The sequence below is a fragment of the Urocitellus parryii genome, chromosome 12 (genome assembly GCF_045843805.1).
Source record: "Urocitellus parryii isolate mUroPar1 chromosome 12, mUroPar1.hap1, whole genome shotgun sequence".
NCBI classification, from domain to species: Eukaryota; Metazoa; Chordata; class Mammalia; order Rodentia; family Sciuridae; genus Urocitellus; species Urocitellus parryii.
The window spans coordinates 74,721,922-74,866,100 of record NC_135542.1 but is presented as its reverse complement, the minus strand read 5'-3'; the positions used below and the strand labels follow the sequence as shown (position 1 = coordinate 74,866,100).

Below are 144,179 nucleotides of genomic sequence, written 5' to 3'. Positions count from 1 at the left end.
TTTAATTTGTTATCAAAGTTTTCCTTATAAATCCTTCTGCCATTATTAATAATTTACACCAGTATTTTTTTAAATATTTATTTTTTTAGTTGTAGTTGGACACAATACCTTTATTCCATTCATTTATTTTTATGTGGTGCTGAGGATCGAACCCAGGGCCCTACGCATGCTAGGTGAGTGCTCTACCGCTGAGCCCCAATCCCAGCCCCTTTGCACCAGTATTAGAAGAACATTTGTGTCTTCTATGGCTCTATCTCCATTGATTTGGTGTCCTTGCAAATTTTGGAAATATCTCAATTTTTAATTTTTACTTGCAAATCAGAAAACTAATTCACCTGTGGTATCAAAGTGAGAAGTCCACGATAGTTTTATCAGTTTCTGTTTTACCTTATTCCCTGTTATAGCATACAGTAATATAAAAATTTAGAATCTGTATGTAGATACAGATAAATACAATGCCTAGCCTAGGTATAGACATGTAGTAGAATATAAATATACATTTGCCAATTTAAAAAATTGTGGTCTGATTGGTCATTACCTCAGGATGGTGAGGCAGGGCCTTGTTGGGCATAAAAAACTGGTTCCTGCCTGGGGGGTAATTTCTACTCTTGTCTCAAAATGTTTATCCATCAGACCTGAAGTTCCTAAAACCCAAAGTGACTACCAGAGAGAATGACTCAGTGAAATGACAAGTTAGAAAGGCAAGATAACATTAATTCCTTCAAGTTTGGGGTGCTACACCAGTGGGCTGAACTGGGATGTTGTAAAAACTAGCAGTTGCCGATCTCTTGATTTGGTGTCCTTGCAAATTTCTTAATTAGGCTTATCATGGTGTCTCAGCCTTGAAGTTATCCCCACATCTTAAGATAGTAAGGAAGAGAGATGCATAAAGAATGCAGAAGGCTGGGCGAGGTAACTATGCCTATAATCCAGGCTACTCAGGAGGCTGAGGCAGAAGGATCACAAATTTGAAGTCAGCCTCAGCAACTTAGCAAGACCCTGTCTCAAAATAAAAATAAAAAGGAATGGGGATGTACTCAGAGGTAAAGTGCCCCTAGTTTCAACCCCCATTACCAAATAAACACAGTAACCTGAGGTTAACCAATCATTTTTCTACTTTTCTTTTTATTCTCATTTTACAAGGAAAGTAACTTTGAAATGTCCACACTGCTTTATTGTTCTTTGTTTCTGCTTTCTTCAGCTTTTCTCTGCTTATAAAACCAACTGCCTTTGCTTGGCTCCTTAGAACACCCCTTCTTTTTTTTTTTTTTTTGGAGTGATGCGTTGCCAGATTCTAGAATCAAAACTACAAAAAAAATTTTGTCCTTTGATACTTGTTAGTTTTGTTGTTATTGTTGTTGTTGTCATTGTTATTGGATTTGATTTTTTTTTTTCAGTACTACGCATTGATCCCAGGGGAGTTCTACCATTGAGCTCATCTCTAGCTCTTCTTCATTTTATCTTACCTTATTTTATTTTTTATGGTACTCGAGGTTGAACTCAGGTCTACTTTACCACTGAGCTACACCCACAGCCCTTTTTATGTTTTTTCATAGAAAGGGTCTCTCTACATTGCTTAGGGCCTTGCTAAGTTGTTGAAGTAGTCTGGAACTTGTAATAGTCCTGCTTCAGACTCTTGAATCACTGTAATTACAGGTGTGTGCCACTGCACCTAGTTTGTGATTTGTTAGTTTTTCAACGTCTGTGTTTTTCTCAAAATGAAACTGTGTTTCATTTGGGATTTAGGACCCAAAAGAAAGCTCTCTAGAAGCTCCAATGGAGTAGCCCTTTAGAAAAAGGATTTATGAATCTAGAAAGAATAAAAGCACAAGAGAAAAAGAGAAGACAAATTTTTCCACTTCTCTAAAAGCCACACAAGATTTCCTGTCAAAAATTTGGGGCAGGCTGGAAAATGGAGGAGTCAGCTGAATAGTATTAAGTACTTTGAGGTCATCAGAAAAAAAAAATGTGACTTCAGCTGACTCAATTTAGCTTAGCTTAAGAAGGGAAGATAACCATGATCCCGCCTCTACCCTCATCTTCACCATAGAGGTGAAGAGAGAGGACGACCACAAAACCCAAAGGTCTGCCCTCCCCAGCCTGCCCTTGCCTGCCCAGCTTCCTCTGAGCTTCTAAAAGACTCCTTTGTAACCACAGATTCTTATCCCGTTGTTCCCAGCGTGTTACTTTCCATTTATCATGCTAGCTGTGAAGTTAGTTCACTCAAAACTTTTTTTTCTTCTCCCTGTAGTCTTCTCTGTGTCTGCACTGTGCAGTATAATCCTTATGGAACTGATACTCAAGTGTTTCTGTGGCAGTGTGGGGCAGTAAGTAATAAAAACTATTAAAATTCTTAGAGCCAGGCACAGTGGAGCACACCTGTAATCCCAGTGACACGAGAGGTTGGGTCAGGAGGATCACAAGTTGGAGGCCAGCCTCAGTAATTTAGCAGGACCCTCAGCAACTTAGTGAGACCCTGTCTCAAAATAAAAAAATAAAAGCGCTAGGGATGTGGCTCAGTGTTTAAGTGTGCCCCTGGGGTCAATCCCTGGTATTACTCTACTACTACTACTACTAATAATAATAATAAATAAAATGTATTATGTGGTAATAAATGTTATATTAACAAAAGAATGGCAGGAGAAAAGAATTGAGACATGGGAGGGGCAGTGTTGTTAAAACAGGAGACCTCTTTGAGAGGGTGACATTTTGCACCAAGACTTGAAAGAGGTGAATAATTATGTCATGCAGATATACCTATGGAAAGCACTTCAGACAAAAACAGCACAGTCTTGATAAGGAGCATCCTGGCATACTCAAGAAATGGCAAGGAGTTGGAATAGCAGTGAAGCCAGATTTAAAGTTAGGTAGTCAGTGTAGTTAGGTAAATCGGGTCTAATATCGAGTGAAATCTAAAATGGAGGCCATGCTGGGAATGACTCAGGGAAAACAGGACAACTCATGGAGTGTTAATAAAGTTCCGAAAAGGCCCTAGGCCAAAGTCCACCTGGAAGAAATGTTAATGAACATCCCCCAACAGATTTGAAGACAGCCCATCCCAAAGAAGTGTTAATGAAGCCCAGGATACAGCCCCCAACAGATTTGGAGATAGTTCATCCCAAAGAAGTGCTAATGAACAGCAAACTTGACTCGGAAATGACCAGATTACTCCTTTGTCCCAAACCCTTCCCACCTACATTCCATCACCAAACCTATAAAAAGGGGAACACATTGCCCGCTAACTGTATTCCACCTCTTGGGTCCCCTTCTTCCTCCGGGAGAAGTCTTTTCTTCTGTCCTTTAATAAATTTCTAATTTCTACTCTGACCTTGCCTCGGCGTGCTTCTTTGGTGTTATTCTTCAACATCGGGGAGCAAGAACTCGTCACCGGTCAACAGCGGTAACAGCAGAAGCACAGGGAGAGGGAGAGTGGGAGGTGAGGTGGGAAGGAGAAGATGGGCCAAATCACTGAGGGCCTTCTAGACTACAGTGAGCACTTTGACTTTTACTCTGAATTAGGTGGAAACCCATCCAGAGGTCAAGAGTGACATGAGTGACATGACCTGACTTATGTTTTAACAGGAAAACTCTGGCTTCTGATTAAGATGATGGGAAGCCAGGCAGAGAGGCCATGCCTGTAATACTAGCTACTGGGGAGGTTAAGGCAGGAGGATTGCAAGTTTGAGGTCAGCCTGGGCAATTTAGTGAGAGACTGTCTTAAAATAAAAAAATGAATAGGTCTGGGGAAGTAGTTCAGTGGTAAAATCAATGGGTTTTACCTGGATTCAATCCCCAGCATTGGAAAAAAAAAAAAAAAAAGGAAAAGAAAAGAAAAAGAAAAATGCTAAGGGACAAAATGCAATACTAGCTGAGAGGTTCTAGAAATAACCTGGGTCACAGATGATGAAGGCAGGCAGATGAGGATGGGTGACATAAACAGATTCTAATAAATAACAACCTCCGTGCCATAATAAGAGACACAGCACTATGCCTTTAGTTGGTAGTGGGGAAAACAGAAAGAAAAATGAAACATGCATTTGAATATAAATTCAACAAGCCTATCATGGGAACTTCGCCTTTTTTTTTCCTTTTTTCTTTTCTTTTTTGGTACTGGGAATTGAGTCCAAGAATGTTCCATTACTGATTACTGAGCTACATTTCCAGACCATTTTTGGTTTTTATTTTGAGACAGTGTCTTGTCAATAAGTTGCTGAGGACCTTACTAAATTGCTAAGGCTGGTCTAGAACTTGTGATCCTTCTGCCTCAGCCTCATAAGTTGCTGAATTTGACTATTATTCCATAAATATTTTAAGTTAGATAAATTTATAAGCTTTTGAATTTCAGAAACCTTCCAGTATAGACATTCTGTAAATTAGAAGAGCTTTGAAACTCAGATATATGAATTTTGCTGAGCTACTCAAGGAAAAAAAATGCCCTAGAATAGAAAAACAGGGATTAGATTTCTTTTTTCAAAAAAAGAGCACACCAAAGATACTAAATGAAAAGAGCTGAAAATATACTGAGATGTCATGTTTGTCAGAGTATCATTTGATAGTTCCAGTAAAGATCGTGTAGCAAAACTCATTGCTAAATGACACAGACCATTCTCCAATGAGGAAAGGACAATCAGTAGAAATTATCAGGTTTCTTTTTAAAATATTTTTTAGTTATAGACGGATGCAATATCTTTATTTTGTTTATTCATTTTTATGTGGTGCTGAGGTTTGAACCCAGTGCCTCACATGTGTGAGGCAAGCGCTCTGCCACTGAGTCACAACCCCAGCCCTTATCAGGGTTTTTAAAAAGCAAAATATAGGGGGTGGGGTTGTGGTCCAGTGGTAGAGCCTAGCATGTGTGAGGCACTGGGTTCGATTCTCAGCATCACATATAAGTAAATAAATAAAATAAAGGTCCAACAACAACTAAAAAAATTTTTTTAAAAAAGCAAAATACAATGTCTGTAACTTTAAAAGAAGTTAAGAACAGCATATCAGAATGATCTTTCCCTTTTATTATAAAAGAAAGAGAAAAAGTTAAAGAGAGAAAGGAGGACTATAAAAAGATGCTATATATTCATGAAGGAAAATATAATACAAATCTAAGAATAGAGGAAGTAGCAGACACTTTTGAAATGTCATCAAACAGTGCCAATGAATATTTCTGCCAGAGAACAGCATGAGAGAAAATGTTTTATTCAACAATATCCAAGGAAATAAAATTACATTTAAATGGCAGCACCAAAAAAAAAAATTAATGAAAAACAGAAAGGCAGCTTCTGGGAATAGAAGTGTTATAGTATGTATGTTCTCATAAGTGATTACTAAGATTTTTTTTTTTTTTGGTTTTATTTTCAAAGTTATTTTTATTGAGGTGTAACTTATATCATTCAGTTCACCCCTTTTAGTGTGTAGTTCTATGAATTTTAAGATGTCATAGTTTTATTACAGCACCATAATCAAGATAACAGAGCAGCTATCACCCATAAGCCCCCTGACCCTGGCCTATTCCTTGTCAGTTTCTCTTGCCCCTCCAACTATAATGGCCCATCTGTTTTCTGTGCTTTGCAGTTTTTCCTTTTACAGAAAATGATACAAATGGAATTATACAGTAGGAACCTTTCCTTCACTTAGTATGTATGTTCAAAGTTCATCCATGTTGCTGTATCAGTTGCTCATTTTTTTTAATATATATATATATATATATATATATATATATATATATATAGTCAAAGGACTTTTATTTTATTTATTTATATGTGGTGCTGAGAATCAAACCCAGTGCCTCATACAAGCCAGGCAAGCGCTCTACCACTGAGCCACAACCCCAGCCCTGATCACTCTTTTTTTATTGCTGGATGGTAGTCTGTTGTATGGATCACCTTTTCTTTAAATGAAAAAACAAGTAACTTCAATATAACATTTTATTAAAATTAAATTGAAATGTTTTCCCAACATTTTGAGATACATATAATGAAAGCGGGATATGCACTGAGTTTTGAATTCCTGTATTCCTCTTCTTAACACCAATGTTCCATAGAGTTTCTTTTTTTGTCTTGTTTTGTTATTTTACTTTCTTAGTCTTTCTTCCTCCCTACTGAAACGAAAGCAGGGAACCAGGTGAGAGATGAAAGACAGAGACCAGGCAGAGATACACAGGAGAGTTTATTTGTCAGAGCTGACACATAAAGGCCATCTCTCCATAGACAGAGAGAGGCAAAACAGGCTTGGGGTTTGGGACTTTTATGGGGCAGGTTCAGGGATTGGAGCCAGTCCGGTCCTAACATGGGCAGTTAGGGGTGGGGTTGGTTATGAGGGAGTGGTGAGCCTTTCTCAGAAACGCCCTTGGGTGGGAAAGTGAAATTTTTCTTAAAATGGCAGCTATCACTTAAGATGGCCATCCAGATGCTAAGCAAGGACCTTATAACTACAAACTGAAATTTAGAAGGCCAATGGCAGTCAGGGAAGTCTTCAGGTGATTACTTAGATATTTAAGAGCTTCATTTTCTCTCTCTCTTTAATGGTAGTAGGGTTTTAAATCAGGGCCTAGTGCTGGGGCAGGTGGTGCATGCCTGTAATCCAGCAAATGGGAAGTCTGAGGCAGGAGAACCACCAAGTTCAAAGCCAGCCTCAGCAATTTAGGGAGACAATAAGCAATTTAGTGAGACCCTGTCTCAAAATAAAAAAGACTAGAGAAATAGCTCAGTGGTATAGTATCCATGGGTTTAATACCCAGTACCACAAAACCCAAAATAAAAATAGGACCTAGTACTTGCTGAGCAAGCACTTCTCTATTCAGCTACATCTCCAACACTGTTTATTTTCTATTTGAGACAGAGTCTTACTTAGTTGCCCAGGCTGGCCTCAATTTTGCCATCTTTCTGCCTCAGCCTCCCAAACAGCTGGGATTACAGGCATGTGCCCCTTCTCCCTGCTAGAGATTGATTCTCAATGGTAAAATGACACAATACAAGCTACAAAGACTTAACAATGAGGTTTTTTTATTTGGCTTTGTCGCCAACAAACTATGATGATTAGCAATGCTATATGTCTTTTAGTCTTTCTTTTTTTCCTCTTTTTTTCTCCTAATATTAGAGGAAGGCTGTGTACTCCAGAGAGAGAGAGAAAGAGATTTTGATAGATTACATACTTTTCTTTGAAAGTTAGGCCAAATACTGCCACCACCCTCTTTTCTTCCCTATCAGGTTTGTCTCCCAGCCTTGGGCATATCTGTTGTACATGTGCAGGAGCAGGGGATATTAGGAACTTTCTGTACTTTCCACTCAGTTTTGCTATGAACCTAACATGGATCTGAAAAGTAAAGTTTATTAAAAACAACAGCTGAGCATGTTGGCACACATCTGTAGTCCCAGTGGCTCTGGAGGCTGAGACAAAAGGATAAAAAGTTCAAGACCAGCCTCAGCAACTTAGCGAGGCCTCTAAGCAACTTCGTGAGACCCTGTCTCAAAATAAAAAATAAAAAGAGCTGGGGAGGTAACTCAGTGGCAAATTGCTCCTGGTGATGGTGCATAGCTATAATCCCAGCTACTCCATGTGAGCAAAAATAACCATAACAGGAGCAGACTTCAATGATCAGCATTTGTCTTTATTAAGCAGTAGCAGAATGGCACATTTCCAGGGGAGAAAATGGCAACTGGTTACAAGAGGAGTCTGTTTTTTATAGGTCTTAATGAGAGTTAATCGCAGTAGACTGTTTACTGTGACTTAATCATTAGAGACTGAGGACGTGCTGGTGGGCAGTCAGGAAACTAGTTGTGCAGGTTAAAAATCTAACTCAGGCCTGTCACATGCCTGTATCCCAGCAGCTGGGGAGGCTGAGACAGAAGAATAGTGAGTTCAAAGCCAGCCTCAGCAATGGAGAAGAGCTAAGCAACTCATTAAGACCCTGTCTCTAAATAAAATACAAAGTAGGGCTGGGGATGTGGCTCAGTGGCTGAGCGCCCCTGAGTTCAATTCCTGGTTACCCCCCCCCCAAAAAAAAAAAAAATCTAACGCAGGGAAACAGTTGTAAAAGCTTGAAACTCATTGTTATTGGGATGAAAGTCCCAAGCCCAGAGCCTGTTGTTTGTCTTTTCCACCCAGGAAACATTGTCACTAGGAAAGGATGAAAGCCCAGAGCCTAGGACCCATTGTTTGCCTTCCCCTCCTCCCCTCCCAGATCACATTGTCCTCCTTTTCTCCCTGGGCTGTCTTTCTCCTTTTCTTGGGGGATGTTATTTTGCATATCCTTCACTACAGAGGCTGAGTCCAAAGGATCATGAATTCAAAGCCAGCCTGAGCAGGTTAGCCAAATACTGACTCAAAAAATAAGTAAATAAAATAAAATAAGAAGAGCTGGGAATGTAGCTCAGTAGCAGAACTCCCCTGAGTTTGATCCCCACAAAAACAAATAAAACTATGCTTACAGGGAGGTTTCCCTGGCCTAACAAAAAGTTATTTTTCAAAATATATATTCTTGGACCTTCCCCAAAAACTATGGAATTATTTCTGCAGAAATAGGACCTAGGAATCAGTATATCTAATAAGCATCAAGGGAGTTTTTTAAATCTGACCAATTTGACAGTCATGGCAGCTTGTGGTCAAGGACTCAAACTGTCAGCTCACAGAATATTTTACTAGCAGCATTCCTAGAGAGAACTTATTCTAAATGTAGCACCGAAGGGGCAAGAACTTGGAATTCAAAAATTTTCACATCCCCTTTCACATTGGAAGTCCACATACCATGCTTCCATCAAAGAAATGTGAATGGAAGGGGTGCACGAGAAGAGATCCATCTTACTTCTGGGAAAAAATTTTAAGAGCCAAGATATAACTTGTCACATTCCCTGTCCCTGCTATGGTGATCATGGAAAAACCCACTGAGATTCCATCAGTCTAGCTCCTTAAGGGACTGTGTGATGAGAACCCCCTGCCCATCTTCAGTGGATGTGTAGGATGAGTGAAAAATCAACTCTTAGTTGTTTCAAGCCACTAATATTTTGATTTTGAGGTTCTCTGTTATTACAGCATAATCCAGCCTACCCTGACTGATACAGTCTTCAAATTCTACACATTTCTAGGCTTCACCAAAAGACAACAGTATCTCAATTGCCACTCTCAGGAGTTAATATGCATAGGTAAATCTTCCCCTTAGAAAAAGAAAGTTCAAGTTGCCAAATTTAACATCTCCCAATTAAGTATATGCTGACAGATTCTAGACCTTATGCCAGAGCAACCATTTCTTCCTCCCACTCCACAGAGTCTGTGATCTGGAACTTGACAGCACCAATTAGTAGTGGGCTCTGGGAACATAATTTTTCCTGAAATAACTACATGAGAGGATGGGGAATGGCTTTCTCTAAATTTGATGGGTGTGGAACTAGTGCTGTAGTAATTTTGTGTGTTATACTTACTGTGTGTGTGTGTGTGTGTGTGTGTGTGTGTGTGTGTGTGTGTGGTGCTGAGTGTTGAACCCAGGGCCTTACATATGATAGGCAAGTACTCTATGTTAGGTCCCTAGCCATTAGTAACTTCCAAGAAAAAGAAACTTAAGATACCTTGTTCCTATAACCCCTCCTTCAAGGCCCCTAAATACAAAACTCTGTTGTGGCTCAACCACCTGCACCCAAGGTCATTTCCAGCTTGCTCTTGTTTCTTGTTAAAAAAGATATAAAAACCTCTATTCAAATGACTTTGGCTGCTCTGCCTTGCAGAAGAGCAGCCTGGCAATAAACCTTTGCTTGAACTCAGAGATGTGTCTCTCTTGGATATTTGTGCCAACTACTCTAACACTCTACTGCTGAGTTGTGTCCCCAAGCCCCAACCCACACCTTTTTTTTTTTTTTTTTTGGTATCAGGGATCTAACCCAGGAGTGTGCTACCATTGAGCTACATCCCCAGATCTTTTTTTATTTTATTTTATTTTTTTTTTTAGTTGTAGTTAGACACAATATCTTTGTTTTACTTATTTATATGTGGTGCTGAGGATTGAACCCAGGGCCTCACATGTGCTAGGCGAGTGCTCTACTGCTGAGCCACAACCCTAGGCCCCCCCCCTTTTTTTAAAGACAGAGTAAATTGCTGAGGTTGGCTTCAAACTTGGGATCCTTCTGCCTCAGTTTCCCAAGTTGCTGAGATCTACAGGTATGCGCCACTGTGCCTGGTGTCATATTTACTCTTTGGACTCTCAAAAAACTCAAAGAGAGAACTGGCATTAAACGACTAAATTTCTGTCCAAGCTGCAGCTGCTAAAACAAATTCCAACCCTATTTAACCCTTAAGAACCCTTCTAACTGCCTGGCATGGTGGCACCCTCCTGTGATCCCAGTGACTCAGGAGGCTGAGGCAGGAGGATTGCAAGTTTGAGGCCAGCTTCAGCAATTTAGTGAGATCCTCCACCATTTAGCAAGACCCTGTCTCAAAATAAAAAAAGACTGGGAATGTAGCTAAGTGGTAAAGCCCCCCTGGTACCAACCCCTCACAAAACAAACAAACAAAAACCCTCTTAAGTTTGAGTGAAATATAGAGATGATGTACTCTGAATATTAATTTCTGAAAAGTTTAAATCTCAAGGGCAAGTGAATTTGACTTCAGACATGACCTTAATTTGTATGAGGTTTTAATCTGTAGACTTTAAATTTTCCTGGAAGTTTGATCACAAAAGAGATAATCTTCATGTTGACTGCATTTTATTGTTGAAGTATCATAATGGTGCTGGGTAGTCTCATTGCAAGCCTATAATACGTGAAATTGGACAATGCTACTGAATACAATTGTTATAGAAAATAAACTAGGGGATGAATTTTTGGTTTTGGAATTTAATTAATTAACTATTTGTGGCAGTTATATAATAAGACCTATTTTATGTCTTCTCCTAGCAGCTTCTCTTCCACGCAGAGTTTGATCCTGGAAAGGAGTTTGATTTGGTTTTAAGATTGCATAGTGCCTTAACCATGGTATCATCCAAAGGGTTAGAACAATCTAGTACCATCCAATCTTCCCATAGTTCCCTTGTGTCCACCTAAAAAATAGAATCCACAAAGCTTTATCCCAACTTTCTACCAATTTTGAACTGCTGTTCCCAGACAAGCCCTCTAAGATTTCTCATCCACCAGGTGAGACTCTTTTCTTTGGAAGCACGTTTTAGAGAGGGGGTGGGGGCCAGCTCTGAACAGGAGCTGAGCACACACCCTTAGCCTTGAATAATAGGGATGTGTGGAACTGGTGTGCAGAGCAAGTGGTCCTTATCTTTTCTGGGCAAGGAAGTGCCGCTCTGGGATTGGGCGTCACCTAATGGGACTGGGCTGCACCCCGCTGTTGGTTGTAACGCAATCCCTTGCCTTATTTGGGTGGAATAGTCTATGGAATGTCTTCCCTAAATAAATACCGGGGTTCAGGGTGCGCTCTCTGGCCTCCTGCCTCCCTTGCTCCTCTTCTCCTCCAGCTTGGGAACTGAACCCTGAGGTCCCAGAGCCATCCCTTATGCAGAAAAAGGTAGCTTGTGTTTGTATGGTCTTTTCGTTGTCAGCCCAGTTCACTCCGAGTGACTCTGCCACGTGGGATGTGGGCGACATTTTAGTAATTTTTTTTTTCTCCAGTGGTTTTGGTTTGTTTGGTGCTGGGTATTGAACCCAGGGCCTAGGTGCTTGTAAGCATGCCTTCTATCATGGACTGACACTCCCAGCCCTGTTTTGTTTTGGCTTCCTCTCCTCCTTCTACAAGTCAATCTTTCATCTTGTGTTCTAGGATAGGTCTTTTTGAGGCTCATGCCTTGCTATCTAAACTTGTGACGTTGCATGGGGATTTTACGTTTTGCCACCCAGTTGCTCTATTTTTCTGGGAAAATCTGGGGATATTCAAAAACTATGGCACTCTAACTTCCTAGAATTCTTCCCCCCCCCCCCTTTCTTTCTTTATGGGTGCTGGGGGTTGAACCCGGGGCCTGGGGTATGCTGTACCACTGAGCTATAACTTTAGCGCTAATTTTGCTTTTTTAAAAGTTAATCCACTTGCTGGGGATGTGGCTCAAGCGGTAGCGCGCTCGCCTGGCATGCCTGCGGCCGGGGTTGGATCCTCAGCACCACATACCAACAAAGATGTTGAGTCCCCCGAGAACTAAAAAATAAATATTAAAAATTCTCTCTCTCTCTCTCTCTCTCTCTCTCTCTCTCTCTCTCTCTCTCTCTCCTCTCTCACTCTCTCTTTAAAAAAAAATTAATCCACTTATGTAGCAGAGATGATTATGTGCTCACCAAATCCCTTTTCATATTTCTTCTACACTTGCTTGCCGCTCCCCCAATCAAGCTTGTCTGCAAGGCCAGTTCTCCCGAGCGAAACATGAGTGGAAGTGACATGTCACTTGGGAGCCGTGGTAGTAAGATTTGTATTTCTCTAGTCTCTTCCCCTTCAGTGATGAACAGAGAATCCAGAGATAGAAGAAGCCTTGATCAAGGAGCCCAGCATGGAGGACAGCAGTCTACAATAGTGTTTACATTAACAGGAAATAAAACTTTTACATGTTAAGTCACTTATACTTTGGGATTGCTGCCTCAGCATAAACCTAAATTACCCAAACATCTCCCCACCTACTTCCTCTATTAATTATGATCTTTTCATCTCTTTTTCTATAAAAATGTTCAAGTATCTCCTATTCAAAGGGGGGGGAGTCATCTTCTGATTCTACTGTTACTCAAATTATCATATCTCTTTTCCTCATTTGCTGATACATTTCTGGAAGGAAAAGTCTGTTTGTGGTACCTCCACTTCCATACAATCCAGGCACTCCTTAATTTCTGGAGATCTAGTTACTGATTTTTTTTTTTTCATTCTTCAGAAACTTTCTTTGTTAGATGCAGTGGTGGCACATGACTGTAATCACAGCTACTTAGGAGGCTGAGGCAGGAGGATCACAAATTTGAAGCCAGCCTGGGCAACTTAGGGACACCTTGTCTCAAAATAAAAAAAGGACTGGGATGTAGCTCAATGGTAGAGAGTTTGTCAAGCATGGGTGAGATCCCAGGTTTAATTCCCAATACTGAAAATAAACAACAACACAACAACAACAACAAAAAAACACTTTATTTCCTTTCTCTTTTCTTTTCTTTTTCTTTTTTCTTTTTTCTTTTTTTGTACTTAGGGCTCCTTAACCACTGAGCTACATCCCCAACCCTTTTTAAAAACTTTTAATTTTCAGACAGGTTTTGCTAAGTTTCTTAGGGCCTTGCTAAGTTGCTGAGGCTGGTCTCCAACTTGAAATCTTCCTGACTCAACCTTCTAAGTCACTGAAATTACAGGTGTGCACCACCAAATCCAGCAACCCTATTTTCTTTAAGGAAAGAATCTTTTCTTTAAAAATACCAATGACCTACTACTTGCCAAATCACATCAATTATGTGCAATCTCTCTTCTACCAAGGCTCTAAACTCTGATCAAGTAGTTTGACTTGTTTTTATGAACATAGACTCCTTTGAAAATCAGTGAAAACTATTGATCATACTCCCAGAAAAGTATGTATACATATTTTAAATAAATTTCATAGAGTTTTTTTTTTTTTTTAATCATCAAGCTCCACCAAAGTCCATCCAAATTTTTCTTGAAAATGTCTCTTTCTTTTTTCTTTTTATTGGGTGGGGGTGGGGGTGGGGGTGGGGTGGGAATACCAGGGATTGAATTCAGGGGCACTCGACCACTGAGCCATATCCCCAGCTCTATTTTGTATTTTATTAAAAGACAGGGTCTCAATGAGTTGCTTAGCACCTTGCTAAATTGCTGAGGCTGGCTTTGAATTTGTGAAACTCCTACCTCAGCCTCCCCACTGGGATTATAGGCGTGTGCCTCTACATATCTGTTTGTTGAATAAAGAATTCTGACTGGTCTGAACCTAAGACAGAAACAGAAGGTAAAGAGGGTCATTTATTCCTATAAAGTAATTGAGTATTCTTTCAGCTCTCAGTGTGTTTTCCTAAACTGCCCTGAGGTTTTATCTGACCTTTTTTTTTTTTTTTTTTTCTAATTTCTGTAATGGTTTCTTCCCATCTATTTCCCAATCACCTCTCTCCTCATTTAGTCTTGGAGCAGTTGCTGAGTAATAAACAGCCTTGTATTCCTCTTAGCCTAAACAAAATTATAGCATAACTGAGAAAGGGATATACTCATATTAAAACCTGAGTAATAAAAGAAAAAAGAATATGAACAAGTAGAAAAACAGTGAACTTTATGTGGTGGGGGTGGGAGGTACTGGGAAGTGGGTGCTTTACCACTGAACTACAATCCCCAGCCCTTCTTATTTTTAATTTTGAGACAAGGTATCACTAAATCACTCAGGCTGGCCTTGAACTTGTGATCCTTCTGCCTTAGCCTCCCGAGTAGCTGGGATTACAGCATTCAAGACCACACCTGTTAAAATGACCTCTTACAGAGATTAATCTGATAACAATATTTAATAGAGGAGGGACTGGTCAAAAGGAGAAGAGTCAAGAGGCTATGTAACAATCCATGCTCTGAATTTGTGAACTACAGAACCAAACTGTTGGAGGAGAACAATAACAAAGGGGTGCAGTGGATGTAAGACATTACATCAGATGCATTGTTTGGATCTCCCTTCCACTGAAAGAAAGCACTTAGCTAATGCCTTTCTGCTGCAACACCTTTGGGATTCACCACAGCAACATTCAAACTTAGTTCATGATCTTCCTAGGCAGTCCCCACCAATAACTGAGCGTGGCAGTATTACCAAGACCATTCTCCCAGTGTAGGACTTCTGTAAGAGGCAATTTGTGTTCCTGAGTCCCTCATTGGGTTGGCTGAAAACTCTGCTAGATCTATATCCGAGTCTGAGGCTCCTCCTGCACAATCCTGTTTTTTCCCTTTTCTTTTTCGGGTATCAGATCAGCGTCCAGGTCTGAAGGCTTTCCTCCCCCTCTTTCCTCCCCTTTCATCCCTCATAGGTGGTATATTCCCACCACACCGCATCCCCACATTTCTTATACTTCCAAGTGTGTCTGAGTGTCTGCTTCCTGAAGGGTCTAAATCTATACACTATATATAGAAAAGTCAGATGCATCAGTGGGTCTTGTTTTCCTAGAATCAGTGGTCCTTAGAATAGCCCTTTGCACACTGTGAGACTATAATAAATATTAAGAGACTAATATAAAACATTTGGGAAATATATACAAAATTTTATATTATAAAATTATACAAGTAAAAATTAAACTATGGGCTTGAATTAATTGTGTTGAGAAAGGGCATATTTTAAGTTAAATTATTTCATTCATTAGAATTTTTTTTTTTAAAAAGAGAGAGAGAGAGAGAATTTTTCAATATTTATTTTTTAGTTTTCGGCAGACATAACATCTTTGTTTGTATGTGGTGCTGAGGATCGAACCTGGGCCACACACATGCCAGGCGAGCGTGCTACCCTTGAGCCACATCCCCAGCCCCACATTAGAAAATTTTAAAATGTGGGCTGGGATTGTAGTTCAGTGGAAGAGCTCTTGCCTAGCATGTGTGAAGCACTGGGTTCATTTCTCAGCACCACATACAAGTAAATAAAATAAAGGTCCACCAACAACTTAAAAAAAAATGCACCAGATGCAGTAGCACGTGTGCGCTTGTAAATCCCAGCAACTCCCAAGGCTGAGACAGGAGGGCTACACATTCAAGGCTAGACTCTGTAGTTATTTGGCCATTTCTTTATTTAGAGAGTCCAATTATGTGTATATATGTGTGTGTGTGCACTGAGGATTTAACCAGGAACACTTTACTACTGGGCTACATCCCTGGTCCTTTTTATTTTTTTATTATGAGACAGAGTCTCACTAAATTATTAATTACTGAGGATCTTACTGAGGCTGCCCTTGAATTTCAGATTCTTTTGCCTCAGCCTCTTGAGTTGCTGGGATTACAGGAGTGTCCCACCACAATGGCAGAAACACACACACACACACACACACACACACATTAGCTGTCAATGGACCTTTATTTAATTGTTTTATTTATATGTGGTACTGAGAATCAAACCCAGTGCCTCACACATGCTAGGCAAGTGCTTGGCCATTGAGCCCCAACCCCAGCCCCATTTTTTTTTTTTTTTTTTTTTAAGGAGAACATTTTGATTTCACAACAGAAAGTTGTAATGGGATCACTGGGAGAGACACAGCAGCTTTCAGAGATAAGTGCTGCAAATGGGAGTTGGAATATAAATAAAAATATGTCCTTCAGACAGCAAAAATTCTTGAAACCTCTTTTAAATAGATATTATGCCTTGTTTTCATGAGACACTTCTGAGAAATTGGATAGACATTCCTTTCATGGCAGTGTTGAAAACATGCACGAAGAACTGTCATATAATACACCAAGGTGATATTCAGAGTATAACGGAAACACTACATGACAGACCATCTAACACTATCAGCTGAACATAACCATTCTTCCTGTTTTGTTTAATAGGGGAAGTTATTGTATAATGTTAGACATATATTCTGTATGCTTGTCAGGCTGGGGAGATTTGTTGATTGGGTTTTGGTCTCAGTTTCAGTTTTCAGTGCTAGAGTAATTTGGGAATGAAATTTTTGTGCTAAAGTTATACTGAACTAATAAAGAACTATTCGGTTGAAGTCCTGATCATTTTATTTCCACTTTTAACTGTTACTGAATGAATTTTTCTTTTAAGTAAATCTTGGTAGAAATCTGGGTTGAAACATTTCAATGATCTAAATTCAATGTATTGTCTTTCATTAATAAAACGTTTACAAACTAATTTCATAGCCTTCCCCTAGCGTGGCTTCTTTTCTGCCAGTTTCTCATCCTGATTGGTTGGTTGATTGATTGCATGTTGATTGCAGTGCTGAGGATCAAATCCAGGGCCTCACACATGCTAGATAAACATTGTACCACTGAGCTATATCCCCACCCCTGTTTCTCATTGTATAAGCCTTTCCCAGGAGATTTACTCTTTGTTCTACAAATTCTCAACTTTCTACTTTTTTTTTCATATCTTCCACATCTGTTCCACAACTCTCAACTCTCAACCAAAGATGCTGCCTTCTATTTTGTTAAAAAAAAGAAGACATCAGAAGATGAACATCTTTTGATTGCAAAATCTATGATTCTCCTTGCACCTGGACATTTCTCTTTCTTCCCCCCAGTTTCAATGGCAGGAGTGTCCTTCTTCCTATCATTTTACTCATACTCAAAATCCAGTCCCCCTCTCTCCACATCATCTTTTCCTTTCTAATGACTTATTCTGGTCCAAAACAAACAAGTGCTAGCATGTCTTATCTGTAAAATGTCCTTTTATTTATGTATATTCTTACTTTGCCCTATATTGTATAGTATCTAAGAAATATTATATCCTGTATTTACTTGCATCTCCTTCTTTTGCTTTTCCATACAGAAAAAGTTCTTAAAATATCCTGTCTCTATAAGCCTTTCTAACCAAAAGACTCTAGATTTATTTTATTTTATTTTATTTTTTGGTTCTGGGGATTGAACCCAGGGGCACTCTACCACTGGGCAACATCCTTAGCTCTTTTTATTTTTATTTTGAGTCAGGGTCTCACTAAGTTGCTGATGCTGGCCCATGAGCTTGCAGTCCTCCTGCCTCAGCCTCCTGAGTCTCTGGGATTACAGATATGTGCCACCATGACTTGCAACAAACAAGTCACTCTTGAATCCTCTTCAATACAACTTCCTTGACCCACCATGCCTCTGAAAATGTGCCTGTCTAGGTCACCAATGACCTTTATATTGCTAAATCCATTGGACAGTTTCGATTCTTATATTATTGATTTACCAGCAGTGCCTCTCTCCTCTGAAACATTATTTTCACTTAGCTTTTACAATGCCATTCTGTGCAGAAAAGAGTTAAGATAGCAGACCTGAGATTTCTATGTTTAGAAGAAACTTGATGTTTGGTCCCTGGAAGGAATCTTGGAACTTTGGATTTCAGAAGTGTTACCATTTTTCCGTAACTGATAACATAGTTTACTGAAAAAAACAGCCTCTATCTCAGAGCAAAGCCTGTCCAAGGAAGGCTCATCACCTTTGTCCTTGGAAAGACCCACAGAGCACTCCTAGGCACATTCCCACCCTGCTAAGTTGTTTATCTACAAATAACTGGAGAGATCTGCTGTGCCAGGTGTCCCTGACTCAGTCAGGCTAGGTAAGGACCCATAGCATCCCCCCTAGCAACCTCTAATCAGCATGAGACAGGAAAAATACCTGGAATGCCAGATGACCCCCAAGTAGTTTATGGTGGTTGATAACATGTTGGGAAACCATGTAGTTCAGCACAAACACCCCTTTTGGCTTAAACCAATCAGTTCAAACGAATCCCCCTCTTGTACTAACCAATCACCCCTACCCAACTTGTTCCTGCCAGTGAATGTGCTAATCATGTTTTAGAGTTATTTGATTTTCCTGAGGTGTGTGATGATTTTATAAGAGATGCTGTGATGTATGTAGGGGTCCCTGCCTTCTCCAGAGAATGTATAAAACTGCTGCAAACCCTGGGCTCGGGGCCTCTCAGCGTCACCAGTTGCTGTGTGTGCGCATGGAGGACCGAGCTAGCTTGCAATAAACACCTCTTTGCTGTTTAATCAATCTTGGTCTCTGGTGGTCTTTTGGGGGTCCCCAATTCGAGCATAATATTACTATACCTAGACTATTTGTACAAATGAAGGGTTGGGGATGTGAGGCCCCTGAGTTCAATTCCTGGTACCCCCCCATCCCCCCAAAAAATACAAAAAGGGCTGGGGATGCAGCTCAGTGGTTAAGTGACCCTCGGTTCAATCCTTCATACCAAAAAAACAAAACAACAACAACAAAAAGAACCTTCAAACTTGTAATCCCAGTGACTTGGGAAGCTGAGGCAGTAGAATCACATGTTTGAGGCTAGAAACTTAATGAGACCTGTCTTCAGAAACTTAGTGAGACCAGTCTCAAAATAAAAAATAAAAAGACACTAGGGATATAGTTCTGTGGTAAAGTACACCTGAGTTCAATCTCTAGTACCAAAAAATTAATGAATTAATTAATTATATATTTTTAATGGACATTTAAACAATAAAGATATATAGATGCTAAATAAGCATTCAAAAATGATTTTCATGCCAGGTGTGGTGGTGCATGCCTATAATCCCAGCGACTCAGAAGGCTGAGGCAGTAAGATTGAAAGTTCAAAGACAGACTCAGCAATTTAGTGAAGCCTTCAGCAACTTAGTGGGACCCTGTGAGAAACTAATGTGACTCCATTTAAAAAAAAAAAATAACAGCAGCTTCTACCGCAAAGCCTGTCCTAAGGAAGGGGGCGTGACCCTTGTCCTTGGAAAAACCCACAGAGCAATCCTAAGCACATACCCAACCTGCAGAGTTGTTTGTCTGTAAATAATAGGAGAGATCTGCTGCACCAGGTGTCCCTGACTCAGTCAGGATAGGTGAGCACCCATAGCAACCCCCCTAGGAACCTCCAATCAGCATGAGACAGGGAAATACCTGGAATGCCAGATGACCCCCCACTAGTTTATGGTGGTTGATAACATGTTGGGAAACCATGTAGTTTAGCACGTACACCCCTCATGGCCTAATCCAATCAGTTCAAACAAATCCCCCTTTTTTTACTAACCAATCACCCCTACCCAACTTGTTCCTGCCAATGAATGTGCTAATCAATGTTAAGAGTTGTTGTTTGATTTTCCCGAGGTATGGAATGATTTGCTGTGTGATGTTGTGATGCATAGAGTATCCCCCCCAAAACCTATAAAATCTCACTGATCAAAGGACCAGGACTCACTCCCTGGAACCGCTGTGTCAGGAATGGTTGTGAGTCCAGGCTCGATCTTGCAATAAAGACTCTTGTGTGATTGCATCAGATTCGGCTCCTGGAGGTCTACTGGGGTCCCACGAATCTGGCATAACACCTGTCCCAAATTAAAAAATAAAAAGGGCTGGGGATGTGACCAGAGAACCCTGGGTTCAATCCCCTATACAAAAAAAAAACAAAAAAAAAAAAAAAAAAAAAATATATATATATATATATATATATATATATATATTTATCATTATTAGTCATTGGGAAAATGTAAATTAAAATCTCAGTGAGATATGAGATACTATTATACTCCCACTAGAATGGCTAAAGTTTAAAGACTGATGAGGCCAAATATGGACAAGTGTGTGAAGCAACAAAAATTCTCAGACGATATTGGCAAAAATGTAAAATAACTACTTTGGAAAACAGTTTATAGTTTCTTAAAGTTGCAGATACACATACTGTATGATTCAGCCATTCTACTCCCAGGATTTTTTTTTTTTTTTATGAACCAAGATGTTTATTGTAATAATATTTTCTTCAAACAAAAACAACATTTAAACAAAAAAGTTGAAACACCTTTATTTACTTCCTTTAGGAAGGGACTGGATAAATAACTGATTTATTCAAAGAATGGAATACTACTATATAGGTGTTAAAAATTAATGAACTAGGACTGCAATTGTGGCTTGGTGTTAGAGCACTTGCTTAGTACATGTGAGGCACTGGGCTTGGTTCTCAGCAGTACATATAAAATGAAATAAAATAAAGATACTGTGTCTATCTACAACTAATTTTTTAAAAAAAATAATGAATTACATTAGCTTCTTTTTATATTTTTAATGTGTTTATTTTAATTAGTTATTCATGACAGTATAATGCATTTATGCACTTTGATATAATTTCTCATTTTTCTGAATGTACATGTTGTCTACTCCCAGGATTTTTACCCAATAGAAAAATAAATATGTATCAGCTGGGCATGGCAGCATATGCCTGTAATTCCCTCAGCACAGGCACAGGAGGCTGGGATGGCAGGATTGCAGGTTCAAAGCCAGTCTCAGCCTCAATGAGGCACTAAGCAACTCAGTGAGAGCCTGTCTCTAAATAAAAATACAAAATAGGGTAGGGGATGTGGATCAGTGTTTGAGTGCCCCTGAGTTCAAACCCTGGTATCCCCCACACACAAAAAAAAAGAAAGAAAAATAAACACGTATCTATAAAAAGACTTGTGTATGAATATTCATATCAGCTTTATTTGTGATAGCCAGAAACTGGAAATAACCAACATATGCCACCTCTACTATTTGATATAGTGTCCCCTTTAGTAGCCACTGCTCATGAAAAATGCAGCCATGATGCCAGACTGCTGATACTGTCACTACCACAGATCCAATATCATTCATCACCCCTTCATCTTGGCACCACTTGCTCAGGACTCAAAGTACATGGTGGCCTAATCTGGGTCACAAGGCTGTCAGGGGAGTGGGAAGAAGATGAATCACACCCCTTAGGCTTCTGAAGTTAAAGGTAGGAGTCGTTCTACTTTACCAAGACCTAGATAATGGGAGATTTTCGAAATCTGTCAAGTGGGTTCAGAGGCTGGGCAGCCAAAAATAATTACAGAGGACTGGAGATATAGCTCAGTAGTAGTGTTTACCTAGCATGATCAAGGATTGATCACCAGTACCACAAAAATAAATAAATAAAGCTGTAGAGGTGGTGCACACCTGTAATCTTAGTAGTTTGGGAGGCTGAGGCAGAAGGATTTCGAGTTCAAAGTCAGCCTAAGCAACTTAGTGAGTCCCTAATGAATTTAGCAAGACCTTGTTTCTAAATAAAGTGTTTTCTAAAAGGGCTGGGGATGTGGTTAAGTGGTTAAGCACCCCTTGGTTCAATACCTGGTACCTTCCCCAATTCCGGGGGGTGGGGCAGAACCCAACTATATGTCCACTATTCTAAGTATTTTGAATAGACCAAGGCACATATATTCTTTGTATAACTAGTTATTGACATAAGAACTGACTGCAGGGCTCGGGGTATAGCTCAGTGGTATAGCACTTTCCTAATATATGAGGCCCTGAATTCAGTCCTTGGCACTGGAAAAGCAAAACAAAACTGAGTTACTGGGCAGGCATGGTGAGTGTGCCTATAGTCCCAGCACTCAGGCGGCTGAGGTGGGCAGATCACTTGCGCCCAGTAGTTTCATACCAGTCTGGGAAACAAGCCAGACCCTGTCTCAGAATAAATAAATACATACATAAATAAATCTGACTGACTTGGACATTCAAAGGCAAAACAATAAATCTTCATCTAGATGTCATATTTCACATAAAATTAACTCAAAATGGATTACAAAGGTAAATATAAAACATAAAACTATAAAATTTTTAGAAAAAAAAATTTTGGAATCTCGGACTAGGCAAAGAGCCCTAGAGGACAACAATTTTTTCCCCCCTGTGGCACCAAAGATGGAACCCAAGGCCTACTATATGCTAAGCAAAAAGCATTCTCTCACTGACCTAAACCCCAATATTTGACCCCAGATTTTGATACATAAAAGGAAAAATTGATAACTTTGAGCTCATCAAAATTCAAAACTTTTGGGGCTATTGTTGTGGCTCAGTGGTAGAATGCTTGCCTAGCTTGTGTGAGGCGATGGGTTTGATTCTCAGCACTGCTTATAAATAAATGAATAAAATAAAGGTCCAACGACGTCTAAAAAAATATTTTAAAAAATTCAAAACTTTTATTCTGCAAAAGAATCTATTAAGAAGATGAAAAGACAAGCTATAGCCATGGTGGCTCATGACTTAAATCACAGCTACTCAGAAAGCTGAGGCAGGAGGCTTGCAAATTCTAGGCCAGCCTGGGCAACTTGGTGGGACCTAGTCTCAAAAAAAAAAAAAAAAAAAAAAAAAAAGAAAGAAAAGAAATAAAGAAAGAAAAATGAAAAGATATAAACAGGGAGAAAATATTTGCAAACCACATATTTCACAAAAGAATATTATCTGGATCACATAAAGAACTCTCAAAACTCAATAGTTGTGGTGTGATGGCACTTGGCTATTATCTCAATAACTTGAGAAGCTGAGTCAGGAGGATTATAGATTTGAGGCCAGCCTCAGCAATTTAGTGGGGCCCTAAGCAACCTGTCCCAAAATGAAAAATATAAAGGGCTGAGGATATGGCTCAGTGGTTAAGCACCTGTGGGTTCTATCTTTGGTACCCTGGCACACACACACACACACACACACACACACACACAAAATCTCTTCTGATCAGTGTGTTTTAATGCCTTGCACTGAGGCACTAAGAAAGGCAGTTAGGAAAAAAAAGTTAATAGTAAACTACCTCCTCATCTCTTTTTGAGACAGGGTCTTGCTAAATTATTTAGTTTGGCCTCAAACTTACAATTCTCCCTCAACCTTCTTTTTTTTTTTTTTTTTTTTTTTTAAAGAGAGAGTGAGAGAGGAGAGAGAGAGAGAGAATTTTTTAATATTTACTTTTTAGTTCTCGGCGGACACAACATCCTTGTTGGTATGTGGTGCTGAGGATCCAACCCGGGCCGCACGCATGCAAGGCGAGCGCGCTACCGCTTGAGCCACATCCCCAGCCCTCCCTCAACCTTCTGAGTCACTGAGATTACAGGTCTGTGTCACTGCCCCTGTCTTTATGCAAAATTTTAAATTGTTTGTATTACTAGCATATAAATCCCTATCTCCCTGAACTTATTTACATTTATTCTCTGTCTTCCCACCCCCACTCCTCTCCTTCCTCCCTCTCTCCTCTCTCTCTCTTTCTCTCTCTCTCTCTCTTTCACACACACACACACACACACACACACACACACACACACACACTTGTGTGAATAGGTTGTTGTGTGGAAATTAGGGAAAACAGCCAGGTTCCATGTTAGTGTTGAAATGATGCAGGAACAAGGACAATACACACTTTATGGTAAGATTATTACTACAGAAATAGCAGAAGCTAGAGTATAAACCTGGGAATGACCATAAAAATGTAAGCCCCCATTCTCCAAAACTGTCTATGAGATGAAACATCGACTTTTTTCTATAGCCTGTAAAAGGGAGTTAACATTAGTTTTATCTGGAGATTTTAGGAAGATCCCAGCTGACATTTAGTTACAATTTAAAAGTTTCTGTTTATGTGTCTGTTAATCTCCTAGACAGTAAACTCCTTGAGGACAAGACTTCTGTCATTCATTTTATGATCTCAAACTTGGCAGTCATACAGTATTTAATAAATGTTTGTTGAATTACTGAATATATAATTCATTTTGGAGAATAAGGAATTTGATATATTGCTTTCTGCAAATTTCAAAAGAGATTCTGCTTTATACAAAGAAACAGATTGTAAATGGTAGCATTTCAAGCATCAGATGTTGTTGAATGTGACTGTCTTTCTGGCTATTGAAATTATTCATGGAGCCAATCCCATTCTCTGTGTATGAGCAAGGCCAGTTCTATTTATATATATAAAACCAGGGGGTAGGTGGAAAAAGTCTACCTCCTCTTTGTACATTAGTTATTATCTCTCCACTGATTCTATTGTTAATAGAACTTCAACTACCATTAAAAAATACAATACATCTCTTTACTATATTTGATTAGGAGAGAAGCTGTCACCTCCTACATTATTCACACCAGCTTGTCAAAAAGAAAAAAAACAAAGAGCTTCAGTGGGGCTAAAAGGCTTTTTTGCATTTAAGTATCAAATAGGTATTTTTTAAAAAAATTAATCACTAAATAAATATAGACTGGTGGTTAGGCATCACTAATCACCTATGTACTTTTGACTTTTTGTTTGTTTTTGTGATGCTGGGGATTGAATCCAAGGTTTTATACACCCTAGGCATAGTGTTTTTCTACTGAGCTAAATCCCCATTCCCACCTATCAGTGTTTTTTTTTTTTTTTTTTTAGTTCTGGGGAATGAACCCAAGGGCACTTTACCACAGAGCTATATCCTCAGCCTTTTTATTTTTTATTTTGAGACAGGGTCTCAAATTGGCCAGGCTGGCATCAAAACTATGATCCTTCTGCCTCAGCCTCCTGTGTTGCTGGGATTGCAGTATGTTATATATCATGCCTGGCTTATGCCACATGATTCCTAATATTTCATTTTATTTTATTTTTTTTATTTTCTTATTTTTTTTTTTAAAGAGTGAGAGAGAGGGAGAGAGAGAATTTTAATATTTATTTTTTAGTATTTGGCGGACACAACATCTTCACTTGTATGTGGTGCTGAGGATCGAACCCAGGCCGCACGCATGCCAGGCGAGCGCGCTTCCGCTTGAGCCACATCCCCAGCCTGATTTCTAATATTTTAAAGATAGACATTCTTTCCTTAAGGGTCTTTCAGTTCCATCCATGGCAGCTGGAGCTAATGCAAAACCCTATTCTGTTGGAATGTCTGGTTAAACATAAAAACAACAAATGAGCCTGGCATGGTGGCACACACCTATAATCCCAGCGGGTCAGGAGGCTGAAGCAGAAAGATGACAAGTTTAATGCCAGCCTCAGCAACATAGAAAGGCCCTGTCTCAAAAAATAAAAGGGCTGGGGGTGTAAGTCAATGGTTAAGCTCCTGTGGGTTCAATTCCTGATACCAAAATAAATAAATTAATTAAAATAAAATGTGAAAAGTTCAATGGTCAAGTTAAACAGAAGATCAGAAATGGATGAAGAAAGAATTCAAGAATGAGCTCTGCTTCCTGATTGCCAAGTTCTGACCTGCTTTCCTCTACCATTCCCTTCTGTCATGATGTTCTGCTTCATCTCAGTCCCCAAGCAACAAAGTCAGCCATCTATGGACTGAGACCTCTGAAATCATGAGCCCCAAATAAACTTTTCCTCTTCTTAAAAGAAAGAAAGAAAGAAAGAATTCAAGAATGAAAAATAGATATGATATATAATAAAATTATCCAGAATGAGATTGGAAAATGTAACATAGAGATTAGAATCAGAAGGTACAACATACGCCTAATAAGATCTACAAGGAAAGAATGAGTATAAGAAATATGAAAAGATAGCTAAAAATTTTGCACAACTGAAATGAAATTTGTGGGTGTCTCTGTGTGTATGTGGTACTGGAGTCTAAACCCAGGCCCTTGTACATGTTAGATAAGCACTGTACCAACAAACCCATACGGAACTCCCACTCCCCACATCTGCCTTTTTAAATTTTTGAGACAGCTTCTTGCTAAACTGACTTAAACCTGGAGTCCTCCTGACTCAGCCTCCTGAGTAGCTGGAATGTGCCATTGCAATCAGCTGAATCTTTAGGTTAAAACACCACAAAACCCTTGCAAAATTAAAAAAATCCTATATCTAGCTACAATTTAGTGAAATATCAAAACGTTTAACAAAGCTAGACGTGGTGAAGCATGCCTGTAATCAAAGTGACTCAGAAAACTGGGGCAGGAGGATCATAAATGGAGGTCAGCCCGGGCAACTTAGCAAGACCTTCTCAAAATAAAAAATAAAAATAGCTGGGGATGTGGATCAGTGATAGAGCATCCCTGGGTTCAATCCCCAGTACCAGGGGAAAAAAAAAAAAAAACCAAACACACACCACTGTAACTCAGCAGAAGTCTGGATAGTTGATTACAATAGAATGACTCATTAATATTTCTAAAGATTATGCTTCGGGCAACAGAGATTCATCCATCTGCCATTATAGCCTCAGTTCAGGTATATCATATATAGAGAAAACTAAGGCAGGAAAAGACAAGACACTAACAGGCTCTCATCTTTGTTCATTGCTAATAAGTGGACCAGTAAGTACATCAAAGGCATACATGTCCAATTGATTATTATTCCTACTAATTCCTTCAGCTTGAGGAGGAGTCTCTCTCTTCAGGATATTTTCTTTGAAGGACCTCTGCATTTTTCTGGTCTTCCAAGAAGGGCATTTTTAGTCTGCTGCCTCTAGTGGTGAGATAAGAAGTCAATGTCTACTCCAGAGTCTGGCTGAAAAGATAATGGGCTGTTTTCCTCTGGCAGAGTATCCTGACCCCCAAGAGATTAAAAATGCTTGGAGCTGGACTGAGAGGTGAAAACCCATACTGGGTTAATCTCCAGTGATAAGCAGACCAAGTCATAAAAAACCCTTACTGGGTTAGTCTCCAGTGATAAGCAGATCAAGTCATAAAAAGAAACCTATGACCTCCCAACTTTCTCACCTGAAAACATTTCTTCTTCTTCTAAAATTATTATTATTTTGAGTACTGGTGGTTGAACTCAGGGGCATTCAACCACTGTGCCACATCCCCAGACCTATTTTGTATTATATTTGTATTATATTTAGAGACAGGGTCTCACTGAGCAAAAGCACCTTGCTTTTGCTGAGGCTGGCTTTGAACACACAATCCTCCTGCCTCAGCCTCCAGAGCTGCTGGGATTACAGGCATGCAACACCGTGCCTGGCTAAAACTATTTTATTTATTTGTTTATATGTGTTGCTAAGGATCGAATCCAGTGCTTCACACATGCTAGGGACACTCTGCCACTGAGCTACAGCCCCAGCCTACCTGGGGGCATTTCAGTAGTGTTTTATCAGATATATGTATTACAATAATGCTTTCTTTAATGTACACTTTAAATATTTTTTTTATTTTTTTATTATTTTTATTGGTTACACATGACAGTAAAATGATCTTGACATTTCATATACTTTATATATTTTTTAAAATATATTTTTTAGTTGGGCTGGGGATGTGGCTCAAGCGGTAGCGCGCTCGCCTGGCATGTGTGTGGCCTGGGTTTGATCCTCAGCACCACATACAAACAAAGGTGTTGTGTCTGCCGAAGACTAAAAAAAATAAATGTTAAAAATTCCCTCTCTCTCTCTCTCTCTCTTAAAAAATACATATTTTTTAGTTGTCAATGGACCATTAGTTTATTTATTCATTTATACATGGTGCTGAGAATCAAACCCAGTGCCTCACATGTGCTAGGCAAGTACTCTAGCACTGAACCACAACCCCAGCCCATATATGTTTAAATTTTTAATTGTTTTTAACCTTTCCAGTTCAGATGTTTGCTTTAGGGAGCTTGACATCACCTGGAATTCCTTTGAAATCTTAATCCAAACATTCCTGTTCTTTTTGATCCCTTGCTCAAATGACTTCTCTTACTGTCCTTGTACCTTCTCAGGACCTAAACCCTTCATTTCTTAGCTTTCTTTTTTTCAGCCTTCTGCTCTCTTTACTTAGACTTCAACCAACTTACACTTTAATCACTCCCTTCCAAATAACTTATCTTTATTTAGAGAACTCAATGAGATAATATAGCTAAAGCACTGGCCTAGAAAAGTGTTCATTAAATGGTAGCTAATATAAACATAGATAAAATTCTCTTCCTCCTTTGTCACTCTAGTATACCAGCCATATATGTCTATTATACCAGACATTTATGTCATACAATTCTGGGCAGTTGAATATTATTGGAGAATATCACTAAATTGTGCAAACAGATGAAAGTAAACTCATGCTTCTCTCCTTAACGGCCAAGTAATCTTTATCTTTCTCTAATCAGTATTTTGAATTTTGAGAGCACTCTAAGCTTTCTCCAATCTTTTTAAATCTTCCCATCTCTTCCTAATTCTTATTCTCTTTTCATAGGGGGAAAAATGAAGAAAGAAAGAAAGAAACCATCAGGGAACTTCTTCAACTTCAGCACCAAATCTGCAAAAGTTTCATGCGTATGCACCTATCCTTCCCTGTTTTCCTCCTGTGACAATGAAAGCACAGTCTAGTTTACTGCTAAAAGCCAATGACTCCTATTTTTTCCCACTCTGTCATCCTCATCCACATACCTTCAACAGCTCTCCCCTTTGGCTTCTTCTTACTTATATTTTAAAATATCTAAATAGACTGCATCTTAGAAAATCCTTCTTTTTATTCCAGTACTTTGTTAACTCTCCCTTATTATTCCCACCCCATTAAAAAAAACAAAGTTTGTCTATATTTGCTGCCTCTAATCTATTCACTTCCCATTGTCCTTTGACATTGTAATCAGATTTCCATTCCTACATTTCATGGAAACTCGCTATCTGCTTTATCAATAAACCCTTTATTCAGTAAAGCCTTCTCAGGTTTCATTTCAATTGACCTGCCAGCCACCTCTGGTAGAATGGATCACTTCCTCCTTTTGAAACTCAATGGTTTTAGTAATGGCCATTCACCTAGAATACCTCATACTTTTCTGCTTCTAGTGAGTGATTATTTTTCCTTATGGTCTTTTCCACTTTTCTCTGTCCATCTTTATGGTTATGGGGATTGAGCCTAGGGGTGCTCTTACACAGAGTTACAAACCCAGCCCTTTTATTTTATTTTTTAAAATCTTGAGACAGGTTCTCACTAAATTGCCCAGACTGGCCTTGAACCTGCAATCTTTCTGCTTCGGCCTCCAGAGTCATTGGAATTACAGTCCTGCGCTACAATACCTGACTTTTCTCTGTCCAAGAGGTCCATCAAGGGTCCATTATTTTCATACTTTCCTCATTTCCCTCCTACCCACCTATATGTTGATTCATATCCCAATTTAGATCATCCTCCTGATGTGCTTTTCAACTTGATACTTATCCACCCTTAGGCTTTCTGCCTCCAAAGCTGTTTCTGCTGTGTTCTCTCAGTGAAGGACTTCAGATCTACCCAACTTCCCAAGCCAGATAGCATCATACATCACATCATTTCTTGTTTTCTTTCACTCTTCACATTCAATCAACTAACAAGCCTAGGCCATTCTGCTTAAAATAGCTCTCAAATAACTTCAGCTGACATCCAAGCCATCATTCATTGTGTCATCTTCTTAAGGGGTCCTCCAGTTTTCAATCTTGTTTGTTCCAATCCATTCTCCAAGGAAACGAGAGTGATTCTTCAAAAATGTAATTATTATTATTTTTTTGTACTGGGTATTGAACCCAGGGATGCTTTACCACTGATCTACATCCCCAGTCCTTTTTATTTTTTAATTTTGAGACAGGGTCTCCCTCAGTTGCTTAAGGCCTGGCTAAACTGCTGAGGTTGGTCTTGAATTTGGGATACTCCTACCTCAGCCTCCCGAGCTGCTGAGAATTCTGGTGTGCGCCATCGCACCAACCAAAAATGCAAATTTTAGCACTAACCAAAAATGCAAATTTTATCACGCCACCTGTATTCTTAACATCTTTCACAAGTTTCTTGTCTTCAGGATAAAGCTCTAAATTCTCCAGCATTTCCTTCTCTGTCTTGTTTCTTCACTCCCCTCTTTTCATATAATCGTCAGCTGGTTTGAATTTCTTTGAATTCCTAGAATACACGCTTGTAGCCTTAGAGCTGTTCTCTCAGCCTAAATATACATTCTCTTCCCTTGTTTTTCTAACCAACTTGCAGTCAACCCTCACAGTTTAACTAAAATATCACTTCCAGGAAACCTGTTACTGATCCAGAGGCATTCTATACCCATCTAAAGACTAAGAGCATTGTCTTGTAATCCTCTATAGTCTATGTCTGCCCTGACTTTAAGTTCCTAAAGGGCAGAAACCAGGTGCCCTTAAACTTTCCATCCTAAGAACCTAAGAAAGCGTTTGGCACACAAAATAGTTCAATTTATATTTGTTGAATAACTTCTTTGGAATGAGGTTGCCAGGTGAATACAAGAAAGGTGGAAACTTAAAAGTGACAGGGTGAAAAATTTGTAAGGAAAAGTGGAATAATATGGGGCCCATAGGTTTTTCCGTAAACTCTTTCCTATAGAAGCTACCCTGCCAGCTTCAACGTGGGGATCAAGGCCAATTACTTCGCCTGAGGCCACGACAACTACAGGCGCCAGAGGCCTGCGGTGGGGAGCGTGCCGTCCCAGACAGGGGAGGACAATAGCTTGGAACTCGGCCTCGTGTTTCCGGTGGGGCAGCCTCCCGCTAGGCGGGTGGAGCCCGCGGGTGGGGGCTCCGAGCCCGGCCCACGGCGAGGAAGCGCGACTCCCAGCGCTCCCGCGGCCACCTCCACAGACGCCGTCGCCCCGCCCCGCCCCGCCCCGGAAGTGACTTGAGGCCCGTCCGGAACCTCTGGGCCTGGCGGCTGCAGCGTCACCAGCGGAGCCGGTGCGGGGCGGGCAGAGCGGCCGCTGCCGCCGCCAACGAACCGGGGACCGCGCGGGGCCCAGCAGCACACCGGCCAGGGGAGGGGGCCCAGCGGTCGGGCCGAGAGCGACGGGCCGCCGGCGGCCGCGGGGCGACGACGACGCGGAGGAGGCGGAGCCCGGAGAGGGGTGGGGGCCGGGGAGGGATAGGGTGGGAGGGGGTGGGGGGGTGTCCCTGGGCTCATGGAGCCGGTCGAGCGGGCGGGAGGCGGGGATCCCCCGGAGCCCGGCGGGCGTCCCGTGCAGGGCCTGCGGGGCTTCGTCCCGCAAAAGGAGATCGTGTACAACAAGCTGCTGCCTTACGCCGAGCGGCTGGACGCCGAGTCCGACTTGCAACTGGCCCAGATAAAAAGCAACCTGGGCCGGGCCGTGCAGCTCCAAGAGCTTTGGCCCGGGGGCCTCTTCTGGACCAGGAAACTCTCCACGTAAGTGGGCACGGGTCTGAGGCAACGGCTGGAGGGGTGTTAACGGGGGATGGGCTCTTTGTCCGGATGGCTTAACCCGCAACTCTGTCCTGGCTGGCGCTGCCCCCTTGCAAGTGTTCGCAGGGTCGTGACAGAAGTCTGTGAAGCACTGAAGCCTCCTCCCTGCCCACTTTGCCCGGGGACGTCTCGGGTCCTCAGCAGCCCTCTTCGTCCTTACCAGCTGCTACTCCCCAAGCATTCGTCGGGTTGTTTCTTAAGACTTGCGGGGCCCTGGGGAAGAAGGAGAGAGAAGAGCGGTCCCCAAAGGTCCTCCTTGGAGATTTGCGTGAGGGAGAGACTGGGCAGAGAGAATTTGTCTTTGGGGAACTTTGACTTCCCCACTTCTCCCTGTTTCCTCTGGTTCTTTCTTCCCCTATGATCCCGCCTCTTCACCTCTCCGTTAAGTTTCTACTAACTTTGTGAATGGGAAGGAAGCCACAGGGAGACTTCTGGTTTCTGTTTGTTTTGTAGATTTGATTGAAAAGATTGGCATAAAATCAGCCCTCAGCTCATTCTTGGACTGTAGACTAGACGTTTATGTTGAGAATGTTGTCTTAGAATCTAAGGAAAGTGTGTTGCTTCTGTTGTGACATTTCCTTTGGCGAGACGTTTACTATTCGCAGGAAAACAGTGAAGAGCGGCGTCAGGATGTCCTGGGAGTTATTAGTATCAGGTATATGTGAGTTTTTGAGTCGTTTAGGTGAACATTGATTACCCAAGTCGGTTTGAGGAGTACTCTTGTTTTGTATAAACCAACTGTAAACTAGTGTCACAGTAATTGGGGGGGGGTAGAGGTATTGGGGCAACGGGTAGAGACTATTTGCTAGATAGGCATCTGTACTGTCAGCCTTTTATAAAAGTATTTTGCTGTATCTAGTTGGTTGACTGCAGGTAAAGTCTGTTACATTATATGTTCATTGCATGTGGTTACAGATGGCTGAACACACAGGACATAAGTCACTTGTTCAGTGTTTACCCAAATCTGCTGAGTGAACTGGGTGATGACTCAGGGTTTTGTAATGTAATAGTATTAAATATATTCCGCACAGGATGATTCTTATCTGCCAATTTTTAGGATTTATTACTATTTTACACTTTTTAGGAGGCCTCTGACAAATTTCTCATCACCTCTGACCGGTTGATGGGAGTAATTACCTTTTTAATTGAAAAAGAGGCAAAACTAAGACTCTTAATTTGCCCTCTTCAAAGAGTGGCCATAAAATTTTGAAGTTAACAGCTCTTCTTTTGTCTGTAGTATAAAGAAGTTTGTGGTGTTAGGATCCAAGGGAGAAAGGGCTGGGGAGAAGAAGGCACCAGAGAGAAAAGAACAATTTTTAGTCAAAACAGAATATTTTATAAATGACTAAAATTCACTTTTTGAAGTAAGCCTCCTAGGTGTTTGTGTTAATTAGACATAGTAAAAATAAAATTTACATTGTTAGTTCCAGAAATTCCCTATTTAAGTCACTTGCCATAGAATACCATTTTTAGGGACTAGAACAGCTCTTTTTAGGTGCACAATATATAGATATGCTAGTTTGGGACTGGAGTTGTAGATCAGTGGTGGAGTGCTTGCCTGGCATGTCTGAGGCACTGGGTTCAATCCTTAGTACCACATAAAAATAAATAAAGGCATTTTGTACATCCTACAACTTAAAATTAAAGAAAATAAAGTAAAAATAAATATGCCAATGTGTGAGGGCACGTTTGGTTTGGGTGCATGAACCTAGAATTTAATTTACACAGGCGCAGTAAAATATTTTCTAAAGTATTTTATTTTTAATGAATTTGATACATTGGCACCAATAGTTTATTTTTATGTGGTGCTGAGGATCAAACCCAGTGCCTCGCATGTTGTAGTCGAGCACTCTGCCCTGGCACTAATAGTTTTGTTACTGTTTGGCTCATTAGATAAAAGTAGTTACTTAGGAAGGACTAAAAAATACAGTGGAGACAATGCTTGATGTTTAGGACAGGGTTGTAATTAAATGGCTTAATACCTCTGAACCCATAATGTCTTATATATATAAAGTGTAAGAAGTTCTATCAGGTAGACTCTAATTTTGGAATTGTGATTAAATGCTGGAAACTGATTCTTGGGACTGCACTAGGAAAATTTGAACTCGAAGGCCATATTATGATGTTGGGTATGTTTTTCTCCTAAATCATGTTAAGATGACTGTGTAATGTGCATATTTTTTAAAGCATCATGTTGCATAAGTTAAAACCTAAATAATGTCAAAACGTGGTGATAGCTGAGTAGTGATCATAAGTCCTAAGAATGGAAAGCAGTAATGAAATTAAAGCCTAGTTTCTCCCACTGGCTTTGGGACTGTGGAACAATTATTTAATCATGTATTTCAGTGTTCTTGTGAATGAAATAAGGGTGTTGGACTAAATAATTCCTAGGAATCATTCCTATTCTGTTGTTTTATGATTTTATTATTATTTTACACTTTTTAGTTTCCTATAAGCCTGTGTGTATTTTTCTACAAAGATTGAGCAGTTTGTAAAGTACTTGAAATAGTTACATAGATAAGTACATTCCTAAAGAAGACCAAAGTATGAAGGTCATTCAGGCACTGGGACTGTATCCCCTACTGGAACTGTACAACCCTAATCATGGGTATCATAGGTGTGTTTGAAGCCAAATTCTGATTGAAATGCTGCTACACTTTTGGGCTTGGGACATCTACATTTGGCCCCCCCTTTTCACTTTTTATTTCTTTTTAGTAAATTAAATCCGTTCTGAGATTTGCATGTCTATTTAGCATCTTTGACCAAAGGTGGTTTCTGTGTCTTTTATTTTTATTTTTTTGTGTCACTACGGATCAAACCTAGGGCCTCACACATATTAGACAAGTGCTCTACCAGTGAGTGAGCTACATTCCTAGTCCATTATTTTGAGGGGCTGGAATTATAGCTCAGTGGTACAGTGCTTGCCTGGCACGTGTGAGGTACTGGGTTTGATCCTCAGCATCACATAGAAATAAAAGAATAAAATAAAGGTATTTTGTCCATCTACAATTAAAAATATTTTTTTAAATTTTTATTTTTAAATTTTGAGACGGGGTGTCACTTAGTTGCTGAGGCTGGCCTCCAACTTGTGGTCTTCCTTTCTGCCTCAGTGTCCTGAGTTGCTGAGGTTACAGGTTTGTACCACCATGCCTGGTGCCTGTGTATTTTTAAAATTGGTCCTGGGATGTAATACAAACTCTCACAGACAATTTAAAGTTTTAGAACTGCATGTTCCAGGGAGATTTTGTGATAGAACAGGGCAGTTTTAAGAATGGAACAAACAAATTAGAGAGGTTAAGGAAAATAAATAAATTGGAGAAAGTAAGGCCAAAATAGTGGTCTTTGGAAAATGGCAGTGTAGACAGATTATGGACTCAGATAACTTGTGTGGCCCAGGTAGAGAATGAAGGGAGTTGAATAAAGAACTTGAGGGGCTGGGGTTGTGGCTCAGCAGTAGAGCACTCGCCTAGCATGTGCGTGCCCTGGGTTGTATCCTCAGCACCACATAAAAGTAAATACAGGTATTGTGTCCAATTACAACTAAAAAAAAAAAAAAAAAAAAAAAAAAAACTTGAAAACGTGTTTTTGCTCTTGACCTTCTGGGCATTACATAAGAAGCAGTGAAGTCTGGAACACCTCAGTTTATCTAAACCTGGCATTGCCACCAAGATTCTCATCTTGGTCTTATTTGACCTCTTTTTCTGATTGAAATGCTGCTGCACTTTTGGGCTTGGGACATCTACATTTGTAGATGTTCTCCTTTTGAAGGCAAAGTTGAGATGACTAGTGGGTTTTCAAATTTAATATTTACTAGTGGGGTATTTTATTAAAAACAATTTTAATATGTGAGATGGGATTCCTCAAGCAGATTAAAATGGCTTGTTTTTCTTTTTAACACTTCATTGATAATAGAGTCCCTTACAAGCTTACCCCATAGATGATAATTTCTTGCTTTTGTGCTTTAGAATTTTGATTTTAGTTAGGTAATATTGTATGGTACAAAGCAAATTTAAATACCTTGTCTGTCGTAGTGACAAAAGTTCTGAGTTTTTTTTTTTTGCTACTAGGGATCGAACCAAGGGGTATTCAACCACTGTGTCACATCTGCAGCCCTTCATGAGATAGGGTCTCACTAAGTTACTTAGGGCCTTGCTAAATTGCTGATACTGACCTCAAACTTGGCAATAGGTCCCTCTTCAGCCTCCAGAATCCCTAGGATTATAGGCAAGTACCACCACACCTGGTTTATATTCTGTATTGTTTTATGATTAAATGAGTGTGGAATCATTTCATTTTCTGATTTGTGGCTCCCTTTTAGGTTGAAGAGACAGTTTAATTGTTGTAACATTATGTAGTCTTCCCAGACAGATTATTTTAGTCAAAGCCACATAATGCATTTAAGAACTTTTAAGCTGGGCATAGTGGTGCATGCCTGTAATACCTCAGGGATTGGGAGACTGAGACAGAAGGATCACAGTTTTGAAGCCAGCCTTAACAACTTATTGAGACTATAATCAACCTAGTAAAATCCTGTCTCAAAATAAAAAATAAAAAGGGCTGGGACTGTGGCCCAGTGGTTAAGCACCCTGGGGTTCAATCCCTGATACCAATTTAAAAAAAAAAGTTTAGTAGAAGTATGAGTTATGAAATATACTGACCTTTCTTGTGAAAAGTAATAAGTGACTGCAGGAGCATCTGAATTCAGGTCGTCTAGAAAGCAGGAAATGCTAACTGCTGAATCTCTATTGTTTATTAACGTGTGAGATACTTAATTTTTTTTTTTTTTTTTTTTTTTGGTACCAAGGATTGAATTCAGGCTTAGGGCCTCACTATGTTGCTGAGGCTGGCTTTGAACTTGCCATTCTCCTTGCCTCCATTCTCCTGGTGTGCCACCATGTCCAGCACTTAATAATTAATGAGTATCTAATGTGTAAATACTAAAAGTACACCATAAACACAAGTGCTTTCTATTTGCAAAATAATCTCAAATCTTGACAAATTACCACCTTCATCAATCAATCAGTTAGAAGCTTGGGCATGGTGGTGCACACTTATAATCCTAGGCAGGAGGATCACAAGTTCTAAGTCAACCTCAGCAACTTATCAGGACCCCGAGTAACTTTGCAAGACCCTTTCTCAAAAGAGAAATTGAAAGGCCTGGGGATGTGGCCCAGTGGTAAAAGCGCCCCTGGATTCAACTCCCCCTCCCCCCCCCCCAAAAAAAAAAAGAACCAGTTAGAGAAAGTAGATGAGATGTGTTTTTGTTACTAAATGATTACAATTCAATAGAAACCAAAATTATTTCTTAGAGTAGTTTTAGGTTCACATCAAAATTGAATGGGAAAGTGGAGTTCTCATATAACTTCTGTCTCCCACACTTGTTCACATTTCAATTTTCATAGCACTGTCAAACATCCATACATACACTTTTTTTTTTTTTTTTTTTTTGTGGTGCTGGGGATTAAACTCAGGGATTTGCACATGCTAGTCAGGCACTCTATCTATTACTGAGCTCCATCCCCAGACCTTTTTCTTTTACTTTGAGACAAGATCTCACTTAGTTGCCCTGGCTGGCCTGTAGCTTACAGTCCACTGATTTAGCCTCCTGGCTGTTTATGGCAGAACTTCCTTTGCCAGTAAATATGTGTTTGATTGTAATTTGAACAGTTTGCTGATTTAAGAATTTTTTAACTTAAAACATTTATTATAGAAAATACCAAACATACTGAGAATGACTAATATAATGAACCTCATCACTCATCTTACACAGTTATCAACTCATGGTAATGGTAAATTGTTCCTTTCGTGCCCCCTTTGTAGTTCTTTTTTTTGGGTGGAGGGTACCAGGGATTGAACCCAGGGATGCTTAACCACTGAGCCACATCTTTAGCCCCCCTCCCCCCAATTTTTTTAAAATTTTGAGACAGGGTCTCACTAAGTTGTTTGGGCCTCTGTATGTTACTGAGGCTGGCTTTGAATCCTCCTGTCTCAGCCTCCTGAGCCATTGGGATTACAAGTGTGTGCCACTGCACCCAACCTTTCTCCATAGCTGTGAAGCATATTATTTCATTTGTAAACATTTTCAGTGTCTTTAAGGGGAAAGGAATTAAAATAACAACAAAAATCAATACCTAAAATAAATCTTAAAAAAAACCCTAAAAAACCTGAAAAAAAAAAAAAAACAGTTCATTGTCAACTTTGAATGGCTTCAGGAAGTTCTGCTTCTTTGAAAATTCAGAGGTAAAAAACACAAAATTTTCATGCATTTACAATACTTTAAGGTTTACTACAGTTGAATCACATGGGTAGGGAGTTTAAAAAAAAACAGCAGCTCGTTAATGATCGTTTTCATACAGTTTCTTTTACTCTTTAATACTGGAGATTTAGACTTAATCTTGGGATAGCAAGTGCTCTGTTGAGGGGATTGCCATTTGGAAAATGAATATACTGAGACTCATAGGTTATTACATAGTAGAGGAACTTTTTTTTTTTTTTTTAAGTGCCTTACAGAGGGTAGACACAGTTTTTGGCATTTGGTGCATATAAGTAAAAAATTTCTGCCCTCAAGAAGTTCCAGTGTACTCATTGTGTTCATTTATCTTTGTTTAGAATAGACCAGGCAAAGTGGTAGCCCCTCAAGAATTTTAGAGGAAGAAAATAGGATTTCCCCTACCCCCCAACCTCCAACCCCCCACTTTGGGGTGGTGGTGATGGTAGTGGTGGTGGTGATTGAACCCAGGTGTGCTTTTCCCCAATTGGCTTTTTTTTTTTTTTTTTTGGAGGTGGTGGGGGCTTGAATCTGTCATCTTCTGCTTTAGTCTCCTGAGGCATTCACCAGGCTTACAGGTCTGATAACTGTGCATGACTTAAATTCTAAATGTATTATGTATTTAAAAATTTGCATTCTGACCAGTGGGTTTTTGTTGTTGTTGTTGATTTTGTTTTGTTTTTGCAGTGCTGAGGATTTAACGTAGGGCCTCCTGCATGGGCATGGGGGGCAAGTGCTCTACCACTGAGCCACATCCTCAAACATTTTTTTTTTTTTTTTTTTTTAGAGAGAGAGAGAGAGAGAGAGATTTTTTTTTTTTTTAATATTTACTTTTTAGTTTTCGGCAGACACAACATCTTTGTTGTTTGTATGTGGTGCTGAGGATCGAACCATGCCAGGCGAGCGCGATACCGCTTGAGCCACATCCCCAGCCCCATCCTCAAACCTTGACCAGTGTGTTTTAATGCTTTGCATTGAGGCACTAGGAAAGGAACTTAGAAAATAATAAATTATCTTTTGATGATCTGAGAACTTAAAGTCACTTTAAACACTCCCCCCAAGTGTTCTTTGCTTCATGCTGTGTTGTAAAATAACATTGTAATTAAAATACATGTTATTAAGTGGATGCAAATTTTTATTTACTTTTATTGTATTTTTATGGATGCTTATTTATTAGTAATACATCTTCTAAAATAGTTTTGAAACTTTTCTCTTAAGTGAGATTTTTTCCCCTCCTTTAAATATAGAATCCAAATATGTTTTCCTTTAACCTTTGTATAAAATTAGTGTCTAAACAACAAACTGAGAACATGGTAATAAAAGCAACACCACACAAATAAAAGGAGCAGCAGAAATTACAAGAAGATGATCTGATTGTTGAGACCCCTGCTGAAGTGTGAAAAGCAACACATAAGTCTTACCATTTGGAATCTTGAGGTTGACTACTTCCATATTCAGCCTATGTGGAGTATTTATTCCCTTTCAGTGCACTCTCTTGATCCCTTGTTCATGCTTGTATTTCTACGCATATTCCTTTCTATATTGAGTTTTTTTCACCTGTTCAACCTTCTACCCCTAGTATTTAATAGTTGGGTATGCATTCATAGATACTCATTAATATTAGAATTACCTTTTAAGAGAGAGAGAGAGAGAATTTTTTATTTTTATTTTTTTAAGTTTTCGGTGGACACAACATCTTTATTTTTATGTGGTGCTGAGGATCGAACCCAGCATCCCATGTTTGACAGGCGAGCGCGCTACCATTTGAGCCACATCCCCAGCCCAACCTTTTTTCTTTATAAACTAAAACATTACAAAAATCTAAGAAATTGTTAATTTTGTATTCAAAATGAAGAAAGTGAATCTCAGAGATTGATTTTAATACTGGGCTCAAAAGAAAGGAAATGTATAAGATATGTAACCAAAGGACTGGAGGGAATGAACATTTTGGTCAAGAAAGAGATTAGTGTGTTTTATAATCCAAAACTGGAATTTAGCAAAATAGATTATGCAAGTGTTTTACTTTAAAATAAATCTATAATAATTGTTGTGGTGAAGGATTTAGTGTTAGAAAATTTAGCTGTAGTTATAATTTTTTTGATAGGTAAACCATTATGTATTAGTAATGCTAATTTGGCCTTTTTTTTTTTTTACAATATCTGGCTCTTAAATATTTGAGATTAAAGATAAAGATTTTTCCTTTCTAAGAAAAAAATTAACACTATTAACACAGCGTGGAATGGGTATAAAAATAGTACTGTATTGCAGACAAGTTGAAGATTGCTTAAGAATTATTAAAAATATTTTATAATCTTCTGTTTTCTAATGGCAGGCAGTCTAAATGGAATATAGAATAGAACATACGTGGGTGTTTCTTTTTCTGGTGATTTTCTTTTTTAAGCAAATTATAAAGTAGAAGGTTTTAGAGCAAGAAATCTTATTAGTGCTGTCTTTTTCTTGTGAGTGTGTATATTTGGACTTATAGTTTTTTTCTTTGTTACTGTATTAATATGACGAATGGATTGGGAAATTTTGGCAGATTCCTGAATAGTTCACTTGGGATAGTTGGTGTTCTGAGGGAAGTAGATTACTTCTAGAGACCCTAATTAATAAAATATCAAATATCTGTAAACATTGAACAAATGGAGTTGCCTCTTTTGTATAAGGCAGGGGAAAAGTTAGCATGTAACTGATCCAGAAATGATTTAGACAGGTGATTTTTTAAAAAATCATAATTTAAAGGCAGAATTATCTTAAGAACTTTTCACTTTTTTGGGGGGGGTTGTAATCTTTCATCTGCACATAATTCTTGAAATAATGAGTCATGACCAAGTGAGTTGGCAAATAAGTTTGATTTTTTATTTTAACCACTTCTTGTTTTGGGTGAAGTGTAGACTTAGGATTATTAGAGTTCATTCAGCAATAATAAAGATGACTGTTCATCTCCTTTGTTTTAGTTTTATATGGGTATGTGTGTGTACCAGATTATATTTGTTACTGTGGATTGTGACCAAAAAAACTTTTTAAAGCCACAGATGTAATGGGTGTCTTGCTGTAATTAAAAGTAATCACCTGGTACTTGTTGAGATACAAGAGATGAAAATGCAGTTACAACAGTTTAAAAATATCAGTAACCTGAGGGTTAGAGCATTAGTGAAATGTTGAATGAGTGACATAGATAGCACCTACCATATACTGAGAGGTCTTAGTGTGGCAGCACTATGCTAAGTGCTTTGCATTTATTATTTCATTTAATTCTCACAAACAAGCCTATGAACTATAGATATATTATTCAAACTTTACCTTTGAAGAAATGAGGCTTAATGAAGGTGTCTTGAGTCTGCTTGGGCTACTCTCAGTATCATACATGGAGTGTAATCCCAGCTTAAACAACTTTTATTTTTTCCTGGAGGTCTGAAATCTTGAGATTGTAGTGTCAGCATGGATGAGTTCTGACCTAGTGGGGAAGGGAGCTTTTTCTGACTCTTCTTTATTGAACATTAATCCCAAGACCGATTACCTCACCAGAGTCTAGTCTCAGAATACTTTGATGTTGGGAATTAGTATTTCAACATATGAATTGAGGGGAGGTAGTGCATAAGCATTCAATGATTAGTAGAGGCTTTTTAAAAATGTGTAGTTTACTTGATGACTACAGAGATCTTGCTCTTAACTACTGTGTTGGTTTTCAGAAAAAAGTTTTCTGGCTATGTAGCCTGGGAATTCCACCCAGGGGAAGGATCACAGTTAGCCTTCAGGTAGGATTTAGTTAGGTAAGGAGGAACTCAAAGCCATTTAATTTGGGGGCGCAGAGATGAATGGGCAAATTGATATGACTGTACTCAAAGCAGTATTGAAATAATCAGTTACCTGTCTCATACGCTCTAGGGTCATTTGTTATTTGTTTTTATGTTCCCTTTGCCTGATGCCATATCTAGCTCATAAATGACACAAGAAAAGCATTTCAAGAAGTTATTTCCTTTATCCATTCCTCAAGAGAGAAACAACTGGGAAAAGAATAATGACATTACTATTATGTATTAATTGTTAAGTGACTTTATTAATCTAGAAATAGGGTCAATTTAAAATAGTCACAGAGTATAACTCTGCACTCTTTTTTTTTTTTTTAAAGAGAGAGAGAGGAGAGAGAGAGAGAAATTTTAATATTTATTTTTTAGTTTTCAGCGGACACAACATCTTTTGTTTTTGTATGTGGTGTTGAGGATCGAACCTGGGCCGCGAGCATGCCAGACGAGCACGCTACTGCTTGAGCCACATCCCCAGCCAACTCTGCACTCTTGATACGCTGGAAGTCCAGTGAGTTTTGTGCAGCCTTGGTGGATGGAGATAAAGAGAAATATGTACCTTTGGTCTCTTTGTCCATTTGGAGTCATCATTATAAAGATGATAGTGGGCTGGGTGCTATGGTACATGCCTAAAATCCCAGTGTCTTGGGAGTCTGAGGCAGGAGGATCCTGAGTTCAAAGCCAGCCTCAGCAAAAAAAAGCTCTCAACAACTCAGTGATACCCAGTCTCTAAATAATATATAAATTAGAGCTGGGGATGTGGTTCAGTGGTTCAGTGTCCCTGAGTTCAACCCGCCCCCCCCCCCAAAAAAAAAAAGATAATAGTTGGTTTTAGGCATTTGGGAAATCTTTTTTTTTTTTTTTGGTAATTGTGTATGGACAGCATACCTTTATTATTATGCGGTGCTAAGGATTGAACCCAGTGCCTCATGCATTCTAGGCAGGTGCTCTGCCACTGAGCTACAGCTCCAGTCTGGAAATCTCTATTTTTGAAATTAGTTGGTTTAATGTGTTCAAATATTTACTGTTGGTTTGAATTCTTTTTTTGAAAATTAGTCCTGTTGAGCTGTTTGCAATTATAGAAGCCAGTATATTCCTCAAAACACCCTGGTAGCACTTTTGGTCATTTGGAAAAAGTGTCTCAAATGTTCACTTGGTTTCATTTCTGATTAGAGCTGTGGGTTCAGTAGGTGTAGAAGCATGGTCCCTTAAACCAAGTAGCTCTCAGTCACCAAAGGAAACAACATAATGTGTGCATACAAAACTATAATATGAAGTAGAACATGAAAAATAGTTATTTGGTATAACTTATTGTGGGGCTAAGAGGACAGAGATAGTGCTTTTGTTTGGGAATAGAGGAAGACTATGAAGGAGGGATTTGTTGAAGGATAGATAGACTTCTAAGGATGTGAACAGATAATTCACATGAAAATAATTATATAATGAGCAAACTTCTTAAAATTATTTAGGCTTATAATTAATTAAAGAAATAGGAATTGAGTTGGATGTGGTAGTACACAGTTGTAATCCCAGCAACTCAAAGAGGCTGAGGCTGGAGGATTGCAAATTTGATGCTAGTCTGGGCAACTTGGTAAGACCCTGTCTCAAAGTCAAAAATAAAACAAGGGTGGGGGCTACCACTTGTGACTCAGTGGTAGAGTGCTTGCCTAGCACATGTGAGGCCCTGGGTTTGATCCTCAGCACCAAATATAAATAAATAAAATAAAGGTCCATTGACAACTAAAAAAATACTAAAAGAAAAAAAAATATTTAAAAAAACAGGCTGGAGATGTATTTAGCTTGGTGGTAAAGTGTCCTTGGATTCAATCCCCAATACCAAAAAAAAAAAGAAATAAGGAAATATTAATTGAAATGGATTATATTAATATTACATTTTTAATGATTTTCATGGACTTTAAAAAGCATATGTTGTGTTCTAATCCATCTGGGGAACTTATGAAAAACTGGTAATCAGAGCCCCACTCCAGTAATAGCTATTATTTTTCATACATTCATCAGTTGTCTCTGTTTTCATAGCCATATGAAGGAACCTGGGTTTTACAGACACACAGAAAATTAAATGACTTTCCCAGTGGATTGACATAGAGTAGTTTGAATTCTCAGCAAATAAAAATGTAGAACCATGCTGTTCCAGATTGCTTGGATACTGTGTTGAAATCAATAAATATCCTATCCAGGTGCTGGAGGTGGGGCTGGGGCTCAGTAGCAGAGCACTTGCCTAGCATGTGTGAGGTACTGGGTTCAATCCTTAGCACTGCATACAAAAATAAATAAAATAAAGACATGCTGTCCATCTATAACTAAAAAAAAAAAAAAAAAAAAAAAGAATCCTATCCAGAGTTGATTATAATGTTGGGAGTTGCAAAGCAAGTTTGAGTGAAAACATAGGATACTCTTGTTTTTTTCTTTTCTTTTTTTCCCTTTTTAGTACTAGGGATTGAACCCAGGGGTGGTTTCCCATGGAACTAACTAAAAGAGGAGAGATGGGCTTACTGAGTAAACCCTTACTGTGAGATAATTATGTGTAATTATATGTATTATATGTAATACAATATGTAAAGTAATTTATTTTTTATTCTATAGTTTTTCCCTGCTACTTTTTGGCTCTCTCCCTTTAATATATATATATAAAATTTTTTTTTGTTTGTTTGGTGGACCCTTGGAAAGAGAAGGAAAAGACTGGAACTGATACAGGTACAGGAAAGTGTTTATTTATTTGCTTTGGTTATGAAGAGTGGTGAGTTGAAGTGAGTATATGAAATTATTTGGGGTTGTTTTTTTTTTTTTTTTGGTGGTACTGGGGACTGAACCCAGGGCCTTGAGCATGCGAGGCAAGCACTCTACTAACTGAGCTATATGTCCCCAGCCCCTTGCTTATAAATTTCATGGGTCATGGGCTCAGTGGTAGAGTACTTGCTAGTGTGAGTCACTGGGTTTTATCCTTAGCTCCACATATAAATAAATAAATAAACAGACAGACAGATAAATAAATAAATAAAAGAAATAAAGGTGTTGTGTTCATCTACAGCTAAAAATTCATGGGTCATGGTATCTCTTATTGTATAATACTTGTCATTTAGCACTAGTCATGAGCTATTAAAGGACAATTTATTTTGTTTCATTTTATTTTTGGTACTCAGGGCCTCACACATGCTAGGCAAGTACTATACCACTGAGTTTTTTAAAATTTATTTTCTTTATTTAGTTGTAGATGGACACAATACCTTTATTTTATTTATTTATTTCTGTGTGGCGCTTAGGATTGATTTCAGTGCCTCATCCGTGCTAGATGAGTACTATCACTGAACCACAACCCTAGCCCACCACCGAGCTTTTTAAATTTTATTTTGAGACAGGATCTCATTGAGTTGCCTAGGCTGATCTCAAACCTCCAGTCCTCCTGCTTTGGCCTCCTGAGTAGCTGAGGTTATTAGGTGTGGCCCACAGCCTGGCTATAAGAGACATTTTTAAATGCCCTTAATATTACTATTTATTCAAAATGTTTTTATTTTAGTAAGACTTTATTGTTTTAACATGTAATTCCTGCATTAGATAAGTTGCTAGTTAATCTTTTTAAGAAAACATTTCTTCAGTTGTCAATGGACCTTTTTAAAATTTATTTCTATGTGGTACTGAGAATTGAACCCAGTGCCTCACATGTGCTAGGCAAGCGCTCTACCACTGAGCTACAACTCCAGCTCTTCTTCTTATCTTAAAAGAAGACTCATTTATTCATTTTACTTTTATGTCAGTACTTTTTTGAGCTTTTGAAAAAAAAAAGTCTTTGGGTTGTATTTTGAGTAATGCTTGAGAAAAGAACTGCTTGCTGGTTGGTGAGGAATTAGGGGAAATAAAAGGTTTCTGAGGAATTCCCCAATGTTTAGCTTTTTTCAGCAGCTCTAGGAATACACCCCCCACCCTTAATTTCTTTTATACTATCAAAATTTGGGTTATGTTAATTTTGTGTCTCTAGTGTGACAAAGGTGTCTGTCTATTGCAGTAGAGCAATATTGTAAATTATAAAGCAGTGTTGATCCAATTTTTTCATAAAAGTATTTATAAGGGAGAGTGTATAACTATAGGGGCATCTGGAATCTTGGCAAGATTTGAAGTAGTTACTAAATTAGGGAGTATTTCTTTGAACTCTCCTGATTCATCTTTGTGCCAATTTTTTCCTTTTAATTTAAGACAACCTTTTTTTTTTTTTTTTTTTGTAGATGGACACAATACCTTTATTTTATTGATTTATTTCTGTGTGGTACTGAGGATCGAATCCAGTTCCTCACAAGTGCTTGGCCACTGAGCCACAACCATAGCCCTGTCTGTGCCAGTTTTTAAGAATAGCTTTTGAATGATTCTTTCAGCTCTAATTTTAGAATAAAATCAAAGGTCGGGGGAGGCTTCAGGAAGTTACTACTGTGTTTATATAGCAGCCTCAAGTATCATTGGTAACCCTGGGATTGAGATTTTTAATATAATGTCTTTGCTAATCCATATGCTTTACTAGTATAGGGTGGTTAAGAAACTTTTAAGAAACTTTTATAGTAATAATAGGCAAAGTCAAATGATCTGCAGTCTCATTGTTCTTCCCCAAATAATGTTCAGTCTCTTAGGAACTAAGGTGAGATGATGGGATTATTCCTGAAACCGCAGAAAAGAGCTGAAAAAAATTTATAATTGCTTGAGAAAATAAGAAAGACTTCTCTGAGTGGACCAGAAATTTTGAGTTGTTTCTGGAAGATAGAAATGCACTAAGGTGCCCTAACTTTCAAAATTAGGCATAGTTTTAATTTGATTTTTAACTGTTTGGGGAGTACTAAAGATCATGTGAGGAATTGTAATGTTCTCATTTCTTTTTCTTTTTTTAAAGAGAGAGAGAGAGAATTTTAATATTTATTTTTTAGTTTTCGGCAGACACAACATCTTTGTTTTATGTGGTGCTGAGGATCGAACCCGGGCCACACGCATGCCGGGCGAGCGTGCTACCACTTGAGCCACATCCCCAGCCCTGTTCTCATTTCTTTTGACTTGTGTGTATTTGTAAAACAACGCTCCTCAAAGGGGTATGAATTTAAATATACAGTGATTCGTTCTAAATAAATTTGAGTTTAATAACTTTTGACTCCTTAAATATTCTATGAGCACTCATTGAATTTTGAAACACCTTTTTCTTAAATTTGCTTATGTTTGGTACTTTTGCTTACATTGTTTCTCTAAAAGTTAAAATTTGAAAATGTATATTTTTGAGGTAAAATGCTCAATTATTTTTTGTAGTAATTATAATTGAATTAATGCTTGGAAACATAACTGTATGTTCTGTAATTTGCTATATTGTTTCAAGATTCTAAGCAGACCATATCCATTCTTGCTTATTTTAATTTAATTAATTTTTTACAGTACTGGTGTTTAAACCCAGGGTTTTTGAATGCTAGGCAAGTACTCTACCAGTGAACTACATCCCCAGTCCTTATTATTTTATTTTGAGACAGAGTTTCATTAAGCTCTCTATATAGCTTTGAACTTGTGATCTTTCTGTCCCAGCCTCACAAGTAGTTGGGATTACAGGAGAATGCTACCACACTGGGCTATCATATCTTTTTATTTTTTTTGTTACTGGGGATTAAAGTTGGGTGTGCTTTACCACTGTGCTATATCACCCAGCCCTTTTTTATTTTGAGAGGGTCTCACAAAGTTGTTGAGGCTGTACTTGAATTTGGAATCATCCTGTCTCAGATGCCTGAGTTGCTGGGGTTACAAGCACACACCACCACACCCAGTTTATCATATCCATTCCTAAAACAAAGTGAATAGTACAGTAAACTGGATTCGTACTTTTGTATTTTTTACCTTTAATTATGTTGTAATATGCTGTTTTTAAGTAGTTTCAGGGACTTACAACTGAAGACCAGTTATGAAGACCAGTTATCATAACAATAAGACAGTATAGTTTTAATTGGCCATCAAGTAATGATGAGAACAGGTTTATTATAAACCCTTTGCTGTTAAAATACTTATTTGGTAATCTCTTGAAGTACAGAATAATTCTTTGCTGCATAATGATTAGAATGAAAAAATGCTTAAATCAGAGATACTTGAAATTAAGATGTCACCACACCTTTTATGTGTTTGTGGTTAAAAAAAAAAACCCACATAACATAAATATACCCTCTTAACAATTTTTAAGTGTATGGTACAGTATTGTTAGCTCTATGTTTGTTGTAAACAAGTCTCTAAATTTTTTTAATCTTGCATGATTAAAACTATACCAGTTGAATAACAACTATTCCCCTCTTGGCAAATTCCGTTCTAGTTTCTGTTTCTGAGTTTGATTGCTTTAGGTACCTCATATAAATGTAGTATTTGTCTTTTTTAAGTGGTTGACTTAACTTCATTCCGGGTTCATCCATGTTATATGACAGAATTTCCTTCTTAACCTGAACAATCCATTGTATATCACATTTTCTTTAATCATTCACCACTGTATAGACAATTTAATTGTTTACACATCTTAACTAATATAGATTATGTAACGAGGAACACAAACATCATTATTTGGCTTATCTTTTCTTGCAGATACATTCGACTTTATGGGAGAAAATTTAGCAAAGAAGATCATGTTCTTTTTATTAAGTTATTGTATGAACTGGTATCAATTCCCAAACTGGAAATCAGCATGATGCAGGGATTTGCCCGTCTCTTGATCAACTTGTTAAAGTAAGTTCATTTTCTATGATTTCTGCTAAGAGTTTAATTTTTGTTTGTTTTTCTTTTTAAGGTTTCAGGAAATGAGAGCCACTTTGGGAAAAGATCACAGAAAACATTAGATAGATTAAATAAATTAAATAGATTTAATTTTGTGTATCAATTAACCTTTTAAATAAAAATTTTTATCTCCATGAATTCTTCTTTTCCATAGCACACATTCAAGTTTATATTGTGTGATTCTTTCATTTATCCTAATTATTCCCCATATTGGTTATTTTTTCCTGGAAGACAGGGGCCATTATGTTCTTTGGCAATCCAAGAGCACTCAGCACTGTGTTGCAAACATTAAGTACCCCATAAATAGTGTGGTAAAATAGGAAATTTGTTTGTAATAGTGGTGGCATAAATTTAAATGCCCCTTTTAATCTAGTCCTTTTTGAGTAGCAGCAAGAATCTGGTGTATTGTTCTATTATTATGTTCTGCCAGTGAGTGTCTGAATGGGGAAAAGCAAAAGCTACTGTGATTAACTGTGCTTTTTATGTAGTATGTGTGACACACACACACGCACACACATGTTTTTTCTCTTTTTGACTAGGAAAAAGGAACTTCTTTCAAGAGATGATTTGGAGTTACCTTGGAGACCACTTTATGACATGGTAGAAAGAATATTATATTCCAAGACAGAGCACCTGGGATTAAATTGGTTTCCTAAGTAAGTATTTCTGATAAAGTACTTCTTGGGGGGGGGGGCACTTGACTTGAGGGGATTGATCATGATTGAAGAATATTGGATCTCTTGAAATAAGCAATCAAAAACACGTTTTAATATGCTCATTTTAATGTAACTCCTTAGAAAATTCATTGCCTCCTTGAAATTATCTGAAAGCACACCTCTCAAGGCTTTCCCACCAAGATACCTCTGACATCCAGTGTCACATAATAACCAAAGAAAATAAGAGCCTGTTGCAGTGGGATAGGCCTGTAATCCAGCAACTTTGGAGGCTGAGGAAGGAGGATTGCAAATTTTTTTTTTTTTTTTTTTTTTGGTAGACCTGGAGACTCTTTTTTTCTTTCTTTTTTTTAGAGAGAGAATTTTAATATTTATTTTTTAGTTTTCGGCGGACACAACATCTTTGTTTGTATGTGGTGCTGAGGATCAAACCCGTGCTGCACTCATGCCAGGCAAGCGCACTTACCGCTTGAGCCACAAGTGCGCTTGAGCCACATCCCCAGCCCCTGAGGATTGCAAATTTAAAGCTAGTCTCTGCAACTTAGGGAGACCCTGTAACAAAATAAAAATAGAAAGGACTGGAGGTGTAGATGAGTGGTAGAGCACCCCTGGGGTCTATCCCCAGTACCACAAAAGAAAAAAGATTGTAAAATGTGCATTACTTCTAATGATACAAATTAGATTTCAAGAAATATCTCTTCCTTTCTTGACGATTTAACTCAGGAGGGCTCTATCACTGAGCCATACCCCCAACCCTTTTTTATTTTTGAGACCGGTTTTTGCCAGCTTGCTCAGTCTGGACTTGAACTTGTGGTCCTCCTGCCTCAGCCTCCTGAGTTGCTGAGATTGCAGGTGTGCCACTATACCTGGCTGTAGCATTTTTCATTATATATCCGGGTGTGTGTATTTCTTTCTTTCTTTCTTTTTTTTGGTTGGGTCTTTTTTTTTTGGGGGGGGGGATCTTTTCTTTTTTGGAACTCAGTGTTTTATTCAACCCAGGGCTTTTGTGTATGTGAGGCAGGCGTTTTGCCACTGAGCCAAGGCCTCCATGTGTTTTAATTCTTCTAGTAAAATGGATGCTTCAAGAAGATTCTTTGCATATTCCAGAGCACTCATATTTCTAAAGATATACACTTCTAGTTAAAGAATGTCAGTTTGAGTGGTTGACTGTTTTTAGAATCTAAACACAGACTAGTCTAACTGCACAGACCTTGGTTTATACCATTTCCTGGCAATATTCAGAATTGTTACTGATTATTGGCTTCTGGGACATATGTTCCAACTCTTTAAGACTTCTACTTTTTGTAAGTTTTGTATTTTATTTTGAATGTACAGAGTACAATATAATCACCTGTCCTTTTAGGTTAATAGTGATTCAGACTTGACTGCTTAATGTCATTTCTCTTTGTTAACAGGGGTTCAGTTGTGACATAGCCCATAATTTTCTCAATTTTAACATTTTTGGATTTAAATGCTCAAATGTATGATTAGGTTTATTTTTAGGGACTTTTTTCTCCACTTTTTTAATAGCTATTGCCTTTCTTTATCTACTGTCTAGAATTATTTGTCATATGCTTAAGTACTCATTACCTGAAGAGTACCATTTTATGTCTATTAATTTTTTTCTCTTTTATTTTTTGGTACTAGAGATTGAATCTAGGGTCCCTTAATTACTGAGCCACATCCCCAGCCCTTATTTTTTTTGGGAGACAGGATCTCACTAAGTTGTTGAGGGCCTTGCTAAATTGCTGAGGCTAGTTTTGAACCTGCAGTCCATTGCAGGCATGTGCCACCATGCCCAGCATCTTTTTTCTCTTGTCTTTAAATATGTATTCCTGTAGTTTATTTCTCAATCTTAGACATGTAGCCATTACCTCATTATTTCCTGTAGCCTCCTTAGTTAATTTCATTTAAACCAGGGTGAACCCCCAGGCTTCCTTACCATAGACTTTTTAAAAAATGACTGCAGATGGTAGATTATAAAAGATTTTCAGTTCATAGACAAGTGGTGAAAAATGAAATGATATAAATAGAAAGAGTTAAAAAATGACTATAGGTGATCCTGAACTTTGGCCCTAGCTGGATTTTGGACAGTGGTCTCAAGAAGAGTGATCAGAATCATTTATTTTCTGAAGGTTTTAAATGTTAAAACAAGGAAACTTTATTGCAACCATAAAGGTAATAAAATTCATCATGAAACTGATACAATGTGTAAAATATGCTTTTATAAATTTTGCTATGCAAACTCAAAATTTAATATAAAAGCATTATAAAGATTGGTTTTGAGGGGCTGGGGTTAATAAGTCAGTGGTAGAGTGCTTGCCTAGCATGTGTGAGGCATTGGGTTCGATTCTTAGCACCACATATAAATAAATAAAATAAAATTAGGTCCATAAACAACAAAAATTTTTTTAAAAATTCCTTTTGAATACTCTTTCCCTCAAGGAGGATGGCATGAATTGGCTTGATTAAGCCTTCTTTAAATATGAGTTCAAAGAATTTATGATTGGCATCACTACTTCATGGATTTCAGGGACCTTAGCACTGTATTCAAATCAGTTATCTTTCTGAAACTTTTCTGGCTTTTTTTTTTTTTTTTTTTTTTGACTGCCTCTGAAAGTCATTAGTGAGAGGTAAGGGAATTCAGTTGGTTTGGTGCTTTCTTGTCCTTCAGTATGTCCTGTTCTTAAAACATCCCATGCAAGCATTATCATTTTGTCTTGCCTCTTCTTATAAGAGGCAGCTTCTTCTTACAAAGTTCTGGGTGAGCACTAATAAATGTCTGGCTTTCATCTTCAATAGTCCCAACTGTTTTGCCACAACATTTTCTGTTAGTGCCTGTTGGTTGGTACTTTTCATTTTCTAACCCTGAAATTTTGATATCTTGCTTATGGTGTCTGAAGCATCAAATTGTCCTTGCTCTTATGGAAACCTTTCTGCTTTAAAATTTCACCACAAACACACACACACACACACACACACACACACACACACACTCTCCCCCTCCCTCCCTCCCTTTCCTTCCTTCCTTCCTTTGTATTGGAATTTGAATCCAGCAGTTTGTTCTGCCTCTGACTACATCCCTGGCCCTTTTTATTTTTTATTTTGATATGGTTTTGCTAGTTGCCCAAGCTGACCTGGAACTTGTGATCTTCCTGCCTCAGCCTCCAAAGGTATGGGTCATCATATCTGGCTGCTCTTAGCATTGTTTTTTTTTTTTTGGTACTTAGGATTGAAACCAGAGGTGCTTAACCACTGAACCACAACCTCAGTCCTTTTTTTTTTGAGATAAGGTCTCATCAAGTTGCTTACGGCCTTTCTAAGTTGCTGAGGCTGGCCTTGAATTTTCATCCTCCTGCCTTAGCCTCCTGAATTGCTGGGATTACAGATGCTTATTACTGTGCCTGGTGCTCTTAGTGTTCTTAGTATTTTAAAGAAACACTGTGGTTCTGCTGAAATCTTTATTTAATTGATTTAAATAAGTAACTCAACTCTGATTGATTCACCACTCCATTGTTGTATATTTTTAATTATTTAAAATAAAATTTACAAATGATATAATTTTTAATAGCTATTTCCTTTCATTATCTAGAGCTGTCTAGAATTATTTGTCATATGCTTAAGTACTCATTACCTGAAGAATACCATTTTATGTCTCTCTCTTTTTTTTTTTAAAGAGAGAATGATAGAGAAGAGAGAGAGAATTTTTTAATATTTATTTTTTAGTTCTCGGCGGACACAACATCTTTGTTGGTATGTGGTGGTGAGGATCGAACCCGGGCCGCACGCATGCCAGGCTAGCGCGCTACCGCTTGAGCCACATCCCCAGCCCCTATGTCTCTATTAATTATTTTTTTCTCTTGTATTTTTTGGTACTAGAGAGTGAATCTAGGGTCCCTTAATCACGGAGCCACATCCCTAGCCCTTGGGAGTGTAGTAGTGTAGTTTAGTATAGGATGTGTGGTTATTAGCACGTACCAGGGCATGGATTTAGTCCCCAGCACCTAATATCACTACTATTATTATTTTAACCTACCTATGCTCATTATGTCTATTCAGTGGCAAATATTATTATTATTATTAAACCTAAAAAGAGAAATAATAGGAAAGTAGTTCATTATAAAACATTTATGTCTCATCATGCACATGCATATTGTGTCATTACATAAAAAGACACAATATAGTATTCATATTTTGCATCTACTTAATCTGATATGTTTGGATATTTTTCTAAAATGCTTTCTAGACAAGTGCTCTAACACAGACCCCAACCCTCACCCCTACCCCCACACCATGGTACTGGGAATTGAACCTGGGACAACCTAAGGCCTCATCCAAAATACTAGCCAAGTGTTTTACCACTGAACTACACTTCCATTCCCTTCCCCACACTCCCAAGTACATTCTACATGTAGTTTAGGGACTCAACTAATTTTTGTTACCTTTTATCTTGGATTCAAATAATCAAAAATTTCTGCCTCATTCTTCAGTCCTTATTACTGGACTGGTTCAGTACTCTTTGCCTTATCTTACTTTTAATTTGTAAGACCCAGGCCTTCTCATTTCCAATCCAGTAGTCCTTTCTTTGTATCAGTGCTTCTTAGCATTTTCACTAACACCCTCTTCATGTCCCTAAGGTGTTAACTAAAGAGATCCTGGAATGAGATATTTCTTGGAAGTTTCATGTATTAAATGTTCAGATCTGCAGTAGGTTTATTAGGTAATGTTTTTATAAGCAAACATTTCTCTGTATATCTATGACTAAAATTGATGTTCTAGGAAGATGAGCTATATTGTTCCAGTGGTGTGAAGTATTTCACACAGGGCTGTGTACCTTCACTATACAGAGTATATGTTATAAAGTACAGCATCATTGCTTGAGTCTTTTTTTTTTTTTCTTTTTTTTTGTTAAGAACGAGTGAGAGGGAGAGAGGGGAGAGAGAGAGAGAATTTTAATATTTATTTTTTAGTATTTGGCGGACACAACATCTTTGTATGTGGTGCTGAGGATCGAACCCGGGCCGCACTTACGCCAGGCGAGCGCGCTACCACTTGAGCCACATCCCCAGCCCTTGAGTCTTTTCTTTGAAGTGATAAGTTGTTCAAGTTTAAAGGGTTCAGAAAGAATACTGGTAATCTCCCAGAAACTCAGAAGCTGAGACAGGAGGATTCAAGTTCAAAGCTAGCCTTTGCAAAAGCAAGGTGCTAAGCAATTCAGTGAAACCCTGACTCTAAATAAAATACAAAAATGGGCATGCCCCTGAGTTTAATCCACAGTACCCGTCCCCCAATTAAAAAAAAAAATTATTGGGAATCTGAAACTACTTTTAAGAGGACTTGGTGAGAAGCTGCACTATAAGAAAAAATTAGAAATTTAGTGTCTCTGTATAAGTTTAAAAATAGGCTAAGCATTGTGTGCACATCTGTAATCCCAGTGACTTGGGAGGTGGAAACAGAAGGATCAAAGTCCAAGCTAGCCTGGGCAAAATAGTGAGAACCTGTTTCCACAAAAAAAAAAAAAAAAAAAAAAAAGAATATGGTACTTAAAAACATTTTGCAAGACTGTGATTCTCTGTAATTATTTTCTCTAATTTTTTTTAGTCCTTTTACTGTTATACTTTTGTTTTCTTTTGAAAGTAACACCTTTATTTCTATTCAGATTAATCTGTATATAATTATAAAAATTCAGTTTGAAAGATTTTCACAGTGTTTTGGTTCTTGGTCTTTCTTTATCACACTTTCCTTGAATTGAGGATTCCAGTAGTCTTTGAAGAAGTGGGAAGCTATACAGTGACACTTTCTTCCTCACTCCTCCAAGCAATCCTTTGTTCTGAATTTCTAATAATTTTTTATTTGCTTTTCTGCTTAACGTTCTATTTCATGCACTAATACAGCAGTGCTTTAAATTTACAGTCACTGGATAAAATTACTCTTTACAGACATTTTATTTCCAAAACCCCTTAGCTTAAAAAGAGCCACTTATATGTCATGCTTATTTGTACTGGTATTTTTGTTTTGAGTATTTTCATCTTAGATGTATTCTGACACATTTTACAACAGTTTTGTCAGCTGACTGCATGTTTTCATACTATTTTTAGAATACTATTTTTATAATCTAACTGAAAGATTGCTTCATTTGTTAACTATTTCTTTCAAATCTAAAAGTTGTATCTTTTATGTGTTTGTCTTTTCTGAAATGACTGCTTAGCCTGCCATGTATTTGGAGCAAAGGTTAACTTCTTTCTCTCTGCTCTTCTCCTTTTCCCTTCCCTTCTTTTCTTCTCCCAGGCTCTTTTTCTTTTTCTCTCCCTTCTGTTTTTTTTTTTTTTTTCTTCCTCTGTCTCAAGGGCAAAAGACCTTTTTCTTCACTCATCTATTTCTGCTTCCTACTGGAGAAAGAAATCATCAGGGTTTTTAATTTGATAGAAAAAGCAGAATTGGAAAGGAGATAAGTAACTATGAACTTGACACTAGCAATATAACAAATGATTATTGTTTACTTCATAAAAAATAAAAGCACAAATTGAAAGTTAGAAATATAGGAAGCACACACATTGTGTAGAGTATTGCTGCTAACAAAATGTATGGGAATTATACTTAGATCAATTTTTACAAATGGGTGCAGGTAACTCTTGTTTTTTAAATATTATTATTTTGGTAGGATATTGAATACTGATATTTTAAATATTATTTTGGTAGGATATTGAATACTGATATTTTAAATATTATTATTATTTTGGTAGGATATTGAATATTGATAGGGTCACTTTGCCACTGAACTATATTCCCAGCCCTTTTTATATTTTATTTAGAGACAGGATCTCCCTGAGTTGCTTAGGGCCTCAGCCTCCTGAATCTTTGGGATTATGGGCATGTATCCAGCAGTAAATATTGATTATTAATATGGTATTTGCAATGTTTGGGGGATTTTTTTTTTTTAATGGTAGTTGTAGGGATTGAACCCAGGGCCCCACATGTACCAGGCAGTCACTCTTATCACTGAGCTAAGTCCCCAATCCCTGCAGTGATTTTTTTTTAATATTTATTTATTATTTTAGTTTTCGGTGAACACAACATCTTTATTTTTTTTTTAATGTGGTGCTGAGGATCGAACCCAGTGCCTTGCGCATGACAGGCGAGCGCGCTACCACTTGAGCCACATCCCCAGCCCACCCTGCAGTGATTTTTTAATACATTGTTTGAGAAACATTCTGTTTACTTAAAAAAAAGGTTTTTTTTTTTTGTTTGTTTGTTTTTTTGCAGTATTAGGGATTAAACCTACTTCCACGCAAATGCTTGGCATGTGCTTTATAACTTAAGTTGTATTCTGAGCCCTTTTTATTTTTATTTTTACATTTTTGAGAGAGAGTATTCCTCAGTTGGCTAGGCTGGCTTCAAACTTTTGATCCTCTTGCTTCTGTCTCCAAAGTAGTTGGAATTAGAGAAGTGGAACACTATGCCTAACTGTATAAATGATTTTTTTAATGATTTTTAATATGATATCTTGTGTCTGTGGTACAGTGATGTTTTTTAAATAACTGTTTCTTTCTTATGGTTTTTAGAATTAAACTTAGTAGGCAAATGCTCCACAATTGAGTTATGTATCTAACCCTAAAAAAACTTATCTTAGGGAAAAAAAAAGAATAAAAAACTTAGTAATTATTAGTTATTATAATCAGGTTTGTCATCACTTAGAGTAGTTATAAATGGTCTTTTTACAAATGGTAAGGATTACTACAGTTTTCTGCATTTGCCATAGAGAGGTACTTTTCTCTAAGTTTAATGAAAAAACAGTGCTCGCTTCATCAATGATAAAGATGTTATTTGTAACTTTGTTTATGATGTAATTACCTTGACTTTAATTTTGTATGAAACGACCACTTGCTCATTTAACTGAGTAATATAAGATTTTGAAAGATTGGGTAGATGGAAAATATTTAACTGATATATGACAGGTTTTGTTTATATTTAGAGAAAGTAAAACTGACTCCAACTCCTATGTGCTTGCATAAAAAGAAAGAATACTGTATAGGCAATTCCAATTAAGTTATGAGGAGATTAAGGCAGAGAAATGCAGAATGCTGTTGATATAGTTTCCCATTTCATTTATGAAAAAGTAAACATTATTCTGAAATCCTTTTTTAATGTGTGGTACTAAGAATTGAACCCAGGGGTTAATTCCCAGTCCTTTTTAAATTTTTTTTTGAGACAGAGGGTCTCTAAGTTGCTGAGGCTGGCCTGGAATTTGCAGTCCTCCTGTCTCAACTTCCCAAGTCGCTGGGATCACAGGTGTGTACCACCACATCTGGCCTGAGGTCAAATTTTAGTTTAAACAAAGCTGCAAGTATTTCTGGCTATGAGCAGTTCAGTTTATTCTCCTATTATTTACTGTACATTTCTTTGGTTTAGAGGTGAATATTGTCATGATAGTTAAATAAAACCATGGAGATGAGACTCAAAACTCAAATTTATATAAAATTCACTACATCAATAACTGGAGGCTAAGGTGATTGACTATCTTCACACTTCTTTGCTACATAGTTAGCATTTATTAGTGTGTCATAAGGAATGTCTTCGTAAGGAGAAATTGCGATCCAGAGAGAATGCACTCAGTCAGTGGTCGAAACTGGAATAAGAACTCACTTTCTGCCCCAATAATACAGTAGCATTTGAAGAATTTCCCATTTTGATGTTATTTCCTAAATCATTAATTTATAGCCACTCAGAGGTGATAGAATCAATGTAAAAACAAAATGAGCACAAAATTTCAATTCTTACAGACATCGAGAATGTAGTTTATTTTAGCTAAATGTGAAGCAGTAATTGTTAACATTTATTGTGTTTAATTCTGGGTCACTTAATAACTGACTTATATATTATCTTATTAAATTTTTGTAAATGTTCTATGAGAGGTAAGTATTGTTGCTCATTGATGAAAAAACTGCTATAATATTGTACTACTAGGAAGTAGAAGAATTTGTATTCATATTCAGATCTGTCTAATGTAAGCTCAAACTGTGAACCATTATATGATATTCTTTTCAACTTAACATGCCATTTCCAGGAGGAATTGGGGTATGAGAAAATCCATCCAAAGCTTAGTCACTCTGTAGATCCCTTTTGATTAAAAAAAGTGTTCTGAATTGTTATCACTTTAGTATTATAAATACTAAATCACTTTAGTATTATAAATTTCCAACAATTACAAAGTATGTAGTGATTATTCACTCCCTCTAAAACTTAATGAAATATAGTCTAGTAGCATCTAGCCTTAACCTTTTATTTTATTTTTAAACAGAAACATTGTTCCCTTCATCTTGAGAGATTACAAGAATCACAAAAGGTCACTATACAGATATCACAGGTTAGAGAGATTGTACCCTTTTCTGGATAAAGAGCATAAATCCAATGGTACAGGCCTTATGTATAAGAAGGGGTTGAAATCAGCCTTATTTAGGTGAATTAAATCACATTCCCACAAACCCTAGTCCTCATAATAAGTGAAGTGACGATACCAAGTGTTAATTAACTAGCGAAAACTTGTAGCTGTGCAGCCTTTTATGACTTGCTTTCTAGAATCAGTTTTGACATTAAGTCAAAATTCGTTGGTGTAGGAAGTTACTTAGAAGCAACAGGTTTTTGGGGTTACACTGTCTCAAACCAGTTGTCACAGAAGGAGTGTTAAAAAAAAGTTAGTGGGAACACAAACATTAGGAAGTTGTAGAATTGTGTATCTTCAGCTTAATTCTCTGGAAAGATAATTTATCATTTTAGAATTATTTTTTCAAAATCTGCATTTAAATTGGCCTATTATTTAGTTTGGAACTATAGATGGCTCTTCAGACCTTGCCTGTTTATTCTAAAATTTGTTCCTAAATTGTTCTTCAATCTAAATTAAAAGAAGACCCAAGATCTGTGCTATTTGTTGTCCTGATAGAAAATATTTATTGAATATTATAAATAAATGGATAAGCATAAATGTGTATAAATATATGAACAGACAGGCTTGTTATAAGCACCTTGGAAACGTTTAAGTAAAAATCAGAGCCGTGGTCTTTAAGTTCAGTTGAGAGAAGTTTGCCCATTCTTTAACCTGGCAAACTTAGATTTTTTTCTAAACTGTGTTTCTGACTTGCTTAGATTTTTTTTTTCTTGTTGTTTTATTATTTGTTTTTGCTTTGTTTTCCCTGCAAGAAAGTAGAGAGCCTAGCTCTCTGTTGATCAGAAAAAGTGCTTCATGATGGCTTTCTGGTCATGTGGCTCTCTGTTTAATTTAGAAGTCAACTCATGATTATCTTCTGGTTTCCTCTTCATTTAATTTTTCCGAGTAGTTTTAAAATTAAAATGATTCTTATTGCTCCCAAATAAAGAGATTATAGTTTTCTGTATTGGTAGTATAATATTGGTTATGCATGCTGAGTCTGTTATTCCTTGGAACTAGTTTCTTTGCAGTTTTGTTCTTTAGCTTTCAGAGAAGTTAAACCTTTGGACTAGGGAATTCAAAGAAGGTTATTGAGACTGTTAGGTGGAAACACTGCCTGAACATTACCCTTTTCCTCCATATATATACATATTTTTTTGTTTGTTTGTTTGAGATTTGAGAACTTTATTTTTACTCATACCTACCATCCTATAAGCAATCACATTTATTTTAAAATTTCAGTTCAAAATTACCTACTGTCCCTGTTTGGCTTGTTTGCAATGTGACTTCTTTTGACTATATTTCTAGCTAATATTTAAAATATTCCACTCTGGTCATGTATTTAAATTAGTATACATTGGCCTTTTCATTAAAACAGAAATGTTCATTATAAGTTTATATGCTAATTTGTTTTGATATTCCCTTGAGGTTCTGAAATGTTGAAAAATAAGTTCCAGCTTTTCATTTTACTCATCTAACTTTGCTAGTAGCTGGTCAAAGAGATGGGTGCTGTTTTTGATAATTGTTGCTGGCAATAAAGTGCCTTGGAGGATTATAGAACTCTTGTTAACTGATTACAAAATTTATTTCTGGCAGTTGCTCATAGAAGCTTACCAGATTTGGTATGTCTGCTGTTTGTATTTTGATGTACATGCAGCATAATAAAAACTGAAGTTTCAAGTCACTGAGCACACTTCATGTGTGATAAGTATGATCATTGCTCCCTACTTTGTAAAGATTGAAAATAATTTGGCCTTTTTCCAGTGTAATGTTTTCTTTGTAGCAGAGAAGGAGCAAAATGAGGGCAGAGGAAATAGTAGATTAGGAGTTTAGGTAGTTAATCCTTGCAGTTCTATTGTAAGAAAGAGAAGGGTTAGTTATTACATGTAAACAAATAATAGCTGAATATATGAACATGTCTTAGAAATTGCTTAATACTATTAATGTTCTTTAAAATAGCCCAATCTAATTTATCAAATGGCTTTTTCCTCCTCCAGTTCTGTAGAAAATGTTCTCAAAACACTCGTGAAAAGCTGCCGACCGTAAGTAGCTTCTCAATTTATAAAGCCTCTTGTGTCTGTGGGCCTTCCCCCAACTTTAGTATGTTTTGAAGAGAAAATTAAAGGTATAAACAGTTTCCAAATTTGTGATGTTAGTCACCTAATGTAGCATATCATTCCCAGCTCTTGAACTGAATTTTTCATGTTTTATTTATAAATTTAGAAAATTTTAAGTTACCTGTTATAAAGAATACTGTAATTTATATATAGCTATCTTTATTTGAAAGGTTTTCCTAAAGTATCATTTGTTATTTAGATCAGAATATTTTCTAAAATGAGCACTGTAGATATTACATTAAAATATTGTGACAAGAATGTAGTCTAATTTTTTCCTAACTATGTTCTGTTTCAGAATATTTAATTCTCAATTCTTACATTCTTATGATAAATGTCCTATATTATGATTAAAAATGAATATGGATAGAATTTAAGTCAAGTCCAATTTTAGGTATTTGATCTATATTCTTGTTTTCTTCTGATGGTGGTGCTAGGGATGGAACCCAGTACTTCATTCATCTGAGCAAACAGTCTACTACTGAGCCACATCCCCAGTCCTGAACTATATTTTTCTTATCCAGCCATTCTAAGGCTTTTTTTCTTGCTACAGATACAGTGGTAGTGCATATATTTATCACTGGCCTGTTATACTACTTAGTCTTGTGCAAATGTATTTTCAGCGAATGTAATGTCTCCCTCATAAGAGGCTTAAGATCTAACCTAAGTCACAAGCCCCCAATGAGCAGTGACTTTTTTAGGCAGTTACCATATTAGCCTACATTTCCTCACTGAAACTTAACTATTACCAAGGTACATACTTGTTCTTGGGTAATTTATAGAACTCCCAGTTTTTTTATTTTAGATTATTAGATTTATGTATGAAATTCTTGAAGGTGAAACATAGTGTTTATTTTTTGTTTTGTTTTAACCCATTACACAGGACCTGGCACATAATGCTTGGTGAACTCAGCAGAATTACTTTTATGTAATTCACATAAAAGATTGAAGTATGATTTACATTAACACAGGTTTAGGAAAATATAGCAGGATTCATAGTATGTTGGGTAAGCCAAAGATATAAGTAGATCTCCAGGATTTTCCCAACATCCTTGGGTAGAATTCATATTTCTCAGACATTATTTCTTGTTTTAAACCTCTTATGTTGAATGGGCAACCATACATGTGTCATCTTTAGCCATTTACCTTAATATTGTATGTATATGCACACTTGAGAGTTTAATTTTGTTACATATCTACCTCAGGGATGCTTCTGGCCATGTCACATAATTGCAGAATATTAGAATCTTTAGTACCAGATTCTTAGTTCAGTCTTCTGGTACACAGAAGGATTTAGCAGTTCCATGAGGGTAAAAAGTGTCCAGAGATTCATCCAAAGGGGTCAAGAGTCCAGATGTGGTAGCCCACACATGTAGTAATACCGGTGACTCGGGAGGCTGAGGCAGGAGGATCAGAAGTTAGAGGCTAGCTTCAGCAACTTAGTGGAACCCTGTCTCAAAATAAAAATAAGATAAAAGGCTAAAGATGTAGCTCAGAGGTAAAGCATCCCTTTGTTCAATTTCTAGTATCAAACAAATAAACAAGAATAACAAAGGGTCCCAGAGACCTCTGGACTGATTCCAGTTTTACTCACTTACTGATTTCCATTTCTTATGTAGAACGGGCTCATATAAGACTTTTTTAAAATTACTAGTACATAGGACAAAGAAAAAAAAAAAAACAACCATGCTTAATTTTGTGGGTGATTGAAGGGTTTTTAATCTAATTTTACCAACTTCACAGAAGTTTTTAAAAGATTTTTTGACAAAAGAGTATTTACTTTATCCCAGGTATATTAGGATATATATTTTATTTTTTGTAAAAATGTGTGTTTTTTGTGGGCTATCTTGATATTTGTGGTATGTGATATACTTTATAAAATCTACAACCCTCCTTTTTGTGGTGCTAGAGATTGAACCCAGGTGCTCTACATCTGAGCTAAACATCTCATCTCTTCCTTCCCGTTTTTGGTCAGTCATGTATTGATGTTGTAGAGTTTTTAGCCAATGATCAGACACATGAAAACTTTCTTTTTTATTAGGTATTTTCCAGCAGATGCAACAGCAGAAATGCTAGAGGAATGGCGGCCTTTAATGTGTCCTTTTGATGTAACGATGCAAAAGGCCATCACATATTTTGAAATATTTCTTCCTACCTCCCTTCCTCCAGAACTTCATCATAAAGGTTTTAAGTAAGTATATACGTATATTAACAAATTCAGTAACATAGCAGGAAATACACATATGAACAACCTAGTAAAGCAGTAAGTTTAAATTTGCAAACTCATCCATTATGTTTATTATACTTGAAGTGTGTGAAGGCTAAAACAGTTGAACAGAAGATTGTAAATAAAGAGAAAATAAGGCTGTGTGACAAGCCAAATAAGAATGACGGCTTTAGGAAATTAGGAAAGAAAGGAAAAGAGAATAGTAAGAACAAATAGTAACAGGAAGACATTAATGGACAAAGTCAGGGGAGAGAAAGAAAATTGGAAACAGCTATTAGGAGTTGACAGTAATAATTTAACAGTACAACAGATGTTTTAATAGATGAGATCACATTTTATAGCATAAATTGGGAAGGGAATATTCAGACAAGAAATATTCCATTATTTTGTTAAGTTTGTAACTTTCAGTATTATTTTTTCTAGGTTGTGTAGTTATCAGTAAGAATAATAGATTTAAAAAATACAATGGATACCTGGCTTTGAACCACTTTCTATAATCACTTGCTATTCATAACAACATTTTTCTTCTTCAGACTTTGGTTTGATGAATTAATTGGCCTTTGGGTTTCAGTGCAAAATCTCCCACAGTGGGAGGGGGTAAGTATCCTGTTTTTCTTGTTTTATTATGTTTTTGTTTGGAGATAAATAGATCACTTGACAAGTAACTTCAGTTTGTTAGAATTTCGATTAGCAGTGTTATGATCAATTCATTTTTCATTTTATTTACTATTTTTCTAATAAAAGTAGACATCTATTTATCACTATCTAGGAGTGTGAGCATATATTACAAAATGCATAAAGTATAAAAATATTTTCTTTGTAACCTACACTAGATAGTGCTGGACACATGATGGATTTTTTTTTTTTTAAGAGAGAGAGAGGGGGACAGAGAGAGAGAGAGAGAGAATTTTAATATTTATTTATTTTTTCTTAGTTCTCGGCGGACACAACATCTTTTGTATGTGGTGCTGAGGATCGAACCCGGGCCGCACGCATGCCAGGCGAGCGCGCTACCACTTGAGCCACATCCCCAGCCCCATGATAGATTTTTTTAAAAAACATTTTATTGGATTAAAATTTCCTTTTCTGTTTTGTATTTTTTTTTTTTTTTAAAGAGAGAGAGAGAGAATTTTTTAATATTTATTTTTTAGTTTTTCGGCAGACACAACATCTTTGTTTGTATGTGGTGCTGAGGATCGAACCCGGGCCGCACGCATGCCAGGCGAGCGCGCTACCGCTTGAGCCACATCCCCAGCCCCTGTTTTGTATTGTTGATGATATTTTGTCATTTCTTTTTATAAACATTTTAGATGCAAAATGAGTGACATAAATCAGAACTTAAATTTGGAGATTTTTTTAAAAAAAATGTGTCAAATTGTGCTAATGACTGCTAGTAAGAACAAATGATTAAGGGGCAAGACTATGATATTTTAAAGCAGCAAGAAATACTCTCCTTAACTTTGTTTTGTTTTGTTTATTTTCAGCAACTGGTAAATCTCTTTGCTCGATTGGCTACAGATAATATAGGGTACATAGACTGGGATCCATATGTACCAAAGGTAATTAAGAACATTTTAACATATATACAACAGCACTGACAATCAACTTTGTATTGTAAAGGAGAAGTGTTTTTTGTATACTAATGCCCAGTGCCACATAATTTTTTTTTTTTTTGGCTCTTAGTAAAAATAGAGATGAGCCAGTCTTTTCAGTAAGCAACTGAAACATCAGGGTATCAAGAGTACATGATTTTTGTCTTTCCTATAAGGACATGAACTATAAGTTTCAGAGTGAGTATAGAAGTACTAAGTATATCAAGGGTGTCATGGATTCATACCTTTGAAAACAAATTTTGGGCATTATATTTGATTACTACTATTAAAGGGTTACACACTTTTTAAATCACAATATGTATTTTTCTGTAGTACACTAAGGTAGAGTGTCTCTAGGTTCAGGTGTTTCTTAATATTGCATCTTTGATATTTCACCTGTAGAATCACTTCTGGAACATTAGTAGGACTAGAGATACGACATCCAGGTGTTTTTGATGTATACACTGATGTTAGAACAGGACTGGAAGTAAGAGAAAGGCTCTGGTTGCCTTGGTTTATTCTTTCTCTTGCCGTTGGCTATTAAAACTAATTGAAAGGAGAAGTACTTCCCCCCCACCTTTGGGCATCCATCAACGAAGATATAGATTTAAAACATAAATTTAATTGCATTACAATGAAATTATTGTGTGACTGATTAAAATACAAATACTTAAGGGAAAAATGAAGCTAGCATTAAAATTTTGAAATAGGAAAGTAATTGGCTAGAGATACTTAAATTTTAGTTGGTGTTGTGCATCCTGGGCATGGAACAGGAGCATAGGAATGATAATTTGTGTATGTGTAGAGAGAGGCAGGTGGGTAAAAAATTTTCATGTCTAACCACATATTGTTTTGCCTTTTATGTTGAACTATAAATCTCATTAATTTTGGGAGACATGGACACAGCTGATAATCATCCTTGTGCCTGTGACCTATGTCATATGGTGTATTATTAATATTTACGTATTGTTTTTTAAAATTAAAGCAAATGACTAAACAATTATAATGTTGCTTAAAGACCTCCAAGATGAGATGAGAGTATACTCAATATCACTAATGTATAGCACTAAGCTATTTAAGAAATTAATTTTGATACCTTAAGTATTTATTCTTAATTCTTATCCTTTAAAAAAAATCTTTCCTTTTTTTTGTTTTTAAAGATATTTACAAGAATTTTGAGAAGTTTGAACCTCCCAGTGGGAAGCAGTCAAGTGTTAGTTCCAAGATTTTTAACAAATGCTTATGATATAGGCCATGCTGTGATATGGATCACTGCCATGATGGTTTGTAATAAATAAATTTGTCATCTCTATTTTGCCTTAACCATACAAAAAATTGAAGTCCATGTTTGTGGTTTGGTTGGTCACTTGAATCTTGGATATATTGTTTCTTGCTTGCTTGTTTTCATGTTCTGAGGATTGAACCCAGGGCCTGGGGCTTGCTAAGATTCTTGGATATTTTCTTATGTTGTTCATTTCTGATGATGTTCATGTATATCAGATCTAGAATGTAGTCATAATCTAGCATTTGTAAATCTTCTTAACCAATGCATCTTACAAATAGGATGAAAAGTTTTAAGGAATTCAAAATGTCAAACATTTTTCACAGATGTGGAACCAGACTCAGATAAGATACTCTCCCAAGATAGGATTATAACTCAGAACTGACCAGAAATCCCATTATTCTTTCATTGTTAATATTCACATAAATTATTATTGAAAACAAAATTTTATAATTATCTTAGTGAAGGGAAAAGTATGAAGGATCAATTGATTGTCATCATTGAAGAAAATAAAAAATATGTCATAAGTTTAGATTTTGGTGTCATCTCAGGAATGCAGTTTTAGAACAACTATGATTTTCTGACTTAACGTTGATATATTGCTTCTAGAGCTCTCTCCTTGAATTGTTCTGTTTGACATCATTTTTGTGGAAAAGACCAACTGATTGTTACAGGCTTATAGCAAGAAATTCAAGCTCCCCATTGTTCTTACCATTTTATTGTTAAGAAGAGAAATCCCATTTTCCTAACATTCAGTAAGAGATGAATACAACAACTACATGTTTGCTTACTATCTTATATAGGCAATAAGGTGAAACTCACTTTTTGGGAGCCACAGATCTAGATGGTGATTAATGTAAGCCTTGAGTTCATTTTGCTCTGCCTTCCCACACAGTTCTCATTGGTGGCTATATTTTGTGTTAAATGTAAAAATAAAATTAAAAAAAACGAAACTGGTCATGGTGACATATTCCTATCATCCCAGCTGCTAGGGAGACTGAGGCAGAAGAATTGTTTGAGACCAGCTTGAGCAACAATAGCAAGACCTATGTCAAAATAAATTTTCAAAGGGGTCTGAGGATGTAGCTTGGTGGTAGAGTGCAGGCCTACCTGGGTTCAGTTCCCATTACTGGAAAAACAGCCCCAGCAATAAAATCTATAATGCTAATTATTGCCAGATGTTTGCAGATTTTTGCATTTTGCTATAAAATTATTATGGTCTCTGGCCTATTCTAGATACTGGATTTAGAAACATGAACATGGATTTCATTTAGCAGCTAGTCATGTTCCTAATATAATTTGACATTTTAGTTTACTTTTGTGCTATATCTTGAAAGATCACCACAAGACAAAGATTTTAAGTTCAAATTGTAGTTCTATCAACTTGATAGAAGAAAGCTATCTTTTTTCCCCTCATTTTCCTTCCAAGTTATGTTGTTTGATTGTTTGTTTTGGTAATAGATTGAAAAATAAAAATAATTTTCTTATTTGAGTAAAAAATAGGGCCCAATATAACAAGTTTGGACATTTTAAACCTTTGGAAGTAATCATAAAATATATAACTACATTTATGTAAAGCATCCCTTCATCCCTTACCATTCCAAAGGATGAGGAATTCACTTAATGATTCATTTAAGAAATGCCTTATGTGCTTCATATTAGCCATCATTAGTTATTTTTGGATAATGATCTTAGTAATAAATTTTAGTATGCATGTTATTTTATTTCAGAACTCTAAAATATACTATTAAGTTGAAAAAATACACTCCCCCCCAAGTGTTTAATTTAGTTGTTTTTATTTTTAGTAGAATGTTTTAAATTGCATTCAATTCATTGGGGAATTGTTTTGATCCTTATTTAGAGATAGAATTGATTTTTGTCATCAGTGTGAAGGTGAACCACATTATAGATTTGTATATAGGCCTGGGCCTGTTGACCCTGTCTCCTTTTTTTGCAGTGTAATGTAGATATTGACATTTTTATTCTTTTATTTGAACAGGGTGGACCAAGTAAGCTAGTGCAAAAACACTTAGCTGGTTTGTTTAACAGCATCACATCTTTTTACCATCCTTCAAATAATGGGCGCTGGCTGGTGAGTATGTTCAATTTGATCTATAGTATTTAAAAAATTTAAAAATATGGTCATACTTAACTATTGCCTAGTAAGTTATTACTTTCATAGAACATACAGAAATAAGACATACTGCTATGGGTTACTGATGACAAACTGCCATTTTTTGCAAAAGACAATAACAAAAATGCCATAGGATCATTTCTATTTTATCATGTCAGCAGATTTTTTTTTTTCTTTTTTACTTCCTTAAAATGGCTTTTTATGCAACAGAAAATTTATGTGGTGCTAGAAATTCTTAAAACTAGAATTTGAAACTAATTTTTATTTTATTTATTTGGTACTTGAGAATTGAGCAAGGGACCTTTTTATTTTTGAGACAGGATCTCGCTAAAATTACTGAGGTTCTTGCTGAATGCTGAGACTGGCCTCAAACTTCCTATCCCCTGAGTCACTGGGATAACAGGCATGCACCACCATGCTTGTCAAAACTCATTTTTTATTAATTGTTCTCAATATTTAATTGATAGTGTTTAATTCTATACAGTTTTGCAGTAATCTTTGTATTTAGAGCTATTATTTCAAAAATCCTTTCTTGAGTGGATAGAGAAGAGCCATAAATATCTACAAGAGAAAGTTGCAACTACCTAGAACTTTTTGTTTCTTTGTTCCCAGAACAAGTTAATGAAACTACTTCAGCGATTGCCAAACAGTGTTGTTAGAAGATTGCATCGTGAAAGATACAAGAAGCCCTCTTGGTTAACTCCTGTGCCTGATAGCCATAAGCTTACTGATCAAGATGTTACAGACTTTGTACAATGCATTATTCAGCCTGTTCTTTTGGCTATGTTTAGCAAAACTGGTAGTCTAGAAGCAGCCCAGGCTCTGCAGAATCTTGCACTCATGAGACCTGAGTTAGTAATACCCCCTGTGCTTGAAAGGTAAGTGCTATACCTGTTTAGTGGAAGGTTCAACTATAGCTAAGTTAGTCTTGTCATCTGTTCCTTTTCCTTTCTCTGGAATCTGTTTTGCATTTTCAGGGCTTTTATCTATTTTTAGAGGAGAAACAAGAGGTTTTAACATGATTCGTAACTTGATAAAGATTTATTAGGGAGAAAAAAATGAAAGGGAAATGAATAGTGTAAGTATTTTGGATATCTGCATATGATAGTTACCAGTGTTTTTTTTTTTTTTCATAAATTAAGATCTATTTTTTTCCTTCAAAATGTGTCACTAAGTATTGAGAATGTGAGAATGTGGCAGTGAATCAGTGATGATAGGAAAATTTCATTATCTTAATTATTTTCATGTACTGTATAATCTTTGGTGTATTGTATTTACAGTGTAAATTTGATTGCATTCATTTTATTTTGTGTGTTAAAACAGTATCTAAAGTAGCTCTCTAATTGCCTAGTTACTCTCACAATCTAGGAATAGTGCATCCTAAGAAGGAGATTTCGTTTGAGTGTTCAAGAAATTATTACTTCAGCTTTCTATTAAGCGTTGTCTTTTTCTGCTACCTGAACTTGAACCTTACTGTTTTTCTCTAAAAGGTAAAAGTAAACATGTTAGTTTTTGGATCCCAGAGTGATCTACAATTGAATTTCATAAGAATTTATGTAGGGGTCCTTAGTGAAGGAATCCAGACCACAGTCCATTTGAACCTCCTGTTGAGTCAGGATATGTAATATGGTCACAGTTACTTAAACACACTGTTTAAGATATTTACCAAAATGTGGCTCCATTACCTATACATTTCAGTAGCTTTATGATGCAGTTTCATCCTGTTTTCATTGCAGTGAATATTCAAGTTAGGTTGTACCTTACTTTCTCAGCCTCATTTCTTTGGAAGTGCTGGGGGTGTAACTGAGAGCCCCCACCCAAATACATTCTAGGCAAACACTGTACCATTCACCTGGTGTACATGTCTTGGAACAATGAAACTCTTGAACTCATAGAAGATAATTAGTAAATGGTATAGAAAAGGTAGACAATTTCCCCTATCTTCAGTTCACAGTGTATTTTGCTCCTTGATCTCTACTGGGTAATAGAAGCTAATAGTTATGGTAGGTTCATTGATGTTCCCTAGGGAGGAGGGACTTCAGCTATTTTCATAGCTGAAATTTTGGAGGAGGATTTCAGTGTTTTTTTACTTTTCCTTTTTTTTTTTTTTTTTTTTGGTACCCAGGCTTGAACTCAGGGGTACTCTACCACTGAGCCACATCCCCAGCCCTATTTTGTGTTTTATTAGAGACCAGGTCTCACTGAGTTGTTTAGTGCCTCGCCTTTACTGAGGCTGGCTTTGAACTCGCTATCCTCCTCTCAGCCTCCAGAGCTGCTGGGATTAAGGTGTGTGCCACCGCACTTGGCTTACCTTATTTATTTTTGGACTGAGTAATTATGAATAATGAGATAAAGTATTTTGTAGAAGGAACGAACTTTATAAACAAAATTGTGTACATTGGTCGCATCTTTCTTCTTTAGTTCTCAATGTTTGGATAAATTTAATATATTGAGCAATATTGTGTGTTTAGCCAAAATGTCATTTTTTTGAGACTTTGAACTGTAATTTTGTGCTGTGTTGTGACATGACTTATTTTTAGGTTTTTTTCCTTTTATAAATGCAGAACTTAAAATAAAGCTGTAAGCCCCACATGGTAGTGTACACTTTAGAGTTTTGCATTTCCAAAGATTCTTCAGTGTAATGTGCTTCCTTCACTTTTTACAATAGGACATGGGTTTTTTTTTTTTTTTTAAATCTTAGTTATAAATTTCCTTCCTTCCTTTCTCCACATAATACATAATGAAATTTCCCATATAAGTGGAATTTAAAATAACTATATTTTGGATACCCCTGCCTTCTTAAAATAGATTGATATTGTTAGCTTTTAAATACTTCGTGACCAAACATCACATTTGTCTTTTTTTTTTAATTAAATCTTTGTTATCAATTCATTAGTTACCTTGTTATTCACATTTGTCTTTGTCTTATTCCCCACAGTTCTCTCCCTCTAGCGCCAGGAATATTATCATGTTTTGTATAACTGATTTGTGATTTTAAGCCTTTTTAAAAAAGAGCAGGTTACATTTCAGTGAGATTATATTTCCTATAAAAGTGATGAGTGGGTATTTGTAACTTATTCCTGTATTTTAATTTATTATTATTATTATTATTTTATTATTATTATTTGGTACTGGAGTGAATCCAGGGGCACTCAACCACTGAGCCACATCCCCAGCCCTTTTTTGTATTTTATTTAAAGACAGGGTCTCAACTGAGTTACTTAGGACCTTGCTAAGTTGCCTCAACCTCCTGAGCCACTTGAATTATAAGCGTGTCCCACTATACTCAGTTTCTAATTTATTATTCTTAATTGAACCATTAGGTTAGTATAATGTGGATTAAGGTGGATAAAATAACTCAAGTCCATTAGTTTATTCTCCTCTTCATGTAGAATTTGCATAGATAGAGATGACAATAATAGGGGATTGGAAAAAGATGCACCAGACTATACTTTTTTGTGCATGTACTTTTCCTTTATATGTGTGATTCTATTAACATTGACAGCAAATTTTCACTCCAGATACTCTGTTGATTTATTTTTTACATCACAATGCAGTATATGAATTTAGTATATTTAATGTTGTAAAATTCTGTTTTCAAACTGTAGAACATATCCTGCATTAGAGACATTAACAGAACCTCACCAGCTCACAGCTACTTTAAGTTGTGTAATTGGAGTAGCCCGAAGTTTGGTATCAGGGGGCAGATGGTTTCCTGAAGGTCCAACACATATGCTACCTCTGTTGATGAGAGCATTGCCTGGGGTGGATCCAAATGACTTTAGTAAATGCATGGTGAGCATATTGATGATTTTTTTTGATTCTGTGTTTATATTTTGTAAAAGAACATCTTGAATTTAAAATCTGAAGTTCTTTGTAACACCATTCATCATAAAATCTGTTAATGATGACAGCATTATATATGTTGGTGCCTAAGTTTAGATTTATGAGAAATTGTTGTAGCTTATACCTTCCTTTGTTACGTAATTTGCCATAACCTGTATATATTTAATGATAGTAAAAGGGTTTTTTTTTAAATTTTTGTTTGTTTGTTTGTTGTTTTTGTGGTGCTGGGAATTGCATCCATCCCCAGCCCTGATCATATGATTTTTAAAAAAATTTTTTAGTTATATATGACAGAATGTATTTTGGCCAACTACATGTATATAAAGAATAACTTATTCTATTAAGTTCCCACTTTTGTGGTGATGATAATGATGTTTTAAAGCTCATTAGGTATTTACTATTTTTCCTTAAACAGATATTTTTAAAACTATCCCATGTTTTGATCATTTACCTTTTCCTTCATCTATCAGCATAAAGGGAATGTGAAGAAAAATGCCAACTTCTGCTTATATACAGCTAGTGTCATTTTTCTCATTTTCCCTTTCTGGTTTTCTAGGTTCTGCATGAGCATTTTATTTTTACCCTTAGTTAAAATAGTATTACACTTGAGGTGGAAAACTAAGCAACTTTTCAGTAACAAAAGATTGGAGAACTTTGTACCTAAACCTAATAAGTAACTATATGGAAAATAAATTTAGTATAACTTCATTATTGAAGTGACAGCCAGTTAAGTTTTGGGTACTTAAAAATGTGAAATTATAAGGGAAAAATATTCAGAAAGATTGTTGCAGGATTTCCCTCAAGATAATTTTGGAGAGGGGAGCTGTTTAGCTTATGGTATGCTTGAATTGAAATAAAATTATATGATTAATGTTGAAAATTTTTTGCATCTTCCCACAGATCACATTCCAGTTTATAGCAACATTTTCTACTCTGGTGCCTTTAGTAGATTGTTCATCTGTACTGCAGGAAAGGGATGACCTAACAGAAGTAAGTTTGCTGTCTGGTTAAAAATGATTAAATTCATTTCTAATTCTTAAAGCATGTGCGTTCTTAATGTATATTAGATAGTTTTGAAACAAACTTGGATAACTGTACAAAAGTTTCATTTACTAGAATGGTATAAATAAAATGCCAGACTATCACTGGGTAAGATAGTCTGTGTAGCACCTATAGGAAGTGGGTCAAAGTTTTTTCTATCAACCTAGGAATAAACTTTCCCAGTATTGGCAGCTAATGAAAAGAGACTTTGCGGGGAGGGTTATGGTGTTTTTTTTTCACAACTATTTTCTGTATTATAATCATGTTAATACTTGATTTGCTTCATTTGGATGTCAAGTAGTGAGACACCATTCTTTTTATACTAGCAGTTTTAACTCTAATTGGTAATAAAGTTGACTACTTTTTTTTTTAAATATTTATTTTTTAGTCGTAGTTGAACACAGTTCCTTTATTTCACTTAGTTTTATGTGGTGCCAAGGATCAAACCCAGGGCCTTGAGTGTGCTAAGTGAGCACTCTACGGCTGAGCCACAATCCCAGCCCTTACGTTGTTTTTGACCCTTGTAAAATGTGTTAATTACCTTTTGTTTGGTTCCTAGAAAGTAGTGGATTGAGTTGTTCTGAATTGATGTGTGATTATGGTATTGTTTCTCACAGTATCCAACACAATAATTCAGTGTTAAATCTGTTTTAGGCCATAATTGGGTTTTTTTAGTTCAGAGAAAAAAAAAATCAAAGGCTATTTGTAATCTCTCTCCACATTTGGGTGTTACAGGTGGAACGAGAACTGTGTTCCGCCACAGCTGAATTTGAAGATTTCGTCTTGCAGTTTATGGACAGGTGAGCACCAGCTAGTAGCCTAGGCTTGTCTTTCTTTTGATATTTGGAAAATGGCTGTTCTACCCTAGACAGAAATTTCTCCCTATCCCTTGAAAAGTGATAGATATTTAATTTGTTAATTATCATCAAATGTTAAACCAAGTTTTAGTTGCTAAAATTATATTTTGTATGGATTATTTAGATGCTTTGGACTTATAGAAAGTAGTACATTGGAGCAAACAAGAGAAGAGACCGAAACTGAGAAAATGACTCACTTGGAGAGTTTGGTTGAATTAGGTCTGTCTTCTACGTTTAGCACAATCCTCACACAATGTTCCAAAGAAATATTTATGGTAAGAAGATTATTTTTTTAGTTTTATTTGATGTTTTAGATTTGAGTGTCAGTTATTTTAAGTGTATATACCATGCCATATCCCTTTCTATACTAAGGTTTAAAAAACCTATACGGTTGGTCCTTGATATTCACAAATTTTCAATTTGCAAATCTTCCCACTTGCTTAACTTGACTCCCAAATCAATGCTTTTGTGAGAACTTGTGAAGAATGACAAAAAATTTGAATTAACTCATACACGGTCCTGGCCTAAGGTTGAACAAGACCACACTTTACATTCTTTTTCCATTCTTCTAACATAAACAAGTGTCCTTTAAACTTTTTAGTGCCATATTGGTTTGCATTTTCATTAGTGATTTTGCTGTTTTAAAATGTTGAAATGGCCAGGTATGGTGGCATACCCCTGTAATCTCAGCAACTTAGCGAGACCTTGTCTCAAAAAGTAAAAAGGGCCAGGGATACAGATCAGTAGTACAGTGCCCCTGGGTTCAATCCCCAGCATGGCAGGGGTGGTTAAAAATGGTTCCCAAGAATGTAATGCTTAACTAAGGTCTAGTATTCCTAAGCCTAAGAGTTGTGCTGTGCCTAATGGGAAAAAAATAGGCATGAGTTTTACAATTGTTAACTGTGAGTTCAATGTTAATGAATCAAAAATAAAAGTATTAAATGAGTGTCCATAAACAGATACACATCAAACAGGTTTATGTACTGATCACTTGACAAAAATGTTGTGACCAGAGGCTCACAACAACCTAATGCTATATTTCTCTTAGAAGCATTCCCAGCAACTTTACAGAACATAACTACCATGAATAATGAGAAATGACTATTTTGTAAAATTTTACAATTAAATATAATTAGAAGAGAAGTTTTGGGAATTATTTATGCCATCACATGATAGAAATCATATTCTTTGAATAAATGGGTGGTGGTGGTAACTGGGGATTGAACTCAGGGCATTCGACCACTGCGCCATATACCCAGCCCTATTTTGTATTTTATTTAGAGACAGGGTCTCACTGAGTTGCTCAGAACCTCACTAAGTTACTGAGCCTGGCTTTGAATTTGAGATCCTCCTGCCTCAGCCTCCCAGGCTGCTGAGATCTAAGGGTATGACCTGGCCTTTGAGTAAATTTTGACAAATTAGAAACAGTTGTCCCCATAAGGCATTTGATATTTGATACTGGTTGGTACCTAAATTTTTACAGTGTGGCCTTTAAGAATACTCTTTATGGGGCTGGGGTTGTGGCTCAGAGGTAGAGTGCTTGCCTAGCATGTGTGAGGCAGTGAGTTCGATTCTCAGCACATATAAATAAATTAAATAAAGGCCCACCAATAACTTAAATAAATAAATAAATAATAGAAAAGAATGGTCTTTATTTGTACTTCTTTTTTTTTTCCCCTCTGAGATTATCACTGTTTAACATGTTCATCCTGGCTCAGAGCCAAACTGCCATCCAACTGCATGATAGTTACTAAGATTATGTTAGTATGAAGAAATGAACATAAATCATCTCTTGTTTAACAGAGTAAAAGTTAGTTTATAGTTTTCAGCATTGTTAATCCAAGTTTAGAACTCATTTCTTCATTTAGCCAACAAGTACAAATTCTGTGATATGATTATAAAATTAAACAGGCAGCTTCAAGTCTTTTTAAAGCAGGGGTAGTTTTATAGTTGTTAGAAGGACAAATTTTAAGTGTTAACATACTCCAGAAATTTCCACTTTTTGGGTTAACTGTGGTAATTAAACAGCATTTGCTGCTATTAGCTACTGTTTTGTTCATAGGGTTTTTGTAGCAAGTAAAATATTGTTCCTTAAATGTTTGTTCAAGTTAGGATTGTCTTCACAGATTGTTCTTAGACCTGAATGTAACATTTTTAAGCAAATTGTATAAAATCAGATGGCTATTTGCTTACTTGTTATTTTTAGTATATTTATCATTTTCTTTTATATTGCATAAGATGTTTAATTTTCTTTAAAATGATGATTAGGCATTTTCATTTTTTTAATATATCTTAACAGGTGGCCCTTCAGAAGGTTTTTAATTTTTCTATTTCACATATATTTGAAACAAGAGTGGCAGGCCGCATGGTGGCAGACATGTGCCGTGCTGCTGTAAAGGTGAGTTTAGTTTTTTGAACTAATGAATTAATGTCTCAACAACCAACAAGTTTGTGTGGTTAATTATTTTAGAAGTGCTTGTATTGAAAGTACATAGTGTGTCAGTAGCTGCTTACAGCCCCCCTTCGCTACTAAAAACAATGCTAGTGTATATTTTGTGACTGTTAAATGTTTGCCTTTCATAAAAGTTATTTTTGCAAATATGTTTTCAGTGCTGCCCAGAAGAAGCTTTGAAGCTATTTGTTCCCCACTGCTGTAGTGTTATAACTCAACTTACAATGAGTAAGTCATAAAATTAATTAATATTCTGTCTTTACAAGTCCAGATATATTTTTTTTCTTCAGTTTTAGAACTCTGTTAATGAAAATATATTCCTTGAACCTCTGCAGCATTTTACTTTCTTTATTTTGGGGAAGGAATTGCCTCCCCTAAAATGACTCATCCTTGTTGGCAGGTAGCTTAGAAGTTGTACTCTATTTAATTAATATTTATTACTTTGTTAAAATATCACTTATTCTTTGAGAGAGAGAGAGAGAGAGGCAGAATTCTTGTTTGGTATGTGTATTTTTCTCAAGTTTATTTTCCACCTCCTGAGTTGCTATGGCAGGCCTCAAACTTGAGATCTTTCATCAGCCTTTGAAGTCACTGGGATTATAAGTGTGTGCTACTGCACTGGCTAATTGAAATATTTTAAAATTATTTAGTCATGCATATTTTTTTCATCTGATAGTATTTTGCTATTTTAGATGATGATGTGTTGAATGAAGAAGAGCTAGATAAGGAGTTACTATGGAATCTTCAACTTTTATCAGAGGTATTGTAAATTTTTGGAAGAACATATTAACATGCTTTTAAGCCCTTTCTGAAAAATTGGTTTTGAAATGTGGAAAGCCAAAAGTTTGAAGTTTTTTGATATAGCTTGAAAAAGTCAGAACTCTCCTTTTATCAAAGAAGTGTACATTTTTTATTACTATTGCAGTAGTACTAATAAAAATCCTATTTGAGTTTTTATTGATTAACTCTGGTGTGAACAACTCATTAATTGAAAAGTTTTTTGGAATCATTCAGATATAAAATTTGGCCATCAGTCAAATTTCAGTTTCCATTATGAGACAGTTCAACAGTTTAAGTTTCATCTCTTAAAAGATAGATACCCATTCTTTTTTCTTTTCCCATTTCCCCTTTTCATTTTTCTCTTTTCATCCCCCCTTTCTTCTTTCTCTTCTTCCCTTCTTTGTGGTACTAGGGATAAAAGCCAGGGCATTATATATTCCAAACAAGTACTCTACCTCTAAGCTACATCCCCAGCCTGAGATAGACCCTTTTGAAAGGAATATTATTTTGGCACATGAAAGCCTAAGCTCAGAAAATGTGTTTTAATGTCCAAAGAGAATTAAATTATTGGAATACAGTTAAAATGGCAATCCTAAATTAAACTCATTTTTAAGAAGCACTATTTTAAGGCTACTTTAGTGGCTAAGCACTGAACTTTGCATTAATTATTGGTTGTTGATCTTTTAACTAATATATCTTCAACTCCCCCCCCCCATTTTTAGATTACCCGAGTGGATGGGAAGAAGTTGCTTCTTTATAGGGAGCAGCTTGTAAAGATTCTCCAAAGAACCCTACATTTAACCTGTAAGCAGGGTTACACTCTGTCTTGTAACCTTTTGCATCATCTTCTTCGTTCTACTACACTTATCTACCCTACAGAATACTGCAGTGTACCAGGTGGCTTTGACAAACCTCCTTCTGAATACTTTCCTATCAAGGCAAGCATTTTAAATAATTTAGGATATAAGAATAAATTGGCTTCATTTCCTGACCAATTCAAAATGTGTTTCTTTTCTTGTATATAGATATATCAGTTTTTTGTTTTAAAATAAATTATTAAAACTATTATTATAATGTATTAAACTTGTGTCTCACTTCAAATAGAGCTAAAACTCTATAGTTTTCTATTTATACATAAAACAACTTGGTTTGCCATGTATAATTCTGTAATTCTGTGTAATTTTGTTGTTTCACTAACTAACTGCACATAAACTTGCTGTCACTCTTTAAATGTTAAGTGGCTCTTCGAGGTGAATTTTCTTTTTAAATGGTACTCAGTATTGAACTTAGGGCCTGTTGCATGCTAGGCAAGCGCTCTGTCACTGAGCTTATAGCTTTTTAAATACTTAATTTATGTATTTATTTATTTTGTGGCTCCAGGGATTGAACTTGGACCTTGAGCATGGTAGCACTCAACCACTGAACTCTACTTCAGGCTTTCCCAAATCTTTCATTTTGTGAGGTGAGGGTGGATAGTAGGGATTGAATTCAAGAGCACTCTACCACTGAGCTACCTCCCCAGCCCTTTCATTTTTTGAGATGGGGCTCATCTGAGATTTACAGTCCTCCTATCTCAGCCTCCCAAGTAGCTAGGATTATAGATGTGTGACATCATGGCCAACCCCTAGCTCCCACTCCTTTTAAACTTTTTTGGGGGCAGCCTCTTACTAAGTTGCCAAAGCTGGCCTCAAATTTGTGATTTTTCTTCCTCAGCCTCCTGAATCACTGGGATTACAGGTGGGTGGGTGCCACCACACCAGCCCTGTGATCCTTTTTTTTTTTTTTTTTACAAGTGATAATGAAAGGGTGATACAAAGTTTTCGATGTTTACGGTGATATGCCACTCTTTTTGCATATTATTTGGTTAGGTTTGGATTATTTCTTTGAAGCCCTTTAAATCATATTTAGACATGTTTATTTTCAGCTTCTCAAGGTAATTAAGAAATGTTCTTTTCTAGGATTGGGGTAAGCCAGGGGACTTGTGGAATCTAGGAATTCAGTGGCATGTTCCATCTTCAGAGGAAGTTTCTTTTGCCTTCTATTTGTTGGACTCCTTTCTTCAGCCTGAGCTCGACAAACTTCAGCGTTGTGGGGATGGAGAACTTGAAATGTCTAGGTTGGCTTTCTTTTATAATCAATCAGTATCATTTAATTTCGATCTAAAAGAATCTTTATGCTTTTCTCTTTTCTGTGGGCATATCTGATGTATTTATATTCACTGTTTTGAAAACTGCCATAAATGTACTTAAAAAAACATTTGAAATAGTGTGGTACAACAAAGTTGAGCAAGATTTAAACATTTTAAAAAGAAAACTCAGGTTTTTTTCATCCTAATTTGTAGTAGAAACTGTTTTTTGTTTAGCAATTTGACTTCTTTCTTTTGAAAGTGCGTAGATATATACCTTTGAAAGAAAAATCCCTTTTTCCTTGACTGAGTTTAGATTTTGTTATTTCTTTTTAGTAATTCACATTGTTGATGTTAATGTTATTTAGAGAAATATTTCTGTGATTTTTTTTTTTCTTGTATAGGTGTTTAACAAGAAATAGTTACTTTGAGACCATTAGACTTTAATAGTCTGAATCTTTGAAAGGTTTTTTCTTGGGGGGTACTTGAGATGGAATCCAGGGGTGCTTTGCCTCTGAACCACATTCCTAGCCCTCTTTATATTTAAATGGAGACAGGATCTAACTGAGTTACTTAGCTCCTCAAGGCCCTGGGTTCAATTCTCAGTCCCCAGAATGGGGTGGGGGTGATAAGGATTAAGCTGGAAGATCTTCTGCAGTGCTGTTTACCCCTGTTATTAGTGGTAGTGGTTGAAAGAGGTGATTAAAATTAAGAGTCACTACACAAAGGACAGTTTCACTTGTTATTATTTAGAGCCTGTTTAAATGCAGGTGGGTTTAGTATTAACAATAAATATATTTAATTGTCCAATATTATTTGAAACAGAATTTTTTGGAGGATCAAACCCAGGGCCTTGTGCTCGTAGGCAATGCTCTGCCACTGATGTACATCTGCGGCTTTAATTATCCTATACCTTTAATTAAGTTGGTAAATTGAAGATGTAATTTTATATATCCCCTTTTGATAAAGTTTGTATGTTTTAAGACTCTAGAAGTCTTATTTAATGAGAATTTTGGAATCTTCTAAAACATGATAATATTTTTTTCCTCTTATCTAGAGATGATATTCTACAGAGTCTGACTATAGTGCACAACTGTTTAATTGGCTCAGGGAACCTCCTACCTCCACTGAAAGGAGATCCAGTTACTAATTTGTAAGTAAAAATAACTATTTATTTAATACTGTTTTTCCATTTGGCATACATTTTAAGTTTGAGTCACTTAATGACCTGCTGATGGTGTATTATTGCTGTTGTTCCTGTATTACTTTAACCTTTTTTATTCTTAATGTTAGGTCAACAATATCTAAGTCATAATTTAGATCTCTAAACTTTTAAAGCCTTTATTTAGATTTTTATAATGATATCAAAAGAACAACTGGATGTTAGTGAGTTAAAAAGTATCAGTGTGAGCTGGGTGTGGCAGCGCATGAATATAATCCCAACAGCTTGGAGGCTGAAGCAGGAGGATTGCAAGTTTGATGCCAGCCTGGGCTTAGTGAGACCTTGTCTCAAAAATAAAAAGGGCTGGGACTAAAGCTCAGGCCTAAAGTATCCCTGTGTTCTATCCCTCTTACTGGCAAAAAAAAGAAAAGAAAAAGAAAGAAAGAAAGAGTGGATATACTCCATTCATCTGTTAGTTTACTGAGTTACTAAGTAAATACTCTTTCTCTAAAATGGGGGAGGGAGGATGCTTCTTTCTTTTTCCTGTAGTCAGCATTGTTTTAGAATTTTATAGCACAAAAATATATGGAATGTTTTTAATAAAAATTTCTTCAGTATTATGAATTTGAACTCTAATTTTAATTGCTTTTCAGCATTCTACTATTATGAATTTCTCAATTCATTCTTCATACTACCATTTAAGTTGAAAAAACTGAGTTAGAATGAAATCAGGATGTGATAGCTTAAGTTTTAGAAGTAGATAATTACTAGTTTCAGTAATCTAAAGATCTTCATTTTTCAACATCTTATTACTGAGCATGGTTGAAAATCACATTAAAATGAGTAAGACTCTTCCGAATACACAAAAGGGAGAAGTATTTGCTGATTTTGCAACAAAAATCTTAAAAAAGCTTCAAGGAGCTGTTTAAAAATATAGTTTACTTGTCTTTTTCATATTTTGTATAGACATTTTTTAGTCATAATCCCTACTGCTGGTCATTCCTGGTTTCTATAATTCCCATTCATGACACTCTGAAAACTTTGTATGCACAGCCATTACATGTTTTAGATTATTTATTAAGTTTAAGAAAATGTAGGGTCATTTTAGGTTAAGGAAAATTGTTTTAAGTTTGCCTAGGAATTTTTTCAGATTCTTAAAATAACTTTTGTGTTTTATGAGTTTTATAATTGAAATTATATATATAATTTGTTATTTATAATTGAGATTATATATAAAACTTTATTTTTAAAAATAGATTGATTTTAAAAAATTGATTTTAAAAAATATTTCAAAAATAAGAGGCCTATAGACATTTCTTTGATCCTCCCTTTTCACTCCCCTTGATGATCTTAGTGTAAAAATAATAACTTAATCATTTTATGGCATGTAAAAAGTTAATTTGCATGTAACAAATTTAGTATATCAGTGAATTGAGTTCTATATGAAATTATTGGCAGTGAGAATCATGGTCATTTAAACCAATAATATATGTAAGAGGAAAAGCACGTATCTTCTGGGGTAGAAAATTTTTAGTACTGAATGATCATCAGGATGCAATTGCAAAAGGGTCAGCTAAAGATATTTATAGGTTTTCCTTGTTGTTTATATTAGGATATTGGTCTGTTTATGCCATGTGCACTATAATAGTGAGCAGAAGTGAAAAATCTGTGTCCTTTTAAGTAAGTGTTCATTATGACAGAAGTTCATGTATTTGATTATTTATTATAAAGCCAATTAGATTTCTTATATAATGAAATCCATTTTCAATAAGGAAAAGAATATATCCTGAAAATTTTAAATACCATAGAATAAATAGTCCATATTACTATTCATTATAAGCTATGAAATTGTTACTATATCTTAAACAGTTTTCCCAAAAAAGTTGAAAAGGAAAGATAAATTTAAATGGAAAAGTTTTGTTTCTTAAAATCTTCTGTAATATAATGAAATCATATTAAATATTCAATAACATAAATAATATTATATTTAAATGCATTTTAAAATAAAAAATATAAAATATTTTCTAAACTTCAATATTTATAAGTTATTAACTAATATATATTGTTAAGGTTTTTTGGTAGTTATTTTATGTAGGCTAATTATGTAAAGTAGAATCTAAAATAAACAATCCTGTCTTTTCATTTGAATTGCCAAAAGAGGGAGTTTATAAAGTCTTCCTTTAACTTTTAAGTAGGTCTTAACAGAATTCTTTCCATTTTATAGTTTGTGTCCTATATATAACATTTTAACTTTTTTATTTTTTTTTGGAAGAAGTTTCATAAAAATAGCCTTTAAAATTTCTGAAATGCTTATTCTACTATAGTTTAATACTTGGTAAAAATCTACTGTCTAGCTTTATTTGAAAAAAAAAAATCTAATAAAATAAGTGATCACATCATTGTTCCATGATATAAAATTACCCTGCTTGGTGGGAAGAAAGAATATGTGTAGTATAATTCATAGATTTTCCACAGGTCAGTTTAAAACAGAAGAGAAGACTTGACTAAGGCCATTACTTACTCCATAGGAGCAGAGGACAATTGTGCTAGATGGGAGAGCAGAGGATGCATATTTGTTATGAATGCTAAAGTGTAATGCCTGAGATGCCTAAGAAAATACCTCATTAATGACAACTTGATTGTGGAATTATGAGATGCTATTCGTCTTTTGAAAAATTAGATCAGTTTTGAGAAGTACATAGCAACTCAAGTATTTTTTTTATTTAAATATTTATCATTTAAGTTTTAGTTGGGTAAAATATTCTAACTTCTATAATTACTGTCAGATTAGTCAGTATTGTTTGCCTTCTGTATGTATTTGTAGTATACTAGTTGTCTTCTGGGAAATTACAGTAATGATAAAGTAGAAGCTTAGTTGACTTTTGGATTAACCTATAAGTAAATCTAATTTTCGTTCCTAATATATGAGTATGTGGTGTGGTCTTAATCTCCTTGTTAGGGAGATTACTACTAAATTTGAAAACCTATTTTATGTGCTTGTGTGATTGGAAACTGACAAAAAATTAAAAGCTAAATTCTGAGTATAAAAGCGAATGACCTACCTAATGGTGTCCTCATTGTAATTTTGGGTCTTTAGCAGTGTAGAGTTACTAAATTCTTGTTCTTAGTATAAACTTACAGTGTTGTCAAGTGTGGGTATAACAAGGATCTTGAGGGTAATCAAGGGTAAAATTTTTTAGTTTAGTATACCTTAATTTAAATTTTTAACAGTTTTGTTAGATACTGCAGGTTGCTGAATTAATTTTAAAGTGGAATCTCCCTATTTTGCTCTTGGAACTTTCAGTTAATTTTTTAAGAGAATTGTTAGGGGTATAATTTATACTCATGGTTCTACCTTTGTAGTTGTGGAAGTTGGATCATGTCTTTCCAGGGTAATACAGGAGTTTTAGACACTTGCCTTTAATTCTGAATTGTCATTTTCTCCTTTTTCAGTCCACTCTTGTTTAATCTCTTGAGGCCTAATCAGCTATCACAGCATACACAGAACTAACATCTTAAAAAAACAGGGTTACTCAAGGTAGAGCAGTTACCATTTTTCATCTCAAAATACATCTTTACTTTGTGCCCCCTTTTCTCTGATAGATCTATTAAATCATTCTTAGTTAAATTATTCTTAGGCTCTCAGTTTTACTAACTTTTCACTAAAAAAAAATTAAATAAATAGAATTCTTAGGTCTAAGAGTAAGACCAATTCATTGATATGTGAAAGGATGTGTTGCTTTTGCAATGAGGGGCAGGGCTAGCTAACCTCTCTTGGCACCTCCAGGAAACTACCCAGCTCTGCTGGGGAAGCTGCACACAGAAAAGGAAACAGTTACTACTCCACGGTGAGTAACCCTGTTTTCTGCTTATTTCACCTTCTGACTGTTTTCATTGATTTTTTAAAAAAGCTTTGTGTGTCAGATGTGGAAATAGTTTCTATTTTGAGAGTAATTTTAAATCTTCTAGTATAAAAAGTTTCTCATTCCTTAACAACCCTTTGTTCACGTGGTAGAGTAAGAACCAATTGTGTTTATGGGAGTGATTGATGCTCAGGATTGAATTGGGAACAGAACACAGAAATAGGCCAACAGAGGATTGTGAGATACTTGTGTCTTTAAAGGGGGAAAAATCCTGTTAGTGAATTGGTTTTATGTCTTTTGTTTGTTTTCATTTGGAAGGGGAGGGATATTTGGGAAGGGTAAGATGTTCTTAAACTTAGAAACAGGAAAAATTTTATATTATTGCATATAGCTGTTAACACGCCAATTTACTTAATCTTCATTTGCGTTTTTTTATTTGTATTGTGTAATTTGCTTTTGTGATTAGTTGATCCTTCCTTTTTTTACCATGCTCTTTTTCTCACCAGTGATTATTCTACTCTAACCAAATCTAAAGAAGATTGCCATCTAGTGATACAAATAACGCAATAGTGGAAAATTCATAAGTCTTTTAAGTGATTCAAACATTTTAATCCATATTGTTATAAATTGGGTGGTCTGCTACTGTCTAGGAGCTGTGAAACTGGTTTAATATTATTATTGTATAGATGGTATTATTTATAGTATTTTACCTTGGAGTTATTTTTTAGAATTTTGTTTAGTTCAAGAGGTCAAGTGATAGTAGTTTGAAGACATATGATGGTATTTGACTTAAATTATAGATGCTACTATACCTTTCAATCAGAACATAGATCTGCTCTCCAGCAGTCTGTTCAGCTAAGAATATGTACATAAGTGATAAGAGTAGTTTTATTTTTATTTATTTTATTTGTGATGTTGGAGATCAAACCCAGGGCTTCAAACATGATAGACAAGGGCCATACCACAGACTAGATCCCTATTCCTAAAACAGTTTTAAATATCGGTGAGTACATTCTAGGTGCATGTAGACTTCTAAGGCAGCCACAAAGAAAGGGAGGGAGGGAGGGAGGGAAGAATATATATGTATATATACAAATTTTTCATATATTTCTTGGGTAATAGAGATTTCTTCTACAAAATTATTTGATTAAAGATCAGAAGAAATATTTAATGTAAATATCTATTTATACTTACTAACAAATATTTGCTATAAAACATGCCAATGCAGTTGGTGTTTAATTAATTTGGGGTAGATAAGGAGATCAAATTAAAACTGAATCTTAGATAAATTGGCATCAAAGGAACTTGTGGTAGATGACAGAATTATTGAAATATATATCTGAACATATTATCTATATCTATAAATTTCAGGTTTTTAAAGCAGAGGAAGTAAATATTTTAAAGTCATGTACAAGGTGCTATCTTTTGAAAATAGCATAAATGATAATATTTCTTGAAATTTTCTGATTGGAATTTAATTCAAAGCGATACATAGATTAAAGAAATCAGCATTAGGCCTCTTAGATGAAACTTGTTTTGAATGTGATTACAGTACTGGAGCCAGAAATGCACTTCACATGTTTTTATTGTATGCATTTCAAGTAATAATATTAATGATAATCTTGTTTGATATAGAAAAAATTTTGGAGACTAATGTTCTATAGATTGCTTTTTATTCTTATTTGTAAGAATAATGGGACTGATTAAAATTCATGTTTGATTCAGTTACCTATGGTATTAGGTATAATGCTGGGTGAGATAGACTTGTATTTCTATTTTAGAAAATCATTTAGGTTTGTAGCAGCAGTGAAGAGGCATCCATGACAGTTTGTGCTCTAGCAGGAAAGAGGAGCATTTACTCTGAGCACAGATCTTTTCTCTTAGATAGTGAAATCTAATTTCAGTAGACTTGAAGTTCATTGTAAAAGAAACTGATTTTACCTTTTAGTAGATAGATTTTAGATATATTTTTGGATTATATTTACAAGATGCTTAATTTTGCAAGTTGCCAGAGATTGAAACTTCTTAGAAGTTTAGTAAATTTGAACTTAAAAGTCTCAGAAAAGCAAATTAGCATATTTTACAATAAAGTATTAGTGAACTTTGAAGTGAATTAGAGAAAAAGAAGCCATTCTTTGTTTTTACTCTGTAGTTTGGTTTTGAAACCTGGGAAGGTGTTACTGCTATCCTATGCACCAGATTATGTGAGGAACATATTTAAATAACTGTCATTTATGTAATCATAATGTTTTTAAAATAGAGATAACTCATAACTCATTTAATTTTAATACTTTGGCGGGGGTATGTTGGGTATATTTTCATGTTAACAGCTGCACAATTCATTGATGATGAATAATGATATTATAATTTCTATTTATTAATTAGCCTTGTATTGGACCTGCTCTCTCTTCATGCTTCTTTGGTGTTCATATCCATGTTCCTCCTTTTAGAAAGCATCATCTTAGTTTAAACCCAGCTATTAGATTGAATCTCATTATTTTGAAATAAAATGTTGAAAATTGAAGTATACTGTTCATTGATGAAAACATATATTTCAGATGCATAGATTCTTATTCTCTATTCACATACACAAAAGGTGACTTTTAACCTTTTAATGATTTGACTAGCTGCGTCTGGTTTTGATAACATTCTTTGTGGGAGATCTTTAGGAAATGCAGTATTTTTATATGTCAGTTTCTTAAAAAGCAGTAGCATTTCACTGTAGATATTAGGACATATCCATTTTTGCTAGTTTTAAAAGGAAGATAATAAGTATATAAAATTTTTCTGCTATATGTGTATACTGCAATAAAATTTTGAGTTTTAACCATTGTTATATAATTAATGGAGCCAAAATTTCTTTGTATAAATGTTTATCATCATCAGATTTAAGCTTTTACATTTGAATATTGAATTAATGATATTCTGTTCCTTTTGGGAGATGAATTTTTTACCCTGAAGACACTGAGTTTACATTTTCTTTAATATGGTTCTTACTGAAGTAGACAGCATTACTCTTCGGAAGTTTAAAGAGTTGAAATATTAAAGATTGGAAGTCTTTGTGTTAAAAGATCATTATCTTTCTGTTAATTTAAATATTTTAGTGATGAGACTTTTCCCCTTTCATCTCTTGTATTGGTATTATCAATAAATGGAAGCACTCTTGTTTCTATACAGGGTACCAAGTATGGTGTCCTTGGAGGAGACGAAGTTGTACACTGGACTTGAATATGGTATGTGAGCCCTAATCTGAGTGAAAATGTGAGAACTATTTTTGTATATTAGGATTAAAATTGAATAGTTTTGTAATTTTGATTTTCTTAAACTTTCTTTGATTCATAAAATGAATTAATTTCACAGTAATCATTTTTGGGTGAAAATGGAAAATTATATAAACAATAATTCGTAAAAGATAGAAATTGTGTCAGTAAATATGAATACTTTCTGAGCAGACAAGCATGTTTTCCTATATCAGAGGGTTTACTTATGTTTAAAATTCTTCTTGACTGATACACTTGATGTAAATGATAACATTATGACCCTTATTTTCTAATAATCTTTGTATCTTTCTGTCAAAGTAAATTACATTTTTATTTTACATGTATGTCATTCTGGGGAACAAACCCAGGGCCTTGTGCATGTTAAGTCAAGTGCTCTACCAGAAGCTACACCTCCAAATGTTAAATTTTTTATTAATACATATGTGAAACTGGGCTGGGGATGTAACTCTGTGGTAGAGTGTTTGCTTAGTGTGTTCAAGACTCTAGATTCAAGCCACAGTGCCTAATTTTTCCCCTGAAATAAAGAATAGACTAAATATTTTATGTGTTAATATTCTGAATCCAACATTAACAGAAATTTAGCACACTTCTGTACAGGTAGATTATTATTAGAATCATTTACATACATTAATTGATAAAGTAAAATTGCTTGATTTGGGGTCAAGAAATTCTGTATATTTGTGTTTTCTAGTTAGTGATTAGAGCATTGGAAATACACACAGAGATGTTTTTTCTCTCCTTTTCCATCTTGCTTTCTTCACCTTCCCACTAACAAAGTTTTATATGCTAGTCATATTATGATATGTGGAATGTTCTATAATGTACAGGGGATTAAACCTGGGGCATTCCACCACTGAGCTATACACTCAGCCCGTTTTATTTTGAGACAGGGTCTTGCTGATTTTCAGAAGCTGACCTTGAACTTGTTATCCTCCTGCCTGAGCCTCCCAGGTTTAAACATGGTGGTTTTGAAAGTTATTCAGTGTCATGACTAGTCATTAATCCAACTGTGATAAAAAGCACAACCATTTGGATTTTGCCTGAGTGTTATATTCATTTCCTTTCTCTGTGCTTCTCCCTTCTTTTTTTCTACTTTCTCTCCCTGCCACCCCAGTACTGGGGATTAAAACCAAACAAAGGGGGCTGGAGATGTGGCTCAGCGGTAGCGCGCTCGCCTGGCATGCGCGGCCCGGGTTCGATCCTCAGCACCACATACCAACAAAGATGTTGTGTCCGCCGAGAACTTAAAAAATAAATGTTAAAAATTCTCTCTCTCTCTCTCCTCTCTCACTCTCTCTTTAAAAAAAAAAAAAAAAAAAAAAAAAAAGTCCTACCATGTTAGATAAATGCTCTACCACTAACCTACATCTGTCAGCCTTTTTGTATTTTATTTTCAAACAAGGTGATCCTTCTGCCTCAGCCTCTCTAGTAAGCTAGCATTATAGGTGTGGGCCACCATGCCCAGCTTTATACCTTAACATAAACTGTTGATACAAAATTCAGTAGTCTGAGGAACATTCTAAAGATCCTTCTCTTTTTTTAAAAAACAGATCTATCCAGAGAGAACCACCGAGAAGCAATTGCTAGGGTCATAAGGAAACTTCTTAGTAAGTATATATATGTATATATATAATATATGTGTATATTCCATTTATCCATACTAATAGATGTTTATGAATTTAATTCTATAGCATGTGCTTTTGTTTAACATATATTATTTTAAACTGTGAGCATATTGGGCAGTGTTTTCTTCCTGAATCAATGGATTGGGGTTCTTCTAGTAATTTAAAATATTTTAACCAAATATTTTTCTTTTCCCTTTGTAGACCACATACTTGATAATTCAGAAGATGATACCAAGTCATTATTTATAATCATAAAGGTATGTTTTCCATATTATGGTTCTATAATTAATATGATCACGCCTACCTTCATGATTTGTAAATAAAATTTGAAATTCTTTTGACACAGATTGTTGGAGACCTTTTACAATTCCAAGGATCTCACAAGCATGAATTTGACTCTAGATGGAAAAGTTTTAACTTAGTAAAGAAATCAATGGAAAATCGGGTCAGTATTTTCACCTAAAAGTCTGAGTAAATTTTTTTTTTGAAGAGATGCTTACCAGCCCTAATTTGTGTATTTTTATTTATCATACAGAAGAAGTTTCCCCTAGAAGTAAAAATAGATTTAAAATATTGCATAAAGGATAAAAATATTATGGTACAGATCACATGAATCCTAAAAAATAGTGTATTTTACTAATTCAGAATTATCTTTCCATGATGGTGAACTCTGCATAGGAATTTGGACAACAGCATTTGGGCTGTCTTGTGAGAATGTAAAGAAATAAAAAACTAGGAGGAATTGTCCACAGGCATGAACTTTGTGTAATCTGAGGAAGATATATCTTGTGTTATATTTGAGCTCCAGTAGAAGTTACTGTAAGCTTCTCTGGGAGCACAGAAGAAAGAAAACCTAGATGGAAAACTGTTCATAGCAATGTTCTTCTATAGGAGACTTTTACTGAAGTTGAATCTATAAAGCTTGTATATTAATTGTGCTAGCTGTTGTAGACAAGCAAATGTTCTTCCAAGAACTACGTTCCTAACCCTAAAAGTTCTTTAACTATCTAATTTTAATATTAAAGAGATCAATATTCAGTTCACTGAATATTGGAAAGCTCTGCAACCTCAGTGAAAAGTAAATACTAAGAGATTGAGAGTAGAAACTGAGAGTACAGTTGAATCATTATAGGCAAGATGAAAAAACAGAGTCTGTATCTAGTCATTAGTATTAGGATGGAGATAAGTGTGTTTTGAAAAAGATGGAATTATGGGTACTTTAATGTGGTAAAGCTGTGAGTAATAATCTGAGTCTCAAGTGTCTTATCTTTGGTGACTGGGTGGAAGATTGTGTGGGCAAAAGCTTACATGATGATTTTTAGAAATATAAAAGATATATTCCATAGTATACCTATGCACTTAACAAGAAGGGCTATTCATAGACATTAATAGAATTGAGCAATTTTCTTGAAAGGCTGCTTTTGAACTTTCAGTATTTAAATGAATAAGGATCAACTCTTGTTCTCCCATGCATGGGTTCTCATTAATAAATGGTCAGAAATAAGCAGCCTATTTAAAAGGGAGAGATTTTTATTAGCCATAAAATTGAGATATATTAACCTAATGACTTTTTTTTTTTTTTTTTTTGGTGGTGCTAGGGATTGAACTAGGGGCTTAGCACATGCTAGGCATGCTCTCTACCAGAGCCATATCCCTAGCCCCAGGCCTAATGACTTTTGAATGAAAGAAATACCTTTACCATGCACCTGGCTACCCGTAGATCTTTTTCAAACTAAGTTTTTTTTTTTTTTTTTTAAGTATTCAGAGGAATTCATTGTTGAAGTCATTTAGGAAAAAATGTTCAAGTTTGTATACGGGGTAAAAGCGGGAGTTCATAATCCACTTGAATCAAACTGTGTAATATGATGTATTAAGAACTATGTAATGTTATGAACGACCAATAAAAAAAAAAAAATGTTCAAGTGATTACTACTTTATTTTCCAGCTTCATGGGAAAAAACAACATATCAGAGCACTATTGATTGACAGAGTAATGTTGCAGCATGAGGTAAATATCTTTTTCAGTCATGACAACTTTTTAAAGATAAATATTTAGTTGTGATTTTCATAATTAAGTGAACTTTCAGTAAACATTTCAAGATCTGATTTACATCATTGTTTTCTTAGCTACGAACACTAACTGTTGAGGGTTGTGAGTACAAAAAGATACATCAAGATATGATCAGAGATCTTCTCCGATTATCTACAAGTTCATATAGTCAGGTAAGGCTTATCCAAATACTCTGCCTCATTCACATTCTCATTTTACTATATGGAATTGGAATATCCCTATTTTAACAATTGAGTTTAAAAATTTTCCCACAGGCAACTACCAAGAAGTTAGAAAACCATAACTGATCTTTAGGCTCCCAGAAATTCATTGTTATTGAAAATACCTTTAAAATTCCAAGTATTTTCAAACTTTGTGGGTTTTTTTTTTTGTGTGTGTGTGTGTGTATGTGTGTGTGTTATTGTTTTTGTCGGGGGAGAATGTACCAGGGATTGAATTCAGGGCCACTTGACCATTGAGCCCTATTTTGTATTTTATTTAGAGACAGGGTCTCACTGAATTGCTTAGCACCTTGCTTTTTCTGAGGCTGGTTTTGAACACACAATCCTCCTGCCTCAGCCTCCCGAGTCCCTGGAATTACAGGCTTGCGCCACTGTGCCCAGCTTAAGCTTTTTTTTTTTTTCCTTCTTTTTTTAAGTAAAACATTACTTGTACTATTGGTAATTAATTGCTTCTCAAAAAAAAAATTTTTTTTTAATTTAAGATTGTATAGCATGAGATTGCTTAATTAGGTTTTGAAAGCTACTGTATAAAGGCCATATAATTCCTCCTCAGCATTATGCTTGTGTTTCAGGGAGCCACTGTCAGGAGACTTGGGGGTCAATTCTTTAAGCATAGGACCAAGAAATACCTCCAAGCACAAAAACTAGAAAAAGCAGAGCGATTCATGAAAATGAGCTGTTCTATCCCTGTAAAGTAATATAGATTAGGTGACTAGTTTTTCACAGATCCTTCTAAAATAATGTTTAAAGAATTTGAAATATATAGAATGTGTTTATTTTATTTTGATCACTTATCTATTACTATTGAACTAGACCCATAGGTTACAATTTTTTACTGAATATTTGGGTTCAAAATGTATGAAGCTTATACTTAAGGTTTGCATTGAGAAGTTCGCAAGTTCTTTGTTTCTTTTGCACTTATGCTTCTCCTAGAAAAAGTCTTAATTTTCCTGTGTGGACAAAAGAGAAAATCTGACACTGCTTATATAGAGTGACTCAGAATAAAATGTTTGTTAGTTTGCTGCTTAATTTTAGCCATATTTTTAGCTATGTTACTTAACGAATGATTATTGGTCTCATTCATTCTCCCCTTTATCAAACTATTTATAACAGTACAAATCTTTTAAACCATGATTGTGGTTGATGGTAATGTGCTTTTCTTTTGGTAATCATTTACTTGGGTTTTTTTTTGGTGGGGGTGGTGTATGTACTTCAACATATTTTTCTATTAGTTAGACACAAAAATTATCACTTTGGTTTTGATAATTCAGTTGGAATCTTTTGTAGTTTATCTATGTTCTTTGCTTTTAATACTTCCTCCAGGTCAGAAATAAGGCTCAGCAAACATTTTTTGCTGCTTTAGGAGCATATAACTTCTGTTGCAGAGATATTATTCCCTTGGTTTTGGAGTTTTTACGTCCTGACAGACAAGATGTCACACAACAGCAATTTAAGGTACAGGATTTCATGTTTTTGTTTTCCTTAGCAGAATTTCAACTATAGAGAAAGCAAAAAGAATTTTCCATGTATGCACCATTTAGATTCTATATTTGGGGGCTAGGGATGTCACTTAGTGGTAGGGTGTATACCTGGCATCCATGAAGCCCTTGGTTTGATCCCCAGCTCTGCAAAACAAAAGCCAGTTCTATATTTAAATTTTACATTTGCTTTATCACATATTTACCCACCTACTATTTTATTTTTTGACATATTTCAAAGTAAATGAAAGACACTGGTACAATTCACCTTTTAAATAGTTACAATCTCATTTTTTCTTCCTAATTATTTACTTATTTATCTATGATTGTAATCAGTATTATCATGGAGAAAATATAGGATGCAGACTTTTTTGAGTAAAACAGTTATGAGTGGTAGTGATTGAGTAGACTAGCTGAACCATGGGAAAGGTGGATGAAAAACTACCAAATTGAGAGTAGCAACTGAGTGAGTTTATCTGACTAGAGCAGAGAAAGAAGGAAATAACATAAGGCAAATATTACATCTCAGAGACGAAGTAGAATCTAGATAAGATACATTGATTACTTATAAGAGAGAAATGGATTGATTGTTACTTAGGAGAGAGAATGGATAGGACTTGGTGAATTAATATGAGGGTACTAAAAAGGAAGTGTCAATTCTGGATTGTACAACTGGTTATTTGGCATATTAGAGAGGGAGAAAGAAACAGACTCGATATTGAATTAGTATGTTTAATTTGGTTCCTACTAACTAAGAGGCAATATCAAGAAGGAGTTAGACATCTGAATTTATTTATTTTTTTTAAGAGAGAGGAGAGATAGAATTTTTGATATTTATTTTTTAGTTTTCGGCAGACACAACATCTTTGTTTGTATGTGGTGCTGAGGATCGAACTGGGGCTGCACACATGCCAGGCGAGCGCGCTACCGATTGAGCCACATCCACTGCCCCCTAGACATCTGAGTTTAAAGATAACATTTCCATATATGCTGATGAGAACCTAGAAATAGAATGAGAAGAGGACCAAGGGGTGTGTACTGAGAAGCTCTTTTAGATGCCAAGTAGAATAGGTACCTGTAGTCCCAGCTCCTCAGGAGGTTTAGGTGAGAGGATCACTTGAGCTTATGAATTTAAGCCCAGCCTGTACATCATAGTTAAATACTATCTGAAAAAGAACACCATCCTCCTGCAAAAAAAAAAAAAAAAAAAAAACTGTTGGAAGCCAAGAGCTTGAGATGGAGAAGTCAGAAAATTATCATGAAATGAGGAGGAATCACAGAAGGCAGAGAGATCTTTCCAGAAGAATGACTCAGTAACAACAGCTTCCTAAAGTGAATTAAGATGAGCACTAAGCATTCTAAACATGTTCCTTGAAGTTATATTGTAAGGCACTGATCATCAAATAGCCCAGTGTCAGTTACTACACTGCTTTTGTAAATAAAGTTTTATTGGAACACAACCATGTCCATTCGTTTTTGTATTATGTGTAGCTACTTTCATGCTGTAGTGACAGAGATGATAAGTTGTGACAGAGGCCCTGTAACAGAAGAAGTTTGCTGATCCCCAATATTGAATGTTGTAGAAAATCCGACTCATTGGATAGTATATAGCCACATTTATTCAGAACAGTATATATGGACAAAATTTGAGAGGTGAAATGAGATCCACATTGAAAAATATCTATTAGGTCAGCAAAATTGAGGTTATCAGTGACCTTAGGAAGAACTTGTAGAAGAATGAAATAGGGGTAGATAAGAAAGGATATTGGAATCAAGTTATAGTGGATGTTTTGAAAATAAAATGTTTTGATACTAATAACTCTTTTTTATGGAAAAGGGGGTATCTTAGCAAGGGTACCCTCTAAATAAATTGGACATTATGACATAGGCCTGTGATCTTAAGTATTCAGGGGAATCACTTGAGCCCATGGGTTTGGGGTCAGCCTGGGCAATATAGTCAGACCTCATCTTAAAAAAAAAAAAAAAAAAAGAAAGTGTAGTTGCTATCATCAGATTCATTCTGTTATTGGATTTTTATGAGTAAAATGTTTATAGTATAATTAGCCAACTTTTTATATACCTAGTAAAATACTTGCCAACTGGGTTTTAATTACTTTTAATAAATTATTTAAGGCTTATGCCCTAAGATACTGAATGGCACATTTCTTGGCCTTTATGAAATAGTAAAAGAATATTAGAATGGAATCTGTGTTCTTAGAAACAGCCATATATTTCTGTATTACCTTATTAATAGTCATTCTTTCAGCAAACTCTCTATTAAATGACTTACTAGAAGGTATTAGTGGATAACATTAATTCAGGTTCTAAAAGTAACATGTTAAATTAGTGAACCTATTTTATGAACAATATCAAGCATTTAATCATTGTAAATTTAAAAACAACATGAATATGTGTTTGCTACTGAATAATGTCTCTTCTTTTCCATATAAATTTAATTTTTCCTACAGGGTGCTTTGTATTGTCTCCTTGGAAATCACAGTGGTGTGTGTTTGGCAAACCTTCATGATTGGGACTGTATTGTGCAGACGTGGCCAGCAATTGTTTCTTCAGGGCTTAGCCAAGCAATGTCACTAGAAAAGCCATCAATTGTGAGACTGTTTGATGATCTTGCAGAAAAGATTCACAGGCAATATGAAACAATTGGCTTGGACTTCACAGTAAGCAAAAACATTTTTTCATTTGAGTGGGTTTTTTTGTTTGTTTTTGTTTTGTTTTTAAGCTGAAGTTTTATTTAAAACATAAAGAATTGCTTCCTGAAAATGCTGATGAATCAAGTAAAAGGATACAGTACTCTCTTCCTACAAGTTAGCCAACTTATCCAAGTACAGGGTAATATACAGCACTTAATGTTGGTAGAATTTCACAGTAGTGTAGTGTTACAAAATCATCTGTCTAGATTATGAAGAGATTCTCAAGTGTGCGATGCATAGTTTTGGGTTACCACCTTTACTGAGCAAGAACAAGGGCTCCTGCATCTTGGCCATAGCCAAATCCCTCAGAGCCAAAGTTCTTGACATAGCATCTTTTTTTTTTTTTTTTTTACATAGCATCCTTTGCAGTAGATTTCACTTTCTTTCTCAGAGTTATTGATTTAAAACTCTTCTCACATTGGGCACACTGAAAATATTTTTTGTGCTAGGGCTTTCCAGCTCCAATTATCTTCTTGGTGGCATAAACAGAATCCCCACATCCTGAACACTTCCCAGCACCTCGATATTTCAGATCAGATTAGAACTGTTTGGATTTGTTGTAGACCTGTGAGGTTGAACACTCTGTAGCTAGGTGCCCAGCCTCTTACCGCCATCCGTGTTGAGTGTGCCAGTGCCCTGGCTGTAACCGTATCCTTTGGGCCCATACTTTTTTCCATAGCAGGATTTGCAGTACATCTCATCATGAATTGCCACTGTTATGCATTCTAAATTTTTCCTGCAAATCATGCACAGAAAGCAGCAGCTATGGAAGCTCCTCTCATCACACTGCACTTCTTCAGCATGGTACAGAGCCCTCCCATAGGCCCCATACTTATTTCCACCTCCCCAGACAGGCATTTCTAGTCGGAGGTAGGTGCAAACACTGTGTGGATGGGAGTCTTTCATTTGAGTTTAATGGAAAGACTGCCTTACTTAAATAAATGCCTTTTATTTTTCAGATATATTTTCAGCAATAATATTAGTGGCTTTTGCAGTGATTTTTTTTCTTTGTGGGCTGAGGGGAACAAAGGGGATTGAACTCAGATGCAGTTGACCACTGGGCCATCCCCAGTTCCTTTTATATTTTTATTTTTAGAGACAGGGTCTCATTAAGTTGCCTAGGGCATCACTAAATTTCTGAGGCTGGCTTTGAACTTTTGATCCTCCTGCCTCAGTCTCCTGAGTAGCTAGGAGTATAGGCATGTGCCACTGTACCCAGCTGCAGCGATTTTAAAAAAGACATTTGTTTTCTGTTTCCATTTTGTGGTTTTAGTGATCATTACTGTAAATAACAAGGTAGAATAGCAAGTTTGAACATGTACAGGAGAGGGCCAGGCCATTTTTTACCAAAAGGCAACTGTGGATTATTACATTGTTGTGTTCTCTGTTATTTTGTGTGTGTTCATAGCCTCATTTTTCAAAAAGTTGATTATATTATAGGAGATTTGTCATATCTAATGTAGTAAAAGATTGGCCTCTGGGTTCATAATTTATAGTGCGGGATTTTTTTTTTTTAATAAAATAGTTTATTCCTTTATTTTGTTGGAAATTTGGGGGGGGTTGTTTTTTTTGGGTTTTTTTAGTTTTATGGATTTTACTTTTTTAAATACACGACAGCGGAATGCATTACAATTCTTATTATACATATAACACATATAAACAGATGAAAAATTGTGGTATATTGGTAATAAGAATTGTAATGCAAAAAAAAAGTACATGTATAAAGGCATGAATTGGCGTGAACATACTCTATATAGTGTTGGGTATTAAAATTGAATGATTTTGAAATAGGTAAGAATATAAAGATATATAAAATTTATATAAAGAATATAAAATTTATATAAAGAATCTAAAATTTATATATAGAATATAAAATTTATATAAAGAATATAAAAATAGGTAAGAATATAAAGTTCATTAGTGTGCAAATGGAGAGATGTAGCAGATCATATTAAGAACTTCTCAAATGCCATAGGCATACCCCCTCAGAATGTAAGGGTGAATTAAAGAAAGTTGAAAGTAGCTAAATTCCCCTTTCCTAAGTTGATTATGATTCACATCCCTTCCCACTGCTTTAAATGTATTTCATTTTGATCAAACTCATTCTTGCTATTTGAAATTTTTACTAGATTGTGCTTTTTATTTTTTAAATTTTTCTTTTAGTTGTCAATGGACTTATTTATTATGCAGTACTGAAAATTGAACCCAGTGCCTCATACTTGCTGAGGCAAGTACTCTACTACTGAGCCACACCCCCACCCCTATGCTTTTTAAAAAATTTTAAATTGAAATATAAGTCACGGGCCATAAAATTTACCTTTAGTAGTTATCTTATTCATATATGTTCATAAAAGTATGTTCACACAGTCATATAACTGTTATTGCTCTAGTTCTAGAAGATTTCATCATCCAAAAAGAAGCCTCAACCCGATAATAATCACTTCCCATTCCCCCACACCACTAACCCTTGGAAATCACTACTCTACTTTCTATCTCCCTATGAATTTGCCCATTAATAGATACTTCAGGGCTGGGGTTGTAGCTTAGTAATAGAGCACTTGCCTAGTACCTGTGAGATGCTGGGTCCAATCCTCAGCACCACATATAAATAAATAAATAAAGGTATTGTGTCCATCTACAATTGAAAATATTTTTTTAAAAACAGATACTTCAGGGGCTGGGGTTGTGGCTCAGCAGTAGAGCACTTGCCTCACATGTGTGAGGCACTGGATTTTATCCTCAACACCACATAAAAACAAATAAAGATATAAAAATAGATACTTCATATAAATGGAATCATAAAATGTTACTTATTTTGCTTAGCATACATTTTTAAGGTTCATCCATGTTGTATGTAACAGAATTCTGTTTTTTCCCAATAAGATTCCAAAGTCATGTGTTGCAATAGCAGAATTACTTCAACAGTCACCGAATCCTTCTATCAACCAGATATCACTTAGCCCAGAAAAAATTAAGGAAGGGCTTAAACGCCAACAAGAAAAGAATGCTGATGCTCTAAGGTAATTGATGAATGGTCTAATAAGATAGATGACATGTTTACATGACTTTTGAGAAAATACAAAAGAGTTGGGAAATAATTACTGGAAAGAGCTCTAATTTTTATTTTTAATCTATGGAGATTGAAAATTAGCATCATAAAAATAAAGGTTAATTGTATTCGTGGGAAGTGTTATTGTTTCTGTTATTAAATCCTAAGTTGAAGTTCAACATATGTATTGCTTAATAGCTCTTAACAATAATTTGTTTTTTATCACATTTAGTATCAGAGTATTTTTGCACTTTTGAAAGTAGAGTAGTAGTTTGATAACATTCAAGCAGGAGCCTTTTTAACTTGGTTTTGGCTATGCCTTGTAATTAGTATATGATTATGCCTATATACTTTTTTTTAAATAGACAAGTATCATTTTTTAAAAAAGCATTTTTTTGGAGTTGTAAATGTTCAGAATGCCTTTTTTTTTTTGTTTTAAATGTGATGGTGAGGATCGAACCCAGTGCCTCACAGATACTCTGCCACTGAGTTACAGCCCCAACCCGCCTATATACTTTTTGAGACAGGATCTGTCTATGTTGCTCAAGCTGCCCTTTTACTCCTGAGCTCAAGTGATTCTCCTGCCTCAGCTTCTCTTGAGTACTAGAACTAATAGGTACACACCTCTGTTCTGGCTTTTTTTTTCTAAAAAGTCTTTAGAAACTCCTATAGCCTATCTAATTTCAGATAGCCAACATAACATATATGATAGACCATTCCTAATTGGATGCTAGTTATAGATTTACTTTTCACTTCAGAATGTCTGCTCAGAAACAATTGTTATTCTCTGTACCCAGCCCTTCTTGTTCTCCCAGTCTGTTTTTATTTGGCTGGCTTCTTACTAGGCCTTTTTACAATCTGGTGTTGAGAAATATAGTAAGGATGAATTTGGTTGGAATTTGAGTTTATGTTATTTGATGTTTTTCTTAGTATTGTAGTAAAACAATACCTCACCTGAATTTTATTTTATTAAGGAACTATGAGAATTTGGTAAACACTTTACTGGATGGTGTGGAACAAAGAAATCTGTGAGTACAAAAAGCCCCCCTCTCCCGCACCTTGTAACATGGTGCCAACAATCGTACTTAGAACCTTGTGTGTGCCAGACAAGCGTTCTACCATTGAGCTATGTCCCCAGCCCTAAAAAAAAAAAATGATGAAGACATTTATCTTAGATTATAGAGAATTTCTACATGGAAGACTGTGAATGACTATGTCACAAAAAATCATACTCTGAATTGTATGTTTAGAAGAAAACTAAGAGGGAAAGGGATGGAGGAAAGGTTTGGGGTTAATGATGGCATTATTGTTCTTCGATATTTTAATTCTTGAGAAACTTAAATATTTATATTGCAAATACCAATATTTTTTTATGAGTAATATGCTTTTTGACTTGTCCTCCTTTTAAGGCCCTGGAAATTTGAACATATAGGCATTGGACTTCTGTCTCTACTCTTGAGAGATGATCGAGTATTGCCTCTTCGTGCCATACGTTTTTTTGTTGAGAATCTCAACCATGATGCAATTGTAGTTCGAAAGGTAAATACTTTTTTTTAGCTACTATATTGGGTGTGAGAATATTTATCTCATTGAAGCATGCAGTTTCTTTACATGCATATATACATACCCTATAAACACATTGAAGATTATTAACTTGAAATCTCTCTTTGTTGATTCAGAGACAATAGCAATTCATTCAGTAAATATGAGGGCATGTTCAGGCATTCTGCATTCAATGCTGAAGATACAGTAGGGAAAATGTTTGTAGGCTAATCAGAAAGACTGACTTTGAAAATTTAGAAAATTAGGTGTGCACAAGGGGAAAAATATACAGCATAACTTTTTTTATTTTGCTCTCAAAGTATTAGAGGCTTAAAGAAGGGTACTATCTAGTATATTGGAGAAAAATTCTTAAAAAGATGCTTAGGCTGAGATGTGAAAAATGAGCAGATAGTGCCGAACAAAGAAAAGGTTGAAGTTCTAAAGAACTAGGGTTAAGATTGAAGAATGGCAGCTGCCAATGACTCATTCCCAGTGAGATTTCACATTCTTACCATCTGTCTTTGGCGGAAGTGTTTTTGTAAGAAATAAAATCCAGCATCTGCTTTGGGTAAAGCAGTCAGTCTTTTAAGAGGTTTTAAAAATTTTGATTCTTGTATGGCACCTGTTTTCTAGATGGCTATCTCAGCTGTTACTGGAATTCTCAAGCAGCTAAAGAGAACACACAAAAAGTTAACTATCAACCCTTATGAAATCAGTAAGTATTACCAAAAATAATTAGTAGTGCTTTTCAATAAAATTTATACATTTTTCTTGATGTATAAATTATGCTTCTTGGTCTTAAGTATTGTTCTATAGATCTTAACACAAAGTATGAGAACAGTGATAGTATGAGACAGTATGAGAATAGTGACAGTAAAATCTAGGGATAACATAAGTATTTACAAAAGTAGATTGACTCTGTATCTTCACTTTGTTTTTATTTTTGTTGTGCTGGGGGTTGAACCTAGGGAAGTGCTCTGTCACTGAGCTACACCCCCAACCCTTTGTTTTCTTAATATAGGTATCTCTAAGATTCATACTTGGGCAAATATACACCGTCTACATTTATTACTTTTTTCACTCACAGAACAATTATACTAATTATTTACTCAGCTGTATTTCAGAAAATTAAAATAGCTATTATCACTTCATTAAAGGTTTTTCTTTGAGTGATGAGATTAGGGACAAATTTGATTTTCTTCTTTATACCTTATTGTATCATCAATATGTTTCAAAAGGAAAACCTTTCTTTTTCCTGATAAATGAACCAATCATTGGTTAAAACATTGCATTTAATCGCCACATCTCCTTTGTTTATTTCTAAATTAGAGCATAGATTGAGAAAAAAGCTTAAAATTTTTTCCCGTTTATGAAGGACATTCACTGGGATAACCGACAATTTCAATAATATATGTTGCTAAAATGATTGTATAGGATCAGTGTTAACTATTTTGGAAGATTTGTTTAGGCTAGGTAAATGAATATTCTTATTTATAGTGCACACAGAAATACCTTGTAGGTAAAGGGACAATATGTCTACAGTTTCAACTAAAATTGTTCCCCCAATTTGTGTATATATGTGAAGAGAAAGAGAATGTCAAAATTTGAGGTATATGAGTGAAGGATATGTGGGGATTTCTTAAGGTCTGTACATTTAAAATTAATTCAAAGCTAAAATTTTTAACAAAATTAATCCTTCTAATTTTGCTGATAGGAAGAAGTTTGTTGCATAATTCTTCCCCCAAATAAGTATTCTAAAATCATATAGTGGATAATCATATCTTTTTTCCTCTGGTTTAAGTTACTCCTTTAATTGCTCATTTATATGTAGGGTTTTTTTTTTGTTGAGAGAATTGTATTAGATGGTGCCTTGTTATAAAGACAAGAGTTATAGTAGCACTATTGATTTGAAAATTGAAAATAATTTTATAAACATTATTTTGGCAGAGGGGGTTACCGGGGGAAAACCCAGGGGTGTGTTAACTGTTGAGCCACATCCCCAGCCCTTTTTATATTTTTATTTAGAGGCAGGATCTTGCTAAGTTGCTTAGGGCCTCGCTAAGTAGCTGAGGCAGGCTTGTGCCCCAGCCGCCTAAGCTTCCACACATATGCTACCACGCCTAGCTGTGTATAAATGTTTTTAATTAAATTTGATTGTTTTTTGTTTTTTTAGGTGGATATCCTAAACCCACCCAAATTCTTGCTGGTGATAGGCCTGATAATCATTGGCTGCATTATAATAGCAAAAGTATACCAAGAACTAAAAAAGAATGGGAGTCAAGTTGCTTTGTTGAAAAAACTCACTGGGGATACTATACTTGGCCAAAGTAAGTTCTAACTTAGCATATACCTCATCCTTAAAAAGCTTTTGATGTGATTTATCAGAGTTGGATGTCTATGGAGGTTCAGAGTCACTTGAAGGTTTTTCTACTTCCCTCTTCCTCTCTTTCCTTTGCTCTGCCAGTGTGTGTCTCATTCTTGCCTCTTGACTCTTATATTAAAAGTCCTAGCCTTACTTTTTTCTCTTTTTTTTTAATAGGAAATATCATGCTCCAAACATTCCTTATTTTAATTATTTGTTTTTATGTGGTGCTGAGGATCAAACCCAGTGCCTCACACATGCCAGGCAAGTGCTCCACCACTGAAGTATAACCCAGCCCAAGTCCTAGCCTTTCTTTTTTTTTTTTAAAGAGAGAATTTTTATGAGAGAGAGAGAGATATATCTTTCTTTTTTTAGAGAGAGAGAATTTTAATATTTTATTTTTTAGTTCTCGGCGGACACGACATCTTTGTTGGTATGTGGTGCTGAGGATCAAACCCAAGCTGCACGCGTTCCAGGCGAGCGTGCTACCGCTTGAGCCACATCCCCAGCCCCCCCCCAGCCTTTCTTAATACCATAATTATATTGCAAAAGAGTTTAATAGCTGCTTTAAGGGCTGGGGATGTGGTTCAAGCGGTAGCGCGCTCGCCTGGCATGCGTGCGGCCCAGGTTCGATTCTTAGCACCACATAAAAAAAAGATGTTGTGTCTGCCGAAAACTTAAAAAAAAAAAAAAAAGAGTTGCTTTAAATATATTCCTATTTATAATATGTCCACATGTAAATCAGACCATAAAAATACTTCACTATTGACTCCATTAATTTATATCAGTCAAGGACACAATGATATGATAGATTTTTTAGACGGAGACTTTTTGGCAGGGGAGAGTGGTGTACCCAGGATTGAACTTGGGACACTTGGTCACTGAGCCACATCCACACTAACTTTTTTGGAATTTTATTTATGGACAGAGTCTCTTTTTTGTTGTTGTTGTTTAGTGCCTCTCTTTGTCTCAGACTGTCTTTGAACTCTCACTCTTCCTGCCTCAGCCTTCGGAGCCAGTGGGATTACAGGCATGTGCCACCATGCCCAGTTTACACTGAGACTTTCATTGACATTCATAACTTGAAACTTAACATCACTTAGACTTTATTAAAAGTTCCTGCTAATATTTTTAATCTGTGTTGTTCTAATTTTTTTTCCTCTATATTTTACAAATATAAACTCTTACTATGTAGGAATATGGTTGTTTATGCTGGTGTGGAAGAGCAGCCTAAGCTTGGCAGAAGCAGGGAGGATATGACAGAGGTAAGCATTCATTTCACCATGATTTCAAAAGATTCTCATCTTACTGTCACTAAGATTTATTTCAATCCCAGTTCAGATCATTTTTACTAGTTTAGGTATCTCAGTGAATGTGTACTACTGTCCCAACACCTGTTACTGCCAATTTACACAGGTCTCAATGTATCTAAGGCTACTCTGAATTTAGCGTTCTGCTTAGCACTCCTTTGGGTGCTGCTTTTGTATAGTTAGCTGCTAGTTCTTATCAGTTTTGTCTGATGCATAGTTTTTTGTTTTTTCCCTCTATAATGGGATTTTACTCAGCTTTAAAAAGGAAAGGAATTCTAATCATTTTAAAGAAACTATAAGTAAAAACCATAAAATAATAAGACCAAAACTTAATTTTCTTTATAGAGAGTACCAGTACCAGTGAAATTTATAGAGTGGTGATTTCAGGGGCTTGGTAGAGTAGAAAATGAGTTGGTAAAAGGGTGTAGAGCTCCAAGATGAAAAGACTTTGGGACATTTGTTGCACAATAATGTGAATGACCACCGAACTATACACTTAAACATTTATGATGATAATTTCTTTATCTGTATTTTATAAGTTGTTTTTAAAAAATATAGTTCACACTGATAAATCAGATCATATTTCTGAGGTTTTCCTATTTTATTTATTTATCTGGTGTGAATCTTCTGGGGCTAAGTGAGGTGGGCGTTTTTGGCTAAAAGATCGTCTGCACTCATAAGGCCTTTCTCCAGCAGAATTCTCCTGTGCTTAATGAAGCTGGAATTGATACAAGCTTTTTGAAGTCAAAGACACTTGCTGATTTTTAACCATATTGCATATAAATGATGGGTACTGAGTAAATAGATGTTCATAGATTAAAGCCAAAACTACTTACTCTTCCTTGAACTTGTTACATTATCACATTGAGAAATAATGAGTTTTAAGTTTATGTCTTCCTGATAATAGTGATCTAACTTAGCTGATTCTGAAGAAAGTTTTCCTTTTAATTTTTGGTGTCATGCAAATACAGGCAACATAATTAAGCTTTCATTTCTCAAGCAGAATGTTTGTTGGTTTAATTCACAGAATGAGATATGATACCCAGACTCAAAGACATCAAGAAAAACTTCCACCTATTCTTAAGGATGTAGCAATTTTAGAAGGGAGGTATTTATTTTGGTTCTAGAAAACATTATAGTTTTTGTGAGAACTAAAAATTCTTCAGAACAAAATAACAGCCTTCCATTGAATCAAAATCTTACAATTTTAAAAAGTTTTCAGAATCATGTTTTTAAATAGATTTTAATTCCTGAACATTGTTCTTTTTTTTTAACTTTATAGGCAGAACAGATTATATTTGATCATTTTTCTGATCCTAAATTTGTTGAACAGTTAATTACTTTTCTATCTTTAGAAGACAGAAAAGGAAAAGATAAGTTTAATCCCCGACGTTTTTGCCTCTTTAAGGTAACTATATTATTTATATATTGTCTTAAAGTTCAGTGACTGTTTTGTTTGTAGGTTTATAAGGTTTAAATATTGGATCAAAGTTTGAATTTAGCCATCTGCCTTCATAAACATGGCACTGGAATTTATATTAATCATTGATCTTGGCTTAACTTCAAGATTTTTATTTTAATGAATGAAGGAAACTTTTTAGTGTTGTAATGAACACTAGAAGCAAAAGTAATACTATGCATTTTATTCTTTTCGGGGGGTGTGTAATATTTCTTAAACAAAAGATTATTAATATCTTATTTAGTTACATTTTAATGTGAGAGGTAAAATGGCAGCCTTATCGTTTTAACTCAGACATCGTTAAAGCAGTTCTAAAGGGGAGAATGCTTAGAATCTGAAGCACAATTATGTAAAAAATAATAATCACTTGACTCTAAATTAAGGAAGAATTACCTAATTACTGAATTTTCTTTGTTTTTGTAGGGTATATTTAGAAATTTTGATGATGCCTTTCTGCCAGTTCTGAAGCCCCATTTAGAACGTTTGGTTGCAGATTCTCATGAAAGTACCCAGCGATGTGTTGCAGAAATTATAGCTGGTTTAATCCGAGGTTCTAAGCATTGGACATTTGAAAAGGTGATGTAATTTTATAGTATATGTTTATATAGAATTCTTACCACAATTGTTATTGATACCTAAAAGTGAAATGATATTGATCCATAAAATGTGGTATATATTGGTTTGAGCATGTGCTAAAAACTTGCGATCAATAGACAACATTCAATTGTCATTAAAAATTGGAGTTATTTGCTAAAATAGTGGAGGAGAGTCAGGATATATCATAGAAAAAGAAAAGAATTCTGGTTTCTCTTAAAAGTAGGAAAATCTTGGAGACTGTTCATATTATTGTATTTCCATCATTTAGCTAGTGCTGCATATGGGCTTCTCCTTTCATGAAGCCTCTCTTGCCTCCCAAATCCTTTCTGTAAGCATCTTTGCTCCTCTGTATTACCCTTCCCAAATTGCTAACAGTTTGAGTCCTTTTTTAGAATATCACTCTTTTAATTGTAAGAGTTAGTTGCACACCCTGCCCTAAGGTTAATTGGTTAAGAAAATGCACTAGACTGAAAAGAACATGATCAAATATAAAGAATGCTTAAATATGAGATAGGCCACTGTTTCTTCAAAGAGAACATATTTGTTTGGGGCCATCTTTAGGAGTGTTAAACATGTTGCACATGTCTTTGTCCTATCTTTACTAGAGCACTTTGTGGTGGTGGGGGGGCGGGCAGTACTATGGATTGGACCTATGGTCCAAGCCCTTTCTGTTTTTAAATTTTCAGACAGGGTCTCTCTAAGTTGCCCAGGCTGACCTTGTGCTTGTGATCCTCTTGCTTCAGCCTCCCAAGTAGCTGGAATTATAGACATGCACCACCATGTCCAGTTTGAGCCACTTTTGAGTTACCTATTTTCCAAATCACATCTCATCCTTCTTTTAAAAAATTGCCTGATGCTTTTGGCAGAAATTTTATCTCAAACCCTCCCTTCCTGTTTGTCTTAAAAAACAAACAAACAAACAGAAAAAACCAACTTTTTAGTCCAGCCAAACATGGTGGCACATGCTTGTAATCTCAGTGACTTGAGAGGATGAGGCAGGAGGATTATAAATTTGAGGTCAGCCTCAGCAAATTTAGTGATGCTGTAAGCAAATTGGTGAGACCCTGTTTCAAAATAAAAAGGGCTGGCTATCTCATTAATAGAGCATCCCTAGTTTCAATACTCTATACTACAAATAATTTTTTTTAAATAATAAAAGGAAGATCTCAGCCCCTCACCCCCAGATTAATCATAATCTGCATTTTTATCAAGACACAGTTGGGATTCTCATTAACTTTTGAGAAGCACACACATTTATATTCAGTCTCTGTACAACGAAACAGTTTTTAAAAGGCTATTTATGATAAATACTTGCAATTTGAAGATTATACCCCAGGCTAAATCCTAAATTATATTAAAATGTCATTGCCTTCTATTTTAAGATTCAGTCAAATGGCTTTGATAAACATATAAAAGTTAAAAATTGTGATTTTATTTAGTCCAGTGTACTGTTACTAAAAAATTTAAGAGGACCCCCTCCACCTATTCTCTGAGAAACAAATGTACATCATAAACATGACAGTCCCTGACTTTTAGAATTTTAATCCAGAAGGGGAATAGATACGTAAATAAGTATGTTGTATATAGTGTGGTAAATGTAACATGAAACAGTCTTGGTTTAGGCCTGGAGTGGAGTTTTGGCATCACTATTAAGGCTCCCTTTCACTTTATTTTTTATTTTTGTGATTTATTTATTTATTTATTTTATTGGTTTATACTATTTACACACACATAACAGCAGGATTCATTTTGACATAATTATAAATGCATGGGATATAATTTGCTCCAAATAAAGTCCCCAGCATTTGCCCTTACCCTCCCCTTCTTCCCTCCCCTTGTTTCCTTTTCTCAACTCTACTGATCTATTTATTTATCTTTTTTTGTGTGGGGGGGAGTAAAATTAGTATCTTGTGGATATGCATAATGATAAGTATAGTATATTCATATATGTACATTGGGAAGTTAGGTCAGATTCATTCCACTGTTTTTCCCTTATTCTGTCTCCACCCTCCTCCTCAATCCCCTTCTTCTTCTCCCTGATCTTTTATTTTCACCCCACCCTCCTCACCCACCCCATTTTTTTCCCCTATATTTTTCCTTCTAAAAAGAGGACTGCTCAGTAGGACAGATTTTATAAGGAACCATATGAAGTTTCTCCTCTTTTTCCTGTATAGTGTTTTGGGGAGAAATTTTGACTTGTACCTAAATATATACAATGAGAAAATGCTGAATTGCTTTCTTGGATTATTTGTATTTTCTAGAAAATAATTTAAATGATCTATCAGTTTGTGCGTTTCCAGGAAGAGTTATTTAAGAAAAATGTTCTGAGTATTGCTCACTTTTACCCGTGTGTTTTGTTTTGAGTAGGTGGAGAAGCTTTGGGAGCTTCTGTGCCCTCTGCTTAGAACAGCTTTGTCCAACATTACAGTAGAAACTTATAATGACTGGGGAACTTGCATAGCAACATCCTGTGTAAGTTCTCCTGCTTCCTTGTCATGCTTGCATAACTGCTTAGATTTTTTTATGCTCTGTGTCCAAATGTAAACCTCATTATGCTACCTGAATCTTAAATCTTGTTCATAGGTTTCTCATCCTCCAAAGGATTTTGGTATTTTCTCTACTTATAGTATTTTTATTTTTTTATCTTCTCTACTTATAGTATTTTTATTACAGTGCTGGGTTGGAACCCAGGCGTTTGTGCATGCTAGACAAGTGTTGTACCATTGACCTATCTCCCTGGCCATTTTTGTTTTTTAACATTTTATTTTGAGACAGGGTCTCACTAGTTTGCCCAAGCTGGCCTTGAATTTGCAATCTTCTTACCTCTGCCTCCTAACAGCTGGGTGGCACTCCACCTAGCAGAATGCATTTTTAATTTGTCAAGTCAAATCACATATTTGAAATGTAGTTGATATATACTAAAATTCACACACTACAAGGTTATAGGTGTTATTTCTGACTCCATGTATGTTCATAGCTCAGCATACTTCAATTTAACAATTTGTACCTATTAACATGAGCTATGAGAAGAACTACATTTGTTTGTTTGTTTGTTTTAATGGATAGCATGCCTTTATTTTTATTTTTATTCTAATTTGTTATATATAACAGCAGAACGCATTACAATTCATATTATATGTATAGAGCACAATTTTTCATATCTCTGGTTGGTTGTACACAAAGTAGAGTCACACCATTCGTGTCTTTATACATGTACAAAGGGTAATGATGTCCATCTCATTCCACCGACTGTCTTACCCCTATGCCCCTCCCTTCTCCTCCCTCCCCTTTAGCTTGAGTTTATTTTATTTACTTATTTTTATGTAGTGCTGAGGATCAATCCCACTGCCTCACATGTGCAAGGCAAGCACTCTGCCCCTGAGCTACAGCCCCAGCCCCAGCCCCTAGCCCCTACATTTGTATTTGATCAGTTTTAGTTTTAATCCTGTATGTTTATGCATTTTTAATATTTCTAAGATAACTAGATAACAATTTATTTATAAAATTATAGGTCCTGTGTTTAATTATTACTTTATATCTTCTACACAGGAAAGCAGAGATCCTCGGAAACTTCATTGGCTTTTTGAGCTCTTATTGGAATCACCATTGAGTGGTGAAGGAGGATCCTTTGTAGATGCATGGTAAATAAAAAGAAGACTTAGTTAATACCAAAGATTTTGTGTTAGTGAATTGTCTATGGTCCTAAGTAGTAGACGAAGTAATTACTTTCTTCTGGATGACAGTGTGATACAGTTCATCATAACTTGTAATACTTACTTAATCTATTTCTCAGTTAGGAACAAGTAGGAAAAATGTAGGCAACCCAAGCATTTCCAGTGTATGGCAGATATAGCCTCTCACTGTCATATCTTCTAATAGGATTGTTTTTTTTTTTTTTTCCTTGACAGTTAACTAACTTCTTTATCACATCTTATTTTTCACTTCTCTTGTTAAGAAAAATATAAAGAAAAGTGGCTGAGGATATAGCTTAGTGGTAGAGTGCTTGCCTAACTGCGCAAGTTCAATCCCCAGCACTGTAAACATAATAAATAAAAAAATAAAAATAAAGAAGAGAGTAATCTGGGCTTGAATTGTAGCTCAGTGGTAGAGCACTTGATTCGCACGCATGAGACCCTGGGTTCAATCCTCAGCACCACATAAAATAAATAAACATAAAGATATTGTATCCATCTACAATTTTTTTAAAAAGAGAGTAATCATGCCAGGCACAGTGGTACATGCCTGTAATCCTAGTGAACTAGGGAGGGTGAGGCAGGAGGGTCATAAGTTTAAAGCCAGCCTAAGCAATTTAGTGAGACCCTGTCTCAAAAAGTAAAAAGGGCTGGGGATGTGGCTCAGTAGCTCAGTAGTTAAGTACCCCCTGGAGCCCCCACCCTGCATAAAAGGAGAGTAATCATTTCAAGGAAAACTGCACAATTTGGTAGGCCATGTGAAACTGGAGAAAGATAGTTGACAATAGAAAAAAAAAGTCAACAAATCTCATTAAAACAAAGAATAGATATTTGGTTTGTGAAAAACCTTGAATGATAATTCTTTTTTCCAGTAGTACAGAGGATTGAACCCAGAGGCACTTTACCACTGAGGTACATCCTAGTGCTCATGCGCTCTCCCCACCCTCTTTTTGTCTTGAGATAGATTATGCTAAATTGCCCAGGCTAGCTCTTCATACAATCCTTCAGCCTCAGCCTCCTAAGTAGCTGGGATGCCCAGCTTGAATTCTAATTTTTAAAGATTCTCCAGGGTTTGTTTTTTGTTTGTGTTTCTTTTTGTTTTTATACCAGGGATTGAACCAAGGGTACTTCCACAGAGCCACAATCCTGGCCCTTTTTTTATATAGAGACAGGTCTTGCTGAGTTGCTTAGAGCCTTACTAAGTGCTGAGGCTGACTTTGAATTTGCAATTCTCCTGCCTCAGCCTCCCAAGCTGTAGGCTTTACGGGCATGTAGCACCACGCCCAGTCAAGAGTTTTTTTCCCCAGTTGTATAGTAGTGGAAATTAAATGTGATATAGAAAAAAATGATGTAGGCAATGTAAAAATAACAATAACAAAAAAAACTTCATAAAGATGGCATTTTTAAAATATAGATTTGTCGTTATCTATTAAGTGATTTCATGGAAGGAGTTTTATGTGAAATCCAGACATTGTTTATCTTTATTGTTGGTATGTAAATGCAGAAAGGGGCAGTAACACAATGCTTCTCTCCTTTAATTTTAGTCGACTTTATGTACTACAAGGTGGCCTTGCCCAGCAAGAGTGGAGAGTGCCTGAATTATTGCACAGACTACTGAAGTACTTGGAACCCAAACTCACCCAGGTTTACAAAAATGTCAGGGAAAGAATAGGGAGGTAGGTATTATTTTCTCAGTGGTACAGCATTACTCCTGAGTTCTTTTTGTTAAGTTTTAATATCTAACAATACATGCTCATTATTTCCTGGTGAGTTTCATTGTTTCTTCTTCCTCAAATTTTGTTTACTGTTATGTTGTGGGAAACAAGACAAAGCACTCTTGAATATAAACTAGGAAGGCAGTCTGATCAGAGGCCAAAGGTCAACAATCACAGTACCCTGTGTTTAACACATAGAGACAATCTGAGACGATCTCCAGGAATTATCTTGGGAAAATTAATTTTGGTTGGGTCACAATTTTTGAACATCAGTTTGTTAATATGGGATGTCTTATTATTATGTAATTCATTTAACAGTGTGCTGACCTACATATTCATGATAGATGTTTCTTTGCCAAATACTGCGCCAACAACATCCCCTTGTATTCCTGAGTTTACTGCTCGAATTTTAGAGAAATTAAAACCCCTTATGGATGTGGATGAAGAAATTCAGAACCATGTTATGGAAGAAAATGGAATTGGTGAAGAAGATGAACGAACTCAGGGCATTAAACTCTTAAAAACTAGTGAGTAGCTAAAGTTTCTAGAAATTCATTTGAAAACACGTTTATTTTGATTCTCCTTTGGAATTTTTCCCCACTATTTTTTATTTGCTAAAATATGCATGGTGTGAAATTTATGTATTTAAGCATACATTGGCATGAAGTGTATTCACACTGTTGTGTAACTATCACCACTATCTGTCTCCACAATGCTTTTTATTATGTAAAACTGAAACTGAGTTCCCATTTTAAAAAAAAAAAGCACTTCTCATTCTTCCTCCCGTAACTCCTACCCACCATCATTTTACTCTGTCTCTATGAGTTTGCCTTATGCTAGGTAGCTCATATCATACAATATTAAATCAGACAATATTGGTTCTTTTAGATCTGGTGTATTTCATGTTGCACAGTATTTTATGGCTAATCCATGTTGTAGCATGAATTAAAAAATGGATTCCTACTATTTTCTTCATACATTTGTCTGTTAATAGGAATATGGGTTGTTTTCTACCTTTAACTATCATGAGTAATGTTACTTTCAGTGTTGGTATGTAAACTATCTTTGTTAGTTTCTGCTTTCAGTTTTTTTGAGGGTATACCTAAAAGTGGAATTACTGGACTTTATGATACTACTCTTTATCTCTTTGAATGTCAAACTGCTTTCTACAACAGCTGTACCATTTCACTTTGCAGTCATCAAATGCACAAGGGTTCTGATTTCTCCATATCCTTGCCAACACTTGTTATTTTCTGGGTTTGTCTAGACCCCTCTGCCCACTTTTCTATATAGCCATAATAATGGGAACAAAGAGATAGCTATCATCTTTTCTAGTTTTGATTTACATTTACCTAATAAGTGATGTTGAACATCATTTTCTGTATTTATTGGCCATTTGTATATTTTTTTGGAGGAATGTTAGCTGATGTTCTTTGCCCACTTTTAGGTCGTTTTGTTACTGGTTGCTATTTACCTGTAGGGTTTTTTTTTTTTTTTTGTTTTTTTTTTGTGTGTGTGTGTGGTGCTGGGGATTGAACCCAGAGCATTGTGCATGTAAGGCAAGCACTCTACCAACTGAGCTATATCCCCGGCCCTTACCTGTAGTTTTTTCCTTTGTTGTTTTAGGTGCTGGGAAATGAACTAGGAACAGTTGACCACTGAGCTAGCCTGTCCTTTTTTATTTTTTATTCTGAGATTGTCTCACTAAATTGATGAGGCTGAAATCTTTCTGCTTCTGAGTTGCTGGAATGTACAGACAGGCATGCACCACCATACCCAGCATCTTGTACTTCTTTTAATTCTGGATATCAGTACTTTATTGGGTAGACAGTTCATAAATACTGTGTTTCTTTTTCTTTTTGGTACCAGGGATTGAATCCAAGGGCACTTGACCACTGAGCATTATCTCCTTTTTATTTTTTATTTTGACACAGGTCTCACTAAATTGCTTAGGGCCTTGTTCAATTGCTGAGGCTGGCTTTGAATTTGCAGTCCTTCTGCCTCAGCCTCCCTAGCTGCTGGGATTGGTGTTTTTTTTTGTTTGTTTGTTTGTTTTTTAACTCTCTTGGTAATGTCCTTTGTTGCACAGAGTTCAGGGTTTTTGTTTTGATTTGATACCACGGATTATACCTAGAATCCTTTAGCCACTGACCAACACCCCCCAGCCCTTTTTATTTTTTCAGGCAGGGTCTTAGTAAGTTTTTTAGGGCCTCACTAAGTTGCTAAGGCTGGCTTTGAACTTGCAATTCTCCTCCGCACCCTACTAGATTGCTGAGATTATTAGGTGTGTGCCATGTGCCAGACACAAAAGTTCAGTTTTGATAAGCTCTAATTTATCTGCTTTTTCTTTTGTTTCCTGGGACAACAAGGCCAAAGATAGTTTTGTTTCTTCAGGGTTGTCTTTTGTTTTTGTATCTAAAATACTATCAAGGATTCTTAGTATAAGCCACTTGGTCATTATTTTATCCACTTTAGGATTCTTAAATGCTAGTTTTAATATATTCTGTGTTTTGGGTTGTTAATAATTTGTAGATTGTTTCATTCTGTCTTGAGGAATTGTGTCAGTATGTTGGATTGGTTGATGATCTTTATTATGGGTTGTCATACTCCTGATTGATTAGTGTCTAATATGTGAAGTATCATATGTGATCTCTTTCATAACATGAAAGAGTTGTGGGTGTGGGCATGTAGTACAGTGGTAGAGCGCTTGCCTAGCATGTATGAGGCACTGGGCTCAACATCACATAAAAATAAACAAGTAAAATAAAGTTATCGTGTGCTTCTAGAACTATATATATATATATAAAGAGTTGTCAGAGTGACCATTTGACATTAGCATTAAAATATCACTGACTTTGTGGTCTCTAATTTGATTATAATGACTGATTCTGCATGTTTATTTCCAAATAGTATTGAAGTGGCTGATGGCAAGTGCAGGCAGATCCTTCTCTACAGCAGTCACAGAACAACTTCAGCTTCTGCCATTGTTTTTTAAGGTAAGGTTATGGTTGAAATCAGTACATCCCTTTTGACCTGCAAAAGGAAGCATGCGAGAGTGAGGTTGGGGAGAAAGGTGATTTGAATCAATTTGAAACTTGTGAAAGACTTAAATCATTACATAATTACTAGTACTCATATCTTACCTGGGTATAATAATAGTGAGGATGAGAATCTTCTTTTGTCCATCATGGTAAATGGGGCCTGAGATATAAAGTACCACAGCAGTTTGTTTTCCAGATAGATGAGTTGTATAGCGTTTGAACATAGAGGCATTTAAAAGAAACTTGCTGCTTATTAAACTGTAGGAGGACCACATGAGTAATTTGAAAGGAGATCAGAATTTTCATTTTGAACATGTTTGAGATGTTTATTTTGTGATGATGCTTGTAAGTGAAGATAATGTTTGGGCACTTGGAGTTCAGGTATAAACATAGTTGTAGCTCAATGGAAGAGCACTTACCTAGCATATGTGAGGCACTGGGTTCGATTCTCAGCACCATATACAAATAAATAAAATAAACAACTAGCTGTCCATCAACAACTAAAAACTATTTAATCAATCAATCAATCCACCCATCCATCCATTACACTGAATGAGATATCGACTAATTGGTGTAAATGGAAAAAAGATGGAATGAGTCTTCACAAACATGGAGAAAGTTCAATTTAAGTATGCCCCGTAACTTATTTAAAAATCAGTTATGCTTGTGTGATTATGGGTAGCCAACATATATTTCAGAGGAGAGACCAGTGAATGATAGCTGAACACATGGCTTCTCCGTCTGCTTTTTTTTAATGTAAATGAGTTTAAGGAAATTTTCAGTAATTATATATAAACTTCCTTCTCTCTCTCTCTCTCTCTCTCTCTCTCTTTTGGAGCAGGGGGAGTCCAGGTATTGAACTCAGGGGCACTCAACCACAGAGCCACATCCCCAGCCTTATTTTGTATTTTATTTAGAAACAGGGTCTCACTGAGTTGGTTAGTGCCTTGCCATTGCTGAGGCTGTCTTTAAACTCAAGATCCTCCTGTCTCAGTCTCCCAAGCTGCTGGGATTATAGCTGTTGTGCAACTGTACCTGGCCAGCCGGACTGCCTGCCCCTCTTTCCCTCCCTACCTCCTCCTTTCCCTCCCCTTCTCCACCCCCCCCCCCACTTTATAAAAGTTAAATGTTTATTAAGGGAAAATTTGGAAAGCTGAAGGGAAAAATAAATAAACTACCATCTATCATTAATTATTCCCCTACTTTTTTTTTTATTTTATAGAAGTAATATATGCTGCTGGGCATGGGGGCATGTGCCTGTAATCCCAGCAGCTCGGGAGGCTGAGGCAGTGGGATAGAGAGTTCAAAACCAGCCTGAGCAAAAGCGAGGCACTAAGCAACTCAGTGAGACCTATCTTTAAATAAAATACAAAATAGGGCTGGGGGTGTGACTTATTGGTCGAGTACCCTTGAGTTTAATCCCAGTACCCCCCAAAGTAGTACATGCTTATTTTAAAAAGTCTAGAATATAAAGATGGGCCAAACTCTTTAAATTGTGTGTCTATACCTCAAAGAAAGCTGATATGCAATTTTTTATTTGTATTTCTCCAGATGGTATTTTTGTATACAGTTTTTTAAAAAATAAGATCATGCAGTTGTTCTTTAGCTTCCCTTTTTTTGTACCTAAACTATATAGTATATGCTTTCCCAGATGAATAAGTAGATATTTTATACTTTCTTATGTATCTCATAAAACTTAATACCCAATTTACCCTAAAGTAGTTTGTACTTGGTTTTATTGCTGTTACTCACTACGTAGGCAGCCAGAGGTGGAGAGTGTAGTGTTTAACAGCATGAACTCTGGACCCAGGCAGACTTGGCTGATGAATTAATTCTGTAACCATAAGAAAGTAACTTAATCCCTCAGAACATTTTTTTCTGCTCATATGTAAAAAGGGAGTAATAAAAATCACTCACCTCTAGGGGTGTTATGAAAATTAAGTGAGTTTGTAATAAGTATTCCTCACTACCCAAATTGAGAAGTGAGTGGCAGAATTAAATGACAGGAGTGCCATGTCATCTCAAATTTTCTGTTCCTTGCATTGCTGTTAGCAAATGCCAAAGAGTTCAGATGAAATATGATAGTGCACTAATCTGTTGGATCTAAACAAAGAGTAAGGGATACCTAGGTGTGCAAAGTATTTAAGAGTTGTGTCAGGCACAAGATTAACATGAGAGTGCTCTTATTGGTTAGTGATTTGAAATAAATGACTTTTTACATAATATGTGTGCTATACTTTTATTTTTGGAAGATAAGTCACCATACGTGAAAACATGATACCAATTCCATTTTGACAAACATGGTACATAGGCTGTTTTATTTAAAATGTTTATTTCATCCCAGATAAAGCAGTTTTATATTCATCAAAATTAAGAACTCTTTGAAATACGTATATATCAAAGTAAAAGTTTGAATATTTTTTCCATTTTCATTTTAAAACCTTTATATATCTTAAGATGTTAAGGAAAAAGGAACTTATAAGACTGTCTTTTAATTTTTAAAGTGATAATATTAGTATCCCTCATAGAATTGTCACAGGATGAAGTGAAATAATTCCTATAAAGCAGAGAGCTCAGTTTGAAGTACATACTTATATTGCTATGTCAGTATTATTTAACTGAATCTTAATTTGATTCCCAGTACCACAAAAGAAAAAACAATTCCTCTACTGTAGAATAATAGTTTTGCATATGTCAGATGTAGAAAAAATTGCAAATATTGTGATAATTGGTGTACATTTACTTTTCATGGATAGCATTTCTTTGGGAAAATTATTTTGCCCGAAAATTGTAGAAAAAGAGCCTGTAATCCTTTGTTAGCTAAATGGGCAATAGTTTCTTAGGGCTAACAGTTTACCGTCATTTTTTGGTTTTTGATTCCCCCCCCCCCATGGTACTGGGATTAAACCATTACCAGAATCAGTGCTCTACTACTGAGATATATCCCCCAGCCATTTAAAATTTTGAAACAGGCTCTTGCTTTATTACCCAGACTGGCCTCAGACTTGCAGTTCTCCAGTGTCATTTATTTTGTAAGTTTTAAATAATTTAACGTTCCAGACTTTTGCTAGTTCAAAAAATTTTTTTAAATAGCTTTTGGGTTTTTTTTATCACTTTTATATTTTTATTGCTTACATTTGTATTTGCTTTTTATTTTATACCAGCTAAGTATCCCTAGTTTGAAAACCAAAAATGTTCCCAAATCCAAAACTTTTTTGAGTTGTCACAAGTGGAAAATTTCACGTCACCTCATGTGTTGATGGGTCAAAGACCGGCACATAGTTTATTCAGCATCCTCAAGGGAAGCAGCTCTTTCAGCTGCTATAGCCAAACTTCATTTCATGCAAGGCATTATTTAAAATATTGTGTAAATTACCCTGGACTATGTGTATATGAGGTATATATGAAACAAAAATGAATTTCATAGTTATACTTGGGTCCCATCTCCAGGATAACACATAATGTGTATGTAGATATTCCAAAATTTTAAAACATTTCAGGCCCCAAGCATATCACAAAAGTGATACTCCACATGTATACAAGTGTTTTTGACCTCCACTTTTTTCCATTGATCTATTTCTCTTCCTCTGCCAATTACTGAGGTTTTTCTCTGGTAATATCTTGATATCTAGTTCACATTTATCTGTTCTTCCTCTCACCTTTCTCAAAATTAGTATATTGTTCAAAATGTCTTCACATTTACTCTGTTTTTAAATACTGTAGTATGAAGATATATATAAATGGTACAGCAGTTGTTCATAAGAACTTGTATTCTCATGCCCCTTTCCCCTTCTACTAGTCTTTGGAGTCACCGCTTTTAAGCCTTTGTGCACTTGTCTGTAAAGAAGTACTGTTACTGCTTTTTCTTGATTAACCAAATTAAGACATGATGGTGTGGTTGAATTACAAGGCTGTTATATGTTTCCTTGTCAAAATCTTATTTATTTATTTTTTGCTTTTTTGGGGGGAGTGGTACTGGGGATTAAATTCAAGAGCACTCAATCATTGAGCCACATCCCCAGCCCTATTTTGTATTTTATTTAGAGACAGGGTCTCATTGAGAGGCTTAGTGCCTCACTTTTGCTGAGGCTGACTTTGAATTCTCTATCCTCCTGCCTTAGCCTCTCAAAGTGTTGGGATTACATGTGTGGGCCACCTTGCCTGGCTTTTATATGTGGTGCTGAGGATCAAACCCAGTGCCTCACACATGATACGCAAGTGTTCTACCACTGAGCTACAACCTCAGCCCCTTAAGGTGCTTTTTATTTGCTGTTTTTAAAATTTGTTTTAGGGACAACTTCTTCAGTAACTGATGTTAAAGAATATACTTCTGGAGAACATAGCATCCCTATTTGTTTTAATGAAGAAATCAGATTTGTTTTGTACCATATACTGTTTAATGCCATTTTTATGTTATATATGGTTTTTTTTGTTTGTTTGTTTGTTTTGGGTGGTGCTCAGTATCAAATCTGGATCTCATATATGGTAGGGAAGCACTTCTCCAGTAACTGTCCTCAGCCCAAATCCCTTATATTTTGAGGGGTATTTAAAAAATATGGCTTTAAAGTTTTATTTATTTCTTATTTGTCTAGGAAAGCCTTGTTTTAATAAAATTGATTTCCATCAAACCCTGTACAAATTGTCATAGTGGATTCATATATTTAGGATTGTTCCTAGACTGCCTTCACAGGATTTTTGCTGAAGGCAGGCCAAGAGTGGTCAGATAGCAGTGGTGGGAAATGAAGAATGTGATTGGATGTGGGTGGGGGTTCTTACTCAACTGAATTAGTGGGAGTCTGCTAAAATTAGACACTGTAGGCCAGAAAGTGGAGACCATGGATGGAGCCTATTCAGAAAGAGGGCTTCAAAGAGCCTAAAACTTGTCAAGGAGAGGCTTCCTACATGGTCAAATTCCTGTTTGTTATAGACATGCAAAAAAATTTGATAATCCTGAACTTTGCCTGTTTCTCCTAAATTGATATAATCCCTGGTATGTTTGATGAAAATTATTTATTTTCACAAATTAAAACCATACTGTATAATTTTTCATTTTTCACCCATCCTAATTGTGAAAAAAATCTAGTGTTGGTTACCAAATGGTGTGAATCTCTGAAGAAATCAGCAATAAAGAAGAGCATGGGGCAATGTCTAGCAAAAGCACACGCAATGCATTTTCATCATTTCTGATGTCAATGAACTTCTATTCTTCTATACAAAGGTGTACCAATAAAGATGTGAAATGACTAGGCACAAAGACATGGTAAAACGTCTGGAAACAGTTCTAGTGTCTTATTGCCTCTGGATAGGACCTGGTGAAATGAACTGTGGAACATCCTTTTAGGTGGACACAATATCTTATGTGGTGCTAAGGATCGAACACAGTGCCTCGTGTACTAGGCAAGCACTCTACCACTGAGCCATAATCCCAGCCCATGGAATATCCTTTTGTTTAGATATCCTACAATTTGAATTATTCCATAGCAATAGGAATGAATACACAGAATAGTAATTTTTAATAATACAGAAAATCAGGTGTGGTTTCTAAATATAAAACAACCAGGTCTTAGAGAAATGACTCATTTCATGTTTGGAGCAAGAAATGCACATGGTAAATCTAGGTCATCTTGCTATATCAGAAACCAAGATTCTTGTATTGAGGACTCAGGACCCAATTTGAGTTTTTTTTTTTTTTAATGTTTTTAATATTTATTTTTTAGTTTTTTTTGGCGGACACAACATCTTTGTTTGTATGTGGTGCTGAGGATCGAACCCAGGCCGCACGCATGCCAGGCGAGCACGATACCGCTTGAGCCACATCCCCAGCCCTGAGGTTTTTGGTAGTGAAAAGGGAAATGAGCACCAGTGTACAGAGTAACTAAAGTGAACTAAAGCCATCAAATTTATTGAAATTAATTGATTCATAATACTTTTTTTTAAAAACTGTTGTTCACATTTGTAGGACAAATAGGAAATAATTATTCAGAATAAGGGAAACCTTTTCTATTTATGTGTGTTTTAGGTAATAAGGAGGAATGACTATCACCATTTTGCAAACCTATACTTCTTTTATAATGGTTCATCACAAAAAGAAAATTAAATATCTGTGAAGAAACATCGCTTAATGTTGTGCCCAAACTTCAGTAAAATCAAACGTCAAGATCCAGTGGGTCATTTACAGGACTTATTAGAGCCAGCATGTGCCAATACGGGAGTACAGTTAGAGAAGGCCACAGTGGGATAAATTACAAAACAGGATATCAAGAAATTTTAAATGAGAGCTTTAAAACATTTCAGCTAGCCAGGAACAGTGGCACATACGTGCAATCCCAGCAAAGAGGGAGGCTGAGGTAGGAGGGTCGTAAGTTTAAGGCCAGCCTCAGCAATTTAGTGAGATCCTGACTTAAAAAATAAAAAGTAGAAAGAACTGGGGATATAGATATATAAAAAGAACCTCTGGGTTCAAAACTATACCTCTCCCAACCCCCAGAAAAAAATCCAGCTAAACACAGTGTGTGACCAATGGTTCCAGAAAGCCAATTGTAATAACATTGATACTACAATGGGGTGTGCGTGTTGGGGGGGGGGGAGGTAGTTTGACCACTACCAAATATTTTATGAATAGTTTTATGTATGATTATGTACTTAACAGGTCTCTTTTTTACAGAGATGTTTCAGAGATAACATAATGAAATATTTATGGATGAAGAATATCTGGGGTTTGCATCCCATAATTTACTTGGGAGAAGGAGAGCCAGAGGGAGGAAAAAAATGAAAAAAAAAAAAAAGATTAGTCATGAGTTTGTCTTTGTTGAAATAATTAGTTTATGGGGAGTTCATTATACTAGACTCTTTAGTTTTGGGTATGTTTGAAATTTTTCCATAGAAGTTGTTAAAATGTAATTTTGGTATATAGAATGCCTTTGTTTTTATTGGCAGTTATTGTTCAATTTATGTTGTTATTGTTGTTCTCTAGATTGCCCCCGTGGAAAATGACAATAGCTATGATGAACTGAAAAGAGATGCAAAACTTTGTTTATCACTAATGTCTCAGGGGTTGCTTTACCCTCATCAAGTGCCTTTGGTACTTCAGGTGCTAAACCAAGTAAGACTGTTTAACTACAATATTCATATCTTTAGGATCCTAGTTTACCATTCCAGTATCAGCTGTAGTATACACAGTAACTTATTTTTTTTCCTTTCATTTTGATTTTCATTTTAGTATAAGAAGCAATATGTGTTGACCAAAGAAACAGATCTGTATTCTATACCTAGCTCTTCTTTTACCTTGGTCAAATCACACAAGCCAAAAGTTACCTATATACACAAAGAACTAACTATTGAACTTCATTGAATATGAAATGCTTATGAGGAATGGGAGTAGTGATTCCCTTTTGCCATTTCCCCTTTATTTTATTCACTTTTATTTTCTGGTCTATGCTAGAGACCTATAGTGGTTGGATATATTTCTGACTGCAATTAGTATACTGTATGTTCAGTTTTGTCTAGGGTAATATATGTGTTATATAATATAAAAATGAACATGCTCATAGTTTTTAGATTTTTAGTTTACTTGCCACTGAAAAGTATTTTCAACAGACTAAAATGGTCCATAATTTTTGTAGTGGAATTTAGTTGTTCTTAATCTTATTTGCTTTTAGATGCTAACTGCCACTGAGAGTAAAATAATGTGCATTTCTTAGAAGAATTTATAGTCATTAATTGTAAATAATTCTCCTAAAGTTGACTTATACCTTTGTGTTCATTTACTGTTACTCAGTCATCATACATTCTGAATAACTACCTGAAATAGAACAACTTTTTATACAGAAGGAAATATTAGATAAACTTGCCCTAACTATACTGTGAAAGTAGAATTAAATTAGAATATTATGTTATTTATAGGCATCTCATACTCCTGTTAGTACTATTATCATTATTTATATGTTTTTCTCACTCACAGACAGCAAGAAGCAGTTCTTGGCATGCGAGATATACAGTACTGACCTACCTCCAGACCATGGTGTTTTATAACCTCTTTATTTTCCTAAACAATGAAGATGCAGTTAAAGACATCAGGTGGCTTGTTATAAACCTTTTGGAGGATGAGCAATTAGAGGTAAAATTTATGTTACAACCAATTAAAATTAAAGAACCCATCATGGTGTTTCTTTGCAGAAATATTTGTACCTTATAAGATATAAATTATTAAAAGTAACTTGAATTTTAACAGATCTATGTGAGTACTCTAATTGATTAGTAACCTAATCATGATTTTCTGTGGTTCAAATGGGAAAATAAAATACTGGACATACTTTTAATGTGTCTTCTCTTTGGAACTGTGCAAATAATATTTACAAACCGCAGTGTTTTCTATGTATTAGGGAATGATAATCACCCCACATAGTGATTTTTAAGAGATTAATGGAAACATGCATGAAAGCAATTTGAAGAGAGTACAAGCCTGCACTTTCACTCTCAAATGTGTAGTTGTCCAGTAAACTGAAGATAGAACTGCTGTCCTTTTTTGGTTTTTCTTTGATAAAGACATTCAAGTCAACTTTTATGGTGACTTAATTAATGTTTGGTATAAAAAGATAGTTTTAGTTCAAATAGCCTAATATAAGGAAAGCATGTTGTAATAAGTGTGGAATAAGACACTTTTGGGGGCTAATGTACCTCAGAGGTAAAGTGCTTGCCTACTAGCATGCCCAAGACCCTGGATTCAACCCTTAATACCACCCAAAAAAAGAGGGAAAATATGTATATACACGCATATACATGGAGTGTGTGTGTGTGTATGTGTGTATTCATTTCTTGGGGAAAATGTAATTGAATTTTTGTGAAAATTTTACTTCTTTTATGGACTTAAAACAGTAGTATACTTTATTTTATATATTTATTTTTGAGCACTCAGAATAAATTATATCCATAAGTGCTGAGAGCCACTGGCACCAAGGCCAAATTTGGGGGCCAACAGAGGTGAGGTAAAGAACCTCAACCCCCCACTGGCACCAATGCCAAATTTGGGGGCCAACAGAGGTGAGGCAAAGACCCTCACCCCCCCGCTGGTGCAAAGGCCTATCCACAAGTATGGCTGTATGCTGAACCAGTAATCAAATGATGGGTATGGTCCAATTGCAATGGTACCAACCTAAGACAGGAGGCTGACGCCTTGAGGTCAGCTCATCCTTAGGTCAGCTCATCCGATGACAGGTAAGGACCATATGTAGAATTGGACAACCTAAGACAGGCACGGTCCCTTAACTACATGCTTGGTGTTTAATTAAACAGAAGGGGGGAGATGCTGAGAGCCATAGCTGGCATTTTTGCCAGTACGATTGGTGAGGAGTGGTGAGAGGTGATGCCAGCAAGCCATTGAGATGATGATGGATATGTTAAGTTGTGTATTCAATTGTATATTAGACCCCTGCTGTCCACCTCAGGCCCTGGCTACTTTGGATTCCTGGGGAGTTCCAGTTGGTTGGGGAAGTGCTGGAGGAGGGATTTTCCAGTTGGTGTGGTGTGTCCAGGGAGAAGGCTGCGTGTGTGGCGTTCGTGGGAGTTCGGAAATAAAGTTTGTTCCTGCTTGAGTGGCTCGTGATTTGTGCCCAGCCAGACTACGGCACATAAGAAAATGGGAATGGAAATTTCTCTACATCCCTAAATGAGCCCAACTAGCTTTCTCATCTTTTGGGAATGCATGTTGTTTAGTCTAAGAAACTAACAGACTGGTTATAACAATGCTGAGAGGTTTCGGTGAAAATATTTAAATTTCTAATGTTTTTTTTTCCTCTTATGTTTTTTAAAAAAGTTAAGTTAAAGGAATGGAAATGAAAAATTAGAAATCTCAAGTTGTTTCATAACTTCAGTTTTGTTGTTATTGTTTTTGGTACCAAGGATTGAACTCTGAGTGGGCACTCAACCAAGGAGCCACATCCCCAGCCCTATTTTGTATTTTGTTTAGAGACAGGGTCTTACTGAGTTGCTTAGAGCCTCACTTTTGCTGAGGCTGGCTTTGAACTCTCTGTCCCTTGCCTTAGTCTCCAGAGCTACTGGGATTACAGGTGTGTGCCACCACGCCTGGCATAACTTCAGATTTTAGAGTATGTATTAGTCAACTTTCTGTCATATTAACAAATACCCAAAACAATGGACTTATCAAGGTAAAGTTTTGTTTTGACTTACTGTTTTAGAGGTTTGTTTCAGTCCATGATCTGTTGGCCCTTTTGCTTTAGGCCTCTGGCAGGGCAGTACATCATGGAAGAAATGTGGTAGAGCAAAACTACTAATCTCATCTTTACAAAGTGAAAAAAGAAGGAGCTTAAGTCCCACTATGTCCCCTGTGACATCTCCAATGACTTAAAGACATCCCACTAAGGTTCTACTACCTTCCAATAGGGCCAAGTGCTTTTTGGAATGTTTTGTTCTCCTCCCTCCCTCCCTCCCTCCCTCTCTCTCTCTCTCTCTCTCTCTCTCTCTCTCTCTCTCTCTCTCTCCTTCCCTTCCTTCCTCCCTCCCTCCCTTCCCACGGAGCCACACCCCCATCCCTTTTTGTTTTGAGTCAGGGCCTTGCTAAATTGTTGAGGCTGCCTTTGAACTCAGGATCCTCCTGCCTCAGTCTCCCTAGTCTCTGGGATTACAGGCATGTGCCACTGTGCCCGGCAGTGTCAACCTTTTTTTTCCCCCTAAATTTTATTTGATCTAATTAGTTACACATGACAGTAGAATTCATTTTGACACATTATAGGTAAATGGAGTGTAGCTTCTGGTTCTTCTGGTTGTATATAAGTTACACAGATCATGTAATCATATATGTACATAGGGTAACAATGTCCTGTTCATTCTACAATCATTCCTACCTCCATGGCCCCTCCCTTCCCTCCACTTTCCTCTATCTAGTCCAAAATACCTCTGTTCTCTGCTCCGTTGTGAATTAGCATCTGCACATCAGGGAAAATATTGAGTGCCAGGCTTTTAATACGTGGGCTTTTGGGGGACATTTAAGATCCAAACTGTAGCAGAACACTTGCATTAAAATTTACTGTTTTTTGCAAGTTTCTATTAGAACATTCTTATTATATACATTTTACTTTTTTTATATAGTAGGCTTATTAAACATATTTCTTAAATAAGCACAACCATGACATTTATTAAAGCCATTATATATGTTTAAAGCAACTGTGATCCTAAATAGCAGTGGTAATTAGCTAATCCTATTCATGATAGTATTGAGAAAAAAAACTTTATAATAATCTGACTGTAAAATGACTTCTGGCTGGGGGCGCATATGAGGGGATTGAACCCAGGGGTGTTTTACCAGTGAACTGTACTTCAGCCCCTTTTAAATTTTTTTTTGAGACAGTGTCTCACTAAGTTGCTTATAGTGGCCTAGAATTTTAGATCCTCCTGCCTGAGCTTCACAAATCAATGAGATTACAGGCATCCACCACTACACCCAACTATGACAAATATCTTTTTGAAGAAAAATCTTACTGAATTTAAAGGAAAATTTTTAGAAGTGGAGGGACATTTCCTATATTTAAGGCTAAGTAAGGGGTCTAGAGATATGTAATTCGGTGGAGCGTTTGCCTAGCATGTAGAAGGCCCTGGGATGATTTCCCCAGCCCTGCCAAAAAAAAAAAAAGAAGAAGAAGAAAGCTAAATAAGTTCTTTTTCCTCACCTTATAAAATTAATTGTATATACACGGTGAACTCTGGACAGAGCACCCCAGAAGTATACCCTACTACTAAGAAAGAGAATAATTCTGGTGGAGGTATTGAGATAATTTATTAGTATCTTGGAAGAAAAGAAAAAGAAGTTAGAATGTCTCGCTACAGTATATTCTAGATATAGTAAAAATGCATGCCCACTTCCCATGTGTGTGTGTGTGTGTGTGTGTGTGTGTGTTTATCTCTGTTGGGATTAAACCCACAAATTGATTGTTAAACACTTTGATGAAATTTCTATCAAGAGACTTCCAAAGAAAATATGCAAAATTTGCATAACAGTTCCAGGGAAGGTCCCCACCCCGGGTCCCATATTTCCCCTTTGTTCTCTGTTGTTCCCTCAGGCTTAGAATCTCAGTTCTAATATAAATTATTATTCCTACAGGTTCGAGAAATGGCTGCTACCACCTTAAGTGGTCTGTTACAGTGTAACTTCCTTACCATGGACAGTCCTATGCAGATTCATTTTGAGCAACTTTGCAAAACAAAACTGCCTAAGAAAAGAAAGCGAGACCCTGGTTCTGTAGGAGATACCATTCCTTCTGCAGGTAATGTTGCTGGTATAAAACACCCATACCCTTTTGGAAGTTAACCAGACTTAAACTTGTATGTGCCCAGGTTTTTGCTAATACTGGGCATAGTTATCCCTGGCATGCAAAAGCTAAAATTGAGATAGCTATAAAGAAAACTGTACATGGCTACATAAAACTCTTTTAATAAAGTCTACAACATAGATTGTACTTAAAACACACTGAAATGACTGTGACACTACTAAGAGAATCTTAAAGGATCACCATTGTATATGCAGACCATTAAAATGTCCTTATTAGCATAGTTATACTTAACTGGTCATTTATTGAAAGAATGAGAAGAGTCATTACTGGAGTTTTCAACGTAATTAATATAAAGAAACCAAATGAGAATAACATATAACTACTATGTAATGTTTAAAGAGAAATTTACATGTAAAGAAGCATCTGACCTTTCCACTGCTAACAAGAATAGAAAATACATGGGAAGATTGGTAAGTAGGAAATTAATTGAATTTGTGGGAAGTGCTTGGAATAGGCAGCTATTAAGTACTGAGTATATTAATAATGTCATATAGTTAATAGCAAATTTTAGTAAAGTACCATTACTCTACTTTGTTTGCTTGAAATCTATTATTTAGTAATGAAGTACCAAACTCTTTTATATCAAATGGCATTGTTTTATGTTTATTTCAAAGTCTCTTTTTGTTATCTATACTTAACTGTCCATGTTTCGTGTACACACACACAATATGCTTACAAAAACATGTGTACTTGCAGCTTTGTTAAGTAACCATGAGCTTTGAGTGGTGATGCACAGCCATAATCCCAGCAACTCAGGAGGCAGGAGGATTCCAATTTAAGTCCAGCTTTTGCAGCTTTATGAGATTCTTTCTCAAAATAAAAAAAAAGGGCTGAGGAGGTAGTTTAGTGGTAGAGCTCCCTTAGGTTCAATGCCCAGTCCCCCCCCCCCCAAAAAAAAAGGGGGGAAAAAATTATGGTAATTTAGGGCTGCGTTGTAACATTTTGGTAGAGTGCTTGTCTAGCATGTGCAAGGCCCTTGGTTCCATCCCCAGTGGGCCCCCCCCCAAAAAAAAAGGTAATTTGAATTGTGTATGTGCTTGAAGATTCATTTTAAATGCAGAAATTAACACATTGAAAACATTTAGCATAATTTCATTTCATTGTATAAGGCCATACATATTTGCCACATATATTGTTGTTTTCTTTACAGAGTTGGTGAAACGCCATGCTGGGGTGCTAGGACTTGGTGCATGTGTTCTTTCAAGCCCTTACAATGTTCCCACCTGGATGCCCCAGCTACTTATGAATCTCAGTGCACATTTGAATGATCCTCAGCCTATTGAGGTACGATTAGTTATTCCTTGTTTGTTTGCATGTATGATATCAATGTTTTATAAGAAACCATTTGTATTTATAATTTTCTGTATACCCTGAACTTGCTGCTTTGATACAACTACTGCCTCTGCCAGGACTAAGTCTACTTTCCATTAATTATTAAACTCTTGCAGAGACTTCAATCCCATGTTTATTTGAGATCTTTATATAGCAAGAAAATTACTGTAGCTTCTGCCCTTCAGTGAAAGTAGAGTATTGTCAGTATTGTCAGGATAGTTCAATTTTATCCTTCTATTTTTCTAACATATCTGGAAAGTATCTCACAGGAAGCTAATGTTAAATAGGAGATAGTGGTGGTATTATATAGTAGTGAACAGCTCTGTTCCTAGATTTAACAATTCAAAATACAAACGATTTAGTCTTTCTCAACCTTTATAAAAATAGATTTAAGTGTGTACTGAAACTGGTCTAATAGTGTAAGTTCCAGTGGGTTGTCCTAAAGTGAAGTTAGTAATTCTACAGATGTGTAATGACTTTGGAAAAAAGATTGGCTTGTTTTTGTAGCATTATGTCACAATTTATGAGATCTGGAATCAGCTATGGATTATTACTTAGTTAAAGGTACAGTACATACAACCCTGGTTGTTCGGAGATGTTAAAATGTATGATGTGGGTTGCCTTCTCTACAGATGACTGTAAAAAAGACCTTATCCAATTTTCGAAGGACACACCATGACAACTGGCAAGAACACAAACAGCAATTCACTGATGACCAACTGCTTGTTCTCACGGATCTCCTTGTGTCACCATGCTATTATGCATAGGAGGTAAGTCAGCAAAGTTCTGAATTTAAAGACGGTGAAATCCTCAGGCAAATGTCATTCTTTGGTGACTGAGAGGTGGATATTTTTATATATGTGTTCTTAAATTTTTGCTGACATTCTTATATTTGTTTAGATAAAGTTGGGGAGTATTTGTTTTTAAACATGGCTTTTGGGATTGGGGTTGTAGCTCAGTGTCAGAGCACATAGCTTAGCATTTACAAGGCCCTGGGTTCAGTCCCCAGAACTAAAATAAACATACAAACATGGCTTTTGCTATGGCCACTGGAAATAAGTTCCCAAAGGATTTTCCCTTCATGGCTTATTGTTTTAAATGTTAAGCAGAAAATTGATGTGACTGCTTTTGGACCTTTGTAAATGAGTATTTTTAGTAGCATGGGAAGAGTAAGGTAAAAGAAATCTTGTTTTTTTTGCCTCTTGTATGGAGGTATGGATGTTCTAGGTTGCCCTGAGCACTATGGATTCTACAGAGTTGTGAGAATATTTATCTGGATTCTGAAGTATTTATTACTTATTCTTTAGAAAGGAATGGTCCAGAAGCCTTTTATTGGGATAGGAAAAATAAAATATAATTTATTGGGTTTTTAGGGTTGAGTGTCTTGTTACCTAATTGAAATTTTTTCCTTCCTGATACAGATGACTAGTCCTCACTTCAGGCTCTTTTCATCAAAAACTCCAGATCCTCAGGTACCATCTGTGGTGGCTCTCTGCAGATTTAAAACTCTGCCTTTGTTGAGCTCTCATCATTTTGATGATTTCCATGTTTGGTCTCATTAGTCTGTGTCCACAGGTTCTCAGCTGCCATTTGGTTTCTTGATTTGTCCATAGTGTTTGCAGAATATACTTTTTGTTTGAGGCATCTGATAAAGTCACAAAGTCTCAGACTAGAAATTATTACCCAGTACAAACATGGCATCTAAGGCCAAACAGTCTAGGAACTCATTAAGAAAAAAAAAATTCTTTTTTTTTTTTTTGAATGGAGAAAACCCATCATTAATACAAGTCCTGTCATTTCACTCATCTCAAATTATTTTGAATTTTCCCAAATGGCTGTTGGATGGTAGTAGGGCAGTGGGCCATAAATCTGAAGCCTTGAGAGCCTTGGAGAGCCAGAAGAGGAAAGGAAAAGAGGAGGGCAACTCTTGAACCTTACCGATGACTGATGAATTGCTGGACCAAGTCACAGAAGCAAAGTCTGTTTCCCAGACTGGAGTTTTTGGTGCTGAATAGAGCCAGTTGCTGAAAGAAACAAAATGGGGGTTTGTTGAATAAATTTTTGATTGATTGTTGTGTGTGTATACAATGTGTGATTTTGAAAATAAACAGCAACAACAGTAAACATCCTGACTGGTTGGTTTTTACCTGTATTCTTTACAAAAATTGTTTGACCCACTTTGAAAACTGTTATATTTCACCTAATGGAAGACTCCTGTGTTTGTGGAAATTCTGTGATTTTTTTTTTCTTTTATTTTCTGCAGAATCGTTGAGACTAATAAGGCTTGGTATTTAATTGACTTGTTTAATATATGTTACATAGATGTAAAAGATTGTATAAACTATAGCGATAGCATTGGCAAGACTTTGTACAGATGCAGCCTTTCACACGACACCATTGTGTAGTTAATTTGTAAAGATTCACATGTAGCTCTTTATTATAGTGATTTGGGGCTTTTGTACCCATTGAATGCCTTTTTTTTTTAAGTTATTTTCTTCATGTTACAAAAGCTGAAATGTGGGATTTTTTTTTTTAGTTCATTTATCATTAGAATGTCTGAATTTTTATGTAACTTGTGTGTGCATCCCAAATTGCTAACACATGTTTGCCTATAACAGATTTATAGAGTGCAAGATATCTTCTAGATTGAAATAATTCACAAGTTGGTGAATGTCATAACATACCCTGTACAGTCTTCCTTAAAGGAACACCACAACATTTTTTAGTATCTACCTGCTGAATGACTCAATCTAAGCACAGCAGTGGTCCTGGTACAGTATTTAAGTGTCAGCATACACAGGCGTAATCCCTGTATAGAGTAGTGCCAAACTGATTATTTCAATTGTGTAACTAGTTAAAACCCAATAAATGTATTGTTTTTAACACCTGGCTTTTGTCTTCATTAACAGGAGAAGACAGTTCTGTAGGCAGTGGCTCTTGTGGATTCCTATTGCTGTCCCAGATTTGGATCTAGAATTCATTCCCTCTGACCAAAATGAATTCAAATTATGCCCTGTATAGTCCAGTAGCTTCTAGCCACATGTGTCTTTACATTTAATCAAATGAGAAATTCATTTTCTCAGTTTCAACTAGGGACATTTTAAGCACTTTTTAGCTACATGGCTAGTGGTTGTTACCACATTGAGTAGCACAGATGAACTTTTCCATCATCACTAAAATTTCTGTTGAATAGCACTAACCTAGAATCAATATGCCTGCCTAAGAATCAGGGAATTTTGTTAAAATGTAAATTCTTATTGTTCCCACTTCCTGGTATCAATGTCTGTAAGACCTTACATTATATTTTGACCAGTTTAGCTTTTTTAACTTAAAACTGTATGAAATTATACTTCAGCAGTGTTTCATAAGTGGAAACTAATTTTAAAAAAAGATACTGGGTGCCCTAGTATGTTTCTCAACTAAAATCCCTCTGGAAGGGGCTCAGGCATCATCTTTTTAAAGCTCTGATGATTCAGTTGTGCAGCTGGGATTGAGACCATTGATAAAAACCTTTTAAGTCTCACTGTAGACTTAAAACAGGGTACCTTAGCCTGAGTAATATGCTCCCCAGGTGACTCTGATGCCAGGTTTGGATGCTGCTTATTATCTTGATATTTTCCCCTATATTATAATGCAGATTTTCTATCAGTGGCCTCAGGAATGAAAGGGGGAAGGGAAGAATTGGATGGCTGATGTTGTCTAAAGTAGTTCTTAAAATGGGACTGGAAGCAGGCATGGAAAAGAGTGTAGGTTTCTATAAACTTCATGAGAAGGAAAGGAGAAAACCTCTTAGAGGTTGTAGTTTTTTTTTTTTTTTTTTAGAGAGAGAATGTTTTAATATTTATTTTTTAGTTTTCAGTGGGCACAACATCTTTGTTTGTATGTGGTGCTGAGGATCGAATCTGGGCCACACGCATGCCAGGCAAGCGCACTACCACTTGAGCCACATCCCCAGCCCGAGGTTGTAAAATTTGAATCTTAGGTTTTGTTTTTTTTTTTTTTTTTAAAGAGAGAGAATTTTTTTAATGTTTATTTTTTTTTAGTTCTCGGCAGACAGAATGTCTTTGTATGTGGTGCTGAGGATCAAACCTGGGCTGCACACATGCCAGGCGAGCGCACTACCGCTTGAGCCACATCCCCAGCCCCTTAATCTTAGGTTTTGAATAGATCCTATGCAAAACAAATTGTGTTTCAGAATTTAGGAGGGAATTTTACTCACCCAACTTTTTGGTACTGGGGATTGAGCTCAGAAGCACTTAACCACTAAGCCACATCCCCAGCCCTATTTTGTATTTTATGTAGAGAAAAGTTTTCACTGATTTGCTTAGTGTCTCACTGTTGGGAAGGCTGGTTTTGAACTCACAATCCTGCCTAAGCCTCCCTAGCCACTACTCCTACCTACTCAACATTTATTTATTTTGGTGGTGGTGCTGGGGATTGAACCCAGGGCCTTGTGCATGCAAGGAAGGCACTCATATGAACTATATCTCCAGCCTACCACCTATTCTTTTTGTTATTGTTGTTTAAATATTTTTAGTTGCAGATGGACATAGTAACTTTATTTGTTATTTGTATGTGGTGCTGAGGATTGAACCTAGGGCCTCACACATGTGCAAGGCAAGCATCTACCACTGAGCTACAACCCAGTCCCTCACCTGTTCTTTTAATGCAAATGACTAATAATTCAGGTGCCACTGTGTATAGTACATGAGAAAAATGTTTTCGAATATACGAAATACTCAGCATTGCCAAGCTCTTTAATGTTGTTGGTGGTGTTGTACCGGAGAATGAACCCAAAGATTCTTAATCACTGACCTACATCCCCAGTCCTTTTTATTTTGATAACAGGGTCTGTCACTAAGTTGCTGAGCTGAGGCTGGCCTCAAACATGTGGTCCTCCTGCCTCAGTCTCCTAAATCGCCTGGGTTACAGGCGTGCTCTACCACATCTGGCAATTTGGGTGATTAGTGTGGTCAGAGACCAATGAGAATTTTGTTTTATTGGAAATATTTTTTCTTCTTCTACATAGCCATATTTATAAGTGCTTTTATGGACTTTTGTCTTAATATATCATGATTGCTTCTGAATATTCCCCTATTGAACATCAAGGTTGTTTTCTGTTCCAATTGCATTGTGATGTTCATTTCCATACCTCTATGCCTTAAACCTTTTGTTGGAGCAATTCCAAGGAGTCAGATTTTTAGGTCAAAATCTAAACATTTAATGGCATTTATGTGTTTTCTTCAAGTGGACATGTATTAATTTGCATTGTAATTATAGTTTGTATTGGAAGGCTGGTGTCACTGCAGATTGGTAGCCCATTTGTGTTCTAACATTATTAATATTTGCAGGTTTCCCATTTTTTTGACTACTAAGACAGTGTTCTCTCCAGGCTTAGCATACTTCACATACAGATTTTGTATGTATTCTTATATTAGGTTTAGCCTTGCTGAATGGTCCTTACCAGTTCTGGAACTTTGGTGGGTCTTAATTTCCTCTTTTACATCTTTAGAGTGTTTCATAAGATGTGAAACACCCTCCAACCCCATTGAGATCCTTTCTCCCATAGGTGTAACCCATGGCAGCAATCCACCCTGAACCAATTGTAACCTCCTCCTCTCATATGGCCAAATGTCTAGAAATGAGCTGGCAAGATTTAATTCATTAAGAGGCATGTAACTTTGATCAGAATATCTTCTCTAAATGCCAGCTCCACTCTAGAAGCTAATGGGTCTTTTTTTTTAATTATTTTTTAGTTGTAGTTGTCAATACCTTTATTATTTATTTATTTATTTATTTATTTTTGTTTGTTTGGTGCTGAGGATAGAACCCAGAGCCTTGAATGCGCTAGGCGAGTGCTCTACCTCTGAGCCACAGCCCCAGCCAGCTAATGGGTCTTTTTGACTTTTTCCTAGGGCTCAAAGTCACCAATACCAACAACATGTTAGGCTGTTACATTGTATCAAGCATAGTGGCACATGCTTGTAATCCCAGCAGCTGGGAGGTTGAGGCAGGAGGATCACAAGTTCAAAGCCAGTCTCAGCAACTAGGCCAGGCCATAAGTAATTTAGCCAGACTTTGTCTCAAAATATAAAAAGGACTGGGGCTGGAGCTCAGTGGTTCAGCACACTTGGGTTCACTCCCTTGTACCAAAAGAACGATTACATTGCAAGTGTTTGGGAGAATGAAGCTTTTTTAAAAATTTATTTTTTATTTTGGGGGTACTAGGGATTGAAATCCAGGGCACTTTACCACTGAGCTCCAAACCCAGTGCTTGTTATTTTGAAACTGGGTCATGCTAAATTGCTGAGGCTGGCTTTGAATTTGGGATCCTCCTCCTGAGCAGCTGGGATTACAGGTGTGTGCCACCATACCTGGCTGAAGTGTGGTCTATGTATAAATCATTTGGAAACAATTCTATTGCATAGTCAACCACTGGACAAAATAACCTACTTTATACATTATTCAGCCCTCTAGTGTGTTCTTAACAAAATAGTACAGGGAATTGGGAAAGAAATTTGCATAAATCAAATTCTTTGGTATTTGTTGGTTACGATCCTTAGAAAAACTGTTAGCCAAAATGGAGATTGTGCTAGCAACATTCCAACTAAGTATTTCCCCTGAATGCAATAAACGTTCCTGTTTTCTGGTCCCAGGTGAAGGAAAGGGCAAATGGTATCCCTGAGGAGGTTAGAGAAATAGTAAACTCATTATGAATTATTTTGCAAGTTGTGTAGACTTATGAGAATGGGAAGATGGCAGTTTTTTGTTCTTACCAAAATAAGCCTAGCTGGATACATTGCATTGATGCTTTTAAAGATTTTTTTTTTACATTTTATGATAGTATTAAACAATAAATACCCCATGATTTCTTATTTATTTCCATGGTTTTTTCCCCCTAGTTGTTCTTCTTCCCCTTGTTAAGTTTCTTCAGTAAATTCATTGATATCTTGAGAGACTTAGGCAAGTTAGAGTTGGTTTGATTTAAATTCTGTTATAATGACTATAAATTCTATGCCGCCAGCCAGGCATAGTGGCACATCTGTAATCCAACCGACTCGGGAGGCTGAGGCAAGAGGATCGCAGGTTCGAGGCCAGTCTCAGCAATTTAGCGAGATCCTGTCTCAAAAATTAAAACGGTCAGGGAATGCGTCTTAGTGGTCAAGTGGCCCTGAGTTCCATCCCCTGTACCAAATAAATAAATTCTATGTCGCAAAGTTTCAAATTGGACGCCTCCGCCGATCCTGTCTAGGAAGAAAAAATACTGCAGCATATGGAGAAGCTAGACAGGCTGGCTTGAACGCACAGGGACTTGGGGAGGTGGGCGGCGGGCACGGTAGGAATCCCTGGAACCCTGCTGCACTCCAGTCCGTCCTCTAAGGCGAGCCCCTTGCTCTCCCCCTCCTTTCTTCCCACTTCGCTTGCCCCTTTTCTGCGCTCTACTTCAGCCTCTGCCTATGGCGGAATCCAGGCTCCCCCCACGGCAAAACGGCGAGCAGAAAAGGGATTCTGGCTCAGAGTTGGGCGGCGGGAGCGGGCGGCCTCCGGGCACAAGGAGACCCGCGCGGGGGACAGGCGGGGCTCGGCCTGAGTGTCGGACCGAGGGGGTGGCGCCCTCCGCGTCTCCGTGACTGCGCCTCCGCGCCCCCGTCTCGCCGAGGCTCCCAGGATGCGCGGAGGCGGCGGCGATGGCGATGATTCCTCCAGCCCTGCATCATCCAGGGTGCCGGGAGGAGCTGGGGTCCCGGCTGCGAGATGGAGGTGGAGGGGAGGCGCTGCGGCCACCCGGCAGGTGAGAGGTCGCGGGCTCTTTGGAGGAGGACGAGCCACCCGGACTGGGGAGGCCAGGCCTCCGGGAGGCCGGCGGGTGAAGGAGGAGCGCGGCAGTGCTGGGCCAGGCCGAGCCGCCCGGCGCACCTGTGCTGGTGCGGCCTTGGGAAAAGCCTTCTCTCCCGTCCTTCCCAGCTCCCAGGCTCTGCTGGGCCGGTAGAAGCCCCAAGCTACTGCAGGTGCCCGGACTTAGCTCTCCTCATTGCACCAACCTTCAGCTGATTCTTCTACAAGCGTCTTTGGATAGGCTTAGGCCCTCTTTACCATCATCTCTCCCACAATTCAAGATTCCTCACCCATCGACTGTCCCTGGTCGGCGCCAATCTCCCCTCTCCCCGGTCTCCCACTCCACTTGTTCTCAGACTGGGATCCTGCCTCAGCCTTCCCATTTCTCCCACCAAGTGACCCAGATCTGACCTTCCCTACCCCATCAGGTGCTCAGGGCTTCAAAAGGTACTTCATCTGCGTAAAAGAGGCAGAGATTTGAAATGATTCAAATCTAGCCTGAATCTTAGTGACCTTGGGCAAGTTATCTAACCTCCCTGAGGTTTTCCTGATCAATACAAATACAATGAGCATATTAAATTTAGTATGTCTCTGTGAGGGTTAGGTGCTGAAAATACCTGCCTTGAGGGAACTTAAGACATTATGAGAGGAAAAAAAAAAAAAACTTAGTTGGAAGAATCCAGATCATGATTTGTAAAGGCACGTATAAAACACCTTAATGTTTACTAGAAAATTAAAACAGCACACTAGCAAGGGCTCTTCATACATTTTAATGAGAAATAATCACCTTGGTGCGATACATTTCAATTTTCTGTCTTACTACTAACTTCTTATGGACTCTCCTCAGTAGTTTAAAAAAAAAATGCATGTAAATTCATTCTTATTGTGGCTAGTGTGCATACTTAAAACTGTGTCCCAGCTTAAAAATTTTCAGATTCTATGGCTTTAATCACGTCTTCCAGGACCTGTTTGTAGTCCCAGGGAGAAAAGAGTAGCTTGGATGCTGGCATTGAAAATAACCTTGGTAACATTTAGGATATTAAACAGATATTGATTTGCTACCCTCCCCAGTTTTGTATTTCTGCCATCATAATTTCGTTCTCATTTTGTGATTTTGGTCTCCCCTTAAAAGTTCTAGGATTTAGTACAAAGACTTTCCCTCCATTTCCTTTATTGCTTCTACAATTCCTCTACCAAAACCTTTTCTTCTGTCTTCTTTTTCACTCTTTTCTCCTCCAAGCCCTTGATTCCTTCTTTTGTTCTAGTTATCCCAGTAAGAGTCATCTGTAATTACTTTATATTGGAACTGTAATCGTTAAGCTTGTCAAAAAGGTATACAGAAGTTTCTATGTATCTAATATAACTATATATAAATATGTATATGCAGATATGTAGCTAGATGTAAAGATAGATGTGTATATTTATGGATGTATTAGAATTTTGTGTTCCAGGAATTTTTCAATTAAGACGGGATTACAATACCTACTTCATAGGATTATTGTGAGGATGAAATAAAGTTTGATAACTTTTATAAAACTTCTACCATGGAGCCTAGTGTACAATAACCACCCAATAAACTATAGCTACTACCCTTATAACTTGGGGATTCCTCCCTTGATCTCTTTATTCTTTTGTTTAGTATGGTGGTAAAGAATGTGGGACTTGTGGCACAAGTGTGTAATCCCAGCACTCAGGAGGCTGAAGCAGGAGAATCCCAAATTCAAGGTCAGTCTCTGCAACTTAGTGAGACCCTGTCTTGAAATGAAACAAAGGACTGGGGATGTAACTCAGTAATTAAGCACCCCTAGGTTCAATGTTGATACTGAAAAAAAAAAAAAAGGGCTGGAGATTTAGTTCAGTTGGTAGAGTACTTGCCTCACATGTACAAGGCCCTGGGGTTCAATCCCCAGCACCACAAAAAAAAAAAAAAAAAAAAAAAAAAAAACAGGCTTTGAAAAGCAATTGCTTAAGCCAGCTTCAGCAAAAGTGAGGCACTAAGCAACTCAGTGAGACCCTAAATAAAATACAAAATAGGGCTGGAGATATGGCTCAGTGGTCAAGTACCCCTGAGTTCGGTCCCTAGTACCCAAAAAATAAAGAAAAGCCATTGCTGGGCTGGGATATAGCTCAGTTGGTAGAGTGCTTGCCTAGCATGCACAAAGCCCTGGGTTAAAAGCAATTGCTTAGGTTCAAATCCAGACTCTGTTACATTGTTAAATGATATCATCTCTCCTTCAGTTTTCTCATCTGCAAAATGCTGATGTTATACAATTTCAGGATTGTGAGAATTTAAAATTCGTAGTGGAGAGCACTGAGAACAGTGCCTGCACATCGTAAGCACTCTGTGAAATAAAAATGCTAATAACAATACTGATGAGTACATTGCCATTATTATTTCCTGACAAAGAATTTTTTATTTTTTAATATTAATTGAAAAATTTAAAATTTATTGACAAAACATAACTGCACAAAGTGAAGTTGTTCTTCAGTGCCTACAAATAATCTATTTTCCTCTTTTATCCTTGAGTAATGTTGGTGCCTCATCATCTCATTTTCCTGAACCCTTTCCTATTATTTCCGGGGTCCTCATAACTTCCATCATTCCACTTCTTCATTATTACCCACTTATTTCTCTGAGCACACCAATTCCAGGTACTCTAAATTTCCCAGGCCAAATTCTTGCTTCTGTTTTCATTCTTGATTTGTCTACTTCCATAGAGGAAACCTTTAATTGGAGGCAGAGGGGTGGCAATAAGACACTAGTATTCTGTTCTTCCTGCCTCTTTAAATGGGCTTCTTCCACTTGCTTTTTCATAAATTAACACTAATCTTCCAATTCAGTTTTTTAAAAGGTTTGAAAAACTTGTAAAATGTTTTATTAGTGCATATCAATTATATAGAATAATGGGTTTCTTTTTTTCTTTCTTTTTTTTTTTTTTTGGTATCGGGACTTGAACTCAGGGGTACTCTGAGTCACTTCCCACTTCCCCAACCCTATTTTGTATTTTATTTAGACACAGGGTCTCACTGAGTTGCTTAGAGCTTCACTGTAGCAGAGGCTCTCTTTGATCTTAACAGTTCTCCTGCCTTAGCCTCCTGAGCTGCTGGGATTACAAGAGGGCACCACTGCACCCAGCAAATAATGAGTTTTTTGGTTTTGTTTCTTTTTTTGTTTTGTGTTTTGTTGTTGTTGTTGTTGTTTTGTACTGGAGATTGAACCCGGGGATGTTTTATCATCGAATGACATCCCCAGTCCTTTTCTGTGAATTTTGAGATATGGTGTCACTAAGTTGCTGAGGCTGGCCTTGAATTTGTAATCCTTCTGCCTCTGGAGTTACTGGGATTATTGGCTAGAGTAATAGGTTTCATTGTGTCATACTTGTATATGAATGTCAATTAACAATTTTGAGATGATACTGGCAGTTTAACCCTGGGACACTTAACTGAGCTATATCCTCAGCCCTTTTTATTTATTTTTTATTTTGAGACAGCATCTCACTAAGTTGCTTAGAGCCTCACTTAATTGCTGAGTCTGGCTTTGAACTGGGATTATAAGCATGCACCACCACTCCTGACAATAATTTTTTACAAGCAGCAAAACGTCTTTTTTTTTTTTTTTTTGCTACAAAAATATCAGAAGGGCTCAGAAACAGAAATGCAGTCTTTAATTGGAAACAATAAGAGCTATCCATTATTATTTAATTCTAATTATCAAGAAATAGGGCTGGGGTTGTGGCTCAGCAGTAGAGAGCTGGCCTGGCACGTGCAAGGCCCTGGGTTTGATCTTCAGTACCACATAAAAATAAATCAACAAGGGCTGGGGTTGTGACTCAGTGGTAGAGCGCTTACCTAGCAAGTGTGAGGCCCTGGGTTCAGTCCTCAGCACCACATAAAAATAAATACAATAAAGGTATTGTGTCCGACTACAACTAAAAAATCAATATTAAAAAAATCAATAAAATAAAGATAATATTGTGTCCAACTAAAAAATATTTTTTTTAAAAAAAAAGAAACAAAGGTTCAGGATTTACATTTTTTGTCCCATAGAATATTTTTTTCATACTAGAAATTGAACCCATGGATGTTTAACCATTGAGTCACATCCTCATCCCTTTTTATTTTATTATTATTATTTTTTTATTTTGAGACAGAGTCTCACTAAGTTGCTGAGGATAGCTTTGAACTTGTGATCCTCCTGTCTCAGCCTCCTAAATCCCTGGTGTGCACCAACACACTCGGCTCCTTTAGAACTTTTAAAAAGTTGCAGAAAAGTTGTTTTCACTTTCCAGTGGAGAAATTAACCATTTTGTCATGATCTGCATTCACTACAAGGCATGTAGTGGGAATGTAGAAGAAGCAGTGTTCTCTCTTGAAAGACACCAGTTAGTCATACGGAACTTCCAGAGATGATGTTTGTCTGGTACTGTTACATGATGAGAGGCTTCTGTTTTGGGTAGTCCACAGCTGCTACTTGGGTCCCCTGTAACCCCTCACGGACTTGGCCCATTCTTCTGCTCCACCTTGATCCAGTGACTAAAGGGTTGACAACTAGAGGCCTCTGGGGTGTAGCTTGAGCTGGTGGTTAAATATTCTGAACATCAGCTGTGGGCCTCCCCATTGCCATTGGTGGTTCCAACAATGTTGGACCGAAGCAAATGCTTGTTGGTTGGCAAGAATAATGCACTGAACAACTTGGTCTGTTCTGCTGAGAGCATCTTTGGGAGCAGGATGGACACCAGGTCACCACATGTCTTTGGGACAATGCAGACGATTATGTGAGTGTACATTAGATTTCATTGTACAATAGAAATAAAAAAGGGGGCAAAGAGAGCAAGAGGCTGTGTCTTGTCTTCAGCATGTAGCATAAGGCAGGACGGTGGTGTGCATATAATTAGTGTGCTGTGGTGTGCATATAATTAGTGTGCATTGAGTGAGTGTGCGCTCCTGCTTTGTCAGGAGGATATTCCTGTTGAAATAATGGCAACTCACATTTATCACATTACTTAGAGTTTACAAAGTAGTGTGTGTTCTCTCTCTCTCTCTCTCTGTCTTTGAGAAGCTATGGATCAAATCCAGGACCTTTTGCATACTTGGCAAGCATAGAACCACATCCCATCCCCCTAAGTGGTTCTTTCTTTCTTTTTTTTTTTTTTTTTTTTTTTTTTAAGAGAGAGAGAGAGACAGAGAGAGAGAAAAATTTTTTAAATATTTTTTTAATATTTATTTTTTAGTTTTCAGCGGACACAATGTCTTTGTATGTGGTGCTGAGGATCAAACCCGGGCCGCATGCACACCAGGCGAGCGCGCTACCGCTTGAGTCACATCCCCAGCCCCCTAAGTGGTTCTTTGAACCACTTTTATTCCACTTCTTAAAAAAACTTTATTCCACTTATATTTTTTTATTCCACTATATATTTTAATTTTTATGCCACTATTATTCCAGATACTCTTTGTTACTTTGATTTTTTTTCCCCCTCAGAAATGGAGGGAATTGCCCCAAAAATTTCAATATGGGAAAAGAAAGAAATACTGGAAAATAAAGGATTGTTCCTAGGAAAAGAAAGAGGATTTGTTAGTGATGTACGGGAACCTAAATGTAAGGCCACATCATGAACCAACCTGATCTTATTTAAAGCATATACTGTTTTTTGCCCCAGTCCCTCTGCTGCAAAGACCTCCTTCCCTTCTCTGGAGCCTGGGTCCCACTTCCTGCCCCTCACCTTTCACCCAGTTAGCTTCTACTTGCTAAAACTCCCTTTCTTCTTTCCCAGCTTCTCCCTGAGTTGGATTAGTTGCCTCTTTTCTCCTTCCATAGCACACTGCAACCACAGTAGGCTGCAGTTACATTGTTAGGTTGATCTTCTACAGCTATGCCATGATTTCTGAAGGAGAGGTTATGTTCATGTGTATTTTCAGTGCCTGGCATGGAAATGTTTCCAAAAGTATCATCTGCACAGCCCTCTGTCAGAATATCAAGGGGTGAAGCCCAGAATCTGCCCTGTAATGAAAAACTTTTTTCTTTTTTTTTTTTCTTGGTATTGTGGGTTGAACCCAAAAGCACTTTACCACTCTTTACCACTGAGCTACATCCCCAGCCTTTTTATTTTTTATTTAAATTGCTGAGGCTAGCCTCAAACTTGTAATCCTCTTGCCTCAGCTTCCTGAGTTGTTGGGATTCCAGGCGTGTGCCACCACTCATTAAACTTTTTAACATGCTCCCCAGGTGATACTTAATCCTATTTGGAAACCACTATGTCATAAAACTAAATTACTTGGATGGACATATTGGGAGGTGATCATCTCTTTTTCTGTGTTGGACTTGGTGAAGAGAAGCTGCTTTCCATGTCTGAGGCCGGGGCTGAGAAATTGTAATGCTTTCATAAACAATAATGAGATCGTGTAGTAACCCCTTTCTGTGTCTGGGTGTGCGTTTTTGTGTACAGGCTTATCTGTCTTGGGCCTCTTTTGTCACACGTCGCTCATCTGTGAGTTGAGGCTCTGACTGTCTTCCCACTGAGCTTTTTTGGAGAACAGAAGGAAGAGACATTTCTCTCTGAAGATGAACTCAACAGACCCCCTTCAGGATGCCCCCAATGCCACCTGGCTCCACGTGCCTCACCCGCAGGGAGGCAACGACACCTCTCTCCAGGAGGATCTTCAGGACCTCATCCACATGGCCACCTTGGTGACCTGCACTTTTCTGCTTGCCATCATCTTCTGCCTGGGCTCTTACGGCAACTTCATCGTCTTCTTGTCCTTCTTTGACCCAGCCTTCAGAAAATTCAGAACCAATTTTGATTTCATGATCCTGAACCTGTCCTTCTGTGACCTCTTCATCTGCGGGGTGACGGCGCCCATGTTCGCCTTTGTGTTGTTCTTCAGCTCAGCCAGTGGCATCCCGGATGCTTTCTGCTTCGCCTTCCATCTCACCAGTTCCGGCTTCATCATCATGTCCCTCAAGACGGTGGCAGTGATTGCCCTGCACCGCCTCCGCATGGTGCTGGGGAAGCAGCCTGATCGCACAGCCTCCTTTCCTTGCACCTTGCTCCTCACGCTGCTTCTCTGGGCCACCAGTTTCACCCTCGCCACCTTGGCGACCCTGAAGACCAATAAATCCCACCTCTGCCTTCCCATGTCCAGTCTGGTGGCTGGAGAAGGGAGAGCCATTCTGTCTCTCTATGTGGTCGACTTCACCTTCTGCATCGCCGTGGTGTCTGTCTCCTACATCATGATTGCACAGACCCTGAGGAAGAATGCGCAGGTCAGAAAGTGCCTCCCCGTCATCACAGTCGATGCTTCCAGACCACAGCCTTTCATGGGGGCTCCTGCCAAGGGAGGCGGAGATCCCATCCAGTGCACCGTGCCGGCCCTCTACAGGAACCAGAATTACAACAAACTGCAGCACGTTCCCACGCACGGGTACACCAAGAGTCCCAACCAGCTGCCAACCCCTGCAGCCAGCCGACTCCAGCTGGTATCAGCCATCAACCTCTCCACTGCCAAGGATTCCAAAGCCGTGGTCACCTGCGTGATCATTGTGCTGTCGGTCCTGGTGTGCTGTCTTCCGCTGGGGATTTCCTTGGTGCAGGTGGTCCTGTCCAACAGTGGCAGCTTCATCCTTTACCAGTTTGAACTGTTTGGGTTCACCCTAATATTTTTCAAGTCAGGATTAAACCCTTTCATATATTCTCGGAACAGTGCCGGCCTGAGAAGGAAAGTGCTCTGGTGCCTCCAGTACATTGGCCTGGGGGTTTTCTGTTGCAAACAGAAGACTCGACTTCGAGCCATGGGAAAAGGGAACCTCGAAGTCAACAGAAACAAATCCTCCCATCATGAAACAAACTCGGCCTACATGTTGTCTCCAAAGCCACAGAAGAAATTTGTGGATCAGGCCTGTGGCCCGAGCCAGTCCAAGGAAAGTGTGGTAAGTCCCAAGATGTCTGCTGGACATCAGCACTGTGGTCAGAGCAGCTCCACCCCCATCAACACTCGGATTGAACCCTACTACAGCATCTATAACAGCAGCCCTTCCCAGGAGGAGAGTAGCCCACGCCACTTGCAGCCAATCAACTCTTTTGGATTTGCCAGCTCCTATATTGCCATGCATTATCACACCACCAACGACCTAATAATGCAGGAGTACGACAGCACTTCAGCCAAGCAGATTCCAGTCCCCTCGGTTTAAAGTCAGGGAGGCCAGAGAATCTTGTGCAAATGTTTTTTTTTTTTTTTTGCCTTCTCACACTGTTTGATTTTTGAGAGCCGCCGCAGATCAAAACTTAAAGATTCAGCCGAAAAGTTGGCAGTTGGGACTTTTCTTTTGTCTGAAATATTAATGTCTTGATTTGATTTGTAATTTCTTGATATTTTAAGATATGATGTAAAAGTTTATTTAGCTTTTTAACCCGGACCTGTTACCCAGTCTTTTGTGCTGAACCTTTAAATAGAGGCCAGGAATGGTGATGATATGTTCAAGTAGGAAATTGACTGACTGGTTGTAATTCTCTGAGTCAGTATTATGGGTCTACAAAGATATTGCTGGATTTTGTTTTTTTTAATTTTATTTTGGTGCTGGGGATTGAACCCAGGCCCTTGCACATGCTAAGCATAAGTTATATTTTCAAACTAAGTAGCACTGAGCTGCACTCTCAGCTCTAG

At 36.6% G+C, this 144,179-nt stretch overlaps 2 protein-coding genes and 1 pseudogene across 3 annotated transcripts; 2 read left to right on the top strand and 1 right to left on the bottom strand.

Annotated features, from left to right (window-relative positions):
* Positions 1–31,117: 31,117 nt before the first annotated feature.
* On the top strand, positions 31,118–130,568 carry Psme4 (proteasome activator subunit 4). 2 transcript variants are annotated; one of them, XM_077792083.1, is made up of 48 exons: positions 31,118–31,374; positions 48,100–48,240; positions 48,828–48,944; positions 57,171–57,251; positions 60,381–60,425; positions 62,539–62,688; positions 63,258–63,321; positions 64,209–64,283; positions 65,477–65,599; positions 67,598–67,690; positions 68,345–68,610; positions 71,341–71,527; positions 72,479–72,568; positions 73,355–73,419; positions 73,601–73,751; positions 75,776–75,874; positions 76,087–76,156; positions 76,621–76,688; positions 77,431–77,646; positions 78,667–78,824; positions 79,891–79,986; positions 87,036–87,091; positions 88,690–88,746; positions 88,966–89,021; positions 89,111–89,209; positions 90,710–90,772; positions 90,892–90,987; positions 92,380–92,511; positions 95,003–95,212; positions 98,129–98,265; positions 99,269–99,322; positions 99,704–99,833; positions 100,470–100,551; positions 102,010–102,163; positions 103,394–103,463; positions 104,791–104,916; positions 105,391–105,543; positions 107,932–108,036; positions 109,114–109,205; positions 110,801–110,932; positions 111,290–111,498; positions 113,882–113,967; positions 120,986–121,114; positions 121,973–122,128; positions 126,125–126,287; positions 127,504–127,637; positions 128,318–128,455; positions 129,107–130,568. In XM_077792083.1, exons 1-47 carry the CDS (start codon positions 31,133–31,135, stop codon positions 128,450–128,452), a joined length of 5,613 nt encoding a protein of 1,870 aa, XP_077648209.1. In that variant the 5' UTR covers positions 31,118–31,132; the 3' UTR covers positions 128,453–128,455; positions 129,107–130,568. The 2 variants fall into 2 exon arrangements, with proteins under 2 accessions (XP_077648209.1, XP_026255715.2); XM_026399930.2 differs by lacking the exon at positions 57,171–57,251.
* On the bottom strand, positions 95,502–96,103 carry LOC113190562 (cysteine and glycine-rich protein 2-like; annotated as a pseudogene).
* An 11,512-nt stretch (positions 130,569–142,080) lies between the features above and the next one.
* On the top strand, positions 142,081–143,706 carry Gpr75 (G protein-coupled receptor 75). The gene has a single exon (XM_026399878.2). It carries the CDS (start codon positions 142,081–142,083, stop codon positions 143,704–143,706), a length of 1,626 nt encoding a protein of 541 aa, XP_026255663.1.
* The last annotated feature ends 473 nt before the right edge of the window (positions 143,707–144,179 follow it).

Coding starts and splice junctions, on each gene's coding strand:
- Gpr75 (XM_026399878.2), top strand. CDS start 142,081: ATGAACTCAACAGACCCCCTTCAGGATGCCCCCAATGCCACCTGGCTC.
- Psme4 (XM_077792083.1), top strand. CDS start 31,133: ATGGAGCCGGTCGAGCGGGCGGGAGGCGGGGATCCCCCGGAGCCCGGC. Junction 73,420..73,600: donor GTCTTGCAGTTTATGGACAG/GTGAGCACCAGC, acceptor TGGATTATTTAG/ATGCTTTGGACTTATAGAAA. Junction 126,288..127,503: donor AGATACCATTCCTTCTGCAG/GTAATGTTGCTG, acceptor TTTTCTTTACAG/AGTTGGTGAAACGCCATGCT.